Source organism: Hemiscyllium ocellatum, chromosome 7 (assembly GCF_020745735.1).
Source record: "Hemiscyllium ocellatum isolate sHemOce1 chromosome 7, sHemOce1.pat.X.cur, whole genome shotgun sequence".
Taxonomy (NCBI): Eukaryota; Metazoa; Chordata; class Chondrichthyes; order Orectolobiformes; family Hemiscylliidae; genus Hemiscyllium; species Hemiscyllium ocellatum.
In genome coordinates, this window is record NC_083407.1 from 46227467 (window position 1) to 46371645 (window position 144179).

At 40.6% G+C, this 144179-nt stretch overlaps 2 protein-coding genes across 2 annotated transcripts in view; both read left to right on the forward strand.

The window, feature by feature from the left end:
• Window positions 1-13969: 13969 nt before the first annotated feature.
• Window positions 13970-73012, forward strand: LOC132817064 (protein mono-ADP-ribosyltransferase PARP14-like). Its single transcript, XM_060827156.1, has 17 exons — window positions 13970-14188; window positions 20980-21116; window positions 23127-23166; window positions 28233-28490; window positions 32514-32750; window positions 34038-36295; window positions 38674-38910; window positions 39007-39228; window positions 44153-44216; window positions 50635-50787; window positions 51632-51694; window positions 53571-53747; window positions 62314-62520; window positions 62623-63252; window positions 63939-64099; window positions 70371-70548; window positions 71178-73012. The coding sequence occupies exons 1-17, from the start codon at window positions 13996-13998 to the stop codon at window positions 71465-71467; spliced, it is 5505 nt and encodes a 1834-aa protein (XP_060683139.1). The 5' UTR covers window positions 13970-13995; the 3' UTR covers window positions 71468-73012.
• Window positions 73013-89485: 16473 nt separating this feature from the next.
• Window positions 89486-144179, forward strand: part of lmln (leishmanolysin-like (metallopeptidase M8 family)) — a 79780-nt gene continuing 25086 nt past the window's right edge. Inside the window, exons 1-8 of the mRNA XM_060827858.1 lie at window positions 89486-89617; window positions 102831-102928; window positions 103029-103059; window positions 105096-105178; window positions 107433-107550; window positions 124543-124721; window positions 143876-143981; window positions 144132-144179. The exon at window positions 144132-144179 is cut by the window's right edge and continues 47 nt beyond it. Coding sequence (XP_060683841.1) covers window positions 89486-89617; window positions 102831-102928; window positions 103029-103059; window positions 105096-105178; window positions 107433-107550; window positions 124543-124721; window positions 143876-143981; window positions 144132-144179 — 795 coding nt within the window. The remainder of the gene's footprint in view (window positions 89618-102830; window positions 102929-103028; window positions 103060-105095; window positions 105179-107432; window positions 107551-124542; window positions 124722-143875; window positions 143982-144131) is intronic.

Here is a 144179-nt window from a genome sequence, read left to right on the forward strand (position 1 = left end):
CAATGTTCAGTTCTTTAGTTTGCCAACATTGAGAGAGAGGTTGTTCTCATTGCACCATGTCACCAAGCCCTCTATCTCCCTTCCGTATTTTGACTCATGGTTAGATATCTGTTCAGCTACAGTAGTGTTATCAGCGAACATGTAGATGGCATTCATTTGGAATTTGTCAACACAGTCATAGATGTACAGTGAATATGGTAAGGGCTGAGGGGGAGGTGTTACAGTTGTATGAAATCATTGAAAGGAGATTGAAGTTAAATGACACAACTTATTTCCTCTTTTCATAAAACACTAGGGGGTATTTAGATCAGAAATCACATGACACCAGGTTATAGTCCCAGAGGTTTATTTGAAATCACAAACTTTTTGAATGTTGCTTCATTAGGTCCAGTGAAGAGAACCACACAGGCACAGAATTTGGAATCTTAGACAAATAAAGCATGGAAATAGACCCTTCAGTGTAAGCCATCCACAAGGACCAGGTATTCTAAATTAATCTAGCATTATTTGCCAGCATTTGGCCCACATCTCTCTCAACCTTTCCTATTCATATACCCATTCACTTGCCTGATAAATGTTGTACCAATCTTCTCCACTTCCTCTGGCAGCTCATTCCATGCACGAAACATCCTCTGCGTGAAAAGGTTTCCCCTTAGATCCCTTTTAAATCTTGCCCCTCTCACATGTAAACCAATGCCTCTAGTTTTGGATTTCTCTACCACAGCAAATAGACTTTGACTATGCACCCTACCCATGCCCCCTCATGATTTTATAAACCTCGATATGGCTGCACCCCAGCCTTCGACGATTCAGGGAAAATAGTCCAAACCTATTCAGCCTCTCCCGACAGCTCAAATGCTCCAACCCTAGTAACATTCTTGTAAATCTTTTCTTAAACCTTTCAAGTTTCACCACCTCCTTTCTATACATGGAGACCAGAATTGCACAGTATTCCAAAAGTGGCCTAACCAATGTCCTGTATAGTCACAACATGACCTCCCAACTCCTTTGCCAATGCTCTGAGTAACAAAGGAAAGCATACCAAATACCTTCTTTACTATTCTATCGACCTGTGATTCCACTTTCAAGGAACTATGAACCTGTACTCCAAGGTATCTTTGTTCCCTCAGACCTTACCATTATGTATAAGAGTCTTGGCCTGACTTGCCTTTCCAAAATGCAACACCTTACATTTATTTAAATTAAACTCCATCTTCCACTCCTCGACCCATTAGCCCACCTGATCAAGATCCCAATGTATATTGAGGTAACCTTCGCTGTCCACTACACCTCCAAATTTAGTGACATCTGCAAATTTACTAACCATACCTCCTATGTTGACACCCAAATCATTTATATAAATGACGAAAAGCAGTGGACCCAGCACCAATCATTGTGGCACACCGCTGGTTACAAGCTTTCAGTGTGAAAAGCAATCCTGCACCACCACCCTCTGTCTTCTATCTTTGAGCCAGTTCCATATCCAAATGGTTAGTTCTCCCGGTATTCCATGTGATCTAATCTTGCTAACCAGTTTACCATGAGGAATCTTGTCAAACACCTTACTGAAGCATACATATAGATAACATCCACTACTTCACCCTGATTAGTCCCCTTCATTACTTATTCAAGAAACTCAAGCAAGTTAGTGAGACACAATTTCCCACACACAAAACCATATTCATAATCCCTAATCAGTCCTTGCCTTTCCAAATACATGTAAATCTTGCCCCTCAGGATTCCCTCCAACAACTTGTCTGGATCATCAGTCCATAGTTCCTGGCTTTTCTTACCACCTGTCTTAAATAGTGGCACCACGTTAGCCAATTTCCAGTCTTCTGGAAGCTCATCTGTGGCTATTGATGTTCCAAATGTCTCAGCAAGGGGCCCAGCATTCACTTCCCTAGCTTCCCACAAAGTTCTTGGGTACACCCTGATCAGGTTCTGGGGACTTGTCCATTTATATGCATTTTAAGATGTCCAACACCATCTCCTCTGTAATATGGGCATTTTTAAAAGATATCAACACTAATTCCCCCACATTCTATATCTTCCATATCCTTCTCCATAGCAAACATGGATGCAAAATACTGACTTAGTATCTCCCCATCTCCTGCAGTTCCACACTTAGGCAACATTGCTGATCTTTAATGGTTGTGAGCTGAAAATGTGTTGCTGGAAAAGCGCAGCAGGTCAGGCAGCATCCAAGGAACAGGATATTCGACGTTTCGGGCATAAGCCTTTCTTCAGGAATGGAGGAAGAGAGCTTCTTCAAGGAAGGCATCCTTGCAAGAGGATTCGCAGTAGGTTAAAATCTTCGAGGAGAAAGTGAGGACTGCAGATGCTGGAGATCAGAGCTGAAAATGTGTTGCTGGAAAAGCACAGCAGGTCAGGCAGCATCCAAGGAACAGGGGATTCGATGTTTCGGGCATAAGCCCTTCTTCAGGAATCATTCCTGAAGAAGGGCTTATGCCCGAAACGTCGAATCCCATGTTCCTTGGATGCTGCCTGACCTTCTGCGCTTTTCCAGCAACACATTTTCAGCTCTGATCTCCAGCATCTGCAGTCCTCACTTTCTCCTCAATGATCTTTAAAGGTCCCTAGTCTCTCCCTAGTTATGCTTTTGTCCTTAATATATTTGTAGAATCCCATTGGATTCTCTCTAACCCTATTTACCAAAGCTAACTCATGTCCCCATCTTGCCCTCCTGATTTCCCTGTTAAGTATACTCCTACTCCCTTTATATTCTTCTAAAGATTCACTTGATCACTGCTGTCTATATCTGACATATGCTTCCTTCTTTTTCTTAATCAAAACCTCAATTTCTCTTGACATCCAGCATTCCCTACTGTTTCTGGTCACTCATTTTTGCTATCTCATTTTTGAAGGCTTCCCATTTTCCAGCTGTCACTTTACCTGCAAACACCTGCCCCCAAATAACTTTTGAAAGTTCTTGCCTAATAACGTCAAAATTGGCCTTTTTCACCAATTTAGAATTTCAACTTTTAGATTTGGTCTATCCTTTTCTGTCATTACTTTAAAACTAATAGAATTATGGTCACCGGCTCCAGTAACCTTGCTTTGTCTTTCTTCCAAAAAACGTACATATGATTTTCTCTCTGTAGATTATTCTTGATTTTACTTCTTTCCAAATTCAAAATTGATAACAGTAGACTCAAATACAAATTAAAACCACCTCGACTGTTTCCATTGGCTCTTGTTTTAAATTAAAATTTAAACATGTAAAGTTATTTGCAATTTAAACTTCAATTGAATTTTCCATTGCGTGTTTGAAATAGAAACTTGTATCAAGTAATTTTATCAGTGTTGATTTCAGAATCACACAACACCAGTTTATAGTCCAACAGGTTTTTCTGGAAGCACTAGTTTTCAGAGGGCTGCTCTTTCATCAGGTGGTTATGGAGTATAAGATCGTAAGACACAGAATTCAGAGCAAAAGTTTACAGTGTGATGTAACTGAAATTATACATCAAAAAGGACCTGGATTGTTTGTTAAATTCTCTCATCTTTTAGAATAAGCATGTTGGTTTCAGTTCTTTCTTATGTAAATCGCAGAACATTTAGAAGTTACATTCTCCAGTGAATTTTAACCATTGGCGTCATGTCGGCCATTTAAGGTGTGAGCTGCCCTTTGTGAGACTCTAAAAAATGGGTTTAAGGAATCTTACATGGATTCATGCAGTTTTTGAGCAAAATAAAATGTAGTATTGCAAGTATAAATTCATCCCATAAACTGATATGTGTATGTGTCCGTGTGGGGGGGGTGTGTTTGGGGAGGGAAGAGGGTCATGAGTGTTGGTGACAGTGTGTATATGTGTATGAGTGTAAAGGGGTATAAGTCTGTGAGAGGGTGCATGTGTGAGTGTGGAAATGTATGTGTGAGCGTATGAAAGAGGGTCTGCCTGAGTGTATGGGTCTATAGGGCGATGTGTGTGTAGTGCAATGGGGTCACCTGTAGTGTGGCATGAACCCAAGGTCCCAGTTGAGGCTATCCCCATGGATACTGAACTTGGCTGTCAGCCTCTCCTCGGCCACTTTTCGTTCTTGCCCATCCCAAAGTCCACCTTGGAGGATGGTCACCTGAAGATCTGAGGTCGAATGTCCCAGACAGCTGAAGTGTTCTCTGACTGGAAGGAAACATTTCTGACTTTTTATCGTTACGCGCTGCCCATTCATCTGTTGCCGTGGCCTCTGATCAGTCTCACCAATGTACCATGCCTCAGGGCATCCTTGCCTGTAGTGTATGAGATAGACAACATTTGCTGAGTTGCATGAGTACCTGCCATGTACATGGCAGGAGGTGTAGTGATGGTATCTGGTATCTGACACATCCTGCATCACCCACTGTGACAAGGTTGTGTGGTGTTGTCCTGAAAGCTGGGCAGTTTGTTACAAACAATTATCTGTTTGAGGTTTAGCAGCTGTTTAAAGGCAAGAAGTGGAGGTGTGGGGAAGGTCTTGGCGAGGTGCTCATCCTCATTGAGAATGTGTTGCAGGCAGTGAAGAACATGGCGCAGTTTTTCGACTCCTGGGAAGTACTGGACAACGATGGGTACCCTGTCAGTTGCAGCATGTGTCTATCTCCTGAGCGGGTAATTATGGTTTCTCGCTGTGGCACGTCGGAACTGGTGGTCGATGAGTTAAGCATTGTACCACATTCTTAGGGCATTCTTGAGCACTTTCAGGTCCCCGTCACTTTGCTCCTCATCTGAACAGATCCTGTGTATGCATAGGGCTTGTTCACAAAGGGGATGCCTGTTTTAATATGATTCGGGTGAAAGCTGGAGAAGTGTAGCATTGTGAGTTATCCTTGGATTTGCGGTAGATTGAGGTGCCCATCCTTGATGGAGATGCATGTGTCCAAGAATGAGACACAGTAGAGAGTAGTCTGTGGTGAGTTTGGTGGGATGAAACTCATTGATATCACTGTTAGTTGTTTCAGTGACTCCTCGCCATCGGTCCAGAAGAAGAAAATATCATCAATATACTTGGTGTATTCTGTTGGTTGGAGATTGTGCATAGAGAAGAAGTCTTGTTCAAACCTGTGCATGAAAATGCTGGCATATTGGGGTGAAAATTTGGTTCCCGTGGCTGTTCCATGTGTCTGGATGAAGAACTGGTTGTCAACGGTGAAAAGGTTGTGGTTGAAGATTAAGTGGATTTGTTGTCGGACAGTGTTCAAAGATTGGCATTTGTTGGTGTTGGGTACTGAGGCTGTTGCCGCGATGCTATCATTGTGGGGAATGCTGGCGTAGAGTGCTGAAATGTCCATTGTGACAAGGAATGTTCCTGGTTTGACTAGTCCGTGGGTGCTGAGTTTCTGTAAGAAATCTGTACTCTAACAACAGAAGCTGGGGGGCCTCTGTACAATGGGTTTCAAGATGCCTTCGATATACCCAGAAGCCATAGCCAATTTCAGAAACAGTTACATCCAGGCTTTGTGGTTTTAAACAGTGCTCTTATATTTAAGCTTCAAATGGATATTGTCAGTTCAGCATCTTCCTGTTTTTTAAAGACTTAGTCCTCAAGACTTCTAGCTGCCTCATGGTGTTTTTGAAACCTGTACAAAACAAAAACAATCCACTGTGGCTCTGAGGATGTCCAGTGGATGAATAATATTCAAATAACACATATTACCCCATAGTAGGTGTATGAGAAGATTTTTAAACACTCTTACATATTCAGTTTTTTAAAAATTGTCAAAAATTCTGATAAGCTCAAACTGGCATTTAAATTTCTGTTGTCTTCAAGAAAACTTTTCTAGTTTCTTTTAAGATCATCTCCAAAGCAAAACATTAATGAGTATACTGGAACAATATTTCTCATTCTAAAGTCAGACTTCAAATTGAATGTCTTCTAAAAAGGTTTCTGTTTTGAGAACAAGCTAAACCATTTTTATAACCTCTTTCTGGCAGAAGTTTACAAAGTTTTATTTGTTAAACTTTTCAATTAAATAAGATTTGAAAGTCTTGAATCTGATATTTTCTGATGAAGCTTTATTTTAAGTACTGATTTCAGTTGAAGGTCAGGAATGCTTTCATTGTAATGTCATGAAAACTCTCTGTAAATACAATAAGGGTCCTGATCCTTTGCCCACCCCTCAGGATCCTGGGTGATATTACACACTGGCTTTGTCTCACTATGTTTGTCTACTCCAGTCCAACATCAGCACCTCCACATCATGCATAGGGATAAAATAGGGTAAAAACAATGACTGCAGATGCTGGAAACCAGAGTCTAGATTAGAGTGGTGCTGGAAAAGCACAGCAGTTCAGGCAGCATCCAAGAAGCAGTAAAATCAACATTTCGGGCAAAAGCCCTTCATCAGGAATACAGCATAGGGATAAAACAGTCAAACGTTGTCAGCTACATTCTTAAGGCTATCTGCCTTGTCTGACAAAATAACAGTTCAAGCTGCTGTCTGTTTACAGATTTCTGCAGCATATTTTGATTTTTTTCCTTATTGAATTACTTTGAGAGAAATATCTTTCCAAACTTCCAATTTCCCCTTTTTTGGAAGCACCAATTCATACCAAATATTTTAAGATGAGCAAACCTTATCTGGAATTAAATTCGCTCATATTACAATATTAATTGCAAGTTCACTCTGCAAGTCAAATCATAACTCAATCATAAAAATTTTGAAGTTTACCCAGGACTCTTATTTTTTTTCCTCAAACTGAATACCACACATATGGAGGTGCTGGTGTTGGACTGGGGTGAACAGGGTCAGAAGTCACACAACACCAGGTTAAAATCCAACAGGTTCATTTGAAATTGCAGACTTGTGGAGCACTGCTCTTTGTCAGGTGAAGTGAAGCACACAGGCACAAAATTCACAGGCAAAGATATCAAAAGATCGTACAAATTGTGATAGTCGGTGTAAGCAGACTGGGCAGTGGAACTATGCCACTACATGCACACCAAGAGCAGAAAACTGGAGAAACTAGGCATCACCACCAGTGGTAATCAAGCTTCCCTCAGTACAGCCATGGGAAAATTCACTGGCAACTTTCCTGACCCCTCTTTTAACCAGATGAAAACAAAGTTCTCACCTAGTGCTCCACTTTTACCCCACTACAAAAATGGGCCCCATTGGCCTTGTGGTAGATAGAGGAATTCATCAGGTGAATGAGGGTCCAGGACATCTTCCACAAACCCCAAGATGTCAGCAACAAGCCCAATGAGACAACCAACAACCAGGATAGTCGAAAGAGATCTGCAAAGTGGCAACTAAAGAAGAAAAGAGTTGATTTGGACCCCTCTGGAAGGCTGCTGCCCTAGGATCGGCATGTGTGATCAAGCTGGCAGGAGATGTCAATGTCCGATTCATCTTTTGCACTCGCGTGGTAGCCCAGAATGTCGATCAAGCACAACACAATGCATCCAAGCTCTGAAGACTAATTGCAACATGGTAATCAAACCAATAGACAAAGGAGGAGCTATCATCATATAGAATAGAACAGACTAATGCAAAGAAGCGTACCAACAACTGAACAACCAGGAACATTAATACGCCCAGCAAATCAACAGACTGATCAAGACCTTTGAACCAAACCTTCAAGTATTCTATGCATGCTCATTGTTGTATCTCTCCCATTGGAGACTTCTACGGCCTTCCAAAGATACACAAAACCAATTCACCTGGACATCCCATCTTATCAGGCAATGGACCCCTGTGTGAGCACCTCTTTGGCTATGTCGAAAGCATCTTGCAACCAATTGTACAAGGGGCCCTCCACTTCTATTGTGACACTACAGATTTTTTATGGAAACTCAAAACCCATGGACCAGTCAAACTAAGAACATTCCTCATCACAATGGATGTTTGCCATTCTACATCAGCATCCTTCACAATGCCTCAGTACTCAATATCAACTGCCAATTCCCAGAAGCCATCCAACAACTCATCCGCTTCATTCTCAACCACAATGTCTTCACCTTCAACAACCAGCTCTTCTTCCAGACACACTGAACAGTCATGGGGATGACGTGTGCACCCCAATAGGTCAATGTTTTCATGTACAAGTCCAAACAAGACTTCTCTGCATAGAACCAATGCTATACATCAGGTATATCAATGACGTGTTCTTCCTTTTGGACTCATGGCAAGGAATTACTGAAAGGAATACACAACTATACTATGGCCGTTTCTTAAGAATCAGTTTCATTCTTGGACATGCATCACCAGCGTGATGCTGCTCCTTTTTAACACATTTATGTTGTTTGGTTATTTTCAAGAGATCGTAAAGACATCAATTCTGAAAAGTCTGAGATTGGATGGGTTTTAAGGCCAATTTGATTATATCTAACAGATATTACCTCAGGGAAAGAGCTTTCAAGTATTTTTCAAAAAAGTGCTTGTAAAATGAAAGGGGAGTGGCTAGTTCTCCCAACTCAGCTTTTCTCTGGTTTGATTTGTTTTGTTTTCTGATAGTCTGGCTGTTCACTGAAAGCAGTCAGGCAGTTTTGAGGCTGCTTCTTATCTCTTCCCAATGGGATTTCAGAACAAAATGAAGTAATGGAAAGGAGACAGCAGTCAGACTGGACACCAACAGCAAGACTGCTGCTGCCTTTGGGGGGGTGAGTCTCAAAATAGCACACACACGCATGCAGCCACACACACATTTTTTTTGACAAATTCTCACTCTGCCCTGTACAGGGCAATGTTGGAGACATTATCTGGGGAAGGGGGGGGGGTTAGGGTACACCAGTGTAGAACTCCAGGGAACATGTGGCAGGAGCAGGGAGAGAGAGGGTGAGATCGGGCATTTGGAAACAGTGCCTGGGCTTCCATCGATGTCCTGAACTGTTCTTGGCAGCATTGCCGTAAGCCCAATTCACTTTTAATCTTTGTAAACAAAAGATGCGATCAGTGTTAGTACCACCTCTTTGATGTCCTGTTTCTATCAGGACTTTGAGATCATCTTCGGACAATCTGAAATTCAGATAATCGAGGTTTCTCCATACTTCCCAGAATGGAGAAACTACGCCATCAATGATGATGAACATCTCACCAAGATTGTCCTTATACCTCCACACAACTGACAAACTTTAAACAGACCATTCTTCACGACAACCATTTAAAAGGCATTTGGATGCGTATGTGAATAGGAAGGACTAGATTTATTTAGAATATCTGGTTGGTATGGACAGGTTGGACCGAAGGGTAAGTTTCCTTGCTGTATATCTCTATGACTAAATGAAATCTGGTAATGTTTGAAACCACACTGTAATAATGTTTGTTTTTCACTTTTAAAGCAATAGTGAAAAAATGCCTTTTGTTTTCTTTATGCTGGACAGTAAAGTTTGCTCCAGAGGTTCTGAATCAGTTATAATGATGATTAATGGGGGCAACATTTAGGAAAAAAGAATAGTGACAGGGAAAAAGCAACATCACATCAATTGGAAAAGGGAATGACTCTCCTTAGGTGTAGTTAAATGGAAAATATCCAATGAAATCCAAGTGGAAATCAAATTAGATAATGTACAGTTATCTCTTGAGAGATATGTGTGCCTTGACTATGTGTTTTTTTTTAAAAGGGACCGGAGTTGCATAATGTGGCCACCATTCAGAATATTGGCAAGGAGAACACACATGAATCCTCCGTTATTTGGTCCTTTTTGAGGAGATTTGGTTGGGTACACGTCAACAATGCACAGAATAACCATGTAAGTGTGCAAAGGTGATCGTTCTATCTGAAACACAGTGAAAGCTCAGTGGTTAGCACTGCTGCCTCACAGCGACAGGGACCCACGTTCGATTCCAGCCTCAGTGACTGTCTATGTTGAGTTTGCGCACTCTTCCTGTATCTGTCTGTATGCATTTCCACCTACAGTCCAAAAATGTGCAATTAAGGTAGATTGGTTAAAGCTAAATTTGCTGATAGCCTGCACATCATTGAACACTATGTAGATTAGCCAGTGGGGTAAGATGGGGTTAGGGAGGTTGGGTAGGGTTTGGATGGGATGTTCTTCAGAGAGTTGATGTAGACTCGATGGGTCAAATGGCTTGTGTCTACAGTGTAGGAGTTGTATGATAAACATGAGACAGCACTGAAGAACAGGCCTCAGACACTTAATTGATAAAATGGTTCTTGTGGCCTGAAAAAATACAAACAAAACAGTTTAAAAGATAAGGCACTGCTACATAATCTATGGAGATACTGACTTTAAAGCAGTGTTGGTGAAAAGGGGGTAAAATTGAAACAAAGGTGATTTGGTGTTACATCAACATGTTAGAGAAAGGGGGTGGGGAGTTATAGTGGGTTGAGTGGAATGGCCCATCAAATGAAATAGTTACCCCTTCTTCAGTGGTCGTATGGTACCATACAATGCTAGAACCAGTAGTGAATTTGTAATTTGTTAGGACAGTTAGTGAATGCCAAAGAAAGCTGAGCTAAGAGTCTGGTGGTGCTGCAGAGTGTCGTCCAGCGAACCTTGGACGCGGTGGGGGGAGTGGAGGCAAGAAGTAAAAGCAAAAGGAAACATGTAATGAATTGCTTGCTTCCTTATTGAAAGCAGAAATAGGTGTGTTAAAATCTACAGATATTACAAAATAAGGTTGCAAAGGTTGGGCAACTACCTTGGAAACTATTAAATTATCTGTTGTCTGGACCAAACAATTAACACTGTGGCAAATTGGTTTCTGAACAACGCGGTTTGGAGGATTGCTAATAGCACCATCTGGACAACATGCCACACTCAGACAGACCTTAGTGTATTTGACTAGCTTCAGGATTGTAAACTGAGGGCTATATGGTTTGACATAATGGCATGAACTAACCAATTGCTATCTGGACATCGGTTGTCTTGGAAACAACTATTTAATCTCACACATGCTAACTTAATACTTCAGCCTCATTTGTTAAATACAAATTGCAATTTATAATGAAATCTTTTTGGTTTTAAATAGAATACACCAAAAAATAATGATGCCAGTCCCATCCTATCCCATCTGCTTGGGGAGGTACTGTGCGTACCTGTGCTTTATGACTGGATGTTAGCAACCAATCCCACCAACAGGATGATTGAGCTATGGCCAGAAGACTTAGTATGTTCCTTCCACATGTCCACCTTTTGAATCATTTACATTGCAGCATAGCAGAGGCACTTGTAGCTGGAGGAACTTGCCACTCAATGATACACTCATGCACCAAAATTGACCCTAACCACCAGGGTGCCTGGCTAGTACTCAGACTGTCTATCTTAATGATAAAAAAGATGAACCACTCGTCAACTTATATAAGAGCAAAATTTATGTTATCCATGATACATATAAATTAAAAACCTTAAAGAATGGGAGTGATAATCATATATTGCACCACTGATCAAATGAGTTGGGTACCTCTGCACCTTAAGGTTAGAAATTGCAAGCTTTCCTTGTATAGCATCTCTTTTTTGGCAAAGTATACCATGGGTCTCAGCCACGATCAATTTATTCGCATAGTGGATAGCTAAAGAACCCTTATTGTACATCTTTGGGATATATTTCAGGAGTGGTCACCTAAAGCTTCAACGGTACTCTCGTTCTCGTGGCATCCAGTTATATTGTTGTTCATTGTTTCCTATTTTTATATACCTGAATATACTCTATCACATATTTCACCAATTTGCAGCAACTGAACAGTATGTATGCACTTGTATAAGGTTTTAATGTCAGTTTTGAAGATATTAGAGAGTGGTGTGTAGTGTTGGGCTTACAAAGTGATATCTGCAGACCATATCGTTTAGGGTGAATTGTTAAGCAGTTGATTGGACATGACAATGAGCAAAGAAAGAAAGTGGAAAATTACCCAAAAAGCAGGTCCCATGGGGAAAAAAAACAGCCTGTTTTGTTTGGAAGGTAATGGCAATGACGTTGGTGGGGTTGGGAACAGACATAAACACAGAGATACCTGCAATTGTTTTTGCATAATGGAATGCCTTGAAAAGTACTGAAAGTACTAATGTATGCTGCATCACCTTTTCTTGGGTTAAGGAAAGTATTAATAGTAGGGACTTTTGTCACTCATTGGATATTCACCAGACCGGAGCTATGAACATTCACCATCAGACTGGAAACCATGTGACTTGTACCATGGAATTGGAGGTAGAGCTCTAAGTGCCAACTTCACCAGTTTCCATCGAGCTGAAAGGCAGTGAGAGTGATTAGTTTGTAAATTATTGAAGTAGTTTGAGTGAATCTAATAAATTTGCCGTGTATTCAAGTCTACCTGTCTTTTTGTATTCCAGTTTGATCAGAGCTTAAAGAACCTATTAGATACTTTTAGCCTAACAATACAGACACTAACTGGTTGGGTTAAATTTACCATGCTTTTTATGCCAGCATAAATATACCTGTGCAATTTTTTTTTCACATTGGTTAGTAGATGCCAGCCTCATAGTTCTACTGGGCTAATTTGGCTGTAGCACAGAAGAGTAAAAAATGAGGTCTGCAGATGCTGGAGATCACAGCTGAAAATGTGTTGCTGGTTAAAGCACAGCAGGTTAGGCAGCATCTCAGGAATAGGGAATTCGACATTTCGAGCATAAGCCCTTCATCAGGAATGAGAGAGAGTAGCCAAGCAGGCTAAGATAAAAGGTAGGGAGGAGGGACTTGGGGGAGGGGCGATGGAGGTGGGATAGGTGGAAGGAGGTCAAGGTGAGGGACCTCCTTCCACCTATCCCACCTCCATCGCCCCTCCCCCCTACCTTTTATCTTAGCCTGCTTGGCTACTCTCTCTCATTCCTGATGAAGGGCTTATGCTCGAAACGTCGAATTCCCTATTCCTGAGATGCTGCCTAACCTGCTGTTCTTTAACCAGCAACACATTTTCAGCTGTAGCACAGAAGAGTAAAACTAAAGAGTGACTCATACTGTTCTAACTCATCTTGCACACCACAAAATGCAGCTCCACAGTGACTCATATGTTCATTTCAAATTATCCTGGTTTGTTTTTGAAGCTGTGTTTCCCCTGTGGAACTTCCCCAAACCATTTTTAGTATCAATGCCTTTACCATTTCTTGAAATCTGTATATAGAAAAGAGTAGGTACGTTGGGATCATACCATGACTTGATACTATACATATTTTTTGCAGAAACTGACAAACTATTAGTGAGAGCTGGGCTTAAGAGGAATTCTGTAGCAACACCATTTATTTCTGCCTTCATGGTGTCATTCAAACTGAATTTAAAGTGCAATTTGCAAAGTTAAGTTCAATGATTACAGATTCAAATAATGGTGCTGCAATGCCTTAATATCGTGATGGTGGAAATGTCCGACTTCTTTGTACAGTACATTAGTGAAGAGGGTAGCAATATTAAGCAAGCACATGAACAGAATATTGCTATTGATTTGCCAAGCCCTATGTGCTCTTCATAATGGAGAATGCTGGAGAAACTCAGCAGCTGCGGCTGCATCTGCGGAGAGGGAATTGGATAGTGCTTCGAGTCCACTCGGACTCTTTCCAGAACCCTTCAGCGTTTATGTAAAATAAACTTGTTTAGGATGACTTGTAGCAAATCGCTTTAGTTGGGGAAAAGGGGGACATCGTTTTCGGGTGTCATGGCTAGCACACACACGGAAATTGTCACCTAAACCACTAGACATTACTTTTACACAATCCTTACTTGGTGTTATGATCTTGAGCAGACAGCGTGAGGTCATGCCAAGTATTGGATGTAAACTTGGAACTGTTGCAAAAGTACTGTGTGATTAAAGATCACTTCAGCTGAAAACCTATCTTTAGTATTCAACAGGAAATAATTGCGAAGATTAAAATTTAGAGTCAAAACTTAGGGAATTTGCAAGCCATATATATCTTAAAAGGGAGAAAAAGCATTGTGGAACGTAATTTTAGAAATGTCATTCTTTAAAAAAAGCGTAAATAAAGTCATTTTCTTCAAATCACTTGGATTAAAGTTTCGTTTGACGAGAAACGAAAGTGAAAGCGATTGTAAAACCTCGCAGTGTTGCCATTCTCCTGTGAGCGATGGCGGCGCGTACTGACTATCTCTATCCCGTCCTGGTAGAAGGGGACTGGGGTCCAGACGTCGCTAAAGTCTTGAAAACTAAACTCCAGATATATTTCCAAAGTAGAAAAAAGTCGAACGGCGGAGACTGCGTGGTGGAATATGAGGATCTCTCAGCGAAGCAAGCAGTCGTCTATTTCGCCTGTCCGGAAAGTGCGTGAGTTTTATTGATATTGAAAGTTCCCACTTTCCAGCACAATTTGATAAAATTCACAGTTACACGAGACTCTATAAATGCAGCGTTTGTGTTAGAAATTCACTCGGTGGCGATAGATTACTCTCTATTGGGAGGGGGGGTTCTCATTTCAGGGAACCCCGAAAGTGTGTGTCTCAAACACACAGACGGAAAAACAGAATTATGCGGTCAGTATTTGTGGGGAAATAAATGGCCCTGTTTAGCGGCCTGAGATCTTAACACCGTTCACTAACAGCAGCAAAAAGAAACTTGGATGATAGACGTCTGAAACGAAAATAGTTAGCAGCAGCAATAGAGAAAGAGGCAGAGTTAACGTGTGGAATTTTGTTGAGCTTTAGATGCTGGATGAGAGCATTGGACTCCCTAATTGGTCACTTCAGGGTCTTGATTAGCAGCAGGGCGTGAAGGTTGACATTTACTTGTGGTGGAGATGAGAAAACAGAATTTGTGTAAGGGTACGTCACTACTCATCCTGACGAAATATACTCCCATATTTAATCTTGATTTGGAGATGCCGGTGTTGGGCTGGGGTGTACAAGGTTAAAAATCACAACACCAGGTTATAATCCAACAGGTTTAATTGGAAGCGCCGCTTCGAAAGTTAGTGCTTCCAATTAAACCTGTTGGACTATAACCTGGTGTGTCATTTTTAACATTTAATTTTGCCAGCCCCAGGAACAGAAAGTTCTTCCTCACGTTTTGAGTCCAATACGACTATTTTTCCACGGATGCTGATAGACCTGTGCTGTATTTCCAACACCTCTATTTCAAGTTCAGATTTCCAGTGCTCCATTTTTTTTGTGTGTATCACAGGCATTGGAGAAAGATAATCAAAAAAAAACCTGATGTTGAGGCAATATCTTGTCTTTTAAGGCACTAGTCGAAAGTCTCAAGAAATAGTGCTGGTTTCTAAAATTGGTTAGGAACATTTTTTTAAAAACTTTTCTGCAGTGACTCCAATGATTGCAAAATCTATTATAGTTGTTGGGAGCAAGTAGCCAGGAAGTTGAAGCTAGATATTTAGCATTTTATTAAATGTTTACTCTAAGTATACTGGACTTTCCCATTCAAGAGCCATTCGCAAGCAAAACATCTGAATCCTTCAGACAGCCATCAATTTCTGGAATTTAATTAGTTGGATCCTTTTATAGGGTAACACAGTGCCTAGAAATAGCTATTAGTGATGCTTCAAGCAGTTTAGTGACATTAGCTCAATCGGAGAAACAGGAAATCAGAACCTCCAAAAAGAGATGATTTGGAGGAGCTGGTGTTGGACTGGGGTGGACAAAGTTAAAAGTCACGCAGCACTCGATTATAGTCCAACAGGTTTATTTGGAAGTACTAGCTTCTGAAGTGCTGCTTCATCAGGTAGTTGTGAAACAGAACCATAAGACCGAATTTACAGCAAAAGGTTTACATTGTCATGCTTATATATTAAACAAATTTAGATTAAGTCTTACATCTTTTAGAATGGGTTTGCTCGTTTTGATTCTTTAATATGTAAATCCCAGAACATCTTTTAAGTTACATTCTCAAGGTAACTTCAGGTTTTCTAATAAAAGGTGCCATCTCAGCTCAGACAGTGCATTCAAGGTACGAGGTTAAAGTCTGTCTGTATCCCAACCTTGAGTCAGACTGGTTCTATTTCTAAAGTGGGATTTACAGAATCTTACATGGATTGACTGTAGTTATAATTTTGTCTAACTCAAACTTGCTAACATTTTTAAAAAGAGACACTGCACAGAAAAAGTCTTTCAAATTGAACAAATTTAGTTCACTTCAAATTCAATAATTAGTCCAATAATTAATTCCAGTAGAGTTGATACCTTTGTTGAAGTGAATATTGTGGAGTTACAGAGATGTAACAACACCAAAAAAAACCTTCAGTCCAACTCGTCCATGCCAACCAGATATCCTAAATAAATCTAGTCCCATTTGCCACCACTTAGTCCATGTCCCTCTAAGCCCTTCCTAATCATGGAACCATCTGGATGCCTTTTAAATGTTGTAATTGTACCAGCCTCCATCGCTTCCTCTAACAGTTCATTCTATACACACACCACCCACTGTGTGAAAATGTTGCCCCTTAGGTCCCTTTTATATCTTTCTCCTCTCACCCTTAACCTATTCCCATTGGTTCTGGACTCCCCCACTCCAGGGAAAAGACCTTGTCTATTTGCCCTATCCATGGCCCTCATGAATTTATAAACCTCTATAAGGTCGCCCCGAGCCTCCAACACTCCAGGGAAAACAGCCCCAGCCTCCCTATAGCTCAAATCCTCCAACCCTGGCAACATCCTTTTAAATCTTTTTCTGAACCCTTTCAAGTTTCACTACATCTTCCTGATAGGACAGAGACCAGAATTGCATACAATATTCCAAAAGAGGCCTAACCTAGGCCCTGTACAGCCACAACATGACCCCCTAGCCCATATACTTGATGCTCTGACCAATAAAGGAAATCATACCAAACGCCTTCTTCACTAACCTATCTATTTGCAGAGCAACTTTCAAGGAGCTCTGAACCTGCACTCCAATGTCTCTTTGTTCAGTAACTCTCCCAAGGACTTACCATTAAGGTATAAGTCCTGTCCTATTTGCCTTTCCAAAATGCAGCCCCTGACATTTATTTAAACTACACTCTATCTGCTACTCCTTGGCCCATTAGCCAATTTGATCAAGATCCCATTATTCTCTGAGGTAACCTTCTTCGCTGTCCACTACACCTCCACATTTGGTATCATCTGCAAATTTGCTGACTATATATCCTTTGTTCATATCCAATTCATTTATATAAATGATGAAAAGCAGTGAACCCAACACCGATCCTTGTGGCACACCATGGTCACAGGCCTCCAGTCTGAAAAGTAACCCCACATTCCTCCGTCTTCTACTTTCAAGCAGTTCTACATCTAAGTGGCTAGTTCTCCTTGTATTCCATGTGGTCTAATCTTGGTGACCAGTCTACCATGAGGAACCTTGTCGAATGCCTGCCCTCATTAATCTTCTTCATTACCTCTTCAAAAAACTCATTCAAGTTAGTGAGACATGATTTTCCACACACAAAGCCATGTTGACGATATTTGCCTTCCAAAATACATGTAAATCTCGTCCCACAGGATTCCCTCCAACAACTTGCCAACCACCGATGTCAGGCTCACTGGTCTATAGTTCCTTGGCTTTTTCCTTACCACCTTTCTTAAGGAGTGACACCATGTTAGTCTTTTGGCACCTCACCTTGTGACTATCAATGATTCAAACATCGCCGCAAGGGGCCTAGCAACCATCTCCCTAGCTTTCATGATTAACTAGAAACAGTCATGCTGAAATCTCTCTACCTTAATCATTAGTTTGCTTTTCAAATCAATGAAGAGCAATAAAGAACATGGTTATGATCAATCAGTGTAAAGGAATTAGTATTAGAACAAACTTTAGCAAGTGACCGTCCTGAGGCCGCATGTAGCCCCCAGGAGTCCATCCCATAGTTCTGTCAGAGTAATCATTGAAGGTGAATCAGTGAGTAGAGTGTGGGCTGAATTCTCATGTCCAGAAATCTTTGGCTCCTAGTCAGTTTGCAACCATAACCTTAATCCTATTTTAGTGTTCAATACCATTCACAAATCTTCAGATATTGAAGTATTCCATGTCCACATGTAGTAAGCTGCAAAACAGTTAGGTTTGAGTTGATATGTGGCAATTTACAATCCTGCTGCACAAAGGCCATGCAGTGACCATCTCCAGCAGCAATAATTCAAAGAGTCTCACCTTTACATTCAATGACATTATCAATGCTCATTCTCCCACTATCATCGTCCTGGAGGTCATAATTGATCAGAAGCTGAATTGGTCTGGCTATGTAAATACTGGAACTATAAGAACAGAACAGAAACTGAAATTTTGGAGTAAGATATCATCTCCTATTTCGCTAAAGCCTGTCCACAATCTGGCAATGCTCAAGTCAGAAGTACAATGGAATATTGTCCTGGATAGGTGGACTTCAAGCAACCATCAAGAAGCCCTAAAATATCCAGAACATGCTATGATTAGCATTCTACCCTCTGCTTTGAACATTCACTTCCTCAATGCTAGCTCACAGAGGTAACAAAGTGTAACCTCTACAAGATGCACTGCAGTAACTCACCAATAGTCCTTTAACGGCACCTTCCAGACCCACAAATTCTTCCAGTCAGATGGACAAGGACTGTGGATGCATGGGAATACACAATTTGCAAGCCTCTCTCCCAAGCCACAAATTTCTTGACTTGGAATTGGTGGATTAAAATCTGGCCCAAGAGGGAACAGACAGCTCAATAATCTTGGGAACCCCACTGTAAGAGAAAGAGAAGAGACTATGACAGAATCTCAACATGGAGTCATCCCCATGAAATCCAAAACTGCTATGAATTAAAGTTGGTAAGATCCTGAAGAGCAGACAAGAAATCATCCTGTTAGGTTCTTTTTTCTTGAGATTCTTACACACTTGATGTAACTACAACACTCCAACTTCTGTGAACAAACAAAATTTGATTAAGCACCGGACAATAAAGCTTTCTGGAGAAACCCTTAACACTCTTCGCAATGCTTGCAAAGCCATGTCAAGGAATCTCTCTCTGAACAAAGGAAACAGTCCTTCCTTTATACAAAATCATTACATCACAATCAGTAATGCTTACAAGACAAGTCCCAGCCAAACCCCCTGCAGTCACACGCTACTCAAAACATGATGTAGTGACCATATCATTTCCAGAAACAATATAATGTAAATCATCTCTTAATGGTCAAATCTGTTGTGGATCTGCAAAGTTCCAACTGCAATGTTCTTATTGATTTCTGAATAGGGGAATGATACTGTTATTTATTTATGCTGAATAACTAGGAAAGGCTGTGTAAATGGCCCTGAAAGGCAAGAGAGGGGAATGTAAATTCTTTCCAATCTAACTGTTAGAGAGAGACATCCTACCCCAGCCTTGGGACATCCAATTTCCGTCAGGTCAGCAGAGCAAATTAATCCTTTAATATCTCAGTCTGTAAGTTTTAGTTGCTTTGACAGTATGACCTTTACTAAATGCAACCCTATCATTGAAGCATCGAGTTCCAAGGACCATTCCCACAACTTGCCACAGTGCGTCCACAACTGTTAAAGTAGTGATGGAGGAGGGACACATTGCTGTTGTAAAATCACCAGCAAGACCACCAGGTTCACCCTAATTTGGGCCTTAATCACCTTAAGTACTGTCCATCTTCATGGTGCAGGTTAATTAGACAAGGATATAAACAGTAATGGATAAGTAGTACAAAGCTGAATGCCTGCAAATCACCTGGACCTTTAGGCTCAAACAGTTTGTTTTTAAAGGTGTCTACAGAGATAACAACTACATTGATTTTCACCTTGCAGCATTCCCTAGATTCTAGAATAGTTCCCTGTGGATTAGAAGTGAGAAAAAAATAACCTTGCTATTTAAAGTCAAGGATGAGATCAACAAAAATTTGTAGGTAAAGTGAGCTGATGTCAGTGCATCAGCTCGTGTTTACACAGTGAATCCCTAGTGACTCTTCTAACAAGCATTTAAATCTTTTGTCATAGAGAAAAGTAGTTGGGGATTATCTTTGCATTCCAGCATGATATTGGAATAGTGAGTAGATTCAGAAGATGAGAGCAGAATCCAGTAGTACTTTTAGTGTTCAAGACAGGTCAGGAAAGGAAATGGGTAAGCCTGTTGTTTACAATATCGTTTCATGTCCATTAGAATTCTGGGACACATAGCAATATAAGGGGAATGGCCAGGGTGAACAACTGTCATGATTTTATTGTGGAATAGGACATCAAGGGCAGACGGGAAAGTGCAGTTGATTAAATCAGCAGCTGCAGAAATGTTGCAAATGGCATCAAAGATTAAATATGTAATTTGAAAATGCAGGTGGAAGTGAATTGGGGAATAGTTTATCCAATGCCAAGTATAGAAGTTAGCAGGACTGAGAATCCCATGTTTCTGTCAGTGACAATTAATTTCCCGACACCATGTTTAGGCATAATACCTCCCTCCTTGTTTGATTGGGGGTGTTATACCTGACACCCTTAAAAATATATTTTCAGTTAAGTGGTTTCCTGCCTATCTGAAAACATATAGGCTTTAGACGCCAACTTATCCAATAGAATTGCTGATATTTAAACCTAATAATTACTTGTGGTAAATCAATCTGCATTCTATTGTTTTGTGTTATTGCACACTGAAAGACCAGTAAAACCATGTAGAATGGTGGCTCAGTGATTAGCACTGATGTGTCACAGTGCCAGGTACCTGGGTTTGATTCCAGCCTGGGGAAACTGCCCCATAGTGTGCAGGGATGTGGAGGCTGGTGGATTAACCATGGAAAATACTGGGTTTCATGGAAGGAAGGGGGTGGGGTGGATTGGTATGAGATGCTCTTTGGAGGGTTGGTGTGGACTTGATGGGCTGAATGGCCTGCTTTCACAATGTAAGGATTCTATGATGATGAAAGCAAAGAACTGTGGTTGTTTAAAATCTAGATAAAAATGGAAATTACTGGAGAAACTCAACAGATCTGGCAGCATCTCATACAGATGAAGGGTTGCTGGACTCAAAACATTGACCGTGTTTTCTCTGCATAGGTGCTGTCTGACTAGCTGAGTTTCTCCAACAATTCTGTTTTTGTGACTGAAAGGCCAATATTTGACAAATACTGCCTTAATACAATGTTACAATGTTCTTCTGAATGTTTCCTGCAGCAAGATGTCAAGTGTTAGAGAAAGAGTCACATGAAATCGATTTGCAAAAGAGAGGAAATATTCGCTTAACTGTCAAACCTCTAGGAGATGCTGATGGGGACTATGCCACAACACCACAAATGGTTTCAAGACAGTCTGTAAGTTAATGTGTTCAGGTATCTCTGTGTTCTTCTTGTACTCTGTTTGCAAATTATTAGGTTTTATAAATAACAGGGCTTACCGAATCACACTGTTCCATTTTTGTTTAAGCACAGTTACGGCATATGAAACACAAAATGCTTTGTAAATTATAGATTCATAGAGATGTACAGCACGGAAACCCATCCATGCCGACCGGATATCCTAAATGAATCTTGTCTCATTTGCCAGCACTTGTCTCATATCCCTCTCAACCCTTCCTATTCATATACCTATTCTGATGCCTTTTAAATGTTGTAATTATGTCAGCCTCCACGACTTCCTCTGGCTGCTCATTCCATACGCGCACCACCCACTGTGTTAAGAAGTTGCCGCTTAGATCCTTTTTAAATTTTTCCCTGCTCATCCTAAACCAATGCTTTCCAGTTCTGGACTTCCCCACTCTATTTACACTATCCATGCCCCTCATGATTTTATAAACCACGAGAAGAACACCCCTCAGCCTCTGCGCTCCAAGGAAAACAGGTCCAGCCTATTCAGCCTCTCCCTACAGCTCAAATACTCCAACCCTGGCAACATCCTTGTAAATCTTTTCTGAACCCTTTCAGGTTTCAAAACATCCTACCGATAGGAAGGAGAGCAGAATTGCACACAGTACTCTAAAAGTGGCCTCACTAATGTCCTGTACAGCCACAATGTGGCCTCCCAACCCCTATACCTGATGCTCTGACCAATAAAGGAAAGCATACCAAACATCTCCTTCACTATCCTATCTCCCTGCAACTCAATTTCAAGAACCTGCACTCTCAGATCTCTTTGTTCAGCAACACTCCCCAGGACCTTTACAGTTACATATATATAAAACCTGCCTGATTTGCCTTTCCAAAATGCAACCCCTCACATTTATCTAAAATAAATTCCACCTGCCACTACACAACCCATTGCCCTATCTGATCAAGATCCCATTGTACTCTGAGGTAACCTCTTCGCTGTCCACAATACCTCCAATTTTGGTGTCATCTGCAAATTTACTAACTATACCTCCTATGTTCACATCCAAATCACTATGTCAAAAAGCAGTGGAGCCAGCACTGAGCCTTGTGGCATACCACTGGTCACATGAGTATATTCAGTCAGTATTTTAAACACACACCGCTTTGCCGTCCACCCACTTTCTTCTGCTTGCTGCCTCTCCTAACCTCCTCATTTCTTCCTGCTTGCTGCCTCTCGTGATCCTTTCATTCTCTCCTGTTTGTTGCCTCTTCTGACCCTCTTGCTTCACACTTCACTCTCCCTCCTACTTACCATCCTGCTCATTGCTGCCTGTTACTTGCTGTCATTGACCTGAACCCTTACTTCTTGCCACTTGCTACCTTGCTGATTGACTCCCTCTTGCACCCACTTAGTCCTTTCCACTTGCTGAATTGCTTGCCACTTCCCTCTGCAGTCATCTCTGTGAGGGTGAGTCTGTGAGGGTGAGCAGTAGTGAGAGGAAGGAGTGAGGGGCTCAGGAGAAGTGTGATAAGTGGAAAGGAAAAGTAAGCAGTGAATATGAGTGAGTGAGATATCAGGCTAGGAGCAACAAACACAAGTGAGTAAGAGGGAGTGAGCAAAGTGCAGCGAATGAGAGAGACCTGGGAGATTGAGAGAAGAGGCAAAGGTATGAGAGCATTGGGAATGGGAAACTATGAGCAGAAAGAGAAGCAATAACCAATCTGGCAAATTGGAAGCAATAAGCAGGAGGAAATAGTAAAAGAAGATTTTTGCACCAGTTAGGTTCAAGGCTGACGATAGGCTTTTAATGAAAATGTTATTAAGTCTGGAAACTAATCCAGCCTTGTTACATGTTTCTTGTGGGAATATGATTTTTGTTTCACAGATTTTCATTTGGCATTCAGTTTTTAGGAATGTGTCAGGAACACTAATCAAGGCATATGAATTGTAAAATATAATTTAGATTTTTTAAGTATAATTTTGATTAAAAAAAAAACAAATTTGACATTTTACAGGATCTGGATACTGTAAGAAAACTACGCAAGACAGAAAAAGGTACACCAACTTTCTCCTCAAAAGTTAAAATGTTGATCCATTGGGAGGAACCTATTCCTCCTATTGACACTTAATGGCAGGGGACAATCAATCTTTCTACAAACAGGTGAATGTGGACTGTATGTTGGATTGAATGTGGATGGAATATGTGTAATTGTGTGACTGAGTCAGAAAGTAGAAGGAAAATGCTGAAGAGTAAATCAATTTAAGACATTTTGATTAGGTGGTAATAAATCTATCTTATTGGTGATTTAGTTTTGGGGATTGAAGATTAGAATCCCAGGAGAAACCAGAATGAAAAGACAATGCTTCCCTGTTTTCTTTAAACCCTTCGACTATATTTGATTGTAATTTTAGTGAATATTGAACTTGTACTGCAGTTTTCATGCATCAGTTGTTCATCCAGAATCTTAGCAGTGATTCAGGCTCAAGGGGCTAAATTCCTTTTCTATAGTTTCTCCATCTGAGAAAAATTCACATATTTTTGAATGTCTTTGTCCCGTTGGCTTAAAGAAAGCTACACATATATTTAGGGATTTAGAAATGCATTGGATCTCGCAGGACCATTGTCACACTTCTGAGTGTTGCCACAGATTCAAACTTCTGAATTTGTTCAAGTTTAGAACATTTCAACAATTTTTTCCAAAGACTGCCAACTGTAATATGGTGACAGAATAAAAAGATTTTTAATTAAAAGTTGAGTACTAGCTGTGTATTGATTGTGGTGCAATAACTGAATACAAGAGGAGTAATCATTTCTTGATATTTTGTGCAAAGGGTTCAGGTGAATATTAGCCTCAAAATCTGACAGCTTTTGATCCTGCTGGTTACAAGAGGATGTAGATGGGCTTGTCAAATGAGCTGATTAGTGGCAAAGGATGGATGTGATATTATAGCTGGAACATTAATCCAGAGACTCAGGTAATATTCTGGAGATTCGGGTTCAAATGCTGAGCAAAAGTGAGGGAAAACTGAGGGCTGAATTTTTACCAATCACTGCAAGCATATTACTACCAAACACATTATAAAACAATCGCTTTCCTCTTACCAGCAAAAGCACCAAAAAAGGAGAGAGATGAAAATTACATTTTGATATTGAGCTAAAGCTATTGAAATTTATGTTTGTGGCAAAACAAAGACCTTCACATCTGAAGATGTAACATCTGTAATATGACAGCTTAGTTCAAAGTTTACAAGATTTGTTTAACTGCTTTACAAATCTGTTGAATTTTTCTAGTTCTGTTAAAAGTGTATTGAATAACTTGGGAATAAAATTGCCTGCAAATGTCAATGATCAAATGAGAACTGATGTTAACAAAAAACATGATTTTTTTCAGAATCAGAGAGTAACTATTTGGACTATGGAGCTTAATTGGTGTCAGAACAAATTATTTTCAATTATTTTCACCATTGCTAGATTTAAAAAACCTGGAATGTTGTTGAAAACAGCAGTATAGGTGTACCTTTATCAGATGGACTGCTGCAACTCAAGAAGGCAACTCTATCACTACCTTCTCAAGTAATGGATGACAGTGCCACATTCCTTTTTTTTAAGAAGTAGAAAATGGTAGAAATCAGGTCAGGTCAGTCAGCTTCTGAAACGGAAAGCTCTATTGACAGATAAAGGGTCATACTTGGGCACTCAAAGATAATATTTGAAAAAGTATTTCACGTTTTGTCTCCCCAACTAGGTAAGCTAACAATAGTGGTTCTCAGGCCTTACTGTTTGAAAGATCTTATTTCAAACGAAGTAATAATTACTGATGCCGATGTTGATTATAATACAATAAAATTACTTTCTGAATGATATATTCACCAGTGCCTTGTTAAAAAGAAGTTGACAGATTTGAACAAGCTGTCTGATTTGGTAATTAATGATGTAAACACTCGTATATTGCCTTTAACTGCAAGATAACTTTACAGGTTTAGCAATATGCCTTTTGAATACTTCACTGGAAGGCACACCTCTCATTGTATTCAGCGACATTGTGTATGCTGAGACTCAATAGACAATAGGTGCAGGAGTAGGCCATTCAGCCCTTCGAGCCTGCACCGCCATTCAATATAATCATGGCTGATCATAAAAGAGTGACCTACCTAGACCCACTTACCCTCTGACTAATGCACCTAACACTAATTCACCCTAACCTGCACATTTTTGGACTGTGGGAGGAAACCCACGCAGACACAGGGAGAATGTGCAAATTCCAGTTGCCCAAGGCTGGAATTGAACCTGCGACCCTGGTGCTGTGAGGCAGCAGTGCTAACTGTTGAGCCACCATGCCACCCTAATGGTTACAATGCATACAAAAGGTTGTTTGTCCCTCCCTCACTGCTATTCTTAGCCCACCTTTGCTGAAACACTATTGGCATGCTGTCAAAGACTTTCCTGTAACTGGGCCACCCAACAGTACATAGGTGTCCACAGTTCCCAATTTGTGCTCCTTGCCTCTTCAACTAAAAACAAAGTGATGAATTGGTATACCTCTATGTTTAACATCAATTGAAGGAAGCACTCCAGATGCAAGGGCATAGAATGTACTTTAGGTTGGGGCTTCAATGTCCATCACTAAGAGAAGGTTGGCAGCTTCACTATTGACCAAGCTGATTGAATTCTAAAGGATGTAGCAGCTAAATTGTGGCTGTGGAGACAGCAGGGAGGGAACCATCAATAGGGAGAAATGTACTTAACTTCATCCTTACCAATCTGCCTGTACCAAGATGTATTTGTCTATGACAGAATAATAGGGACATCTGCTGTACAGTCCTTGTGGAGACCAACTGCCACTTTCACATTGAGAAAATCATCCATTATGTTGTGTGATTTCACCATGATACTGAATAGGTTAGATTTCAGATGCTTTAGTGAGTCAAGACTGGACATCCATGAAGTGATGTGGGCTAATAGCAGCAACTGAATTTGATTAAACCAAAATGTCCAACCTCCTGCTGAGTTAATCCTCATTCTACCATTACTATAAAGACAGGCAATCAACCCTGGTTCAATAAAGAGTGCAGGAAAACATGAGGTATACTTAAAAATAAAATGTCAGCCTAGTGAAAGTGAACTTCTAGCAAAAGCAGTATGTGATAAACAAAGCAAAGTGATCTCTCAACCAACAGATCAGATCCATATTCTACAGGCCTGGCATATTTTGTCAAAAATGGTGGTGATGGGCTCCACAAATATCTTCATCCTCAGTGATGGGGGTGTCCACCTTATTGTTGCCAAAGACACGACTGACGCGTTTTCAAGCATCTTCAGCTAGTGGATTATCTGTCTTGCTTTCCTTGTGAGATCCCCGGTTACAAATAATGAGCCCTCTGCTAATTTGCGCCTCTCCATATAATATCAAGAAACAACTAAAGGCATCAGATACTACCTTTAGCAGCCATAGGCCCTGACAACATTCTGATAGAAGTACTGAAGGCCTGTACTTCAGAATTAACTGTATCCCCAGTCAAGTTTTTTCATACATATCAACACTGGCATCTTCCCAACAATGTGGAAAACTGGTCAGCTATGTCCTGTCCACAAGAATAAGGATAAATCCAACACACAGTCTCTCTCTCTCTCTCACACACACAGTCTCTCTCTCTCTCACAGTCCCTCTCTCTCTCACAGTCCCTCTCTCTCTCTCACACAGTCTCTCTCTCTCTCTCTCACACAGTCTCTCTCTCTCTCTCACACACAGTCTCTCTCTCTCTCTCTCTCACACACAGTCTCTCTCTCTCTCTCTCTCTCTCTCTTCCCAGCAATCAGCAAACTGACGAAGCAGTCATCAACAGTGCTATATCGTGGTACTAGCTAACCAGATGTTCAATTTGGATTTTGTTAGGCCCCTGCACTGCCTTATATGATTATAACCTTAGTTTAAAAATAAAAGCAAAAGAGCTGAACTGAGAAGGGGAGGTGACAGTGACTACCTTTGATCTCTGATGGAATGTGGCATGTAGGACTCCTTGCAAAACTGAAATCAAAGGGAACCAACAGGAATGCTCTATTCTGGTTTTAGTCATATTTAGCAATGGAAGAGGGTTTTGATTATTGGAGGCCACTCATCTCAGCCCTAGAACTGAGAGCCTCTGCAGGATCCCACAGGGATAGATTGTTAGGTCCAACCATCTGTAGCTGTTTTATCATTGACCTTTCCTGCACCATAAGGTCAGAGGTGGTGCCATTTGCTGATAATTGCAAAATGCTTATGTGCAAATGCAGCAAGATTTGGAAAACATACAGGCTTGGGCTGATAAATAGCAAGTAAAATTAACATCACACAAGTGCCATGCAATGACCATCTCCAACGAGAGAGAATCTGACCATTATCCTTTGACATTCAGTATCATTTTTATCACCGAATCCCACATTTTCAATATCCTGAGTCTTAACATTGACTTGAAACTTAAACAGTCTGGCCATAAAAATATGATAGCAACAAGAACAGGTCAGAAACTAGGAATTCTGAAGCATGTAACCACTTTCTGACTACCCAAAGGATGTCCACTATCTACCTGGAAAGTCCAGGGCATGATACAATGCTCTCCACATGTCTGGCAGACCTAGCAACACTCAAGATACTTAGCAGCATTCAGATCAAGAAGTCTTCCTCTGGCCACATTTTCTAATTCCACAATGTCTTCCACTTGGGAATACAGAGGCATCCAGTACGTGTGAACGCTAGCACCTTTAATTTTTGATCCAAGCCTGACTTGAAATTATATTACCGTTCAAACACTGTCATGGTGTGAAAATCCTGAAACTAACTTACACATATCACTGTGGATGCATCTGCACCCCCAAGCACTCCAACAGTTTGAGAAGGCAGTTGTTCACTACCACCCCCTCAAGAGCATTTAGTGATTGGCAGTAAATGCTGGCATAGGTATTGATGCCCCTGTCAATGAATAAAAGTATTGTGGCATTTATTTTTGGCACTTGTTGGCTATTTGCACCTTTTAAATTGACAAGAAATTAGCAAGATGTTGGTCAACTGAGGGTAAAGCAGTAAAAGACTTGATATTGCTAATAATTGTTGTGTTTTCATGTTGTAATTCATCTTGTTAAGGTGCTCAGGCAGTGTTGGACCAAGAAGCTCATTCAGTGGAGAATGACCAATTAATGAGGAGACTTCATGAAGATAAGAATGAAGATCCTGTACAATCATCAGCTGTCGTGCTACGAAATCTTCCTAAAAGTAGCACATGCGAAATGCTAAATCTACTGATTGAAAATTTTACTGGATTAACTCAAGAAGCTGATCATTTCAGCGTGGAAATATTGAATGAAATGAATGTGGCAGTTGTGACATTCAAAACTAACATTGGTAAGAATTAATATTCAGCATTTTTTGTTCAAGATGATGTGTTCGAGAGTTAGAGGATCCAAGATCAACAAAACTAAAATAGACAAATTTTGATTTAAAGAGTTAGCAATACAATATGATCAGAAATACTCACTTAGAGTCATGTTTGCATGCCTGATCATTACAGCTTGAACTGAAGCAACTTCAAGTGGAAACATAAAGGAATTAATGTTAAAACTGAAAACCAAAGAATTGTATATGCTGGAAATCAGAAATAAAATAAAAAATTGCTAGAAAAGCTCAGCAGGTCTGGGAGCACCTGTGGAGAGAAAGCAGAGTTAAAGTTTCAGATCCAGTGAAGAAGGTGTACTGAAGAAGTGTCACTGGACCCAAAACATTAACTCTGCTTTCTCTCCTCAGTTGCTACCAGACTTGATGAGTTTTTCTAGCAATGTCTCATGTTGGTCATGTTAAAATTGGAACTAGATTCCATATAGACTTCCACAGCAGAGAAAAGAAAAATGCATTGTTATTGGTAAGTTGCAAAACATAACATTAAATGTCTAAAATTCTACGTTGATAATTAAATAACTGTTAAGATACAACAAATTTAAAAATATGAAAGATAAACTGTAACATTCCACTGTACTTTCGGAACCTCTGTGGACCCTTTGGAACCTGGGCATGGCTGCCCAGAGTCAGTGCTAAAGGACCTTTGCTCATCTGGCTCCAAGCTACGTGTTGGGGCCTTTGCAAGCACCTGCTTGAAGTTTTGAGGGAACACAGGATCCTTTTTTTTTGCTGGCTGCTGCTGCTTCACTAATCCCTTTGCATCAGTGCTTGGTGAGGCTGTTGTTCCTGGCTGGCGACAGAGCATTGGCCTTCCTCTTCCTGGCTGACTGATAGGGTTTGGCTGTGGTTGGGCTGAACAGATTTATTCCCCTATCTCCATCTGGGCTGCAGTGTCCCCTGGTGGGGCCAGGTGGGGGATCCAGATGGAGGTTTCTGGCTCCCCTGCATTATTTCACAATTCAGTGAGCCACAGTCTGCTGCAGGAGTGCTATGGTTCTGGCTTCTGCCTGGGAAGTGGAGCTGGTGAGCCGAGTTCTGGCCAAGGGTGGGAGTGGACAGTACATTATCAGGGAGGATCTGCTGTGTCTGAGCTGATCTCTGGGTTGGGGGTGCTGTCAGGTGATAGTGCAGCAAAGAAAGAGTCTGCAAGTCAAATACTGAACACTGGCAACAGTCTCAAGCACTAAAGTGGGAGAGATCCTGCAAAAATAGCACAAATCAGGTAAAGTACTACCATAAACAAGAAGTTTTGAGAAGCATTGTAGCTCAGGTTGAGGTTCTGGACGTAAGTTTGCCTGCTGAGCTGGAAGGTTAGTTTTCAGATGTTTTGTCACCATACTAGGTAACATCATCGTGAGCCTCCAGTGAAGCACTGGTGGTATGGTCTGCTTTTTATTTATGTGTTTCGGTTTCCTTGGGTTGGTGATATCATTTCCTGGTCTTTTTCTCAGAGGGTGGTAAATGGGATCTAGTGTGTTTGTTGATAGAGTTCTGGCTGGAATGCTATGCTTTTAGGAATTCTTGTGCATGTCTCTATTTGGCTTGTCCTAGGATGGATGTTTTGTCCCAGTTAAAGTAGTCTCCTTCTTCACCTGTATGTAAAGATACTAGTGAGAGTGGGTCATGCCTTTTTGAGGCTAGCTGATGTTCATGTATCTTGGTGGCTAGTTTTCTGCCTGTTTGTCCAATATAGTGTTTGCTATAGTCCTTGCAAGGTATTTTATAAATGACATTAGTTTTCCTTGTTCTCTGTATAGGGTCTTTCAAGTTCATTAGCTGCTGTTTTAGTGTGTTGGTAGTCCACAAACCCACCATGATGCCAAGAGGTCTGAGTAGTCTGGCAGTCATTTCGGAGATGCCTTTGATGTAGGGCAGAGTGGCTAGGGTTTCTGGACGCGTTTTTTCGGCTTGTTTGGGTTTGCTGAAAAATCAGCGGATTGTGTTCATTGGGTAACTATTCTTTTTGAATACACTGTATAGGTGATTTTCCTCTGCTCTTCGTAGTTCCTGTGTGCTGCAGTGTGTGGTGACTTGAAATAATGTTCTAATGCAGCTCCGTTTGTGGGTGTTGGGATGATTGTTTCAGTAATTCATTATTGAGTCCGTATGTGTTATTTTCCTGTAGACTCTTGTTTGAAGGCCCCCATTGGCTGTTCGCTCTACTGTGACATCTAGGAATGGCATTTTGTTGTTGTGTTCCCCCTCTTTTATGCCAGTAAGGGTATAATTGATGGTCTTGAAGGTTTCCTCTAATTTGTTTCGTTTAATGCTGACAAAGATTTCATCCAAGTAGTGGACCCAGAGTTTGGGTTAGATGGTCAGCAGAGCTATTTGTTCGAGTCTTTGCATTACTGCCTCTGCTAAGAACCCTGATGTCTGAGATCCCAGGTTCTGTTGGTTTATCTGTAGGTTTTATTGTTGAAGGTGAAGTAAACAACATTAAAACGAAACTGATGTTCAACAACATTTCAGCTCTGAATCACTTAAAGCAAAATCATTAAAGCAAAACGGTGCTAAATGAGCAAAGTTAAATGTGGAGTCACTATATAAATAGTGTTGAAAATGTACAAATCATCCCTTAAAGAGGAAGTTTGTTTTAGTGAAAGTGAGTTGTAGAGATGTATAGCACAGCAAAAGACCTTTCAATCCAACTTGTCCATGCCAACCAGATATCCTAACCTAATCTAGTCCCATTTGCCAGCACTTGGCCCATATCCCTCTAAACCATTCCTGTTCATGTACCCATACAGATGCCTTTTAAATGTTGTAATTGTACCAGCCTCCATCACTTCCTTTGGCACATCTTTCCATGCACCCACCACCCTCTGTGAGAAAATGTTGCCCCTTCGGTCCCTTTAAAATTTTACTCACACTAAACTTATGCTCTCTAGTTCTGGACTTCCCCCACCCCAGGGAAAAAGACCTTGTCCATTTATCCTATCCAGTTGCTGGAGGAAGAGTGACCAAGCTGTAAGAAAAGTCATGCTGACAAAAGAACAAAGACAGCTTGTGCCAAAGATCTCTTATTTCCCACTGAAAGATTTGATGGAGGAAGTGGAAATGAGAAGCAATGTCCTGTCACAGTGGGGCAGAACTATCATTCTGAAGGCAGTGGAGCTAGGTAACATATATGGTCAATAATATATGGTCAATATTAGCAGCCTTGCCTCAATGATCTGAAGGTAATATTAAACACAGTTCAGTAACTTCACAAGATTAGTAGTACAGCTTCAAATATCACATCCTCTGAATGGAACGACTAGTCTTACACGCTGCTCAATATACCATCCACCCTGTCACTCACCTACAAACAATCTCTATCAATCATGACTCTGACCTCACAATCATGGACTTCACCTCACCCCCATACACTTTGAATTGCTGCAATCCTCACAGTATGGTAGTTTGACAATGTTGCGATTTGTTGAGAAAAATCTGGCTTCAATTCAGTGACAGTTGAGTTAGGACAGTGGCTAGATTCCCAAATATTCCTTTGATCTTCAGTCTTTGATTCTGTGTGACAATGTCAATATTGGGCTACAATTACAATGGAATGATTACATTACAGCATGGATATTCTGATTAAAGAATTAAATGTGTTAAGTTGAGCATGTTTGTAAGCAGTATAAGCAAATTTTAGTGCCAAGTTGACAGAGAGCTAGAGATGTGAAGAAATATCTCAAAAGATAGAATTAGGGGAAAATGGATGCAATCACGTATAACTAGTGTAACAGAAAATACTATACTTTCTGCTACCATGACTTCTGTTTGATGTGCATGGAATTCACAAAAGTTGGCATTTGCTTATAAAAATACCCATCATCCTCTTTTCCTAAATTGCTTGCCTAATAATCAAAGGTGTTATGAGTATTAAGCTATCCTTTCAATTTGTACCTTCTATTTATTAAGAATCCTCAGATATATTTCCAGAAAATGTATCATGTCTTTTTTTTAATTTTAATTTACTTTTAGACACAAATGACTTCATTGAAAAGTGCTCCAGAAAAGTATTGAGTAACAGCCAACAGATTATGGCACAGCAGCTGGAGATAACGACAAGTGTGAGAGTGGAGAATCTACCTTCCAATGTCAGTGACCAATTCTTAAAACTGTACTTTGAAAATCCGAAAAATGGAAGCGGAGATGTGACTGCCATTGAAATGGCACCTGAGGACAATGTAGCAATTGTTTCTTTTGAAAGTTCTAATGGTAATATTTGCATATTGGAAAATTTGACCATTTAAAGTAAAGAAGCTGATTTAATGGCCACAGGTGATGTTAACCCCTCTTTGGTCATTTCCAGGCACCCTGAATGACCAAAAGCCTTGGTTGACATGAGGGTTTGTGGTTCACAGTTGGCCATTAAGCTCATCAAGTCTACACTGGCATTCAGTATGATCATGATTAATCTGATAATCCTCAGCCCCACTTTTCTGCCATTCCCCATAACCTCTAACTGATTAAAATGTTACCTCTCTTAACTTTGAATGTACTTAATGACCCAGCCCCTGCAGCTCTCTGAGGTAAAGAATTCTGCAGATTCATTACCCACTAACAGACTAAGGTCCTCCTCATTTCAGTTTTAAGTGGGTGACCCTTTATTCTTGAATAATGCCCTCTGACTCTAGACTCTCCCAGATGGGGAAACAACCTTTCCACATCTACCCTGCAAAGTTCTCTATGAGTCTTGAATGTTTTAATAAGGTCGCTTTTCATTATTGTAAACTTCATTGAGTACATGATCAATCTCCTCATAAAACTGTCTCTCCATACCCAGGATCATCCTGGTGTACCTTCTCTGGTCTGTCCCCAAAGCCAGTGTAAGTTTCCTTAGATAAGGGTCCCAAACTGTCCACAGGACCATGCAGTGCAGATGTCCTACTATCAATTGATGACTGATACAGTGACTGGCAACATTTTATACCAGTGGTACCATTGGAAACAACACCCCCTTCCAAACACCCATTTTCGAGTGACAGAAGAGGATATGAACTATTTTTCATTATTCATGGGATGTGAGTGCAGCTGTCTGGTCCTGCACTCATTGCCCTCTCTAGTTTCCTTTGTGAAGATGGTGTGAACTGTCTCCTTGAACAGCCACAGTCCATTTGATGTAGGTACACCCACAATGCCAGTGTGAAGGAAGTTCCAGGATTTCGACCAGTGACTCTGAAGGGACAGCATATTTCCAAGTCAGAATTGTGAGTGGCTTGGAGGGGATCTTGCAGGTTGTGGTATTTCCATGTACTTGCTGCCCTTGTCCTTCGACATGGAAGTGGTCATGTGTCTTGAAAGTGTTGTCTAATGAACCTTAGTGAAAGTCTGCATCTTACTGCCACTATGGAGTGTTGATAAGGGAGGGAGTGAATTTGATGGTTGTGGTGCTCACCTAGCAGGTTGCTTTGTCCTGGATGTTGTCAAGCTTTTTGTGTCCATTTCTGCTCATTGTTCCAAGAAGATATTTTGTGAACATAACTTTGTTTATCTCATTTATAGTTCTGGATACCATCTTGGCTAAAACACACATTATTGAGGAAACTCAAGTCTATGTCTATCCCTACTTCAAGAGTTTGGGTTCAGCTTTATATGGCAACAAAAGACCAGTTGTGAAAATGCCTGATCCCTTCACCATCAAGATTGATCCCTACATCTTACAGTTTCTTAAGAAAGACAGAAGGCGAATTGCAGAAATCAAAGACAAAATGTCAGTGTATCATTGTAACATTGACACAGACTTGTCAGATTCTATCAAGATATCTCCAACGTTTTCAGGACAAGAAAATTCATTAGAAAAACTTGTTAAGAAGTGGAATCAAGTAGCTTCAGATAATTTAACTGATATCCTGTCAAAATACAAAGCCATTGAAAATAAAGTGAGGCGACATATCTGGGAAACAATTCAGAGAGATCTTGACCAGTATTTGAACCAAGATATTGTTGTAATACCAACTATTTCAAATGGACAAGTAATACTCGCTGGAGAATCTGACAGTGTAGATACTTTTCAACAATTATTTCAATCAGTTGTGCGTGAAGCCACTGATGAATTGGAAAGAAAGAAACAGAGTTTGACTGAGAAAGTGAACTGTGGTCCTGCTGAATATAATTTATTATTGAGCACTGGTCTTGAAAAGCGTATTTCCACAACATTCCCAAACATTAAAATGGAATGGAATGCATCTGCAGGTCATATTTCATTATATGGTTTGCCTAAAGATGTTTATGCTGCCAAAAGTGAAATTTTAGAAGAACGTGTTCAAGTAAAAGCAAAACAAGTTGATATGAACCCTCACCTTATTGATTTTCTACAAAAATTAGATTCCATTGAAATGTCCTGCTGCTTGTTCATATCAAATGGAATCAATGCTGTGTATGACATTAAAGATAACAACATGCTACTGATAGGAAGTAAGGATTGTTTTTTACGTGCAGCAGAGGAACAGATCAGAAAACATTTGAATTTCAAATATATTGAGGTAGAAGATTCAGGAGTCATTAAAATGCGTGAGTGGGCACAACTGAAAGGAAAATTGTGCATGAAGCTAAATTCTCCCATGATACAGGTCGAAATCAAGGAGATGCCACTAGATGACCATGTGCAGGTCATTATCTTTGGCTATTCTAGGCCTGTCATGGATGTTTTTGAAATGCTTTCAGATTTTGTCAAGAAAAACACAATCATTCAAAAAGAAGTTTCCTTGAAATCAGCTGGAATCCTGCAGTTTTTGATGGATATTAAGAAACTTGATTTTCTCCCCACAACAGCAGAGGACCTGAAAATTGAAGTTAATATTGTGAAAAATGGTTCAAGTGTTTTACTGTCTGGTCCCCAAGTGTATGTCCTTAAAATAGAGAATGATCTTTTATGTGAAGCTGCCAAGGTAATTAGTTCTGTCTTTGAAATTACTAAACCGGGAACAAAGAAGATTTTCAAAGAAAAAGAGGATATGTATGTTTCTACAATGATGCATAAATTTGGTTGCATTCTAAAGATGGTTGAGCCTGGAGACTTTGGAGACAATGCTAAATTGGGCAAAGCTCACTATAAAGTGCAGTTACCTGGTGGGCCTTTAGTAATTGTTTATAAAGGAGACCTCTGCAAGAGTGAAGTTGATGTGGTTGTCAATGCAGCAAATGAAGAACTGCAGCACATTGGAGGCCTTGCAGCAGCTCTATTAAAAGCAGCTGGCCCAATATTGCAAACTGACTCCAACCGGATTATTAACAGTCGAGGATCCCTTACACCTGGAGATGCAGTTATTACTGGTGCTGGTAAACTACCATGTTCCAGAGTAATTCATGCTGTTGGTCCAAGATGGATGGCAACTGATGCAGACAAAGCTAAGAAACACTTAAGGAAGGCCATAATTCAATGTCTGCATCTTACAGAAAGCCACAGTTTGAAGACTATAGCCATTCCTGCTATTAGTTCAGGAATATTTGGATTTCCATTGAATTTGTGTGCAGAAGTCATTGTCAGATCAATAAGAGAGCACTGTGTTGATTCACGGGGTGGCAGTTCAATAAAAGAAATCCATTTAGTAAATCTTGATGAACAAACAGTTCAAGCCATTTCAGCTGCAGTTCAGAAAATCTTGGGTGAATTTGCACTTATTGGACCTACTGCCACACCTCCAAAAATGCCTTACAGTGGCAGCAAGATAAGCAGCAGGAGCATGAATTGTGTGCATGAAGCCCAGACAAAGGAAGGTCTAAATGTTTTTATTCTCAAAGGCGGAATCCAAGATGTAGCTGTAAGTCTTCATTATAATTCATTTTGTTGAGATTGTTATGAAACATGGAACAGAACAGCACAGAAAGAGGCCCTTCAGACCGCCATGATGGTGTTCTAAACTAATCCTACATACTTGTCCATATCCAACTATTCTCTGGCTGTTCATATGCCTGTCTAAATGCCTCTTAAATCTTCCTATCATATCTGCTCCTACCACCTGTCCCAGCAGCACATTCCAAACATCTGCTACCCTCTGTAAAAAAAACTTCTCTCACACATCTCCTAATAACTGTCCCCCCTCACCTACCTTTGCCCCCTAATATTTGACAGTTCCATTTGACTACCCACCCAATCCACACCTCTGATAATTCTATCAAGTTGCCCCTCAGCCTCTAACCTCTAGCGAAAAATTTTCAAGTTTATCCAATCTCAGCTTGTAGCTAATACACTGCAGTGCAGGCAGCGTCCTGCATCCTCTCCAGAACCTCCATATTGTTTCTATTATGTGGTGACCAGAAGTACACACTAATATCCCAAATGTGGCCGAAGAAAAATTTTATACAGGTACAACATGACTTGCAAATTTTTATTTTCATGCCCTGACCGATGAAGGCAAGCATGTAGTATGCCTCCTTTGCCACCTTATCCTCTTGTGTTACCACTTTTCAGGCAGCTATGGACTTGCATCCAAGATCTTCTCTGCATAGAGTTCTGGTCACCACACTACCAGAAGGATGTGGATATTTTGGAGAGGGTTTACCAGGATGTTGAGTGATTTGGGGGATTTTAGTATGAATAAAGTTTGGATAAACTGGGTTTGTTTTCACTGGAATGCAGGAGGTTGAAGGGTGGCCTAATAGAAGTTTATAAGATTGTGAATGTCATGGATAGAGTGGCAAATATGAGGTTTTTTCCCCAAGGTAGAGAGGTCAATTACTATGGGACACAGGTTCAAGGTGTGAGGGGGAAGCTTAAAAGAAATATGCAAGGCATGTTTTTCAAAGGGTGCCTGGATTACGTTATGGTCCCATCAGGCACTGGGGTCTTATATAGCTTCATTTTTTTCAAGACACCCAACATCACCATCTCCTTAATATCAACATGCCTTCAATATCAACAAATCCCTCTGTAAACTTACCATCATCCGTGTCTTTCTTCCAAGTGAATACCAATTTGAGGAACTCATTTAGGACCTCACTCACTTCCTTTGTTTTCATACCTAACTTCACTCCTTCGTTCTTAAGTGAACCTACCCTTTCCCGAGTTACCTTCTTGCTCCTAATATACATATAAAATGCTTTGGGACTTTGCTTAATCCTACTTGTCCTCCTAATTCCTTTTTGTAAATTATTTTCTGTTTTTTGACACTGGGGTAACGCAGTGAATATTGTCTATGTGGATTTACTAAAGCATTTGTCAAGGCTCCGCATGGTAGGCTGGTTCAGAAGATGAAATTGCACAGAATTCATGACAAGTTGGCAAAGGTCTTGTTTCCTAAACCTTACATATACTTCCGTTTTCTTATTAACTAAACTTACAACTTTTCTCATCATACAAGGCTTCCGACTCTTGCCATCCTTACCTTACGTCCTTACATGGATATGTTTGTCCTCAACTCTGGTCGACTGGCTTTTAAAAGATTCCCATATGTCATGGACTTGTCTTCAAACAGCTGCATCATTCCAATCGTTTCAGTTCCTGCCTAATACTGATGTAATCAGCCTTCCTCCAATTTAGAGCTTTCAGCTGAGGACCGGTCTTATCCTTTTACATAACGACCTTAAAACCTACGACATCATGAACTCTATTCCAAAAATACTCCCCCACTGAAACCGTGATTACCTGGCCAGGCTTATTCTTCTAACCAAGGTCAAATATGGCCCTAGTTGGGCTACCTACATATTGGTTTTAAGAATCCTAGATACAACTAACAAATTATGCCCCATCTAAGCTCTTGGTACTAAGGGAGTCCCGGTGACTATTAGGGAAATTAAAATCACTCACTATTACAAACATGTTGTTTTGACATCTGATTACATACCTGTTCTGCTAATTCCAACTGGCACTGTGGTATAGTCCCATCATGAAGATTGCACCGTTGTTATTTCCTAAATCCTCGCTGGATGAGTCCTCTCTCAATGCAGCTGTGACATTCTCCTTAATCAGTAATGCAATACGCACATCCCTCTTACATTCCTCTGTATCATTTCTGGAACATCTAAACCCAGGAACATTGATTTGCCAACCTTGGCCATCTCTCAACCAAGTTTCTGTCACAGCTACAACATTATAATCCTATGTACGAGTTAAAGTTCTAAGCTCGTTTGCTTTATCTGTTATGCTCATTCCAAATATCTTCTTTTACCATTATTCTAATAATTTGCTTTCTATTTCCAGACTGATGTCATTGTAAATGTCATTGGAATGGATTTTGATCTTAGCAGCGGTGCAGTTTCCCAAGCACTGTTAAAGAAAGCTGGTCCGAACCTCCAACAGTTACTGTTACATGAAAAGACCAGTAAAAAGCATGCTGTAGGAAAAATTATCGAAACAAAAGGATGTAATCTTAACTGTACTGAAGTCTTTCATGTTATTGCTCCTCTTTGGGATCAAGGGAAAGGAGATGCTTTCAAGGTAATATATATTTTAATGACAATTTCAATACAATAACACATGTTTATTAAGTATTACACTATTGAATAAAACACTTCATGTGAAATTACTTTGCAGTTGTTAAAAAATATAATCAAAGACTGTCTGAAGAATATAGAAGCATTACAGCTGTCTTCTATCGCATTCCCAGCAATTGGAACAGGAAAATTGTGTTTTCCAAAGGAACTTGTTGCAAGCTTGATGATTGAACTTGTTGTCAAGTTCAGTAGTAAGGGAAATATAAAACATCTTCAAAACGTTTACTTTGTGATACATCCTGATGATGATTCTACTCTACAGGTATGGATTTATTATAGTGGACTTCATTTTCAAATCTCTTGTTTCAAATCTAGTGAAGCCAAATTTTGTAAAAATGGGTGACTGGTTTATACATTGATTAGGATGACAAAATATATTGACATGAAATATGAAGAAATAATCTTGTACCTTTTACTGAAACATTTTAGCTTAACCAGTTTGATTAGATAGTTGAATAGCTGTGCTTATATTTTTGTTTTAGTGCAGTTACTGTACATGTGCTAACAGCATTGTTGTAAGTGGGGTTGCTGAATCTGTTCTTGAATATACTCTGTTTTGCTCACTGGGTCTCTCAATCCTCTCATTCCCTCTCAATCACAGCCTCTCCCAATCTTCACATTCCAGACCACTTGTCATCTCGCTGAACCTTTTCACTCACTGGCTGTCCCCAATCCTCTCTCTCTCTCTCTCCCACTTGCTGCCTCTCCTAATCCCCACATTACTTTTTCTCCCTGAGTCTTCCAGCCTCTCTTACTCATTTCCATTAGCTGCCTCTCCCTTACCTTGCTCCCCTCTGCTTGCCTGTTCTTCCAACCATCTCTTTCACTGCCACTCACAGCTTCTCCTGACCCTGTGCTTCCTGCTTGCCAACTCACCCGAAGCCCCAAGCTCTTCCTACTGACCAACGCTCCTGAACCTTTGACTGCCTCACTATCCTGGAGTAAAAAGTGAGGTCTACAGATGCTGGAACACATTTTCAGCAGCTGCCTCACTATCCTGCTCAGCATTTCCTCTCCAAAGCACTTAGCTGATTTCTGCATATCACCTCACTCACAGTTTCTCTAACCACAGAAGGGCAGAAACTGTGTTTAAAATACAAGGGAGAAAGTGAGAACTGCGGATGCTGGAGGTCAGACTTGAAAAGTGTGATGCTGGAAAAGCACAGCAGGTCAGGCACTATCCGAGGAGCAGGAGAATCGACATTTCAGGCATAAGCCCTTCGTCAGAAATGTCCCAGAGCTGAGATGACTGACCTCCAACAACTGTGACCAATTCCTGATAAAGGGCTAATGCTCAAAACATTGACTGTCCTGCTCCTTGGATGCTGTCTGACCTGCTGTGCTTTTCCAGCACCACACTTTTCAACTCAAGTTACATGGGAGCAACTGGTGAATCCTGCAAAAATTCCCAAATTTCCCTTGAAAAATTGACTCTCGGGGCTAACCAACTGAAGAAATATTGCTTCCATAAGTTCAGTGGAAGGAAATAGTGAAGAATTGGTTCTCCAATCTTGGGCAAGTTGTCTTCCAGGCTTGCTGCCAATAGGGTTGCGAGGATACAGATCCACGTGATATCAAGAAATATTTGAAGGCACTAGATACTGCAAAGGCTACAGGCCCTGACAATATTCAAGCAACATTACTGAAGATTTGTACCCCAGAACTTCCTGTTTCCCTAGCCAACCTGTTCCAATACAGTTACAACACTAACACTACATGACAGAGTGGAAAATTGCCCCAGTATGTCCTGTACATAAAAAGCAAGACAAATCCAACCTGGCTAATTACTATCCCATCAGTTTACTGTCAACCATCAGTAAAGTGATGGAAGGTGTCATCAAGAGTGCTATAAAGCAGCACCTGCTGAGCAATAACCTGATCAGTGATACCCAGTTTGGGTTCTGCCAGGGCCATTTAGTTCCTAACCTCATTTCAGCCTTCGTTCAAACATTGCCAAAAGAGCTGAATTCCAGTCATGAGGTGAGCATGACAGTCCTTGACATTAAGACTGCTTTCGACCAAATGGGGCATCAAGGAGCCTTAGCAAAATGAGAATCAATGGGGCAAACTCTTCTGTGTTTAGAGTGATAGCTGACACATAGGAAAATGGTCATGATTGTCGGAGGTCAATCATTTCATCTCCAGGACATCTCTGCAGGAATTCCTCTGGGTAGTGCCCCAGGCCCAGCCATCTTCAGCTTCTTCATCAGAGACCTTCCCTCTATCATAAAGGTCAGAAGTCAGAATGATCGCCAATATTCAGCACCATTCACGACTCCTCAGACTCTGAAGTGGTCTGTGTCCAAATGCAACAAGATCTGGACAATATCCAGGCTTGGGCTGACAACTGGCAACTGATATTCGCTCCACACAAATGCCAGACATAACCAATAAGAGGCAGTCTAACCACTGCCCCTTGACATTCAAAGTGTTATCATCACTGAATTCCCTACTATCAACATCCTGGGGATTACCATTGATCAGAAACTTAACTGGTCTTGCCACATAAACGCAGTGGCTACAAGAGCAGGAATACTGTGGCGAGTAACTCACCTCCTGATTTCTCGAAGCATGTCCACCATCTACAAGGCACAAGTCAAGAGTGTGATGAAATACTCCTCACTTGCCTGAATGAGTGCAATTCCAACACTCACGAAGCTTGACATCATCCAAGGCAAAGCAGCCTGCTTGATTGGCACTATATCCATAAGCAACCACTCCCTCCACCATCGACACTCAGTAACAGCAGTATGTACTGTTTATAAGATGCACTGCAGAAATTCCTCAGACAGCATCGTCCAAACCCACGACCACTTCCATCTAAAAGGACAGCAGGCATATGGGAATGCCACCACCTTCAATTTCACCTGTAAGCCACTCACCATTCTGACTTGGAAATATACTGCTATTCCTTCACTGTTGCAAGATAAAAATCCTAGAATTCCCTCCCTAATGTGGGTCAACCCAGAGCAGGTGGACAGCAGCGGTTCCAGAAGGCAGCTCACACCAACTTCTCAAGGGCAACTAGGGACAGGCAATAAACACTGCCCAGCAAGTGACTTCCACATTTCAGGAAATAATTAAAAATAAATAGGCTAGAGAGTTGGACAGCGAAATGGCAGGTGGAATTGAACGGGGCAGATGTAAGGTGATGTGTTTTGGGAGATCAAATGCAGGAGGGAAGTATACAGTAAATGGCAGAACGATTAGGAGCATCAACATACAAAGAGATCTAGGTGTACAGATCCACAGATCCCTAAAAGTGGCAACATGAATGGATAAGGTGGTCAAGAATGCATCTAACATGCTTGCCTTAATAATTCGGGGCATAGAGCATAAAAATGATCACGTTGTATTGCAGCTGTATAGAACTTTAGTTAAGCCATATTTAGAATATTGTGTATAGTTCTGGTTGCCACATTACCAGAAGGAGTGGAAAGGGTACAGAAATGGTTTACCAGGATGATGCCTGGTTTGGAGCATCTGAGCTTTGAGCAGAGGTTTGGACACTCTTTGGACACTAAACAATAGCAACATTTAAGATGTATCTTGACAAATGTATGATTAGACAGGGAATAGAGGAGTACGGACGATGTAGAGGAAAAATATTTTTAGTCTAGAAAGGCATCATGTGTTGGTATAGTTTTAATGGCTTGAAGGACCTATTGCTGTGCTATACTGTTCTTTTTTCGAAGTGAGTAAATAAGCAGTGCTGTTGAGGAGTTTCAGAGAGAATGGAGAGGAGATAAGTTCAAAAGATAGGAGCAGAATTAGGCTATTTGCCCCAAGGAGCCTGCTCCACCATTCAATCATGGCTGATATGCTCCTCATCTCTATTTTCATGGCTTCTCTCCATATCTCTTCAACCCATTAACAGTTAAAAATCTGTCTAATTCCTCCTTAAATTTACTCACTGTCCCAGCATCCACTGAACTTTGGGATAGCGAATTCCACAGATTCACAACCCTTGGGAGAAGTAATTTCTCCTCAACTCCGTGATGACACTGGCAGGAGTCTGATGACTTAGGTCCAGGATCTGGAAGGCTATGAGCAGTGGGAGGTTTGTGGGGAAGTCCAAGAGGCCAAAGGCTGGATCTGTCCATGAGCCCACCTCCATTTTGCTGTGGCTGGGAGGAGTAGCCACAGTTGGGACCAGCTTTTTTGAGGTCTGAGATTTGCGGAGATGAATGAGGCTGCAAGAGTGCTGTAGCGAAGAATGCATGGAGGCTTGGAGAAAATGAAAATGGGCTTGGGGGAGACAGAGTTCACAGGGACTAGGAGGAACAACAAGACTGCACTAGGATTGTGAGAAATAGTGAGTCATCAAAAGGGATTAGTGAGAGACAGGGAGACTACAAGGAATCTAGTGGGATATATAAGGAAACAGTAGGGGACTGAGAGGGTGTGAGGAAGCTTTGTGAGGACCACAAAGAGGAATAATGGAAGAGAAGGAGATCTCAAACAGATTTGGAGAGAGAAGGCTTCAGAGCGGATAACAGCTAAACTACAAAGGAGGATAAGAGAGAAAGAGGCTACAGGGAAGAGTGAAGAATTTCAAGTCTGTTAACAAAGACCAAGGCAAAGGCATTGATGAAAGTCATTCAATTGCCATTGGATGTAGGCGTAGTGCCAGGGGCCTGGAGGTTCACCTAATGTTGTGCCAAAATTCAAGAAGAGGGGAGAGGGATAAACCAGGAAACTAGGGGCCAAACAGGTTAACATTTGGAATGGGCATGTTCTTGGAAAGCATTACTGTGGCTAAAACAAATAAAGTTATCTCCAGGTGAGAAAGCAATTGTTGAGCATTCCAATCCTGGACTAAATCAGAAGACAAGAAAGCAGTGGATCTACACCACATATCTCCCTGCACCCATCCCCAATGTACTTTGATTTCCTTTTTGTAATTTCTCCCGAATGAATTGGGTGGGTTTCCATTTTTTTGTTCCTTATTTCCAGCACACACAATATTTTACTTTGGTGATTACTTTCATGTTGTAATTCAACTTTTTCTTATATTTCATTGAAAATGTTTGTTTCATTACTCATTATTAAATTTCATTTTATTCAACATTTTTGATTTTGTTCATGTAAAAATCATGCTGCAAATGCAAAGCAGTTCATTTTCTTAGAGTACTTGTGAAAGGTATCTGTATTGTTTGCAATACTAACAATATTTTTAAACTTAGGCAATGTCCCTCGAATTCAAAAGAACTTTTAACCCCCAGCAGAAAATGACGCAGAAACCCTCAGGTTGGTGATTATTCAACTCACATACTAATTGAATTGATTTATTCTGGCAAGCACACTAAGTTTGAAAGAAACATTCCTTACCACAACTAATTCTCTTCTATCATTCAGCGATTGTTAGATCCAGGTAAAGTTTAATAATAAAAAAATAGTATATTGCATTTTCCTTCTTATAGTTTCTAAAGATGGATTAAATAAATATTTCGCCTTTTTTTAAAAACATACAAGAATCGGCAGAATATTTTTGTGCTTCCTTTTATGTAGTTGCACTGTCAAACACATTTCATTTTTACTGATTCTTTTTTAACTGTAATTAAATAAGTTAATGTCAAGTCATAACTTAGGTCCTGGAAATTGTATAATATATAATGAAATATTGAATGAAAGCTGACTGTAAATTTACAGATTTTCAACACATGTAGTGTTTTCTTATATCTGTTTTTATGTATGTTGTTCTCCTTTTCCCCAGTCCAATACTCATCTCCACATTCCAATTTCACAAATTCTAAAGTTGAATACTTATATCATAACACCAAATTTATATTCAACCATCAAAAAGTATTAAATTATATTTTTATAGGAATGTCTGTGAGCCCTGGAAATCTATGGGCATTTGACTGCAATTTTGGCAAATGATGTGCAAGCACATACAAAATGCTTTTTTAAGTAGTTTGCTATAGTCAAGGTTTTCGCAGTTCATCTGCAAAGCCTTAAGATTTGTGTTTCATCAGGTGCATTGAATTTGCAATTTAGGTTAAACTCTTGCTGATTAGGATTCTTGAGGTGCAATGGTAGTGTCGCTACCCCTGAACCAAGAGGCCTGAGTTCAAGTCCCACCTGCTCAAGTAGTGTGTAATAACATTTCTGAACAGGTTGATTAGAAAAATGAGTTAAATTTTAAAAAAACTTAGTGATTTGGATTCTCCAGTGGTGCAGTGGTAGTATCCCTACTCCTGAGACCCAGGTTCAAGATCCATCTGCTCTAAAGGTGTGTAATAACATCTCTGAATGGGTTGATGAGTAAAATAAGTTAAATAAAAGAAAACTGCTTCTGATTTGTTTTCTTTACGATTTGGCAAGTGCTTGGGAGTCTGTCATGTCACTTCTCAATTTGATTATTTTCAATAATTTCTATTTACTAATAATATCACACAAAACATTATACCCACTTCGAACTTTTTCATAGTTTTTCTTAAGCATTTATCACCAGAAATGTTTACAGAGTTGCAATTCACCAACAAAGAATACTGCAGGGTGTGCACACCCTCACATAATCTCAATACTATACTGTAACCTTACTAAACAATTCAATGAAGGGCACACAAATTTCAGAAAACATCTTTACCTTATTTACATATTTACCCAATCATCTCATTAGGTTCTAACTTTCAGTATGAAAAGTAAAGTCTGACAAACCTTTCCAGGACTTGAATATGTCTAATTTATAGCATCCCAAATATTTCACAGCCCAGCCCATTTTTCACAGCTGAGGCTTACACAATTGGCCAAAAATTCCCTCAAGTCACAGTGTGTCCAGTTTATATTATAATGATATCGTTGGATCTCTTCAAGAACTGGAAAGCTACAAAGTGATTTATGTGTCAGATACAGTGGCTCAGTGGTTAGCATTGCTGCCTCACACTGACAGGAATGCAGATTAGATTCTAACCTCAGCTGGCTGACTGTGTGGAGTTTGCACATTCTTCCCATGTCTCTGTGGATTTCCTCCAGGTGCTCCAGTTTCCTCCCACAGTCCAAAGATGTGCCATTAGGTGAATTTGTCATGCTAAATTGCCCATCGGGTTGGGTGCATTAGTCAGCGGTAAAAGCAGGGTAGGGGAATGGGTCTGGGTGGGTTAGTCTTCGGAGGGCTGGTGTGGACTTGTTGGGGATCTGTAGGGGATCTAATCGAATCTAAGTTGCCATAGTGTTCAAAGATGTGTAGGTTAAGTGCATTAGTCAGGGAAAATGTAGGGGAATGGGTCTGGGTTGGTTACTCTTTGGAGGGTCAGCATGGATTTGTTGGGCCGAATGGCCTGTTTTCACACTGTAGGGATTTTATGATATGTTTTTCACATAATCATCAAAAGGGGAAATCATATTACTTCATTCATTTAATTCAATATTGTCACTTTGAAATGAGCAAAATGAAAGCAGACTTTACAAACCACCATGAGGAGAAGGAGTGGGGACCAGGAAAACTGAACAAGGAGAGATGGCGAACTAGATAAAACAACATGAGGAGGGAGAGTGAATATTCTAAGAGTGACTTCATAGGAAATTTGAGAATCGATTGATTTTCAAGCAGCTGCTGCCAAGGGCTGTATTTTAGCTCCAGTAATTTTGGAAGCTAAATTTTTAAACTTGTGTGGGGAAAGTATAAATTTAGAGGCTTGAGAGAGAGAGAGTGAAACCTGACTTGTAAGATCAAAGAGGTCCTGCATTGTACTCCTCTATAGTTTGCTTGAGTAACATTAAAGTGCATTAAACGAAGTCGAAGTACCTAAATTTAATGTAGGTAAAATAATTTGCAAGTATGAGGTTAAGGCAAGACAGAGCAGTTCAGATATATAGTATGCCTCTCCAGTGGCTTATAGGGAGTAGTGGACATTTCTCATGAGCTGAACAGCAACTGATTGCACAAAAGTGAGCTCTAGGTTCCATACCTTGAGTAGCAACTAAACTCACTGAAGTACATCCACGAGGCAGAAAAATATGTTAATAGCATGTTCAAAAGGGTGGTCATACCTCAAGTCAAAAGCAAGCAGGCAAGTCTAAAATAGGTGCTTGCCAGGTGTCCAAGAGAAGGCAGGCAGACAGTGCAGGAGTCTGCAGACTCACGAGCTAGATTTTCTGTCAGGAGAATGGTGAGATGATGTATCCTTGAAGGGGTGCAAAGCTTCTGGCAGCACAGTTCACCCAGCTGTACAGGAGTGGAGGAAAAAGAAAGGGAAAGCAGTATGAATAGAGAGTCATTTATTCAGGCGAACAGATTGGAGTTTCTGTGGCCAACCATGTGACTTCAGGATGGTATGCTACTTCACTGGTGCTAGAGTCAAGGATATCATAAAGCAGCTGCAGGATATTCCTCTTGGGGAGGAGAACAACCAAAGATTCATAGACCACATTAGTTCCAGAAAGAAGATAGGAGGAGAATGCAATTGGAATTTAGAGAGCTAAGTAGAAAATTGGCAAGCAGGACATCTAAAGTAGTAATTTCTGGATTATACCAGTTCCACATGCAAGTGTACATAGAAAAATGAAGATAAACCAGACGAATTTTCTAGATGGCTAGAAAAATGATGCAGGAAGGAGAGTTTTAGTTTCCTAGTTCACTATAGGGAAATAGCACCTGTACAAACTAGGCAAGCTGCATCTAAATAAGGCTGGAACTGACTTTCTTGCAGGATGTTTACCTAGTGCTATCAGGGAGGATTTAAACTAACTCAAGATAAAAGAAGCAATGGTGTTACTTTTGGTTAAAGGGAGTAGTACTGGGGAGCTAGGATGTTTCAGAGGATTCGAGGATAAAATCAAGTTGGCTTAAGCTAAGAAATAGAAAAGGTATTATTAAGTTGATTGGTGAAATCTATAGACTATCAACTGGTGAGAAGCATGTGGAGGAACAAATCTGCTAAGGAATTATGAAGAGGTGTAAACATCATAGTGTTGTTGTAATGGAGGATTTAAATAATCTGTACATCAGCTAAGATATTGGTGGCATAATAGTTGTGAGGGACAGGCTTTCCTGGACTTTTTATTCAGGAGAATTTCTGACGGTAATACGTGTCCAATCCAACAAAAATAATAATGGACTGCTAGACATGATTCTTGGGAATGAGGTGGGCAAAGTAGATCAAGTGAAGGGACCTTTAGGAGATGGGGTCAGTGTATAATAATGTTTAGCATGATAGTGGGCAGTGCAGAGTCAAAAAGTAAAAACTGGTGGATAGCTGACTTCAATGGAACAAGAATGAAGCTGGGCTGGATAAACTGAGAATAGCTGAATAATGGGCTATCTGAAGAAGAGATGGTTTGAGCACAGTCAAGGTATATCACTTCAAAAGTGATTGGTAAGATAAACAAATCAAATCTCCCTGGATGATGAAAGGGATCAAAATTAAGTTAAAGAAGAAAAGAATGTACTTGTGACAGGTGTCAGGTATTAAAACATTTCGGAGCTAAGCTGAATACAGAAGGCTCAGAAAGGAGGTGATAAAGCAAATAAGAGAAATGAAGAGGTATTAACAAAAGACTTGAAGCTGACACAAAGGGAAATTCCAAAGTCTTCTATAAACACGTCAGTAGTAAAATCAGAACCTACATGGAGGTAGTGGGCATGGCCGGGGTTGTCACGTGAATACTTTGAGCCTGTCTTTATCTTCGAGGCAGATGCTGCCCAGTCAATTGTGATAAGGGAGTTAATCAGTAGAAGAGATTAAAATTGTTGGTGAGGAACCATTGATTAAGCTGTCAGTATTTAAAGTTGAAGGGAAACTGGGACTAGATGAGATGCATCCAGGGACATTGATGTTGAACATTTACGATGTTGAAGGAAGTGACAGTGGGAGCTGCATAGATGCTGGCAATAATCTTGCCATCTTTCCTTGATTTGGAGGTGTGCTAAATATTCAAGGTAGGGGGAGCACAGAACTAGAGGGCATAGGTTTAAGGTAAGAGAGGGAAGATGTAAAAGGGACCTAAAGGGCAACTTTTCCACGCAGAGAGTAGTGTGAATGTGGAATGAACTGCCAGACGAAGTAGTGCAGGGAGATACAATTACAACATTTAAAAGGCATCCAGATGGGTATATGAATAGGAAGAGCTTAGGAATATGCTGTAAATGGAACTAGATTAATTTAGGATATCTGGTTGGTGTGGACAAGTTGGATCAAAGGGTGTGTTTCCATGCTCTACATCTCTTTGACTCTATGACTTGACGCTTCCAAACAATTGCATTATTGTTTAACAAGGCTTGTAAAAATAGGTCTAGGAATTATCAAACAGGTTTTAAGAAAATGACTTTGGTTGGGAAAAAAAACTTTAGAAATGATAGTTAGGGATAGAATTAATATTCATTAGTTCAGAATGAAAAGCATATTTAAATGATTTGCTGGAAATTCTAAAAAGTTTTTCTTGGAGGAGGCTAAGGCTGTTGATGTATGTGCTTGATTTTCCAAAGGGTATTTGGTGCAGTGCCATGCAACAGAGTTGTGAGGTAACTTATAGGTTATGGAATAAAAGGGACAGTAGCAACATGGATACAAAATTGACAAAGGGATTGAAAACAGAGAGCACTGATCAATGGATATTCTTTGATCTGAAAGAAGTTCTTAGTGGATTTCCTCAGGGGTCAGTATTGGCATCCTAGCTTTTCCTGATTTTGCTTTGAAGGGGACAGTTTCAAAGTTTGCAGATGATGCAGAACTTGTCAGAATTGTAAACTGTGAGGAGGACAGTGTAGCATTTCAGAAAGAAACTGATAGGTTAGTGATAAAGGAAATTCAATATGGAAATTTGTGAGTTAATACACTATGGTGCAAAGAAGTTGGAGATACGATATGAAACAAAGGGTACTATTCTAAAGGTTGTGCCAGAGCAGAGAGACATGGGTGTATATCTATTTTAAGTTAATAAAGATGGCAGTGAGACCTACTAATGATGCATTCGGCATTCCGGGCTTCAGTAGTTGGGGCAACGAGTATAGGAGGAAAAAGGTCATGATAATGTCATTAGACCTCAACAAGAATATTGTACAGAGTTCTGGACTCCACTCTTTAGGAAGGATGTGATTGCATCAGTGAGTGTACGGAAGATTGGAAAACTTCAGTTATGAAGAAGGGTTGTAAAAGTTGGGAGTATTTTCCTTGGAAAAGAGAATGCTGAGGAGAAAATTGACACAAAATCATGAGGTGTCTAGACATAAATGACAGAGTGAAGACTGTAAAAGAATCAAGAACTAATTGTTTTGCAAAAGAAGCAAATGTGAGGAGAGAAATAACTTTTTCACATAGTCCGTTGTGAGGGTCTGGAATGCACTGCCTTGAATTGTTCCATTCAATAGGGTATTGTAAATAGAAACATTTTTCAGGGTTACAGAAAAAGGCAAGAGTTTCCTCATAAATTAAAGTGTTCAAAGGGCTAGAATGGACTTGATGGGCCAATTGGTAGCTCCTGCATTTTAATAATGCTGTGATAACATGTCTGAACATTGACATTTATGATTATTAGATTAGTCATTGACTCCTCATATCTTCTATCTCTGAGTCTGTGTTTATTGTTACATATTTTACATGTAATTGGTCCTTATATTAATACAAACTCATGCATGCAGTTTCTTTTAGCAGATTCCTCTCTCATTAAATAGAAGGAATAATGTGTCATTAACATTGGTGCTTTTATTGATTGTCACACTTCATAGGGAATGTGTTTGGAACAGTTTTCTCACGTGCATCAAATCATGTTGAAGTTCAAGTCGGACCGATTTCAATGGAAGTTGTAACAGGAGACATAACGTGTGAGAAAACTGATGTCATTGTCAACTCAACAAACAGTAATTTCACTCTGAGAGCAGGTATAATGTACAGTGTTCAAAAGTTTTTTAAAGATGCAAAATATAATTATTCATCTTTAACTCCTGTCCAGATTTTGTGCATGAAAATTCAACACAGCTGAGAATGACTTGGATTTTATTATAATAATAATGCTAGGGAATTTAGCACTCATTGTTGTCATAGGAGTCTAATGGCCACATTGCACAAATTCAGATCTTGCTGCTGGAGAAAATTGCTTCTCCAGAATATGGACTCTTCCAGTTCTCCTTGACCAACTTGACAATGAATTTGGTGTGTTGGCATGAGGTAAGGGTACTAATCCATTCATTAAATATGAAAAAAAGGTAACAAAAAGCTCATGCATTCAGAAGTAAATGAGATTTTAATGGCCTAATAAATGATGATTAGTACTGAATAACCTATCTATCCCAAGAATATAAGTGTGAGGTTGCACAAATTCAGAAAAAAAATTATTGGCAATAATATTTTTAAATGCTAATATTTTTGTCTATTTTGTCACTATGAATCCATCAATATTTTGAATCCACATTGCATTTTCTGCAGATGGAAATCAGGTTAAACCTCCACCAGTAGTCTCTCCCTAATTAGAAACCAGCCCTATGGTCCTCGGGGACACTGGTGACTTTACCTATATTCTCGTTTTATCCTTTGTGGTTGAGTTCTGTGTTTCTCACTTAAGACGCCACTCTGATTGAAGAGTTTTGCTATTTCTTGCCTTATTCACAGATGCCACAAATTTGAGAGGATATGATTATTCCATGGTTGACTTAGTGATCATTTATAACATAAGAGATTATTTTATGCTGCTATAAATTAATTCCTTCACTTTCACTTAAATTTCAGGTGTTTCCAAGGCAATACTAGATGCTGCGGGTCAAACTGTTGAAGATGAATGCAAAATCTTTGGTATACTTACTGTAGAGATATATTTTGTTGCCTTATAACTTACGCTAAATAATGCAATTTACACCTGCAATTATTCCTGGTTAATAAATTTCTGTACTAAAACATAGATTTTAAACAAAATCATCAAGCACTGCAGTAAGACAGAATCAGGAGAACTGTTGAGCAAGGTGGCATGCAAAGAAATTTTGGATATATGTGTAATGCCAGATTTCTTAAAAGATGCTGAGAGTAGTTTGAATCAAATTCCTTTCAACTGTACACCTTGCAAAGCTTCTAGACCTTATTCAACAATATCACTAAGCTGTTCTCAGAATGATTCTAAGCTGTTGATCTCAATAACATTACCCCTTCTACTTCATAATCTGCTTGGTGGTCATTCCTAAAACATACCAGTGATACCCATTTCCAAGATTTTTCCTCATGTGCCTAGGCCTTTGGACCCCTTCCACATTTTCTCTGGACCCCTGTTCACATGTTCCCTAAATACCTTAAGTTTCCTCTATTTTCCTTGAATATTACCAAGGTGGATTTTTACAAGCAACAGCAAATTAAATAATCACACCAGGGCTGCCATTCAATTAAGGACAATGACCCACTTCTCAGCATTTCTGGTCAAATCAAAGGTCAACTGCTCAATAGCTTATTTGCACTTTTCATAGAGAAGGTCATTATTGGATCTGTAAGCAGAATTCCAGAAGAAGATTTTCTTCTAGAGTGCCTGTACCAGGCTGGTAGGCTCAAGCGATTGGAATGGTGAAACTGCTATCTTGTGCTATTACTGCTGGGGAAGACCCTTACCTAGACTAAGACAGGGTCATTAAGGAAGAACCCCACTTCAATCTCTTGAGAATTCTCTGTGAGGCTGCTTTGATATACCTGGTGGTTTCTCTACTCACAGCTTCTCATACATATCACAGTAAAATGGCTGCAACGGAGAAAAGAGCATTGTGACTGCTAATTGGTCCGCTTAATGAACTGTTTGATCCCTTCTCCAGTTAGTGGGTGGCTGTAATGCTACTGTACCTGCTTCTCAAAATACTTGATAGCATTGGGAAGAAATTTAGGTTCATGCCAATGCTTTCTGAATCCATTTTAAGAGTATTTTTGCCTCCCAGTCCATCCATTTGTCACTAATCCGAGAGCAGAGTACCAAAGTTAAAGTTTGTAATTATTTTTAAGTTCCATAAGTCACCAAATCTATTCTTACACTTTCTTTGATGTTCCAAACTATTTAAAAGTAATAACATTTCCATTTGGACCATGACTCTTTTTTTAAACATAACTGGTACAATATTTGAGTCAACTGTCACATGATCACTGTCATCTAACCTAAGTACACCAGGTGGCAGTGCATAAATGCAAGAATGCATTGCAAACTGTGTGCCCCAGAATTCAAATTAAGGCTGCTCCCTTCCTGAACCTGATGAACGCTCATTGTAGTTGTATATTTTCTTGATGAATTAAATCTGCCGTTGTCACCCACTTCAGGTTCCAAGCATTTCTGCTTGCACGAGAACAAGAAACTAGGCCCACTCTGTCCTTGGTTTAACTCAGGGCCTCACATCCTGCTACATCTTCATTTTACATGTTTTACATTTTACAATTAACATTTCATCCAACCCTTTGTTTTTCGTTTTGATTTTGTAATCCCCTAATCTCTGCTACTTTCCCAGCTAATTGGCCTATTCCCTGGCTGTGTCCTGGACTAAATATGAACAGTGCAACAGAAAATAATAAATGTACCATAAAAAACTGTTAAAATTTTATATATAGTAAACATGCAATATTAATTTCAGAACTGTTACTTTCTCCATTGTTTCCATATTACAATGAAATTTCAAAAAACATGTTGAGGTAATTCTCTATTTACTTCAAGGCATGCAGCCAAATAATGGAATAATAACAACAAATGCAGGAAACTTAGCATGTAAAAAGATAATTCACGTGGTTGGACAAACAGACCCAAATCAAATACGAGCTTTTATTGGTACAATTCTTCGGAAGTGTGAAGATGAGCAATTTTCCTCAGTTGCTTTCCCTGCACTTGGAACAGGTTTGAATTTTATTCATTCATTCATTTGTTGACTCTTTGTTTTATTTTGAAGAGCAAAGAAGAACAAAGAAATGCAAAAAAAAATAGTTATTACCCCAATTAAGGTTGGAAAAACTGGCATGCGGAAGTTGTATATTTAATTTGATTAAATGTTATGAATCAATATATGAGATGAAAGACATGAGTTTGTTAAGGAAATAATTTTGCAACAGACTTTAGTATAGTGGATACAAATAACATCCCAAAAATAATTGATAATCAGGAAATGGAAGAGAGGGAATTCAATAAAATCACAAACACCAAGGAAATGGTACTGAACGGATTGTTGGAGCTGTGTGTTGACAAATTTTTTTTTAATTTTAAAGAAAAAGAGAGGTCAGAGTGAGCATTGGCCCTTTAGGAAATGAATCTGGTGTGAGATCATTGTGGAAAACAGTGAAATGACAGAGAAGTTCGGGGTGGCATGATGGCTCAGTGGTTAACACTGCTGCCTCATAGTGTCAGGGACCCGAGTTCGATTCCAACCTCAGGCGACTGTCTGTCTGTGTGGAGTCTGCGCATTCTCCCCGTGTCTCTGTGGATTTCCTCCGGGTTCTCTGGTTTCCTCACAAGTCCAAAGATGTGCAGATAAAGTTGTTTGGCTATGCTAAATTGCCCAGAGTGTCCACGGATGTAAATTAGGTGGATTAGCTACTGAAATGCAGGGTTACAGGATGGGGTAGGGGTGTGGGTCTGGGTGGGTGCTGTTGAGAGAGTTGGAGTGGACCTGATGTGCCTGAATGGCCTGCTTCAATACTGTAAGGATTCAATGATTCCATAATTGTCTACCTCACTCTTGCTTTCTCTTTTGGCCTCTACTACTCTTACCACCTGACGCACTTCCTCTTTCTTATTTCCCTCCCTGTGACAATATAGCTTTGGCAAGTCTATATACCATCACCAATTTGCCTTCCTATGACCAGATAAGTCACTTCAAGTCACCATATCACTTTCAATTAAATTATATGAATTGGTGAATCTTTCTTTCAGTGATCTACCTTGTAGAAGTATGAATGCTAACAGTTCATCTCCTGTTTGAAATGATCCACTTGTAACATGCTTATCTGCCTATTATTTCATTGTTGCCTGCAGAGTTTTCAAAACACCTACTACTTTGCATGTTCCTGTGGGTCTTCAAGAAATATGGGCAGTTAATGCAAACATTCGGGATTTTTTTTGTTTAAAATCTTTGGATTGAGCTTTCTCTTTTGAAGAGAAAGGAGTTACTGTTCCTTTTGACAAAAATAGTCTATATCTCTCATCTACTTAATTCAACTCTCTAAACAGTATTTACCTTTAGTTTCAAATTTATAGTTAAAGCTACAATTTGATCTGTGGCATTTTCCTTTTGAATTGTCTATTCAAACTCACTAGGAGAAAGTGAGGTCTGCAGATGCTGGAGATCAGAGCTGAAAACTATGTTGCTGGAAAAGCGCAGCAGGTCAGGCAGCATCCAAGGAGCAGGAGAATCAACGTTTCAGGCATAAGCCCTTCTTCAAACTCACTCCCAAACTCTTAAGTCCCATGAGCTTACTGTGCAGATCCAGCAATCTGAATGAAAGTGTCCCTGTTTATGACAATGTACTCTTAAGACCAGAATTTTCACTTTCAACTTCAGTATCTTTATTTTGGTCTTGGATGGGGATCTCAGGTCATTTCCAGCAGTCCTTTCTTTGCCCTGGCTACTTTCCTTTCATCATAAGACCAGAACAGGTAGAAGCAGAAGTAAGCCGTTCCATTATCTGCTCCACCATTCTGTGAGATCCTGCCTAATCTGATAATCTCCAATTCCAGGTTCTTGCTTTTTCCCCTGAACCCTTGATTCCCTGACTGATTAATGATCTATTTTTCTCAGCCTTGAGCATACTTAATGACCCATACTCTAGAACACCCTACGCAAATAATTCTGTAGATTTATTACCATCTGAAAGACTAAAATCCTCCTCAGCTCTGTTTTAAATATGTGACCTCCTAACCTGAGGGTATGCTGTCAGGTCCAAGACTCTTCTACAATGAGAAACAACCTCTCCCCATCTAACCTCTCATAAGAATCTGGTATATTTCAATACTCACCTTTTATTCATCTAAACTCCCATATGTACAATTCCAATCCACTCAATCTCTTCTCCTAAACAGTACCTCAATAACTAAAATCAGCTGAAAGAATCTTCTCCGGACGGACCCAGTCCATTATATTTATCCTTATATAAGAAACTGAAAAGCGTTTGCAATATTCTATCTGTGGTGTCACTAGTGTCTTGCATGATTTTTAGCAAAACTTCCTTATTTTTTTACCCAACTACCTTTGCAATAAAGCACATCATTCCACTTGTCTTCCCTATTACCTGTTGAAATGATTTGGAGATGCCGGTGTTGGACTGGCGTGTACAAAGTTAAAAATCACACAACACCAGGTTATATGCCAACAGGTTTAATTGGAAGCACACTAGCTTTTGGAGCATCGCTCCTTCATCAGGTGGTAGTGGAGGGCTGAATCCTAACACACAGAGTTTATAGCAAAAATTTACAGTGTGATGTAATTGAAATTATACATTGAAAAATTGAATGTCTGTTAAGCCTTTCATCTGTTAGAATACCGTGATACACTTCTTTCATGTGTAAATCACAAAACCTTTTTTTAAAAAGTTGCATTCTTGGGTTAGCTGTTAACAATGGTGATAGCTAGACAATATGTTGAAGGTGTTGGCCACCTGTGTTCTCTGTCTATGACCTGATGTTTAGATTGATTCTTATCTAAAAAGTGAGATAACAGAGTTTTACATGAATTCATGCAGTTTTTGAGCTCAGAGTTCTATGTGAATGCATGCAGTTTTTGAGCAAAATACAATGTAACCCTGCAAGTACAAATTCACCCCACAAAATATATGTGTGCATGTGGGTCTTTGTCTGTCTGTGTGTGTCTGTCTGTCTGGGTAAGGGGTTGTGAGTGTGAGAAAGTGTATGCGTGGGTGTGTAGTGAGTGTAGAGTGTCTTAAGTCTGTGAGGGGGTGCATGTGTGAGTGTGGGAATGTGTGTGTCTGTAAGGGTGTGTGTGGGTGTCTGTGTGCATGTCTGTGTATATGTGTGTCCATGTGTATGTGTATGTGTGTGTGTGTGTGTGTGTGTGCGTGTGTGTGTGTAATGTGACATGAACCCAAAGTCCCGGTTGAGGCCCTCCCTATGGGTACCGAACTTAGCTATCAGCCTCTGCTCGGCCACTTTTCTCTGATGCCTGTACCGAAGTCCACCTTGGAGGATGATCACCCGAATGTCCGAAGTAGAATGTCCTGGACCACCTGAAGTGTTCCCCAACTGGGAAGGAACGCTCCTGACTGTTGATTGTTGTGCAGTGCCCATTCATCCGTTGTCGTACCCATATACACAGACGCGCACACAGACACCCATACACACCTTACAGACACACACACTCCCACACTCACACATGCACCCCCTCACAGACTTAAGACACTCTACGCTCACCACACACACACACACACTTTCTCACACTCATAATCCTCAACCCAGACAAACAAAGACCCACATGCGCACACATATTTTGTGGGGTGAATTTGGACTTGCAGGGTTACATTGTACTTTGCTCAAAAACTGCATGCATTCACATAGAACTCTGAGCTCAAAAACTGCATGAATTCATGTAAAACTCTGTTATCTTACTCTTTAGATTAGAATCAATCTAAACATCATGGCATAGACAGAGAACACAGGGGGCCAACACCTTCAACATCTTGCTATCACCATTGCTAACAGCTAACCCGAGAATGCAACTTTTTAAAAAAAGGTTTTGTGATTTATACATGAAAGAAGTAAAATTATCACGGTATTCTAACAGATGAAAGGCCAACAGACGATCAATTTTTCAATGTATAATTTCAGTTACATCACACTGTAAATTTTTGCTATAAACTCTGTGTGTTAGGATTGAGCCCTCCACTATCACCTGATGAAGGAGCGACACTCCAAAAGCTAGTGTGCTTCCAATTAAACCTGTTGGACTATAACCTGGTGTTGTGTGATGAAATGGTATGCTAGCTTTTTGTGATGTATACTTGAGGACAGCCAAATCCCTCTGTGCTGTAGCTTTCTGCAGTCCTCCATTCTAATAAATTCAGCTCATCTATTCTTCCTGCAAAAATGCATATCTCACATTTATTATCTATAATCTACATTATTTTCTATCATCTGGGTCAGTGGTGCTGGAAGAGCACAGCAGTTCAGGCAGCATCCAAAGTGCAGTGAAATCGGCGTTTCGGGCAAAAGCCCTTCATCAGGAATAAAGGCAGTGAGCCTGAAGCGCGGAGAGATAAGCTAGAGGAGGGTGGGGTGGGGAGAAAGTAGCATAAGCACCACTAATCCAGATATCTGGTTTCCAGCATGTGCAGTCATTGTTTTTTCTTCGATTATTTTCCATCAGCTAAGCTTTTACCCACTTACTTTTCCAGTCTGTGTTCTATTAAAGACTTTTTCAGTCATCCTCAAAACTTGCCTTCCTACCTATTTTTGTGTCATTTGCAAACAGAGCTGTATCACATTCACTTTCCTCATCCAAGTCATTAATTAATATTGTAAATATTTATGAGCACTGATCCCTGTGATGCTCCACTAGTAACAGCTTGCCATCCGGATATCCTTTCCCCCTTCTTCCAAATCTCAGCCAATCCTCTATCCATGCTAATATATTACCTCGAACAATGTGGCCTCTTATTAAATAGCCTAATATAGCCTTCTCTTCAAGAAGCCATGTTTTTTCTTTTTGATCATATTATACATTTCTAAATGCTGCACTAATACATCCTTTTTAATAGACTCCAACATTTTCCGAATAACAAGCATTAAGCTAACTAGCCTTTAGTTAACTGTTTTGTTTACTTTTTCTTCAAATAAACGTGGTACGTTGCCAGTTTTCCAATCATAGGCAATTTTTCCAGAATTCAAGAATTCTTGTAAGATTATTACTAGTACATCCATTGTCTCTTTATCTTCTTCTTATGCATCCCATCAGCACCAGGGGACTTAAGTTTTTAGTCCCATTATTTCCCTAATATTTCTTTCCTTTCACAATAGTTGTTCAATTTATTTCCTCTCCGCCTTTTCCGCTTGATTATTTAAGAATTTTAAAATGCTATTAGTGTCTTCCACCATGAAGACAAATGCAACGCATTTCTTTCAATCCCTCCCACTTTATGGTTCTCCATTTTATTTCCACAGCCTAAGTTAACTTTGGCCTTTTCTTTTGGTCTCCTTTTGTTGGTTTTTACAATTCCTCTCGTTTACTATTAATTCTGACAATGTGTGTTTTTTTTCTCTCAATTCGATGCTATACTTCACCTCCTTGGTTAACCCTGGCTTTTGACTTCTCCACTTCCTAGAATCCCTTCTTATTGTGAAATATCTTTGAGGTGAGCCATGAAATATTTTCTTAAAGGATCTGCCTTTTTTTTTCCTCAAGTCACCTTTGCTGTTAAATGTCTTTCCCTATCCATTCTAACCAGCTTGGCCCTCTATTATTTATAATTATCTTTAAATTTAGCACACAGTTGTTTCTAACGCAAGTTTTTCCCTTTTAAATAGAATGTTAAATTCTACCATGTCACAGTCACTATTTCCAAGGGGTTCTTTTACTTTGAGATCTTTTAGTAAACCTGCCTCATTACACATCACCAGATTCAAAATAGCCTAATTGAATTCCCATCGTTTTGTTTGGGGAAATTGTTGTGAATGCACATTTTAATTTTTTCATCATGGCTACCTCTCCCAGACTTTCCCAATCCACTTGAAGATGAAATTCTGTTATGATTAATGCATTGCCTTTTTTAAACATGCCCTCAATCTCTTGATTTATTCTCTGTCCCACTGAAGAGCTCCTGTTGGGGCCTAAAGATTGCTTCTTCCCCTTTTTGTTTCTTACCTTCACCCAATTAAAATCTATGTCTTCCAATTCAATGTGTTCTGATTCTATCCCTCCTAACATTGAGACACCATGACTCATTCCTTTGAAATGTCAACATGTTATGACATGGGTACAGATAACTGAACCACATCAGTCTTTCTACCTCTGTATTTGCAACACAGTAAGATTAAACCCTCAAAGGCCCTCAAAATTAACCCCGATAGTTCCTACATAGACTTTTGAATAACCAGTTCCAGACTTTGCAAATGACTAATTCTGGACACTGGTTTGTAACTTAAACAAAGGATTTAACAACTTACTAACAATATAGTAACTTTAGTAGAATAACCTTAAACAACAAATTATCTAATTGCTCTGTGTTTAAAAAAAACAAGAAGACAACAAACAAAGTAAAGGGATAAATAAAAGAAAATAACCTTCAGTCATTTGCACAGTCCACAGTTCCACAGGCATAATTGCAGGTTTCTTGGTTGATTTTCTGAAACTATTGATCAGGGTCACCTTTCAGTTCACTCAAATAAAGGCAGTAGTACCTAGAACTTCTGAGAATCATAGACTCCCTGCAATGTGGAAGCAGGCTATCTGTCCCATTGAGTCCACATTGACCTTCCAAAAAGCATCCCACTCACCAACACCCCCACTTAGTTTTCTCTTCTGTGAGCTGATGTTCTTGGCACCCAGCATCAAATCCTATTAGTGCAGATGGCGGAAGTTGAATTTAATAATGAAGAATCTAGAATAAAGAATCTACTGATGCCCATCAAAAATCTGTCTGGCTCACTAATGTCCTTCGGGGAAGGAAATCTGCCATCCTCACCTGGCCTAGCAAGCCACTCATAGAGTCATAGTGTTATACGGTATGGAAACAGACCCTTCAGTCTAACTTGTCCATGCCAATTAGATATCCTAAACTGATTTTGTCCAATTTTCCAGCACGTGGCCCATATCCACCGAAACCCTTCCTATTCATGTACCCACGAAATTCACAAGATCACCATTCTCTAGATGAAGAAATTTCTCCTAATCTCAGTAATTCCAACAGTATAGTCTCACTTGGCCTTCATCTCACCGTGCTGAATTGTGCACATTGCTGGTGCTTCTTATTGACCTCCCTCTACCACCCTCTATCCCTTCTGGGTTTATGAGGGTAATTGGAAAATGGTGTAGTTTTATGGATCAGTTCACAATTGTCAGCCATTCCCACCATCTGACTCACAGTGGCTACCTTCTGGTCTTTAACAAGGGTTCTAATTGTGAAAGGTAGTGAACTTTTAGATTATTCCAAGAGAATGATTTCAATAAGAGCTTCACATGCGGTATTTACTCCAAATGACCATATCAACCAGTCAAAGTAACTTTGCTTTATTCTTTCAAATTTAAGGTGGGTTACGTGGGCTGTTAAGTTTTAAATCTTTTGCCTGTATGCCTCAGGAACTAAGTCATATGTGCTTAGAGTAGCCTTTCTTATAACATCATAATCCATAGTAATCTCCGCTGACAGAAAGGTATATGTAGAACTGTTTAACCTTTCAACCTGCTTTGCATGCTCCATGTCCAGTTTTTCTCCAGCCGTTTCATTTATTTCAGTACCTTATAAATTAAAATAAAGATTGACCCCACGTACTTTTCCCTTGAACTTTGGTTCAGCATATAAAAAAGAATTCCTTACTGGATTTAGGTTATGATTAGGATTTTCCTCATTAGAACTTTCCTCTACATCTGAGGCTTCTTTTTTAACCCACAACTCTTTAAGCCAGTATTCTTTTTTCCTCGTTCTCTTTCCATTTCTTCTCTTTGTTTTACTTTACAGCTCTCAAGTTCCAGGCACTTAAATACTGTCTCTTTGCTTTCTCCTCTCTCTCTGAGGTTCAAGTATTTTCATAACCATCTACACCCTTTGCAATTCCAATGTTATTTCCATGATTTTATATGTTCAAGCTGCTTTTAAAAGCACTCACCCATAATTACCTATTATGACTGCCTGCTTGAAAGACTTGGTCTCTGTTGTATTTCCGTTAATTCCAAGTCATCAGGACAACTTGCAAAACAAAAAATCAAAACAAAGAATAAGCAATGTTTATACTGAATAAGAGATGAGTGTTGACTGGTTGGCAAGTGGACTCTGGTAGAGGTTTACATGGAGAATGCAGTATGTTACGATGCTTGACAGTTAACTGCCAAGCTTTGTTTAAATATTGACTCTGATTGGTCAAGGCATTGTCCTGAGAAATGCTAAAAGAAGTTAAAGTAATATCTATGAAAAGGGACAAGATAATAATCAGAGCTGAAGTACATCTTTTATAATTGGTATCTTTTAGTTGTTTGGCACAATGCGTAACGATGTTATTCTTGATACATGAATACATGTAACAGAGATTTTTATATAATATCATGGGTTGTGAATTTAAATCCTTTAAAAAGAAAGAATTTGCATTAAAAATTTAAAAATCCAGGACTTGACCGTTGAGTAAAGAACTAACTTTAGGCATGGAAAGGGATGAAAGAAATTGACTTCTCAACGAAATAATTATTTTCATGATGACTAGAGGGCCAAATCGTGCATACAAATTTTAAATCTTTCTTTGTTCCAATACATAGGACAAGGACGAGTAAACCCTTCCCAAGTTGCCAATGCAATGATTGATTCAGTCGGTGATTTTGTAAGCAGAAAATCTTCAACTTATTTGCAGAAGATTCGCATTGTTATTTTTCAACCACAAATGTTCAATGAATTTCAGAACTGTCTGCAAAAACATGATAGGTCGAATCTGACAGAACCAGAATCTTTGTGGAATAAAGCAAAAAGTAAGTCTCAGAACAATTTGCAAAAGATTTTTCTTCTTCTGCTTGTGTTTTATTCTATAAGAACTGCCTTATTCTAAAATGTAACATTTCTGGCACTCCTAGATGCAGTTACAGAATTTTTTTGGCCTGATCAGAGTAAAGAGAAGAAACAACACTTTACTGAAGACTATATTGTATTCAAAGATCAGATAGATCCTGTTCCGTTTGAAATCTGTGGAGCAAATGAGAAAACTGTAGAAAAGGCAAAATCCTGGATAGAACAGTTAATTTTTTCAGAACATGATGAGAAAATCATTAGCAGTGATTACTTGTTTCAGTTCTCTGGAAAAGAAGAAGAAGAATTAACAGCACTCCAGAAGAAACTGGAAATCAAAATAGAGTTGAAATTGAAACCATCTGGAGCTGAGGCCATTGTTTCTGGCACCGCTAAGGATGTTTCATCTGCTTATTCGAAAATTCAAGAAATGATTAATAATCTGAGAGAAAGTGAATTCAGAAGAAGAGATGAAGAACTTCTCAACAATTTAGTAGAATGGTCCTTTGAACAAGGCGCGCAGTTCATACCTTTTGACAAGACTGTCAATCTCAATCTGGAAAAGGCATTCAATGAAGACAAAACTCAACTCACCATTGATTGGCAAGCCAAACGTTGGAAGGTGGATTTAAGAAAAAATACTGCAGTTGACAATAAAGAAAATGTAATTAAATTAAAAAGGGTTTTGAAAACAGAAGGTAAATCTTTTTGTCTTGATAAAACAAATACTGTTCACAGTTATTCATTTAGATATATTTTCTACAAAAGATGAGTGCGTGTTGCTGTAGATCTGTTCACTCATTTTGTCTTGCCAGAAAAGAAACCTATATAAAATTGCCTTAGCCAGTCTTAATTCGATTTCAAGTGCATATTAGTCCATAGTACAAAACTCCATGGTTGCACCATAAATATAAATTAAAAAGCAATATCAAGAGTTCCATATGATTTGTGTGGTGAACAAAAATAATTTAGCTGATGCAGTGAGGTATTTTCTGACTTGGAGATGTTAGGACATTGGATTCAATCATTTTTTAAATGCTTTGGAAACATTTACATTTTCCCAGAAGGGATTGGATGTTTTTGGAGACTTAATTAATGTGTCCAATTACTTTGCAATCAGAAGGTGTCATACTTCATGTTTGTAGTGTACAAGAACAAAATTATTCCTCAAATGCTTATATAATTAAATCATCATTCCTTTTAATCCAAAAACTGTAAGTATTTGACTTGTCTTATAACTAACATGGTAGAAGTTAATAATAACATTGGATGCTTAAGTCTGGAATAAATATCTGAGCATTGACAGCCAATTCTTGAGGCTAAAAAGAAATTGACTAGCGTATAAATGATGATAAAATATGTGATTCATTCGATTTATCTATAGGAATGACAACAGACAACATTCCACACCATTGGGATGACATGCAAAAATCACAATATAAATCTGTGCAGTTACAACCACAATCCCAAGAATTTCAGGATGTCGTGAAATCAGTAACAACGTCAGAGAACTTGGGATTAAGAAGACCGATTAAGATTAAGAAGGTTTTTTATATTTGTTAATGTAATCCTCTTTCATGGCATTTGGGCAACAATATGTGAAAGTGAACAAACTTTCAATTAATTTATGATTGTTTTGAAGCTGCAAATCATGAAGCATTAACTATGTTTTTCTCTCTCAACTATCAGTATTAACATATGGGGCCCTATCTTGTCGTGTGTATCGTAAAAAATTGGCATGAAAATAATTGCTGGGCATATGTTGCCAAGGAAATGAAGGGATATTCTTCTGAATTAGAGATGTTTTGGATTGGATTTCAGCAGTGATTAAACATAATGGAATTTGGAAGCTACCATCTAAAATCCTTCCAAAAAAGAAACCAACAACTTTTAAAAAATTCTTTCAGTGGATGTCAGCATCACTAGTGAGGGCAGCATTTATTGCCCATCTCTAATTGCATGTAAAAGTTGTGTGTCTGGAGTCATGTGTGGTCAGTCTAGGTAAAGATGGTCGATTTCCTTCTTTAAGGAATGGTGATGGTATAGTCATGATGGTATAGAAGGTACATTTGGCCCTTAAAGTGATTTCATGGTTTGCTATCCAATCAGTCCCGTTACCCCATATTGATGTGTACATTTAATTTCCCTGAAGGTTTCCTTTCTCGTCCTGGCATGGGCTGCTTGAGCTCTGGAAAGGGTAGAGGACAAGGGGCAGAAGGTTTGTCAGAGGGAATGCAGGCCTAAAGCAGTACTGTCACAATAGATGAGCTCACAACAATGATGTTTGTAATGGAAGAAACCACACATGCACTAGCAGTTGCAGTGAGAGCTACTATACCTGGTACCTGACCAACAGACACGCGAAATGAATGTTTACATCTCTGTGTTGCCTATCCTTAATTAACTTAAACATTTCCAAGTGGCTGTTGATTCCTTATCTCATTATTGTTTATGAAACCTAACCCATCACTGCAATCAAAATGACCGCTTGTGACTATTAGGGATCCTTGTTTGAATAAGGATGCCATAATTGCCACTATTCATTTCTTGGAACCCCCTCCTATCGAGGGAAGAATGGAAAAGAATGACAAGCTCATTCAGTATCTCCAATCCAATTTTCTTAAGTATTCTCGGATAGCAAGCTTCCTGGATCAGACAACTTATCTACTCTAAGCATAACAAGACTTTTCCCACACATTTCCTACCAAGTTTCATATTTTCCATTACCTTGACCATTTTTTTGAATGTTTAGTCAGCATTCTGCTTCCTTAGTAAATGCTGATATGAGGAATATGGGGATAGCACAGGAAAATGGCATTGAGGTAGATGACTAGTCATAATCTAAAAAGGCAGAAGATGTTTGTGGCTAAATGATTTACTCCTACTCCAATATTCAATGTTATTGTTATTCTATTATTGTCCTGTACTATACATATGTACAATCTCTTTAAACCTAATGGTACTCACTGCATCTCTTTGTACCTATTTGTTATTTATATGCAAGAAGCCTTTGGGGTTCCTTTTTATTGTTAACGGCAGTCCATTCTCATATTTTCTCTTTCACGGTCTTATTTTCCCCATCACTTGTCCTTTCAACATATCATTTTATTCTGGTTTACCTATGAAGAATTCACCTGACGTATATTGTAGACAGTGTTGCCACCATATGTTTTGACAAAAACCTCGACAGTGATTTTAATAAGAAATAGAGAAATATAGATAGTTTTAACTTGGGCTATCCTGAAATATTTATCCTATTTACATGGTTAAATTATATGACTCGTTCATAATATTATGAAAGTAATCCAAATTGTTTTTCAAAATAATTTCATGTGAACAACTAAAAGATACCACCATGTTTTTACATCTTGTGAAAAAAACCTACACAAATGTAACATAATGACGACTCAAGGAGTTAACTTAATTTCCGAAGCAAAATGGAAATGGTTCCTTGGGCATATGCATGCACTGGGGCTGGGCACCAAATCCAATGAAAGAACCATTCTATGCAATTTCATCATGATTAGCATGGGATAATGCAAATAAGTTATAAAATCTGTTATTTAAATGCATAGATTTTCACCATATTGAATGACTGAGCATATATACAATAGAGTCTTGTGAAAGAAACCTAGATTTTGAATGGAAAACCTAGAAACATAGGACCCAAAAATAGATCTAGTTGGAAAAACATAGAAGTCGCAAGTTTGATTGTAGATTTTTGCTCATTTCATCATCTTCTGTCTTTTCTTGATCCAACTAATCATTCTGACCATGTTTCCCAAACTAAAGTAATTTCAATTGTCTGCATTTGGCCCATATCCCTGTAAATCATTTCTATTCATACACCAGTCCAAATATCTTTTAAATGTTGCAGTTGTACCTGCATCTACCATTTCCGCTGGTAGTTCGTTCTACTTACAAACTCCCCTCATTGTGAAATAGTTGCCCTCCAGTTCCCTTTTAAATCTTTCTCCTCTCACCTTAAAAATATGTCACCAAACATAAGGTGAATATCAAAGGTATAGACCTTTGATATTCACCTTATCTATGCCCTTCATGATTTTGTAAACTTCTAGGAGGTCATCCCTCAATCTCCTATGCCCTAATACAGAAAGTGCCAGCCTATCCAGCCTCTTCTTATAACTCAAATCCTCCATTCCCTGGTAAAACTTTTCTGAACCCTCCAACTTAATATCGTTCCTACAGCAGGGCAACCAGAACTGTATATAGTACTCTAAAAATGGCTTCGCCAGCATGTCCAACTCCTATAGTCAATGGCCTGAGCAATTTACCTGTAAAGCAACTATCAAAGAACGAGGTACGTGAACCATTAGGTCTCTCTGCCCTCCCATTAACTGTCGAAATCTAGCCCTTGTTTTACCAAAATGCAATACTTTGCATTTATCCATATTAAACTCCACCCACTACCCCTCAGCCCATTGGCCCAATTAATGAAGATCCTTTTGTAATCTTAGATAACCTTCTTCACTGTCAACTATACCACCAATTTTGGTATTATCTGCAAACTTACTATCCATGCCTCCTAAATTCTCATTCAAACCGTTTATGTGAATATCCGACAGAAGGGGACCAAGCATTCATTATCTAAGAAGCCTTGGCTTTGGTTCATCTGCCTTTCATCCATATTAGAATATATTAGGATTAATACATGAAATCTCTGCTTCTTGAAAGCCATCTATTGATTCAATATAGTTATCCTGTTAATTCTTCATTCCAACAGCTGGATGCACATTGAGGTTAGTCCACTTCTAGTTTAAACAGTCTGTGTTTGATTGCTGCTTGCTCTTCAAACTCACATTGAAATCTTATGATTCAATGATCATTGTTCTTTAACTGCACACCCTCCCACACTTGACCCACCTCATTCCCCAGTGCCAGATCCAGCGATTATAATAAAAGCAAAATACAGTTGAAGCTTGGGATCTGAAATAAAACCAGCAGAAATTTGGCTACCCTGGGCATGATCTGTGGAAAAAGAGAGCCAAACTTCCACTCCAGTAAAACTCTCTTTTGGAATTCCAATTAAGACATGGATTTCATTATGAAAATGTCATTTTTTAATGTTATTAAAAGCAGTAGGTAATATTCCTTAAAAACATGTTTACCTAACTACAATTCAATTTTTATCTTTAGTTTTATTATGTATTATCAAGTGGCTACCCCAAAGAGCAATTTCAGTTCAGATGAATGGAAAAGATTTCAAACATGGTGGCTAAATGTGAGCAGAATCATTTCCACACATGGAGATGTTTAAGGTGACCAAAGTTGAGATTTCCACGACAGACAGATTTTAAAATACTTATTTATTGGATGTGGGAATCACTGGGCAGCATTTGATATCCTTCTCCAGTTGCCCTTGAGAAGGTGGTGATCTGCCTTCTTGAATTGCTTCAGTCCATATCATGTTGGTAGACCCACAGTGCCCTTAGGGATGGAATTCCAGGAATTTAACTGAGCAGTATTGAAGGAGCAGTGAAGTTGAGTGGCTTGACGAGAAACTTACAGGTGACGAAGTTCTGTGTAACTTTCCTTTTGTACAGTGCATCTTGTAGATGGTATACATTGCTGCGGCTTAGCATCAATGGTGAAGGGAGTGAATGTTTGTGAATTTAATATCTAGATTGTGTCAAGCTTCTTGAGAGTTGTGGGAGCTCCATTCATCCAGGCAAGTGGGGAGTATTCTGTCACATTCTTGTACTTTGCAGGTGGTAGATAGGCCTAGGGTACACAGGAAGCGAGTTACTCACTGCTGGATTCTGAGCCTCCAAACTACTCTTGTAGCTACAGTATTTGTATAACTAGTCCAGGTTTGTTTCTTGTAAGTGAAAACCCTCAGGATTTTACATGGCCATGTCAGAGACTTTACAGTCAGGTCTCACGAATGCATCTTTTCCTTATGTGTTACTACCATTTCTACCTTCTCGCTGGGAGCTACAGACTGATAAGGTCTTATGTAAATTTTTATGACTGTAATTTCTATGAATACCAAGTTAGCTCATAAATAATTTTGAAAATATGTCAGGTGCTGACTGAGGACTCTCAGCCCATGGGTAAAGCATTGCATGAACTGGTCAAGATTGAAATTTACTGCTTGTTGAGTGACTTAGAGTCATAGAGTCATAGAGATGTACAGCATGGAAACAGATCCTTCGGTCCAACCCATCCACGCCAACCAGATATCCCAACCCAATCTGGTCATACCTGCCGGTACCCGGCCCATATCCCTCCAAACCCTTCCTATTCATATACCCATCCCAATGCCTCTTAAATGTTGCAGCCTCCATCACATCCTCTGGCAGTTTATTCCATACACGTACCACACTCTGCGTGAAAACGTTGCCCCTTAGGTCTTTTTTTATATCTTTCCCCCCTCACCCTAAACCTGAAGAAGGGCTTATGCCCGAAACATCGAATCTCCTGTTCCTTGGATGCTGCCTGACCTGCTGCACTTTTCCAGCAACACATTTTCAGCAGTGTATAAGTCCTGCTAAGATTTGCTTTCCCAAAATGCAGCACCTTGCATTTATCTGAATTAAACTCCATCTGCCACTTCTCAGCCCATTGGCCCATCTGGTTCAGATCCTGTTGTAATCTGAGGTAACCTTCTTCGCTGTCCACTACACCTCCAATTTTGGTGTCATCTGAAAACTTACTAACTGTACCTCTTATGCGCGCATCCAAATCATTTATGTAAATGACAAAAAGTAGAGGGCCCAGCACCGATCCTTGTGGCACTCCACTTGTCACAGTCCTCCAGTCTGAAAAACAATCCTCCACCACCACCCTCTGTCTTCTACCTTTGAGCCAGTTCTGTATCCAAATGGCTAGTTCTCCCTTTATCCCATGAGACCGAACCTTGCTGATCAGTTTCCCATGGGAAACCTTATCAAATGCCTTACTGAAGTCCATATTGTGTTCCATTAATCAGTTACCAGCTTAGCACTGAGTTAAGGTCATCAACGCTCACTTCAGGAGGTCTTCATAATTAATTTCCTTTCCAATGGAACCAAAGAAAAATCTCAAATAAATCTAGGTCTGTAGGTGAGCTGATTTTCCAATTCCAAGTATGGTGGCTCAGTGGTTAGCGCTGCTGACTGACAGCGTCAGGGACCCAGGTTCAATTTCAGCCTCAGGCGACTGTCTGTGTGGAGTTTGCATTTTCTCCCAAGTCTGCGTGGGTTTCCTCTGGATGCTCCGGTTCCCTCCCACAGTCCAAAGATGTGCAGGTCATGTGAATTGGCCATGCTAAATTGCCCATAGCATTAGGTGCATTAGTCAGAGGCAAATGGGTCTGGGTGGGTTACTCTTGGGAAGATCAGTGTAGACTTGTTGGGCTGAAGGGCCTGTTTCCACACTGTAGAGAATCTAATCTAAAATCAATTGACGAAGTTCAGGCAACACTCAGTCCTCCTGCGAAAGTGGTTGAATAAGATCAATATGTAGCTCATCAATAATATTATCACTTGATTGAGTATTAGTATGTGAATACACTACAGATACATACTAAGTCTTTTAGTATTATTACCAGCAACATAGTCATGCTGGATTGATATTGCTGTAAGTTTCATGACTGAATGATTGTAATAAGAGTTAGAAAGAAAACTCAGATGCAGGAACTTTGTAAGGCCAAAAATATTCAGCACACAGCAGATCAGGAGAGAGCAGATGAATTAACACTTCAGGAATGAATACATTATCTTATTGAAGCCAACTGTGTTTTTTTTAAGTACTTTGAGTCTTGTTTTAAAATTAAACTGCCTATAAAATGTAACAAAGAAATTTTATTGAACAGATCGAAAGATTGCAAAGCATGTGTCTTTGGAAAAATTACATGATTAAAAAGCAACAGCTGAACGATAAGAATCCTCCTGGCACTAATAATGAACACATCCTATTTCATGGAACATCACAAGACACCCTTGAATCAATCAACCATCATGGATTTAATCGTAGTTATGCAGGAAGGAATGGTAAGGAACATAATTTCCCTAATAGTCAAAATGGAAAATTTAAATGCTGAAAAGACTGTCACTATTTGGTATTTACTATATGTCAAATCTTATCAAAACATTTTAATGATGAAGTACAAAAAAGAAACAGAAATTGCTGGAAAAGTTCAGCAAATCTGGCAGTATGTGTGAAGCGAAATCAGTTAACATTTTGGATCTGATAACTCTCAGAACTACTGATGAAGTGGTTTATAAAATGTTCAATCTTAATTTTGACTGTTTTCAATAAACTGGTCTGATGTTTGGACGGTTGTTGATCTTTTTAGACTGTGAAATAGATCAGTGAGCTAAAGTAAATATGGTAAATGTGTCAGCTGACTTGATTTTCCAGTAGGTCTTAAAAAGAGGTCTTCGCTCTTGCTGAATGTGAGACTGCACTGCAAGCATGACCATATCCAAATAAAATTAGCTTCACATTTCTCTGAACCTCTTAGTTTTATTTATAAAAATGTTTTTAATGAAGACAGTCTTTAAAATGTTTCATTTAAAGATGGTCAAAGCAAATTAGTTTTCTCAAAAGACAAATTGATATGTCATTTGATGCTTTTGGTATATAAAATGACTGCATATTATCTGTTTTTCTTTTATAGCCACAGCATTCGGGAAGGGCACCTATTTTGCTGTCTGTGCAACTTACTCTGCTCAGGAAACGTATTCAAAGACTGATCCTAATGGATTTAAGTATATATATCGTGCTCGAGTACTTACTGGAATCTATTGTCAAGGACAGTCAGGAATGGTCGCTCCCCCTTCAAAGTCTCCAACAAATCCTACAGACTTGTATGACAGTGTTGTTGATAATCAGCAAAACCCAACAATGTTTATCATTTTCAATGATATTCAAGCCTATCCAGAATACTTAATCACCTTTACATTATAGAATCATTTCAGATAGAAAAAACCATTACGTTGGCGTGTCTGTGTTCTCTTAAATTTGTATAACTCAACTAAAATTGGTTCCAACTTTCTTAATCTTTCAGTCAATATAGTAGTATTGCTATCCTGAAATTAGATTTTAGTTCAGGAAAATAACTCTGAATAGCTATTGAAATTATTAGGTAGCAGAACCAGAAAACTTTATTTCAGGTCTGAACAATGAGATCCAATCCTGATCAGATTGAGATTAATTTCTGAATTTGCTATCTTTAAGTATCTAACACAAAATTATCTTGGACAGTCTCAAGCCAGTTTCTAATTGACATCGGACTTAAAAATAAACTTCTGAGAGAAATAACTCTATTCTAGCAAATAAAGATTATACCAATTCTTTACATAGTATTTTTGAAATATAAGTTGAGAGTTTTTTGAATTTTGGAGCTCCAAATCTCAGGAGCGAAATTTATATCAGCTCCCCTTGAAATTGCTGTAATGTTTCCACGTGTTTTTAGTAAAGTGCAGTTTCTCAAAATAATTCAAGTCCATGCATTGATGTCAGAGCAACATTACTGAAAAACCTCACAAAATATTGAAGTTAAAAGGAAAGCCCCACTGTCTAACTGTCTACCGCTTAATTGCTGGTATTTGATGTTTATCTTTGCCATTTTTGATTACATCATCACCAGGTGAATTCCCGTAACTTTATTTGGCAACCAATACTGGATGTAATTGTGGTAATTCTTGCATTTGTGAACTACTTGACAGTTAACTAGAGCAGATCCATGATAATTTCTGATGTTAGCTTCCTTTGGTTGGAAATTGCTCATTCAAAGTGAAAGTGAATGGGTTAAAATGGATAAATAAGCAGTGGTAAGGCCAGTACTGATATGTATGCCTGTGGTTTAACTTTATTTGAAAATGCTCCTAATTAGAACACTTAATGGGGAAGCAGAAATCAGAAATTCAAGTGGAGATGACCCACCGGACCTGGGCTTGTCTGAATACTCAACATAAGACTGGAGGTGGTATCAGAAACATAGAAAATGATGCAGGGAAAGTGAACATACTTCAGGTGGGCTAGAGTAGAGGAAACTTCAGCTTTCATTTTTAAAAATTAGGTTAACTGCACTGTCTGAGAGGAGTACTTCAAGACATGGAGCTAATAAACTCATTGGTTGAGATGTTTCTATTTGCAATCATATAAAAGCAACTCATCTTTTCAACTTCAATTGACAAGGTCAAAGTTCAATCTCATTTGACCATTTTCTCTCTTGGTGTAAAGCTATAGTTTGGGACTTCATAACTGCGAAGACAATATATGCAAAGAACCATTAGTATTTGCTAATATTCTCCTTTATTTAGTAACTAATGGATTTCAATAATTTTTGACAAAAGAAAGAATTGTTGAAACCCATTGATGCCAAATTCACTAACTATCAGTGAATGCTTTGAAATATTCAATATATCACATTCTTCCTGTTTGCAATTTATGTTCATGATTGTCATGCAAAATTAGAAATGTGATTTTCTATTTTATTTTGTATTAATGCTCTGATTAAAGGTTTATGACATGCTTGTAAGGTATTTTATGCAGAATTAATAAAACTACTGGACATCTCCTAAACAGAACTATTGAGAGATTTGGTTGATTTTATAGTCGTTTTATTTATTTGTTCGTCAGATGGAATGGTTACTGGCTGTGCCAGCATTTGTTGGCCGTCCACTCTTGCTTTTCAAAAGGTGTTGGTGAGCTGCCTTATGGAACTGCTGCAGTACATATTGTGTAGAGATAACAACAGTGCTGCTAGGAAGGAAATTCCAGGATTTTGACCCAGTGGCTGTGAAGGAATGATGATATAAGTTGGGATGCAGTATTGCTTGAAGGGTAACTTTGAGGTGGTGGTGTTTGAATGCATTTTCTGCTCTAATCTTTCTAATTGGAGTTCTTGAATTTGGTATGTGCTGTCAAAGGAGATATGGCAAGTCATGTGGATGGTACACACTGCATCAGAGAAGTGATTATTCAAGGTGGTGCGTGGGATATCAGTTAAACAAACTGCTTTACCCTGGATGATATTGATCTTATTGAGATTCAGTGAAGTTGCATTCATCTAGTAAGGAGCGAGTATTCAATCACACTCCTTGTAAACAGGGAAGAGTGAAAAGTTGAGTTATCCGCTGTAGAATTTTCAGCTTCTAACCTGCGCTGTGTTTATATGGTTGGTCAATGAAAAGCCCCAAGATATTCATGTTAGGGACTGTAGTACTATTGAGTGTCGAAAGGAGATGGTTAGTGCCTGACACCTGTGGAGACATTTTATTTGGACTTATCAGCTGAAGCCTGAACATTGTCAAGTCTTGTCCAACACAATTACAAACTGTTTCAGTATCTGAGGAGTTACAAATCGTACTGAAAACTGAAATCATCAGCTAACATCCTACTCCTGCCTTAAGACAAACAAGTGTAATGAAATCCTGAAATGGAGATGATCGAACTTGAATGAAAACAGTCGGCTTAATTGCTGCTCAGTATGACTCCAGCTAATGGAGAGATTTCTACTCCCCTATTACAACTTCAGTTTCACTGGAGTTCATTGATTCAAAGAGAATTAATCAATCTCAACTCACACTTGAATAAGAAGAACTATAGATTTTAAAAGGCACAAAAATATCTTGGATTGTATTTTAAGGTTCTGCCAGAAGTAGGAATGGAGGCAAATGATGTTCAAGTTGCCTGTTGATTCTTACAGAATCATCAATTTCACCAGTTTGGGGGTAATGGCAGCTATGATAACCTGCCTTGTTCACAGGTGTTATTACACCTCTGGAGCACATGGTGCTTGAATCTGGACCTCCTGGTCCAGAGGTAGCATCCTACCCCGTGCCTCAAAAGCAGCTTAGAACCTGCCCTATCTGTTAATGAGACGAATTCATGTAATTGAAGAGATGATTGAGAACTCATTAAGACCCATATTCAGATTTTGGGCGTGTTGTAACTGGAGGGCTCAGTTTTGGTGGGCCATCAGGCAGAGTGATTACCCATCCTGAATTTTTCCAGAATATTGTAGAGTTTGGCTTCTCATCCCAGGGAGGACTTCCAGGAGTGCTGTTTCTGTCAGATTTCTCACCTCAGCTCCTCGATCTTTGTTAGTAGCTCCAAATGTGTACTGTGCTGCTGTGTATGTGTGATCCAGAGCAGGCACATTATGCATAGTGCTATGGAGTAATACAATGTGGAAATAGACTCTTCAGTCCAACTAGTCCATGCTGAACAAAATCCCAAAGGAAACTAACCCCACATTCCTGCTTCTGGCCTATATCCCTCCAAACTTTCATATTCATGTATCTATTCAGATGTCTCTTAAACATTGTAATTGTACCTGCATCCACCACTTTCTCAAGAAGTTCATTCCAGATGTGGACCACCCTCTGTGTAAAAAATTTACCTCTCGTGTCTTTTTTTAAATCTCTCTCCTCTCACTTTAAAACTGCGCTCCTTTGTATTGAAATCCCCCATCCTAGGGAAAAGACAACTACCATTAACTCTACCTATACCTCTCATAATTTTATATATGTCTATTAGGTTGCCTAAGTTCCAGTGAAAAAAGACACAGTCTATCCAGCCTTTCTTTATAACTAAAACCTTCCATCAGCAGCATCCTGGTAAATCTCTTCTGAACCCCTCTCAAGCTTAATAATATCCTTAGTATAACTGGGCCAATAGAACTGGACACGGTATTCCAGAAGAGGCCTCACCAATGTCCCTAACAAACTCAACATGACATCCCAACCCCTGTACTCAACACCTATACTGCATGCACAGACAGAACCACAGAAAGCAGCAGCATATTAGCCAGCACCACTGTCCTCCCAGTGTCAACAACTGAGTGAATGGGTGAGTATGGGAGTGGGGTTCCTGAGGCTCCAGCATCGTTGTGAAGGTGAGGATCCAGAATATGCCTCATTCTGAGTTCTGAAGCTGGATGTTGAAGTACCAAGTTCAGAGATCAGATCCATTACAAAACAAGACAGAGATCCAGGCAAGCCTATGGAGAATGGGAGGATCCCAGGGAGGCCTGAAGGGGGGACTTGAGGGATATAGTGAGGGACAAGAGAAGAGGTCTAGGAAGGCCCAAGTGTGGGGAGCAGATGTTAGGTTTTGGTAGTCCGAACTGCGTTACTCCCAGATCTGAACAGTACAGTCACCCATACAAGTTTCCCCAGATCTTACCAGCTACTCCCCAACACTGAAAAGTTGTCCATTATTTTTTTTCCTCCAGAATTAGTCACCCTGATTTGAAAGTGGGATAGAAAGTGGTGGGGTCAGAAACTCAGGAAAAGAACTGAGTTCATTTAGAACACTATGCTATGGCACCATGAAAAATAGGAATTAGGAGTGGAAGTTGGCAATTTAGTCCTTCAAGTCCACTCTGCCATTTAACATGGCTGGTCTTAATCTGGTCTCAACTCCATTTTCCTATCAGCTACCTATAGCCGTTTATCCCTCTTTTCATCATATCTATTTAGAGTCAGAGATGTACAGCATGGAAACAGACCCTTCGGTCCAACTCGTCCATGCTGACCAGATATCTCAACCCAATCTAGTCTCATCTGCCAGCACCTGGCCCATATCCATCCAAACCCTTCCTATTCACATACCCAACCAGTTGCCTTTTAAATGTTGCAATTTTACTAGCCTCAACCATGTCCTCTGGCAGCTCATTCCATACATGTACCACCTTCTGCATGAAAAAGATGGCCCTTAGGTCTCTTTTATATCTTTCCCCTCTCACCCTAAACCTATGCCCTCTAGTTCTGGACTCCCCCACACTAGAGAAAGACTTTGTCTACTTATCCTATCCATGCCCCTCATGATTTTGTAAACCTAGATAAGGTCACCCTTCAGCCTCCGATGCTCCAGAGAAAATAGGCCCAGCCTATTCAATGTCTCCCTATAGCTCAAATTCTCCAACCCTGGCAACATCCTTGTAAATCTTTTCTGAACCCTTTCAAGTTTCACAACATCTTTCCAATAGGAAGGAGACCAGAATTGTGCGCAATATTTCAATAGTGGCCTAGCCAATGTCCCACACAGCCGCAACATGACTTCCCAACTCCTGCACTCAATACTCTGACCAATAAAGGAAAGCATACCAAACGTCTTCTTCACTATCCTATCAACCTACGACTCTATTTTCAAGGACCTATGAACCTGCACTCCAAGGACTCTTTGTTCAGCAACACTCCCTAGGACCTTACCATTAAGTGTATAAATCCTGCTAAGAATTGCTTTCCCAAAATGCAGCACCTCGCATTTACCTGAATTAAACTCCATTTGCCACTTCTCAGCCCATTGGCCCATCTGATCAAGATCCTGTTGTAATCTGAGGTAACCTTCTTTGCTGTCCAATTTTGGTGTCATCTGCAAACTTAATAACTATAGCTTACGCTGACATCCAAATGGACCCAGCACCAATCCTTGTGGCACTCCACTGGTCACAGGCCTCCAGTCTGAAAAACTACCCTTCACTACCACCTTCTGTCTTCTACCTTTGAGCCAGTTCTGTATCCAAATAGCTAGTTCTCCCTGTATTCTGTGAGATCTAACCTTGCTAATCAGTCTCCAATGGGGAACCTTTTCAAATACCTTACTGAAGTCCATATAGATCATATCTACCACTCTGCCCTCATCAATCCTCTTTGTTACTTCTTCAAAAAACTCAATCAAGTTTGTGAGACATGATTTCCCATGCACAAAACCATGTTGACTATCCCAAATCAGTCCTTGCCTTTCCAAATACATGTACATCCAGTTCTTCAGGATTTCCTCCAACAACTTGCCCATCATTGATGTCAGGCTCACTGGTCTATATTCCCTGGCTTGTCCTTACTCGCTTCTCCTTACCATCCTTCTTAAACAGTGGCAGCACATTAGCCAACCTCCAGTCTTCTGGCATCTCACCTGTGACTATTGATGATACAAATATCTCAGTAAAAGGCCCAGTGATCACTTTCCTAGCTTCCCACAGAATTCTACGTTACACCTGATCATGTGCTGGGGATTTATCCACTTTTATGTGTTTCATGACATCCAGCACTTCCTCCTCTGTAATATTTATTTCATGAATCTGTTGATTTATTCTGCCTCCACTGATCTCTGCGTCAGAATTCCACAGATTCACAACCCTCCAAGAAAAGTAATTTCTCCTCATCTTAGTTTTGAACCTACTTTCTCTTAGTCTATATCTATGCTCTCTTGTTCTAGACTGTTACACAAGGGAAAACATCTGTTCAACATCCACCTTATCAATCAATGAGCATTTTATATAGTAGTAAAAAATGAGGTCTGCAGATGCTGGAGATCACAGCTGCAAATGTGTTGCTGGTCAAAGCACAGCAGGCCAGGCAGCATCTCAGGAATAGAGAATTCGACGTTTCGAGCATAAGCCCTTCATCAGGAATAAGAGAGAGAGAGCCAAGCAGGCTAAGATAAAAGGTAGGGAGGAGGGACTAGGGGGAGGGGCGATGGAGGTGGGATAGGTGGAAGGAGGTCAAGGTGAGGGTGATAGGCCAGAGTGGGGTGGGGGCGGAGAGGTCAGGAAGAGGATTGCAGGTTAGGAGGGCGGTGCTGAGTTGAGGGAACCGACTGAGACAAGGTGGGGGGAGGGGAAATGAGGAAGCTGGAGAAATCTGAATTCATACCTTGTGGTTGGAGGGTTCCCAGGCGGAAGATGAGGCGCTCCTCCTCCAGCCGTCGTGTAGTTGTGTTCTGCCGGTGGAGGAGTCCAAGGACCTGCATGTCCTCGGTGGAGTGGGAGGGGGAGTTAAAGTGTTGAGCCACGGGGTGATTGGGTTGGTTGGTTCGGGCGGCCCAGAGGTGTTCTCTGAAGCGTTCCGCAAGTAAGCGGCCTGTCTCACCCGAGCATTTTATATACCTCAATCACATTCTCTCTCATTCTTCTGAGCTCCACTGAGTACAAGTCCAAGTTATTTAACTGCTCCTTGTATGACATCCCTGGAATCATCCTGGTGAACCTCGTCTGAACTGCGTCCAGTTCCACCACAAGCTTCCTCAAGTAAGGATTCCAAAACTGGATACAATATTCCAAGTGTAGCCTCATCAATGCCGTATATAATTGTAAAAAATCAGAAGTCGCACAACATCAGTTTATAGTCCAACAGATTTATTTGAAGTCACAAGGTTTTGGAGGGCTGCTCCTTCGTCAAGTATAGCCTCATAGGACTTCACCTGATGAAGGAGCAGCACTCCGAAAGCTTATGATTTCAAATAAACCAGTTAGACTATAACCTGGTGTTGTGTGACTTATAGTTTGGTCCACCCCAGTCTAACACTGGCACTTCCACATCATGGCTAATATATAATTGCATTACTTTCATAATCCAGTCCATTTGCAATAAATGCCAGGATTCCATTTGCCTTTCTTATTACATGCTGCATCTGCATACCCACTTTCTGCAATTCATGCCAAAGACACCAACATTCCCCTGCACTGACGAACTTTGAATTTGTTTTCCATTTAAATAATAATTTGCTTTTTTTTCTCGTGAAAATGGACACACTTATTCACATTAAACATCATATGTCAAATTCAGATCCATTCCCCTAGCTTACCAACACCCATCTGTGAACTCTCTATCTCCTCATCATTGCCTTCTTTCCCACCTATTTTAGTATCATCCACAAATTATGTTATGTCACACTCTGTCCCTGCTGGAAGATAATTGATATAGATCATAGATAGTTGAGGTCTGAAAACTGAACCCTCTGGTTCCCCATTAGTTATAGTCTGCAAGGACCCATTTATCCTGAGCCTCTGCTTGCTGTTAGTCAGCTAATCTTCTACCCAAGCCACCCTCTACCTTTAATCCGGTGGGATATAACCTTCTGGCTCAGTCTTTTATGCGGCATCTTGTCAAATGGCTTCTGCAATTCTAGATATACCACATTCACTGGATCCCCATTATCCACCTTACTGGTTACATCCTCAAAGAACCCTCCAGCAGGTTTGTCAAGCATGACTTGTCCTTCATGAAATAATGTTGATAGTGATGAAATGAGCTTTGTTTGTCCAAATGTTCAGTTATCTTCTCTTTTATGATTGACTCCAGTAATTTTCCCACTACTGTATATAGTTTCCCACTTTTTGTCTTTTTTTTAATATTGGTGTCATATTAACATTTTTCCAATTTATTGGTACCTTACCAGAATCCAGTGAATTTTGGAAAATCATAATTAATGCATCCACTCTCACTGCCACCGCCTTTAAAACCTTAGTGTGCAGGCCATTAGGCCTTATCTGACTTTACTCTCATCAGTTTACTTTATACCTTCTCCCTAGTTATAATAAGCTAATTGACAGGATAATTAATGATAATTGCATGTATGTCACTGGCAATTTAATTGACATTCACTTGGTGTAATTTACGATGCATGCACAAGGATCACAGACCTTAAGACCACACTCACATAAAGCAGGGTGCACCAAGTTGAGGTCATTTCTAGAGGTCAGTCAGATTGAGTTTGTTGGTTTATTCTTCATTCCCTCAGTGGGGGCAAAAGAGAGAGAGAGAAGTGGAAGCTATTGCCAGCTGTGCGGTGGAAGGATTCAAATCTTTTTTAATTCAGAAAATTGGAGCTTCACTTGCTGAACCAGCATTTATTGCTCAATCCTCATTGCCCTTGATGGTGATGAGCTGGCGCCTTGAACCCTGCAGTGCATTTGGTGTAGGTAGACTCACGGTGCTGTTTAGCATTCCAAGACTTTGACTCAGCAACAGTGAAGGTACGATAATATATTTCCAAGTCAGGATGTTGAGTGGCTTGAAAGGAAATTTGCAAGTAGTGGAGTTCCCATGTATCTGCTGCCCTTGTTGTTATATCTGGAAGTGGTCAAGGGTCTGGAAGGTACTGTCCAAGGGACATTGGTAAATCTCTGCAGTGCATCTTGTAAATGGTACACACTGCTGCTACTGTGCCAATGAGCCATTTGTAGTGATGGGTTGTGTTGCTGTGGGGTCTGATTAGGGTTGGGGACTCTCAGCAAGGGCTGCAGAGAGGTATGATGCAACTTGAGAACAGAATAACAAGAAGAAGGCATGTTCAACTCCAAGAATGCCACACATGAAACTGAGACAAATGCTATAGGAATTAGACAGCCAATCTTCTTTGCCTCTGGAGGAGTAGCAGCACTGGAGAGAGAGGGAGAACCAGACTCCAGTGAATTAGGAGCAGAAGGAGCAAGAGGGCCAGCTGCTGAGGGTACTGGACTTGCCTCACCTACCTCTAATTGTCCAGTCCTAAATAAGACTGTTAATGGAGGCCTGTGTGTATTGGTATGGGGTGAGCTGCCAATGGCCAATGCTGATGGCATTGAACATCACCATGGCTCTGAATATAAATGTATTTGACTTTTTCAAAGGATCTATTGGGTTATTGTGTTGGGTCTTGCAATAGTGAGCTGCTGCCTGGATCAGGGAAGTGACTAATTGCGCTATCTACATACAGTATCAGACAATCTCTGACAGCAAAGAGGAAAGGTTTATTTGTTTCAGAGCCATTGCTGCCATTCCCCCAGATGCAAGTTGTCATTGGTTGCACCTATGTAAACATCGTCACTGAGCGACCTTCATCAACAGGGAGCAACTCCATTTCATCCACCTGATCTGTGAGCACCGTAATTGATTTTTTTACGTGTGTGCCTGGTTACCAGGAAGCAACCATGATGTTTACAAACTTCATCACTCCCAGGTGTGCCTAATGATGCAGTCGGCCTATCCTCCCAAACACTACACACTTTCAGGAATGGATCCTCAGGAACATGGCCACTCACATTTATGAGGAACCCAAACAACCATTAAACAGGTCTCTGTGCTGCAAAGGATGAGATTCTGCTTCCTAATCCAGGCATGGAAGGTCCGCACAGTGCCTCAGTCAGATTCTCTTGTGTTATTGTGATATGCTCTGCACAATCTGGTATTGCTGAGGGGAAGGTTTTGTCTCACGTTGACCGAATTAATCACCATTACTCATTCCATGTGCATGATGTGAAGGAGGAGGCTGAGCAGATGGAACAGGATGATAAGACATGCAAGAGACGTAAGTGGCAATCTCATTCACATCTGCATCATGCAAGCATAATGCCCTTTAAATGGCTGTGTAATGAACATTCACGTTTACATTGCCTCCTTCATCTCCAGACCCTCCATGTGGATTGACACAGCTGAGGAGCTGACCAAATTCAGCCTCTCCTATGTTGGCATCCCATGAGCGAGTGAGGCTTTAGATGACAATTGACAAGGCAGCAAGAAGTGAATAAGTGATCAACATCAATAATATGTTGTCAAGGTGGGCTGTCTGCTTATACAGAGACAAACAATCCATGCACTGCTCTTTCCCTCAATGTTCCATCAAGTCCTGGAATATTAAAAAGGATGCTGATAATCTATGGAGTAAACTGAGAGCAGGCCAATGTCAAAAGTTTCAAAAGAAAAATTTCCAAAGGGGTGAAATTGCCATTTTGGATAAAATATGCCCCTGAGGAATTTTTATATCTTCACTCTGATGTTTATGTCCTTTTATGACCATCAGATCGTTACAGCACAGAAAAAGTATGTTTGAACCATTGTGTCTTTGCTGCCCTCCTGAGAAACAATTCACCTAACCCCACTCCTTCCACCATCCCACATATTTCTCCTTTCCAGGCATTTCAACTCTTCTCCATTTTCTAAATAATCTACAGCACAGAAAGAGGACACTGTGGCCCCTTTAAATGAACAATGGGCCTAATCCCATTTTCCAATATGTAGTAAGTAAACTTGGAGATTACAGGATTTCAGGTACCTATCTAGACACCTTTTAAATGAGTTAGGGTTCCTGCTTCTACTACCTTTACAGCAGTGAATTCCAAACTCCTAACACCATTTAAGAAAAGTAACTTTTTTTTCCTCATCTCTCCTCTAATCCCTTCCACTCACTAAATCTTTGCCCCCTAGTCACTGACCCCTCCACTATGGGAAATGGATCATTCCCAACCTCTCTATTCAGTCCCTCACCAGCTTCTACACTTAAACTAAATCTCTCCCTAGCCTCCTCTGGTCCTAGGAAAATAATCCAAATCTAACCAATCTATCCTCATACCTACAAATTTCCTGTCCTGGCAATATCCTTGCAAATCTCCTTCAATTCTTTTCTGTAATGGGGTGACCAAAATTGAATACTGAACTCAGGTTGTGTACAACTAGTGTTTTACACAGCTTCAGCACAACCCCTCCTGTTACATGCCTTGGCAAATAAAGGAAAATATTCCGCAAGGGCTATTTTCCCTGGAGCGTTGGAGACTGAGGGGTGACCTTACAGAGGTTTATAAAATTATGAGGGGCATGGATAGGATAAATAGACAAAGTATTTTCCCTGGGTTGGGGGAGTCCAGAACTAGAGGGCATAGGTTTAGGGTGAGAGGGAAAAGATATGAAAAAGACCTAAGAGGCAGCTTTTTCACACAGAGGGTGGTACATGTATGGAATGAGCTGCCAGAGGACATGGTGGAGGCTGGTACAATTGCAACATTTAAAAGGCATCTGGATGGGTATATGAGTAGGATGGTTCGGAGGGATATGGGCTAGGTGCTGGCAAGTGGGATTAGATTGGGTTGGGATATCTGGTCGGCATGGACGAGTTGGACTGAAGAGTCTGTTTCCGTGCTGTAAGTCTCTATGATTCTATAGAGTCATACAGTATGGAAACATACTTGATCTAACCAATCCATGCCAACCATAATCACAAATTAAATGAAGCTTTCTTAAATTCCCATCAACCTCTCCTGCCACCTTCAGGGATATGTAGACATATGGTCCAAGGTCACTCAGTTCCTCTGTACTTTTCATTTATTTTGCCTTTTATTGCATCCTTGTTAAGTGCCAAAATAGAAATCATATCTGCTGTTAACAGGCATGAGTCTACTCAGCTTGTTGGACAGTCTGTTCACCAAAATGCTGTGCTACAAAAGTGTATTCCTCGACATGCACCAAATTTTGTCCACATATGCGGAAACAGACAAATTTCCCACCCACCATACTCTTAAGTGAAAACTCTAGAGATAAAAACTTGTGGGCGATCTGTAATTTTTTTTCCATCCAATTCTATAGAAATATTGTCCCATTGTCTCCTGTGTAGTAGGTCTACAGATAACAACAAGGAGCAGATAATAAATGAGTTGGAGAATTAATGTTTAGTTTGTTCTCTCACAACTCAGCAATGTGAAAACATCTAAACATTTTTTTTTATTTGTCCTAGGATTAGAATTTGCAAAGTGTCTTGGCAATGACATTCTTGATTTATGTCATTGACTAATGTTTCTCATAGTGGTGCCAAAATAAATTCATTAACTTTTTTGTTCATCAAGGTAGAGGATATAATGCTGAAACTTCTCTCATTCCAGGCCTGTGTCAATATCAAGTATCCTTGATAAACTTGGAGGTCAGGAGGATAAAGAGCAACCTGTTAGTCAAGGTTCTGAAAGATTAAATTGATAAGAAACAAAAACAGAAATTGCTGGAAAAGCTCAGCAGATCTGGTAGCATCTGTGGAGAGAAATCAGAGTTAATGTTTTTGGTTAAGTAACCTTTCCTCAGAACTAACTCAAAACTTTAACTCTCCACAGATGCTGCCAGACCCGCTGAGCTTTTCCAGTGATTTTTGTTTTTGTTTCTGACTTGCAGCATTCTCAGTTCTTTTATTTTTGATTGAATTGATAAGTGGTTTATTATTAATTTGAATAACCACAGTTGTGATGAAATTTCCTTTGTCCTTTATTGAAGTCATCCCACATTAATGTCAGTTTTTGAATTGCTTCTTTGCTTTTGACTGAATATAAATTCATGATGAAATAAGTTAAAATGCAGCACCACCAATTCCTGAGACAATTAATTCAAACTACGAACATCTGAAAATTAAAATCTACTTGCCATTAGCAAACCTGAAATCATTATGTCTATTAAACTATCCATAATATGAAACCTACTTGTCAATCTCATTATTACAATATTTGTAGTAATCAATAACTATCAAAAGATATTTTAAACTCTCGTAACTGGAAGGATTAAAAGACAAGATTTCAAGTTTTAAGATTGTAATAAATTGTAAACAACATTAGCTAAACACTATTTTTTTAACCAACTTATTTTTTTAAAATACAGAAAAGAATTTCATCACTTATCCATTCATACACCCGAATGCCTACATTACATTTGTACTTTACCCAGTCCTTCAAGAGGATAATTGATTCTCTGTCCAATTGATCCTTAGCTCCCAATGGCTTGCTTCCTTTCTTTACCTTTTCCCTTTGAATCCCAAAATGAGCTTTTACAATGATGAATAAATTGGGGCATCCTTCCCTCTAACTCAGCTAGACAAATGTTTTAGTCTTGTTGAAGTTTTCATTAAGTTAGTGTCTTCAGACTGAGTGTAGACTCCCAACTACATTTCACCTGATGACCTATAAAATGAACATTTTCTCTTCTTAAATTGCAGGACTAAGCTGCCTCTGTGTTTCAGTTTTCTCTTTCTGTCACTCAAAATCTTGCAGAGTTACTCTGATCTCTTAGGAAAACCTACAACCCAATCCTAGAGTGACTGCCTATGGACTTCTCCCTTCCTAAAGCCTGTTCCCATGGCAACATGAATCACATCTTATAGCGTTGTAGAGATTTACAGTGCAGAAAGAGGCATTTTGGCCCATCAAGCACCTATCAAATCTAGCCACATTTTCAAGCGAAAAAAAAAACCAAAGAACTGCAGATGCTGGAAATCTGAAAAAAAGCAGAAATTACTGGCAAACAGCATCTGTGGAGAGAAAAGAGAGACAATGCTTCTGGTCCAGTGACCCTATTCTGAAGAAGGGTCACTGGATCCAAAACTTTAACTCTGCTTTCTCCGCACAGATGCAGCCAGAACTGCTGAGTTTCTCAAGAAGCTTCTGTTTTTATTCCATTTCTAGCACTTGGACTGCAATCTTGTATGTCACATTGTTTCAAGTGAACTTCTAAATATTTCTTAAATGTTGTGATTGGTCCCATGCCTACCATCCTTTCACACAGTGATTTCCAAATACCTACCACACTCTGGGTGAAAGCATTCTTCCCTACATCCCCATTTAACCTCCCTTTAACCTGAATCTATGCTCTGGATTATTGATTCTTGTGTCAAAGGGAAAAATTTCTTTCTTCCCATCCTAAATAAGCCATTATAAAATCTCCTTCTTGAGTTGTCAATGTTTTGGCCTCAACTGCTTTCTGTGGTGGAGAATTACACAGGCTCACCAGTCTCTGGATGAAGAAATTTCCCCACTGTCCTTAATGGCCAACCTTATTGGAAAATGACCTGTTCATTCATACTGTTTGTTTCCTGTCAAATAGTTTTCTCTATCCATTCAGTACATAACCCCCAATCCCATGAGTTTTAGTTTAACATGCTAATCTCTTGTGTGGGACCTTATTAGAAGCCATCTGACAATCTAAATAAACCATATCCACTGCCTCCCCCTCATCAAGTTTACCAATGACATCCTTGAAAAATTATGGTAGATCTGTCAAGCATGATTTCCTTTTTGTAAAACCATGCTGGCTTGTCCTATCTGGTCACTGTTTTCCAAGTGCCTTGCTATTAAAGCTTTTATGATGGATCAAGCAGTTTCCCTACTATGAATGTCAGGCTAACTGATTTTATAAATCCCTGATTTCTCTCTATCTCTTCTTTTTCAATAATGGGTTGACATTAGCTATCCTCCAATCCATTGGAACTGTTCCAGAGTCGATAGAATCTTGAAAAATTGCCATAAATGCATCCATTAAGCACACTGGAATGTAGATCATCCAGTTCTGGGGAATTAATGGTATCCCATCAATTTCTCCAACATCAAAAGATCAAAAGAAACAGGAGCAAGAGTATGCCATTTAGCCAGTCTAATCCACTTCACCATTTAGTATGATCCTGGATGATTTCATCTTGGCCTAAATACCTGCCTGCTCCCCAAAATCCTTTTACATCATTTCCCTACAAATGCTGGTTTCCTTCACTTCATCTCTCCCACAGACTACATACTCCACAACATTTATGTGATGTTATTTTTGTCCTCTTTTGTGAAGACCAAACCCAAATATATATTTAGGCAGTCTGCCATCTTTTTGTTCTCCAGTATATCATTCCCTGTTTCTGATTGTAAGGTACTACATTTCTCTTCACTAATCTTTTTTCTCTTCACAGATGTATAGAAACTTTTGCATTTAGTTTGTATATTCCCTGCATCTCAGGTCTGCTGCTTTTTTTGGTCAATTTTTATGCCTCTTAAATTTAATGCTAACTTTTTACCATATTCATTTGTGGGATGTGGGAGTCACTGGCTGGCATTTATTTCCCGTCCATTGTTTCCCTTGCAAAGGTGACGGTAAGTTGCCTCTTGAACCGCTGCAGTCCATGCATTGTGGGTTGGCCCACAATGTCGTCAGGGAGGGTATTCCAAGATTTTAATACAGCAACAGTGAAGGAATGGTGATATTGTTCTAAGTCAGGATGGTGAGTGGCTTGGAGAGAAATTTGCAGGTGCTGGTTGTCCAAGTATCTGCTAATCTTGTTCTCCGAGATGGAAGTGGTCATGGGTTGGAAGATGCTGTCTGAGGATCTTTGGTGAGTTCCTGCAATGCATTTTGTAGATAGTACACACTGCTGATATTGAGTGTTTGGGGTGGAGGGACTGGATGTTTGTGGATGTGGTGCCAATCAAACAAGATGTTTTGTCCTGGATGGTATCAAGCTTTGGGAATGTTTTGTTATAGAAGACAGAGTGTAGTTATGGAGTTGTGGTTTTCTGATTGGAGGACTGTAATCAGTGTTGGGGCCTCTGTTGTTTGTAATTTATATAAGTGATTTGGAAGAAAATGTAGGTGGTCTGATTGGTAAGTTTGCCAATGACACAAAAATTGGTGGAGATGTGGATAGCAAGCAAGGTTGTCAAAGGATGCAGCAAAACATAGATAAGTTTGAAAGTTGAGCTGAGAAATGGTCAAATGGGCTTTAATATAGACACTTGTGAGGTGATGGCATTTTGGGAGGTCAAATTCAAAATGAAAACATATAGAAAATGACACAAGCCTGAGGAATATTGATAAACAGAGGGTTCTTGGGTTGCAAGTCCATGGCTCCCTGAAAGGGATAAGGTGGTAAAGAAGGCATGCAAAGTGCTTATTTCATTGGTCAAGCCATTGAGTTTATAAGTTGGCAACTCATGTTGCAACTTTATAAAACTTTAGTTAGGCCACATTTGGTGTATCGTATACAGTTCTAGTCACTATGCTAGAAGAAGGAGATGGAGGCTTTGGAGAGGGTGCAAAAGGGATTTACCAGGATGTTGCCTGGATAAGTCTGTCTTGACAATACTGTGAGATTGAACAAACTTAAAATTGTTTTCGCTAGAGTGTCAAGGTATTGAGGAGAAAGTGAGGTCTGCAGATGCTGGAGAGCAGAGCTGAAAATGTATTGCTGGAAAAGCGCAGCAGGTCAGGCAGCATCTAAGGAACAGGAGATTCGACGTTTCGGGCATAAGCCTTTCTTCAGGAATGAGGAAAGTGTGTCCAGCAGGCTAAGATAAAAGGTAGGGAGGAGGGACTTGGGGGAGGGGCGATGGAGATGCGATTGGTGGAAGGAGGTCAAGGTGAGGGTGATAGGCCGGAGTGGGGTGGGGGAGGAGAGATCAGGAAGAAGATTGCAGGTTAGGAAGGCGGTGCTGAGTTCGAGGGATTTGACTGACACAAGGTGGGGGGAGGGGAAATGAGGAAACTGGAGAAATCTGAGTTCATCCCTTGTGGTTGGAGGGTTCCTAGGCGGAAGATGAGGCGCTCTTCCTCCAACCGTCGAATTGTTATGGTCTGGCGATGGAGGAGTCCAAGTACCTGCATGTCCTTGGTGGAGTGGGAGGGGGAGTTAAAGTGTTGAGCCGCGGGGTAGTTGGGTTGGTTGGTCCGGGTGTCCCAGAGGTGTTCCCTGAAACGTTCCACAAGTAGGCGGCCCGTCTCCCCAATATAGAGGAGGCCACATCGGGTGCAGCGGATGCAATAGATGATGTGTGTGGAGGTGCAGGTGAATTTGTGGCAGATACGGAAGGATCCTTTGGGGCCTTGGAGAGAAGTAAGGGAGGAGGTGTGGGCGCAAGTTTTGCATTTCTTGCGGTTGCAGGGGAAGGTGCCAGGAGTGGAGGTTGGGTTGGTGGGGGGTGTGGACCTGACGAGAGAGTCACGGAGGGAGTGGTCTTTTCGGAACGCTGATAGGGGAGGGGAGGGAAATATATCCCTGGTGGTGGGGTCCGTTTGGAGGTGGCGGAAATGACGGCGGATGATACGCTGTATATGGAGGTTGGTGGGGTGGTAGGTGAGAACCAGTGGGGTTCTGTCCTGGTGGTGGTTGGAGGGGTAGGGCTCAAGGGCGGAGGAGCAAGAAGCAGAGGAGATGCGGTGGAGGGCATTGTCAATCACATCTAGGGGGAAACTGTGGTCCTTGAAGAAGGAGGCCATCTGGGCTGTACGGTATTGGAACTGGTCCTCCTGGGAGCAGATGCGGCGGAGACGAAGGAATTGGGAATATGGGATGGCGTTTTTACAGGGGGCAGGATGGGAGGAGGTGTAGTCTAGGGAGCTGTGGGAGCTGTGGACTGCAGTTCCCTGGGGACACACTGTGAGGATGAATGGCGTCCTCACTCATACACTCAGTACTATCAGCTGCAACTCCATGGAGACACACCATGAGGATGAAGAGAGTCCTCGCTCACACACTGTACAATCTGCTCCATTGGGACACACTATGAGGATGTAGGGGGTCCTCAGTCACACACACTGTACTATCAGCTGTTCTTCCCTGGTGGTGGGGGGAGCACTGTGAGGATGAAGGGGGTCCATCTGATTCTGCGCGTCTCCCCCGCCACCCAGGGCAGGTGTGCGCACGCGCGTTGCCGCAGTAATGGCGGCCGTTGTCGCACCGTGTGCGGGACTGAGGAGCTGGGCGTTTTACATCATTACCGGCATCATCTGCACTGTCATTGAAAACACGACCTGCTCCACATGTAAACACAGAGTACCCGATCGGAGAGAGGTGAGTGACAACTCCCGTAAAATAATCCCAACTCCGAAAAAAAGGGGTTGGTTACGGCTCAGAGTCCAACCGCAGATAGAGACTGGGCCAGAGACACACTCAAATATATATATATATATATATATAAAACAACCGAAAATAACTGCGGATGGTGTAAACCTGAAACAAAAACGAAAGTTGCTGGAAAAGCTTGGCAGGTCTGGCAGCATTTGTGAAGGGAATTTAGAGTTAAAGTTTCCATGTCAGGTTCTGAGCAAGGATCACCGGACCAGATACGTTAACTTTGATTCCTCTTCACAGATGCGGCCAGACCTGCTGAGCTTCTCCCGCAATCTGTTTTTGTTTGAGCGAGAGAGACTGGATCACACAAAGAGAGAGAGAGATTCATACAGGAGCTGGGCAGGAGGCAGAGAGAAATATGCATACAGGGACCAGGCAGGAGGCAGAGAGAAATATGCACATAGGGGGACTGGGCAGGAGGCAGAGAGAGATGTGCATACAGGGAACCAGGCTGGAGACAGAGAGAGAGAGATGCATACAGGGACTGGGCCAGAGACCGAGAGAGAGGTGCATACAGGGAACCGTGCAGGAGGCAGAGAGAGATGTGCATACAGGGACCAGGCAGGAGGCACAGAGAGATAGAGCTGCATACAGGAAACCGGGCCGGAGACAGAGATCAAGAACAAAAAACAATACAGCAGAGGAACAGGCACTTTGCCTCTCCAAGCTTGCACCTACGCATCCTAAAATTGTCTTCATTTACAGGATCCCTCTATTCCCTTCCTATTCATGTATTTGTCCAGGTGTTAGCTGCACCACTACCTCTGGCAGCATGTTCCAGGCACTCACCACCCTTTGTATGGAAAAATATGCCTTGCACATCTCTTTTAAATTTGCTTGCCTCGGCACCTTGATCCTGTGTCCTGTACCTCACTACCAAAATGGACCTCATTGGCCTCACGGCAGACACAGTGGAATTCTTCCACAAACCCCAAGGTCTTAACAGCAAGCCCAGTGAGACAACCAATGAACAAGAACAGTTAGAGAGTCGAGATAGCGGCAGTCTGAACAGTCTGCTGTGTTGGGCTTTGTGCCATACCCCAGGCAAGTTGGGCTCCTACACAAACACACACACACACACACACCTATTAGTCATCCCTGAGGAATGTTTGTAGTATAAAGTAGGTAGGTAGAGCACCTAGAGGCCCTTTAAATTTGGATCTGGAGCTGAAATGAAGACATCTAAAGGAAAGGGAGCAAGGGTAGTGCAACAGGCAGGGCACTCCCCTACTGTGTTGGGCACACCAGCAGCCATTGCCTCGACTCCTGTAGCAGCGCCTTTAAGTTCAGTGGAACAGCAGCATTTACTCACTAAGTTTGCAAAACCCCATGAAAATATTCGAAGAAGCGCTGGAACCGATTACTGACATGCTGACCAAGCATGAACAGAAGATCCAGGCTCTGGATCGGCACATAGAAGCAGTGGAACAAAGGACCACAACCTCGGAGGCCGTGATGGAGAGCTGCAAGTGGCGGGTCTAAACCTTGGAAGGCCAGGTTCGGGCCCTGCTGCGACAAGTAGATGACTTAAAAAACCAAGGTCAATGAAAAAACTTATGGATCATGGGTTTTCCAGAGCATGAGGAGGGCGAAAACCTTACTGAATTTCCCAGGAGGTGACATCCAGGGTTCCTGGAGTTGGAAATTGAGTCGGGCTAGGTGAGTGTGAAACAGGCCCACTGGATCGCAATGCGCAGGTCCAGCTTGGTTCAGCACCCCTGCCCAATCCTAGTGTGACTCCAGCACTATAAAGAAAAGCAATTAATAATAGAAACAACAAGAAGACTGTGAGGAGACCCACAGGATTTGGTTATAAAGGTTCTAGGATAATGTTTTTTCATGACTTTTCTGGGGCCATAATTAAGAAAAGAAAGACCTTTGATGATGTGAATAAAAAATTAAGAGATTTAAACATTCAGTATTCTCTGAGGTACCGGTCAGTGCTACGTTTCAATTATGGGGGAGGTGTCAACAACTCCGACTCGGCGGAAAAAGTAAAAGAATTTTTGAACTCGCTGAAATAATATACTTTGACCAAGGAAGAAAGAGGAAAGGCTGTGTGTGTGGGCATTGGCATATTTATTTTTAATTTTCTCTTTCTTTGTTCTTTTCCTTTTTGGGGACTCAGGCCTTACAAGCTTGGTATTGCTTTGGTGTAAACTTCGATATATTTATATCATATCTGTTTGGTACATATTTGTTATTCTACTGTTCGGTTTTGCTGGATGAGGGGTGGTTACTTCTTTGATATAAAGATGTGTGGGGTTGAGATGTGGAGGGGGAGGGGTGGGCGTCCATTGTTAACTTGGAGGAGTGTGAATAATTGCTTTTCTCCCCCCATTGCTTGGGTTTGGGATGCGGTCTTAACTAGAAGCTGCTAGGATGGCTGTAAGGTTGAGTGTGAATGCCTCCTATGTGAGGAGGAAGATCTTTGGAGATTTGTGTTTTTTGTGTTTATTCGTTCAAGTTAGGGGTAGTGGTTAGTTTCTTAGTTTTAGTAGTGTTTGTAGGAATAGTCTTTAGATTTGATAAAGTCTGTATTTTTTCCACTCGCTGCACATTGAGTTGGCTTCTTCCTCTCGGGTGACAGCGAGTTGTCGTATGCGGGCAGTGCACCTGGAATATAAAGGGGAGCCATTCCCTTATTAAAAGGAAAAAGGTGTTCTCAATTCTTAAGAAGGAAAAGGTTGACATCACTCTGTTGCAAGACAAAACTCGACTGATAGGGAACATCTGAAGTAATGAGGAATGCGGTGGTGGTACAATAGGGTATTCTTCTCCTTTAACTCCAAAAGCAGAAAAGTGGCTTTACTAGTACAAAAGAACCACCCATTTTAGGTGACAGATCAAATCAAAGATAAATATGGATGATTTATCATTCTCAAGGATCTGGTACACGGTGAAGAGTGTGGTATCCTGAAAGTTTACTGTCCCCCGGCGCATCCTCATAAATATTTAGTTGACGTGGTCTCTAAGGTAATGGCTGTTGGGGTGCGTCGTATAGTTATAGGAGGAAACTTTAATCATCTCATGGACCCTGGGGTAGACAGGACACCAAGGGGACTGTTGGGTACACGTCTGCAGTCTTGACAGTTAGTGGACTTGTGTGAGGAGTTACAGCTAGTGAATATATGGAAGTGTCTCCACCCTAATGGGGGGGGGGATTTTATCTTTTACTCCAATCCGCACAAGAATCGGTATGTTCTTTGTTTCGTCGATTCGTTTGGACTTGGTGCTGGCCTGCAAGACTGGGAGCATAACTATTTCGGGGCATAACTATTTTGGACCATTAGATGTTAAGACCAAGGGGAGTGGAGTAGGCACACGGCACTGCACATGGATCTCCTTCTCTTGAAGGATGGCAGCTTTGTACAGTATATTACAAGGGAGTTCAGGGCTTTTTGGGACATCAATTGGGGTACGGCCAGTAACCCATCAGTGCTCTGGGAGACCACCAAAGTGTTCTTAAGGGGTGGGGTCTGATTATTTCATACTTGACAATGAGAATGATGCTTGAGGCCCTGCTGAAGACAGCTGAATCAGCATATTATACCAGACTATCTGTGGTCAAATTACAACGGATCACAACTCTCCAGGTGGCTCTGAACACAGTGCTCTCACAAGCGGTGAAGAGAACGATCTCCTTTGCAAAGCAAAGACTGTTTGAATATGGGGATACCTGGCTAGGAAGGAAAGTGTTCCACAGTCCATTGTGTCTATCAGGGAGAGAACTGGCAACGTCACTTGCGAACTGATAAAGACCAGTGCCAGATTTCAGGAATTCTATGCCAGTCGGAGGGCTTTGGGGATGGAGTTGAAAGAGTGGAAACCTTTTTTTGGCCTCCCTGAAATAAACGCAGATCACGCTTCCCTTTTAAATACCTTTGACAGCACAGGAGGCGCAAGGGGCGGTAAGGCAACTCCAAGGGTAGCAAGGCACCTGGTCCAGATGGGTACCCAAGTGAATTGTACAAGGCGTTTATACACATTAGCTGAACCACTTCTGGAGATGTGCAGTCACCCGTATAACCCATATAAGGGTAATATCTCCCTTATTTTACAAAAAGGGAAAGATCCCAAGGATTTCACATCGTACATACCCATCTCGTTGTTGAATGTGGATTTTAAAATCTTATCAAAAGTGTTGGCTCTGAGGTTGGAGAAGGTGCTGCCTGTTATTGTAAAAGAGGACCAAACTGATTTTATCAAGGGCTGCAGCTCCTCCAGCAATGTCAGACGGGTACTGAACATGGTGCAAATATGTCAGCAGAGACTGATGCCAGGTTTGGTGGTCTCCCTGGATGCCGAAAAGGCTTGTGATCGGGTGGAATGGTCGTATCTTTTTGCAGTTCTAGATCACTTTGGCCTGGGAGGGGCATTCGCCAGATGGGTGGCAGTTTTATATAAAGACCCCAAAGCGGCAGTTATCACGAATGGGGTTAAATCGAGCAAGTTTGGTGTGGGGAGGGGCAGCTGACAGGGATGTCCCATATCGCCGCTGCTGTTTACCTTGGTACTTGAACCATTGGCGGAGGCCATCCGAAAGGACCCTGAAGTACTGGCACCAAAGGTGGGAATTAGGGAACACAAAATTACTCTCTCTGCTGATGATATATTTTGGCTAACTCCAGATAATACAAAAAATTAAATCATTCGCCAGCTTTTCAGGATGCAGGATAAAGTCAGAGGTCATGCCTTTGGGGGGATTGGTGGAAGTACCGAAGCTAGAGGATGGAATGGAGTTGCTTTTTAGATGGTCAGAGGAAGGTTTTCTCTATTTGGGAATGTTTATTGCCCCTACCTTTTGACAACTGTACGGAGCTAACTTTGTGCGGGTTGTTTGAGAGAATACAGCAGAACTTAAAGCGATGGGAGAGAATACCCATATCATGGTTAAGTTGTATAGCCTTGATTAAAAAGAATGTTCTTCGTTGGTTGTTATATCCCATGAGGATGCTCCCATAGTTATTACCCAAACAGGTGCTGCGGAGGTTTGCTGGGTGGCTTGGATCATTTATTTGGTACCGTAGGTGTCCCCTAATTAAATTTACCAAGCTGCAACTTCCACAGGATATGGCGGGAGTGGACCTCCTAGATCTGAAGAGATATCAAATGGGCGCCCTGTTGTCATGTGTTGGCAAATGGGTGTGTAATGACTCGAATATAATATGGCTTGATGTTGAGGCATTGCAGGCGAGATGTATCCTCATAAACTTACAGTTTATGGATAAGTTGAGATCTGGAGTTGGACACTGTGAGAGTCCGTTTATTATAAATACGGGTAAAAGCGTGGAGGATAATGTGGCAGGGTGAGGGCAATTTACTTAACACTTCACTATTCACCCCATTAGTGGGAACCCCAGAATTTGGAACAGAGTCAATGGATTCCAGCTTCAGAGCATGGGAGGGTAAGAGAATCTCCTGTCTGGGAGATTTATTCGAGGGAGAGGTCTTGATGTCTTTCAACCAGTTAGGTCAACCAGTTAGGTCAAAAAAAATTAGGGATTCCCTAATAGGGACCTTTTCCGATACTTCCAGGTTAGGGATTATAAATAGAAGAAGACCACGCTCTTGGACCAGCCGTACAAGTCAGATACAAAAAGAAGAGTGCTCCGTTGTGGGGATGCTCTCTCAGTTAGTACCATATATCATCTGCAGAGAGGAAACGCCTTGGAAGTTATGGAGAAACTCCATGAGATTTGGAATCAGGAGTTAGGGGAAGAAGTGTCATAAGAAAAATGGGAGGATATATGGGGGAATGTAACGAAAATTTCAATATGCAATAAAGCACAGGTGATACAATTGAAGATCTTGCACAGGGCCCATATGATGCCAGAAAGTTTAGCAAAGTTTAAGAAAGGATCTTCTCCGAAATGTCCCAAATGTATAGGTACCGTTATACATTGCTTTTGGTCCTGCTACATGATTCGCGGATACTGGGGTGCCATAATGAATGAGCTGGAGAGGATCCTGGGAATGGAAGTTGAGGAAGGTTTGATATCCCTCCTTCTGGGAGTACTGAATCTGTCCTCTTTGGGTGAGCATGGGAAGAGGTTATTCAATATTCTTACACACTGCGAGGTAGAACATCCTAATGAATTGAATATCAGAAAAACCTCCAGGTCTTGCAGGGTTGCACAGACTTGTGATGGAGTACATCCCTCAAGATTATCTGACAGTATGGTGAGCCGTGGCACAGAACAATTTTATAAATCATGGCGGCCCTTTCTAAATTACATAGACATGGACCTGTCGACGGTACTGAGCCTTTATATAACCATGAGGGCCATATATGGTGGTTCAGGAACCGGGGATTGGGAGGGGGTTAGAGGCATAGTAAATATGGATATGATAACTATTGCTTCCATAGACGGGAGCTTTGGTGGAGGTGTGGCGAGTGGAGTAATGCAATGTAGCTTGATTTTAGTGGATTGTAATTTAATTTGAGTTTATTCTAATTTGGCTTAAGTAAATATGAGATGTTTTGAAGAGTGCAAGGCAGTTTATTGTTAATGTTACTGTAATATCACAGTACGATACTATTTCTACTTTTCTGTACCTTGTACTTTAATAACTTGTTTATTTTTGTAAAGGAGTGAAACATTTTTTCAACAAATATATATACATTAAAAAAGAACAAGAATAATCAATAGAGAAAGCTGCAGTGCAGCAACCAAAGAAGGAGGAATCCATTTGGACCCCTCCAGAAGGCCGTTGCCCTAGGCTTGACATGTATGATCAAGTTATCAGGAGATGTGTCAACACCAGACTTGTCAGCTGCGTTTGCAAGACAGCCCAGAATGTCACTCAAGCGCAACGCAATGCTACCCATGGTCTGAAGACCATCCACAACATTGTCATCAAACCCGAAGGCAAAGGAGGAGCCATCATTATATACAATAGAACAGGCTACTGCAAAGAAGTCTACTGACAATTGAACAACCAGGAACACTACAGACAATTACCTGCTAATCCAACCAAAGAACATAACAGACAATCAAGACCTTCAGAATATCCTGTGCACTCTCATCCCGCATATATCTCTTGTGGGAGACTTCTACTGCCTTCTGACGATACACAGACCAACACTTCCTGAGCCGCCATATATGGCCCTCGTGGTTATATAAAGGCTCTAATCAGTACTACCGACAGATCCATATCAGGCAATGGGACCCTGTGTGACATTCTCTCTGGCTATGTCGAGGGCATCTTGAAACCCATTGTGCAAGGAACCCCCAGCTTCTGTCGCCGTATTACAGACTTCTTACGCAAACTCAGCACCCACGAACTAGTCAAACCAGAAACATTCCTCATTACAATGGAATTTTCGGCACGCTATACCACACATCCCACAATGATGGCATCACTGCATCTGCCTCAGTATTCAACACTAGCAACTGCCAATTCCTGAAAGTCATCCTACAACTCATCTGCCTTATCCTCGACCGTAATATCTTCACCTTCGACAAACAGTTCTTCATTCAGACTTATAGAACAGCCATGGGATCAAATTTGCAACCCAATGCCAACATCTTCATGTGCAAGTTCAAGCAAGATGTTTTTGCTGCACAGGACTTCCAACCAACACTATATACCAGATACATGGATGACTTTTTTTTTGGACTCATAAGAAGAATCACTGAAACAACTACAAGACGATATCAACGAGTTGCATCCCACCATCAGACTTAACATGGATTCTTCAGAATCACACTCATTCTTGGACACACCCATCTCTATTAAGGATGGACACCTCAGTACTTCACTCCACTGCAAGCCACAAATAACCTCACGATGCTACACTTCTCCAGTTTCCAACCTAAACGTGTTAAAAGAAGCCATCCCCTATGGACAGGCCCTATATACAGGAACTGTTCAGACAAGGAGGAACGCAACACACACCTACAAATACTGAAAGACACCCTCATAAGAATGGGATGCGATGCTGATCTCATCGATCACCAATTCCAATGTTTCACAGTGAGAAACCGCAACAATCTCCTCAGAAGACAGACACGGGACACGACCAATAGAATACCTTCGTCTTCCAGTACTTCCCCAGAAGTTCACAACAAACTGCCCAGTCTTCAAGACAACAGCAACCACAACCCTGCCATGGTAACTTCTACCAGACATGCTAAATCATTGACATGGTTATGACCATCACATGTGGGAACATCACCCACCACATACACAGTACGGATGCATGTGAATTGGCCAACATAGTCTCCCTTAAATGCTATAGGAATGTATGTCCTGACTTGCATGATACATTGGCGAGACTATGCAGATGCTGTAGTAACAAATGAATGAATACAGCGCAGCAATTGTCAGGCAGAACTGTTCCCGCCCATTCGGGGCACAGTTAAGAGATCAAGGACATTCAGCTTCCAATCTTCGGGTAAGCGACCTCCAAGGCAGCCTTTGAGATACACAACATTGCAGGATAGCCAAGTTTACTATCCATGAGGATAGCCTCAATCATGATCGTGGGTTCGTGTCATGCTTCATGTAACCCCACCATACTGTTCTCTGTAAAATATAACAGGAAGGCAGAGTATTGGGTCAATGGAAAGATTCTTGGTGGTGTGGATGTGCAGAGGGATCTTGGAGTCCATGTACATAGATCCCTGAAAGTTGCCACCCAGGTTGATAGTGCTGTTAAAAAGGCATACGGGGTATAAGGTTTCATTGGTAAAGGGATTGATTTCCGGACCTGCACTATCATGCTGCAACTATACAAAATACTAGTGTGGCCACATTTGGAATATTGTGTACAGTTCTGGTCACCATATTTCGGGAAGGGTGTGGAAGCACTAAAAAAGGTTCAGGGGAGATTTACAAGGATGTTGCCTGGTCTGGACGAAAGGCCTTATGAGGAAAGGCTGAGAGACTTGGGTCTGTTCTCATTGGAAAGAAGAACGCTAAGAGGGAATTTGATAGAGACATACAATATGGTCAAAGGATTACATAGGGTAGATGGTGGAAGTCTTTTTCCTAGGATGATGACACCAGCGTGTACAATGGGGCATAGCTAGAAATTGAGGGGTGATAGATTTAAGATAGATGTCAGAGGCAGGTTCTTTACTCCGAGAGTGGTAAGGACGTGGAATGCCCTACCTGCCAATGTAGTCAACTCAGTCACATTAGGGAGATTTAAGCAATCCTTGGATAAGCATATGGATGATGGGATAGTATAGGGGGACGTGCTGAGAATAGTTCACAGGTCGGCGCAACATTGAGGGTCGAAGGGCCTGTTCTTCGCTGTATTGTTCTATGTTCTAAATCTTTCTTACTGTTCTGTTTTAATACCATCATCTTGATAACTTGCTATTATCTCTCTAATTTAATTAGCTTGGACAGTTTTGGATTACTTGTTATTTTGATTAGATCCTCATAATGCGACTCTTATACCTATCATGTTAGTCCAGCCATTTGGTTTGTCTCTGGCACCATCTTCTTTTGAATTTTATATAATGATCTCTACGCTTTAATTAATCTGATCATAGATCATCCCACAACTTGTTATTTAGTTGTTGATACTTTACACACACCATTTGACATTTTTGATCACCTGCAAACACTTGTTATTCAGCCTGTCGACATTCCACTCACACTATTTGTACTTATCTTTTGATGCTCTTAATTACCTGGAATTATCTTGGCATTATCTGTCTGCATATAAATTCTGTGCCGTTGTGCATTCCCTCACTCCTCCTGATGAAGGAGCAGCGTTATGAAAGCTTGTGATTTCAAATAAACCTGGTGTTGTGTGACTTCTGACTGTGCCCCCTAGTAATTGACCCCTGCACCCTGAAAAATGCCTCATACTATCCCCTCGATTCATGCCATTCACAATCTTATAGACTTCTATCAGGTTGCCCTGTCAAACTCCTGCATTGAAGTGAAAACAAACCCAGTCTATCCAACCTTTATTCTTAGCTAAAATCCCCATACCAGGCAACATTCTGCTATGCCTTTTCTTACCCTGTCCAAAGTATCCACATCCTTCCGGTAGTGCGGTGACCAGAATTGTACGCAATATTCCAAGTGTGGCCTAAGTAAACTTCCATAAAACTGCAGCATAACGTGCCTATCCTGTACTCGATGCCCCTTCCAATGAAGGCAAGCATGCCATAGGCTTTTTTTTAAAACTATTTTACCTATCTGATATTTTTGCACAATCCCTGCTTCAGCTATTTGTCATCCTTACAGAACCCAAGTTCTACAAATGTTTGTTCTCAAGGACACAGGACACATCTCAGTGCAGAATGCTAGGTGAAAAGTGAGGTCATAGCATCATCAGTTAATGAATTGCAGCATCACTTATATCCCCGTATCAAAGTTGTTGCTTCTCATTAATTGCAATCCCATCTCTATTTTTTAAGTTTGAGAAATTTCAGTGTAGATGGTTCCAAGAAGTAAAATGTTTCAAGTCAATTTTCAATCTAATGTTTGCATCTGTTGTTCGTTTTTTTTTTGAGTCAATTTTAGCACATCATGACAGTTCCCAAGAAAATCAGTAACATTGTATTTTGTTAACCTAATGAATGAAAAGTGATAGAATCCATAAATGGAAGAAGTACTCGACAACTAGGTAAATGGGACTTGGGATTGGACTTGTATCCCACTTTCTAGCTTGCTATGTTTCCTTATTTAGGGAAAACCTCTTTCCACTGCTGTATTATGATATGTTAGTAAAAAACCCAGGATTTAACTTGATTGAAGAATATGACTTTAAAAAAAATTTTTAAAAGGGGGCAGAGGCAATACCCCTTTTATTATTGCAAGACATATAATCTGAAGGTAATGTTCTGGGTTCAAACCCACCATGGAATTCAGGTAGAGAGAGACCGAGGTAGAGACTAGGCCGGAGACAGACTGAAAGAGGGAGATATGGTCTGGGCCAGAGACTCTGGGAGAGCAGGACGGTTTGAGTTTGATTTATTGTCATCATGTGTCACAATACAGTGAAAAATCTTCTTTTGCGAGATGTACAGGCAGATTATAAGATACAAAGTGCATCAGGATAGCTGAACAGAGTGTAGAACACAGTGTTATGGCTGCAGAGAGAGAGAAATTAGATTTGAGAGGTTTGTTCAAAAGTCTGATATCAGCGGGAACGAAGCTGTTCTTGAAACTGATCGTCCAGGTGTTGAAATTTGTATACTTTTGCCAGACGAAGAGAGTGGAAGAGAGTATAACCGGATTGGGAGGGGGCTTTGATTATATTGGTCACTTTCCTGAGGCAGTGGGAAGCGTAGGTGATTCAGTGGATGGAAGGCTGGTTTGCGTGATGGACAGGGCTGTGTCAATGACTCTGTCGTTTCTTGTTGTCTTTGGAAGGGCAGTTGTTGTACCATGCTATGGTGCATCCAGAAAGGATACTTACTGTTATATATCTATAACGATTGAGAAACGTTCTTGCAGACATGCTGAATTTCCTTAGCCTCCTCAGGAAGTAGATATGTTGTTGTACTTTCTTGATAGTTGCGTTGATATGGGTGGACCAGGACAGATTGTTGGTGATTTTTACTCCCAGGAGTTTGACACTTTTGACAATCTCCACCTCAGCAGCATTGATGTGACTGGATTGGAGAGAGACTAAGAATGAAATGGAAAGACTGGCCTCAGAGATTAGGTTAAAAATCACACAACACCAGATTATAGTCCAACAGGTTAATTTGGAAGCTCCAGCTTTTGGAGCTCTGCTCCTTCTTCATCAGGTAGCTGTGGGACAAGATCATAAGACACAGAATTTATAGCAAAAGATTATAGTGTCATGCAACTGAAATGATATATTGAATAAAACTAGATTGCTGTTAAGTCTTTCAACTTTTAGACAGGTTACGGGTTTTGGTTCATTAATATGTAAATCCCAGAACTACTTTAAAGTCACATTCTTGAGATAATTTGAGGTTTTATACAAAAAAGAGAAATCTCAGCTTAGACAATGTATTAAAGGTGTGAGGTTAGAGTCTGTCTGTATCCAATCTTGAGTCAGACTGGGTCTATTTCCAAAGTAGGAATTTATAAATGTTACATGGATTGACTGCCTGCAGGTTGTGTGCTTTTTGAGCAAAAATAGAATGTATCTGCAAATTCAATTCTGCAAATGCACATTCACCCCGTAGACATGTGTGTGTGTCTGTGGGTGTGTGCGTGTGCGCACGAGAGGGAGAGAGAATGAGTGTGATTGCACATGAGAGAGTGTGTGCTTGCATGCAACAGCCACCAGACCTGGATGTTCCCTCCCAGACAGGGAACAGATCAATGGTCAGGGACATTTGGCCTTGGATCTTTGAATGACTATCCTCCAAGATGGACTTCAGGATACGCAAAATGCAGAGTGGCCAAGCAGAGCTTGATAGCCAAGTTCGGTACCCATGAGGTTGGCCTCAACCGGGACCTTGGGCTCATGTCACACAACAGTGACCCCACCACATTATACACTCTCTCATGCACACACACTCTTATATACTCTCACGCACACACACTCTTATATACTCTCACACACACACACACGCTCCCTCATTCACGCATGCATACACCCCACCCCCCACACCCACCCACGCACACACCCTCTCACAGGCTTATAGTCCATCACACTTAGCCAAGCATGCATACACAAACACACACACATTCTCTCAAGCTCATTTGCTCTCTCTCTCTCTCTTTCTCACACACGCACATATAAGTCTATGGGGTAAATTTGGATTTGCAGAATTATATTTGCAGATACATTCTATTTTGCTCAAAAAGTGCACAACCTGCACATAATCAATGCAGGCGGTCAATCCATGTAATATAATCAAGTGAAAAATCACGTGACACTGGGTTATAATCCAACAGGTTTATTTGAAAGTACAAGCTTTTGGCTCTGAAAGCTTGCTGTTTCAAATAAATCTGTTGGACTATAACCCGGTGCAGTGTGATTTTTGACTTTGGCCACCCCAATTCAACACTGGCACATCCACATCATTTTTATGGAATACATTGAAGGGCATGAACTCATTTAATTAGACATTAAAGAAACATTTATCAAATATGAAGCTATGTGTGCAGAGCTGATAGGCCTACCTGTTAAAGTTTATACATAACGTTTTTAAAGTATTGATCCCTTTTTAAAACAATGCTATCTTTATCATTTTAGGTGATATATCAAGTATATATAGAACCAAGTCGAATTACCAGAAGGAGTATTGATCAGCATCTAAGAATAAAAATTGTGTACGATTTAAGCATTGAATAGTAAGTATTATAATTTATCATCTTGACAGCCATTTACTAAATAACATTACTGACTTTAACTCTTAACATTGATAGCTTTTTAATTTTTTTTATATTCTAGTTTACCCACGGATAAAAAACATTTAGTTAAGGTATGTATAAAATTCATGCATTCTACTATATGTAACTATAAAAGTGTATTCAATGGTAAATAGTAATGTGCAGTACTTTAAATCCATTATTTGGCATTATTGTTTCTAAGAGACATTAGTTTTGCTCGTTGTCTGTATAGGGTCTTTCAAGTTCATTCCAGCTTCAAACTAGCGTCTACAGGAAAACAACACATGCGGACCAAATATTTAACTACAGAAGCAATCATCCCAACACCCACAAACAAAGCTGCATCAGAATATTATTTCAATGAGCCAACACACACTGCAGCACAGAGGAACTACCCAGAGCAGAGGAAAATCACCTATACCATGTATTTAAAAAGAATGGGTACCCAATGAACACAGTCCGCTGATTTCTCAGCAACAAACCCAAACAAGCAGAGAAAACACTCTCCCCTACATCAAAGACATCTTGGAAATGACTGCCAGACTACTCAGACCCCTTGGCATCATGGTAGTCCACAAATCCACCAACACACTAAAACAGCAATTAAATTGAAAGACCCTATACATTCAACGAGCAAAACTAATGTTATTTACAAAATACCGTGGAAGGACTGTAACAAATACTACATTGGACAAACAGGCAGAAAACTAGCCACCAGGATACATGAACACCAACTAGCCACACAAACCCTCTCTCATTAGTATCCTCACATACGGATGAGGAAGGACACCACTTCGACTGGGACAACATATCCATCCTAGGACAAGCCAAACAAAGACATGCACTAGAAGCATGGCATTCCAACGGAACTCTATCAACAAGCACATTGAGTTAGAGCCTATCTACTACCCCCTGAGAAAAGGAACAGGAAGTAACATCACCACAGGAAATGACATCACCAACCCAAAGAAACCCAAACATATAAATAGAAAGCAGGAATTTTCAGCAATGCTTTGCCTTAGGCCTACTGAAGAGGTTACCTAGTCGGGTAACGAAATGTCTGGAAATGAACCTTCAAGCTCCGAGCAAACCTACATCCCAAAAAAACCTGCTAGTTGCAACTTCTAATTGAGTAGCTACCTCATGCTGTCTTGTTGCAAATTGATTTCTCTCTGAGCTCCATGCAATTTGCAAATGAGTACGTTTTGATATGTAAAGTCGGTATTTGAAATTTGTGTATTTTGCTGTTATTAAATTATTTTATTCTGTCATATGTTTTTAATAAAAAGGGAAATATAGTTCTGTGTATTCTACATAATTAGATTCTACTAAGTTTTGGATACAACGAACGAGATTAAATGTATTAATAAATACAAAATCAACAAAAATCTGCAAAAAATACAGTTTCCTATGCTAGATTAATAAAATTACTTTAAATCCTGAAATTCCTGATTTATTATTCCCCAATTTGTTCCCGACGGTTTATAGGTTTGAATATCTTTGCTGTTGGTGACCTTTACATACAGTACAATTCTGCTAGGCAAATTAATAATGCGTGCTGATTACATAAAAACCTATATAAACATTGTAAATTTTTTTAAGCTTTTATACATTGAGTTTTTTTTCCATATTTATAATCTCTTTCTAGTATTTGAGCCAAACTGCTAATTGAAGTTAAAGAATCGATGTTTTAATTGAAGAATTACAGGTGATAAGGATATTCAACTGATATCTACTTCACCATTTTTTCCAGAATCACGATCTGGGACATTGCTGAGCTATTGCCAAACAAAATCTCAATTACGATGCAGTATTGAACTGATGTTTGTAGTCTGAGATCTAGTATTTTACTTTAGTATTAGGAATAAGAGGAAATACAGATTATTTTCAATGTTCATTTGTGCATTCTCCATGGCAATGCCTTTACCAATCAGAGTCTAATTGCCAACGAATCAACACTCTCCTTTCATTCCACATAAATATTGCCTTTGCCCTTGAGTTAGTATTCTTGTAAATTGTCCTGCTGAGCACTAGATGAAAACTTCAACAAAATGTGTCTTTGTTTTTAGCAATTCTCAAGTTCTGTCCTGCCAAATGACTATTTATTGCTGTTTCTTTTCCATGTTAGAATAAACTGTTCCCAAAAGCAATTAAATATTTACAAGAAACATTCCAAGTTCGTAAAGTTGTTGGTCCAATTCTGCTTAACAGGTATGGTGAGAATCTGTTGTCTTTATAATCTGCCATTTTAAAGTTTTTGATTTTAGAAAAAGAATGAGCATTTTTGGAAACATAGAAGTTAGGAATAGGTGTGACCCATTTGGCCCTTTGAAGGTTCTTTGACATTCAACATGATTATGGCTAATTCTTCATCTCTATGCCATATTCCCACCTTCTCTTCCATATCCTTTAATACCCCTTTAATATCCAAAACTTTATCAATCTCTTTCTTGAATTCAGTCTGTGATCTGGCCTCCACATCCTTCTGTGGTCGTGAAATTACAGAAATGTTCCTTCATCTCAGTCATGTATCCTGAGCCTGTGATCTTTGGTTCAAGACTCCCCAACCGGGGCAAACATCCACTCTTCATATGCTTAAAATCAGATCCCTTCTCATTATTCTCAACTCTGAGGAATACAGATGCACTCAAACCAATGTTTCTTCATTTGAATGTCCTGCCATCCCTAATAACAGCCTAATGAATCTTTGCTGCATTCCTGTGACAAGAATGTCCTCTCTTAGGTATGATATCCAAAACTGCACTCAATATTCTGGTTGTGGTCTCACCAAGGCCTTGTATAATTGCAGTATGACATCCCTACTTCTAAACTCCTCTTGAGATGATGGCCTTCCTAATTGTTTGCTACAACTGTCTGTCTACTTTCATTAACTGATTCACAAGGACACCCAGATCCCATTTTATATCCATATTTCTGTATATAATCTTCATTTAATAATTTTTTTCAGTTTTTCACATTAATGCGTATAACTTCACATTTATCCACATTATACTGAACATTTTGTGTGTTTGTCCACATACTCAACTTGCCGGGATTGCCCAAATATTTCATTGAATCCTTCTCACAACTCTCAATCGTGCCTAGTTTTGTGTCATTAGCAAACTTGGAGAATGTTACATTTAGTTCTGTTGCAAGGTCATCTATCTATATATTGTGAATAGCTGGGGTCCAAGCACTGACTTTTGCAGTACACCACTAGTAATAGTCTGCCATCTGGAAAATTACTCATTTTTAACTAGTTTGCAGGATGAAGTGCAGCAACGCTAGCTTTTCACTTAATGGGAACTGAGTTCACATCCAAGCCACATTAAAAAATGAGAAGCCTCTATGCCTTACTGGCTAGAAAAAATCTTAAATGAGTTTGGATGCTTCCAGTCAAACTTGTTATTGTGACACTGTGCAAACTTGGCATTCTTAGGTTAGCAGCAGTTGCAAAACTGGCATCTCTGCTGAAGAGGGGACAAGACACATTGTTAGGGTGCAGAAAGAGAGATTGAATCAGCAATTAACTGTTCTGTACCCGACTTGTGAGTGCTTAATGTTGAATTGTATATTCAATGTCGACAGTGTTCTGTTCAGCAGCGCTGACATGCTCATCATTATGAGTACAAATGCATCTCAGTCGAAATATATTCCTTTTGTATTTTTGTAACATAGACTAATGTAAGATTCATATGTTTAATCATTAACTGCAATTCAATTGAACAATTTAACTATACAACTTTGCAACTATACAAAACGCTGGTGCGGCAACACTTGGAATATTGTGTACAGTTCTGGCCCCCATATTTCGGGATGGATGTGGAAGCATTAGAAAAGGTACAGGGAGATTTACCAGGATGTTGCCTGGTCTGGAGGAAAGGTCTTATGAGGAAAGGCTGAGAGAATTGGGTCTGTTCTCATTGGAAAGAAAATGGCTAAGGGGAGATTTGATAGGGACATACAAGATGGTCGAAGGATTAGATAGGGTAGACAGTGGAAATCTTTTTCCGAGGATGATGACGTCAGCTTATACAAGGGGGCATAACTAGAAATTGAGGGGTGATAGATTTAAGACAGATGTTAGAGGCAGGTTCTTTACTCCGAGAGTGGTAAGGGCGTGGAATGCCCTACCTGCTAATATAGTCAACTCAGCCACATTAGGGAGATTTAAGCAATCCTTGGATAAGCATATGGATGATGGGATAGTATAGGGGGACGCGCTGAGAATAGTTCACAGGTCGGCGCAACATTGAGGGTCGAAGGGCCTGTTCTTCGCTGTATTGTTCTATGTTCTAAAATATTAATTGGATTCAGTGTCCACCTGTCATTTAGCAATGCTAAATGAAAACTATATATAGATGAAATAAATAATGCTAATATATAGATTCCTCTATGAGTATATATTAAGTATTTAACATTTATTATTAATCTTTCTAAACTAAACTGTTAATGTTTTCTCAAGGCCATGTGCAACCAATCAGTACTTAAGAAAGAAGGATGACCCACATATGTATTGTCAAGGTGCCTGTGCTGCCATTACAAGATGCGGCCCGGTAGTTGTTCCAGAAGAACATTTACAGGTAAAACCCCTGCAGTTGTGGAATTAAATGTATTAATGAAGTCAGCTTAATCTTTTTATACATCATATTGATCTTAGTTTGCAAGAGTTGAGTATTGTATTTTGAGAGTAAATTTATTTTCAGTCTAGTTAATATCCAGTAATGTTGAATATAGAAAGTAATGCTGCACAGTCAAATGAAGTTGGGGGCCTGAATAATTCAAATAGAACTGAGATAATTCTCAGAAGAGATTCAGAAGAAGGAAGAGCACTGGTAGAAGGAATAGGGTAACTGCACTAAGAAGGTAGAACACAATGAAATTTTGTAGAGATAAGCAAAGTAGAACAGGCTAGAGGAAGAACATAAAGTGGATTACAAGCCTCTTTTAGCAGTTAAAGTACAAGACTATTTGGGGCCAGTAGATGATGAAAGTAATACAAAGGAAGAGGACAGCAAGAGTGCTGCTGGAAGAGTGCTGAAAAGTGGTGGAGCAATGTTATGCCCAGAGGAAGCTGTTCATGGACAGTCAGTGAGATTAAGATGTTGTCTAGATAATGTGGAAGAGCTGAGTATGAAAGGTAGGAGATGAGAGAGGTTGGTTGTATTACTGTTAAAATGATATCACACATTTCTCTCCTCAGTACAAAAACAGCTAGTTGTTACTCAGAAAACCTTAATTTGTTCAGAAAATGAATTCCCAAAACAGATGAGGTGGAAGAGAATTTGACCAAGGATAAAAACAGACGTTGCTGGCGAAACTCAGCAGATCTTAACAGGGAAGGCGATAGCCTAGTGGTATTATCACTGGAATTTTTATTCAGAGACCCAGGTAATGTTCTGGGGATCTGGATTCAATTTGAATTCAATCAAAATTTAGAATTGAACATCTAACAATGACCGTGAATCTATTGGTGATTAGGTTAGGTTCCCTACAGTGTGGAAACATGCATTTTGGCCCAACAAGTCCACACCGACCCTCCAAAGAGTAACCCACTCAGACCCATTTCCCTCTGACTAATGCACCTAACACTATGTGTAACTTAGCATAGCCAGTTCACCTGACCTGCACATCTTTGTGATTGTGTGGGGAAACCGGAGCACCTGGAGGAAATCCATGCAAACACAGGGAGAATGTGCAAATTCCATACAGACAGTTGCCCGAAGCTGGAATCGAGTCCAGGTCCCTGGCACTGTGAGGCAATAGTGCTAACTGAGCCACCATGCCACCTCATGATGTGGGAAAAACCCATGTAGTTCACTAATGACCTTTATGGAAGGAAACTACTATCCTTACTTGATCTAAATTGCATGTGACTCCAGAAACACAGCATTGTGGTTGACACTTAACAGCCATCTGGGATGAGCAATAAATGGTAGCTTAGCCAATGACCCTGTCATTGAATGAATGATTTTAAGGAACTGGACATTTCCGGTCTAGTGTCCCTTCAGAATTGTGCCGTTCAGAAGAAAGGTCAGTGGCCCTGAAACACTGACTTTGCTTCCTCTCCATGATGCTGCCAGACCTGCTGACTTTTTCATAAGTTCATAAACTCATAAGATATAGGAGCAGAATTAAGCAATTCAGCCAATTGAGTCTGCGCCGTCATTTAATCACAGCTGTTATGCTCTACACTCCCATTTTCCTGCCTTCTCTCCTTATCCCTTCAACCCATTACCAATTAAAAATCTATCTGTCTCCTCCTCAATTTTACTCACTGTTCCAGCATCCACTACACTTTGGGATAGTGAATTTGACAGATTCACAACCATTTGAGAGATGTAGTTTCTCCTCAACTCTGTTTTAAATTTGCTACCCCTTATCTTAAGACTAGGTCCTCTTGTCCTAGAATGCTCCATAAGAGGGAGCATTCCACTGCACATCTATTTTTTTCCATACCTTTTATCATCTTGAAATCTCAACTTGATCTTCCCTCATTCTTCTAAATTACGGGGAGTATAGGCCTAAACTGTTCAATCTCTCTTCATACAACAAACTCTCATCTGTGGGATCAATCTAGTCAACCTGTGGCTCAGAAGGGAAGGCGGGAGAACAAGAGAGCGATAGCTATAGGAGATTCAGTGGTGAGAGAAACAGACAGGAGATTCTGTGGTCGCAAACGAGACTCCTGGATAGTATGTTGCCTCCTGGGTACCAGGGTCATGGATGTCTCAGAACAAGTCTACAGGATTCATAAGGGGGAGAGAGAGCGGCCAGAAGTCATAGTACACATCTTTACCAATTACATACGTAGGGAAAGGGAGGAGGACCTGAAAAGAAAATATAGGAAGTTAAGTTGGAATCTAAAAGGCAGGACAAGCAGAGTAGTAATCTTGGAATTGCTACCGGTGCCACAGGCTAGTGAGGCTAGGAACAGAGATCAAGTGCACATGAACACGTGGCTGCAGGGCTGATGTAGGAGGGAGGGTTTCAGATACGTGGATCATTGGGATATATTCTGGGGAAAGTGGGACCTATACAGGAAGGATGGGTTGCACCTGAACTGAAGGGACACCAATATCCTGGGTGGAAGATTTGGTAGAGCTCTTTGGGAGGGTTTCAACTAGTTTGGCAGGGGGATTGGAACTGGAGCTACGGATCTGAGGATGGAGTAGCCAGTGAACAGTCAGATACAGGGTGCAGAAGGTCTGTGAGGAAGAATAGACAGTTGATAAGACAAATTTGCACCCAGTGTAATTGGTTGAAGCGTGACTATTTTAATGCAAAAAGTATCAGGTATAAGGGTGATGAACCTAGACCATGGAGTGGTACTTGGAACTATGATGTTATGGACGTTACGGAGTCTTGAATATCACAGGGACAGGAATGGTTGTTGAATGTTCCAGGATTTAGATGTTTCAAAAGAAATAGAAAGGGATGTAAGAGAGGTGGAGAGTGGCATTGCTAATCAGAGATAGTATGATAGGTGCAGAAAGGGAGGTCTCCGTAGAGGGTTTGTCCACAGAATCAGTATGGGTGGAAGTCAGAAACAGGAAAGAAGCAGAGACTTTATTGAGACTTCTCTACAAACCCCGCAGTAGCAACAGAGACACAGGAGCAGATTAGGAGGCAGATTTTGGAAAAGTGCAGAAGTCACAACGTTGTCATGGGTAACTTTAACTTCCCCAATATCGATTGGAACCTCCTTAGTTCAAATAGCTTGGATAGAGCAGTTTTTGTCGGGTGTGGCCAGGAAAGATTCCTGACATAATATGTAGATAGGCCAATTAAAGGGGAGCCCATTATTGGATTTGGTGCTTTGCCCAGGCATCAGATCCCTTGGTGAGAGAGCATTTCGGTGATGGTGATCACAACTCCCTGACCTTTTCTATAATTATGGTGAGAGCTAGGAGCAGATAGTATGGGAAAGTATTTAATTGGGGGAAGTGGAATTACAATGCTATTAGGCAGGAACTGGGGTGCCTAAATTGGGAACAGATGTTCTCAGCAACATGCATGACAGTAATGTCGAGGTTGTTTACGGAGCATTTGCTGACAGTGCTGTATAAGTTTGTCCCACTGAGGCAAGGAAGGAATGGCAGGGTGAAGACACCTTGGGTGACAAAGGATGTAGAACATCTAGTCAAGAGGAAGAAGGAAACTTACTTAAGGTTGAGTCAACAAAGATCAAACATGGCACTGGAGGGTTGCAAGGTAGCCAGGAACGTACTGAAGAATGGATTTAGGAGACCTGGAAGGGGGCATAAAAAAGCTTTAGCGGGGAGGATTAAGGAAAACCCTAAGGCACTCTACATTTATGTGAGGAACAAGAGGATGGCCAGAATGAGGCTGATCAGGGATAGTGGAGGGAGCTTGCATCTGGAGTCAGAGGAAGTAGGGGAGATCATTAATGAATACTTTGCTTCAGTAGTCACTACTGAGAGTGACCTTGACGTTTGTGAAGACAGCATGAAACAGGTTGATATTAGAACAGGTTGATGTTAAGAAGTAGGATATGCTGAAAAGTTGAAAAACATAAGGATAGATAAGTCTCCAAGCCAGATGAAATATACCCAGGGTTACTACAGGAAGTGAAGGAAGAGATTGCTGTGCTTTTGGATGATCTTTTCAAGAAAGGAAATAAGGATAATCCTGGGAATTACAGATCAGTCAGCCTTAAATCAATGGTGGGCAAATTATTGGAGAGGATTCCGGGAGACAGGATTTATGATTATTTGAAAATCATTATTTGATTAGAGATGGTCAGTATGGTTTTGTGAGGGGGCAGGTCATGCCTCACAAGCCTTATTGAATTCTTTGAGGATGTCACAAAGCACTGATGAAAGTAGAGTAGTGGTTGTGGTGTACATGTATTTCAGCAAGACATTTGATAAGGCTCCCCATTGTAGGCTTATTCAGAACGTGAGGAGGCATGGAATGCAGGGAAATCTGGCTGTCTGGATACTGAATTGGCAGGCCCATAGAAGACAGAGGGTGGTAGTAGATGGAAAGTATTCAGCCTGGAGCTCAGTGACCAGTGGTATTCTGCAGGGATCTGTTCTGGGACCTCTGCTCTTTGTGATTTTTATAAATGAATTGGTTGAGGAAGTGAAAGGGTGGGTTCGTAAGTTTGCCGATGACACGAAGGTTGGTGGAGTGGTGGATAGTATGGAGGGCTGTTGTAGGCTGCAACGGGACATTGACAGGACGCAAAGCTGGGCTGAAGGGGCAGATTGAGTTCAACCTAGAAAAGTGTGAAGTGATTCATTTTGGAAGGTTGAATTTGAATACAGAATAGAGAGGTAAAGGCAGGATTCTTGGCAGTTTGGAGGAACAGAGGGAATTTGGGGTCCATGTCCACAGATCCCTCAAGGTTGCCACCCAAGCTGGTAGGGTTATTTAGAAGGCATTCAGAGTGTTGGCTTTCATTACGGGGGATTGAATTTAAGAGCCGCGAGGTCATGCTTCGGCTCGATAGAGGAGGCGAAAGTGAGGACTGCAGATGCTGGAGGTTAGAGTCAAGATTAAAGTGGTGCTGGAAATGCACAGCAGATCAGGCTGCATCCGAGGAGATGAAAATCGATGTTTTGGGCAAGAGCCTTTTATCAGGAATGAGCCTGGAAGCTTCTGGGTGGAGAGATAAATGGGAAGGGGTGGGGCTGGAGAGAACGTAGCAAGGAGTGCAATAGGTGGATGGAGGAAGGGGTAAAGGTGATAGGTTAGAGAGGAGGGTGGAGTGGATAGGGGAAGGAAGATTGACAGGTGGGACAGGTCATGAGGATGGTGCTGAGCTGGCAGGTTGGAACTGGGGTAAGGTGGGGGGGGAGGGGAAATGAGGAAACTGGTGAAGTCCCAAGGTCCACATTGTTGCCCTGGGGTTGAAGGGTTCTGAGGCGGGAGATGAGGTGTTCTTCCTCCAGGCGTCAGCTGTTGAGGGAGTGCTGGTGGAGGTGGCCCAGGACCTGCATACCCTTGGCATATTGGGAGGAGTTGAAATATTCAGCCTCAGGACGGTGTAGTTGGTTGGTGTGGGTGTCCCGGAGATGTTCCTTAAAGCGTTGTGCAAGAAGGCGTCCAGTCTCCCCAATGTAAAGGAGACCGCATCGGGAGCAACAGATGCAATAAATGATATGTAGAATTGCAGGTGAAACTTTGATGGATGTGGAAGGTTCCTTTGGGGCCTTGATTGTAGGGTGACGGGGGAGGTATGGTCACAGGTTTTGCAATTCCTGCGGTGGTGGGGAAAGTGCCAGGAGGAGAGAGTGGGTTGTTGGGAATCGTGAACCTGACCAGGTAGTCACGGAGGGAATGCGTCTTTGTGGAAAGGGGTGGAGATGGAAATATATCCCTGGTGGTGGGGTCTGTTTGGAGGTGGCGGAAATGTCGGCGGATGATGCGGTTTATGTGGAGCTTGGTGGGGTGGAAGGTGAGGACCAGGGTGGTTCTGTCTTTGTTGCGGTTGACGGGGTGGGGTTTGAGAGCGGAGATAAGATAGAGGGCACCTTCAACCACATGGGAAAGGAAATTACAGTCTTTAAAGAAGGAGGCCATCTGGTGTGTTCTGCGGTGGAACTGGTCTTCCCGGGAGCAGATACAGCGGAGGCGGAAGAATTGGGAATACAGGATAGCACTTTTGCCGGAGGTAAGGTGGGATTAGGTGTAATCCAGGTAGCTGTGGGAGTTGGTGGGATTGTAAAAAATGTCGGTGTTGCGTCCGTCATCATTGATGGAGAGGTCTAGAAAGAGGAGGGAGGTGTCAGAGATGGTCCATGTGAATTTAAGGTTGGGGTGGAATGTGTTGGTGAAATTGATGTACGAGGTGGCACTGATGCAATCATCAGTGTAGTAGAGGAAAAGGTGGGAAACTGTGCCGGTGTAATTACAGAAGATGGACAGTTCTACGTAGCCGACAAAGAGACATGCATAGCTGGGGCCCTTGCAAGTGCCCGTGGCTATCCCTATTGTCTGGAGGAAGTGGAAGGATTCAAAAGAGAAATTGTTGAGGGTGAAGACCAGTTCAGCCAAATGAATGAGAATGTCATGGAAGGATACTGGTGGGCATGTCGGGCGAGGAAGAAACGGAGGGCTTGGAGGCCCTGGTCATGACGGATTAAGATGTAGAGGGACTGGATATCCATGGTGAAGATGAGGCTTTGGGGTCGGAGAAACAGAAGTCATGGAGGAGATGGAGGGCATGGGTGGTATCCCAAACGTATTTAGGGAGTTCCTGGACTGGGGGGAGTAGGGCCATATTGAGGTAGGCAGGACCAGGCTGAGACAGTGGGTCGGCCGGGGTAGTTATACTTGTGGATCTTGAGTAGGAGGTAGAATTGGGTGGTGCTGGGTTCCCGAACTATGAGGTTGGAAGCTGTGGGTGAGAGATGCCCTGAGGTGGTGAGGTGGTGTATGGTCTGGGAGATGGTGGTATGGTGATGGGGGTCTATAGAGTTCAGCTTTACAGAGCCCTGGTTAGACCACATTTGGCATATTGTGTGCAGTTCTAGTCGTCTCATTATAGGAAGTATGTGGAAGGTTTAGAGACGGTGCAGAGGAGATTTACCAGGATGTTGCCTGGACTGGAGGACATTTCTTATAAAGAAAGGTTGAGGGAGCGGGGCTATTCTCATTAGAGTGAAGAAGGATCAGAGGAGATTTGATAGAGGTGTACAAGATGATGAGAGGCACAGATAGTGTGAATAGTCAGAGGCTTTTTCCCAGTGCAGAAATGGCTAACCCAAGGGAGCATAATTTTGAAGTGATTGGAAGAAGGTTTAGTGGTGATGTCAGAGGTCGGTTCTTGACAGAGAGAATGATGGGTACGTGGAATGCACTGCCAGAGGCGGCGGTTGAATTAGATATGTTAAGGACATTAAAGTGACTTTTGAATAGGCACATGGGTGTGGTAGGGATGTGGGAGTGTGGATAGGGATGACTTGAAGAATGATAAAGAGAATTTGGAGAGGAGAAAGAGAGTGAAGAAGATGGACGAGGAGGGAAGTAGTTAATAGCAAGGGTGGAGTAGTTGGTGGAGTGGGATGGGAAAGTGAGGACGTGAATGATTGGGATAATTTTCTGCAGCTCCCTGAGATAATTTTTGGAAGCAGAGTAGGGGGAATCAAAGGAATAAGATCAATTTCCCTTTCATTGAGTGGGATGCCTAAAAAAGGGTCAATTTATCGTGAATTATCAAGGCAGGATCAAAGCGTTTAATATTGTGTTTTGAGTGGAGAGGTTCCCTGTTTTTTGGCGTTTGGACATCATACAAAAAATTACTTAATTAGGATGGAAGCAATGAATTGAAATAGAATTATAGGAAAACTAAATATTTACAATGTGTTTTAATTTTCTTTTTTTTATTTGACTTTACTAAATATGACTGGGGATTAAGTCAGTGCAAGCTCAAAATGTTTATAGAAGCCTTGCTATAGGCCAGATTCATTGCTATAAAATGACAAGACAATGAACTGTATAGCCCAAACAATTTATGCTAAGAGTTTGTCAACCATGCAAGAATTGTACAACGTTATGTGCCTGCTGTTTTTGATTCTGCTTTATGCACAGTTGCTGTCTTGATAATGAACCCCAGTAATTCTGCAGCCTAACAGTTCTTCATGGGCAAAAACAACCCCTCTATCTTAACTCTATTGAATTGCAAGTTGTATGTAAATCTGCTGCTCTGACCCCCTCAAGCAATGGAATCTACTTCTATCTCTACCAAATCACTCATTCATTTTCTCTACTCATTGACACCAGTCCCAATCTTCTTTCATTTTGTATTTTCTCTTGTCAAGCATTGTCCTGATGAATTTACACTATACCTTGTGTCTCAACTTTCTTCCCATAAAGTAAGACTTAACATTGCGCACAGTTCAAGAAGGCAGCTCAGCAACTACCTTCCCCGAGGGCACTTAGTTATGGACAATAAATATTGGCATTACCAGTGAATTTCATATCCATGAATGAATAATAAAATGATACAGAGAAGGAAATAATAAAAATAAAACTGATTCTATTACATTTTAATGCCGCAATTGCATCTTAGTGTTTTTTATTCTCGACTTCTTGCCATACCATCCATTATTCAGTTAGGATTTTATGGCTTTATCTCATTGATGAGTTGTTTACCCTTTATAGAATCTATAGAATCACCAAAGTGTGGAAATAGGCCATTCAGCCAAACAAGTACACATCAACCTTCTGAAGGGCACCCCACCCAGACCCATAACCCTGCATTTCCCATGGTTAATGCAGCTAACCCATACATCCCTGGACACTGGGGGTAATTTTTCACAGTCAATCCACCTAACATGCACATGTTTAGACTGTGGGAGGAAACGGGAGCACACAGCAGAAGCCCACACAGACATGGGGAGAATGTGCAAATTCCACACAGGAAGTCACCCAAGAGTGGAATTGAACCCAGGTCCCCGGTGCTGTGAGGCAGCAGTGCTAACTACATGAGCCTGGATTCGGAATTTCTCTCTCTTTCTACGAATCCAATCTTCATCCATTAAAATATTGCAGTTTTGTCAATGGATTCTCTCTGCAACAATTTTCCTCATTCCACTATCTTATCATTTTCCACCCAGCAACCGTATGTGAATGCTTCCTAGTTGAATATGACGAGCAGGAATAGGAATAGACAATTCACTCCCTTGAACCTGCCTCGCCATTTAATATGATTTTGGAAAATCACATGGAGTCATAGTCATACAAAGTGTTCCAATCAGTCCACGCCAACCATGTTCCCAAACTAAAATATTCCCACCTGCCTGTGCTTGGCCCAAAGCCCTTCAAACCTTTCTTATTCATGAACTTATGCAACTGCCCTTTAAACATTGTAACTGTATCTGCAACCTTTCTTCCTGTATCTGCAACCTACCTTTCTCTGGCAGTTTATTTCACGCACAAACCACTCTCTGTGTAAAGCATTTGCTGTTCGTGTCCATTTTAAATCTTTCACCTCTCACCTTATAAATATGCTCCCTAGTTTTCAACTCCCCCACCATAGAGAAGGGATCCTTGCTATTCACCATATCTATGTCCCTCATGATTTTGTAAACTTCAGTAGTCACCCATCAGTCTACTATGCTCCAGTGAAAAATGCCCAAGCCTTTCCATTTATTTCAGTCTATTTTTATACCGTCCATTCCCAGCAAAATCCTGGTAAATCTTTTCTGAACCAAGTCCAGTTTAATAATACCCTTTCTATAACAGGGCAACCAGAACTGCACGCAATACTCCAGAAGAGGCCTCACAATGACCTGTACAGCCTCAACGTGATGTCCCAACTCCAATGCTCAAAGGTCTGAGCAATAAAGACATAGGGGCTAAACATCTCCTTAACCACCCTGTCTACTTGTGACACAAATTTCAAAGAATTATGTACCTGAACCCTTGGGTCTCTGTTCTACAACACTACCAAGGGCCCTGTCATTAATTGTATAAGCGAGGCAAGGAATAGGGAGAGATGTCAGCTGAACACATGGTTGCAAGAATGGTGCAGGAGGGAGGGTTTCAGGTACATGGATAATTGGGGCTCATTCTGGGGAAGGTGGGACCTCTACTAACAGAATGATCTTCACTTGAACCAGAGGGTAACTAATATCCAGGGTGGGAAATTTGCTGGTGCTATTCTGGTGGGTTTAAAATAACTCAGCAAGGGGATGGGAACCTGAGGTGTAGCTCCAGTGCGCAGAAGGGTGAGAGTAGGGAGATGGATAGGATTTCACGGTCACAGGAATGTGCTGACAGACAGCAAGCTGGTTTGAAATGTGTTTACTTCAACGCCAGAAGTATCTAAAATAACGTAGGTAAGCTTGCAGCATGAATAGGTACCTGGGACTTCGATGTTATGGCCATTTCGGAAACATGGATAGAACAGGGTCAGGAATACATGACCAGGTTCCAGGATTTGCATCTTTCATTAAGATCAGAGAAGGCAGTGTAAGAGAGGGAGGTGTAGTCTTGTTAATCAAGGACAGTATAACGGTGGCTGAAAGAGCTTTTGACAAGGACTTATCTACTAAGGTAATATGGGCTGAGATTAGAAACAGGAGAGGAGAGGCCACACTGTTGGGAGTTTTTTTATAGGCCTCCGCAGAGTTCCTGGGCTGTGGAGGAGAGGATTGGCAAAATGATTCTGGGTAGGAGTGAAAGGAACAGGGTGGTCATTATGGGGGACTTTAACTTCCTCAACATTGACTGGGAAATACTATAACTCAAGTATGTCAGATGGATCAGTTTTGTCCAGTGTGTGCAGGAGGGTTTCCTGACACAGTATGTCGAAGGGCCGACAAGAGGGGAGGCCCCACTGGATCTGGTGCTTGGTAATGAACCAGGCTAGGTGTTTGATTTAGTGATAGGTGAACACTTTGGAGAGAGTGACCGTAATTTGGTTACATTTAGTTTAGCGATGGAAAGGGATAGATGCATACTACAGGACAAAAGTTATCGATGGGGGAAGGACAGTTATAATGTGATTTGGGAAGACTTATGAGACATAGAATGGGGTAGCAAAATGCAGGGAATGGGGACAATTGAAATATGGAGCTGATTGAAGGAAGAGATATTATGTGTCCTTGATAGGTGTGTACCTGTCAGCAGGGAGGAAAGATAAGGTAAGGGAACCGTGGTTTATGACAGAAATTGCATCTCTTGTTCAGTGGAAGGAGGCGGCTTATGTGACGATGAGAGGAGGTGGTTCAGATGAGGCGTTAGAGAGTTACAGATTAGCGAGGAAGGATTTAAAGAGAGAGTTAAGGAGAGCAAAGAGAAAGCATGAGCAGTCTTTAGCAGATAGAATAAAGGACAACCCTAAATCTTTCTATAGATATGTGAAGAATAAAAGGATGATTAGGATAGGAATAGGGCCAGTCAAAGATAGTAGTGGGAAGTTGTGTGTGGACCCTGTGGAGATCGAAGAGGTGCTAAACGAATATTTTTCATCAGTTTTCACTCAGGAAAAGAAGAATATTGTAGAGGAAAAGAATGAGATATTAGACTAGAAAGGATCGAGGTTAGTAACGAAGAGGTATTATCAATTCTAGAAGGAATGAAAGTAGACAAGTCCCTTTGGCTGGATGGGATTTATCCGAGGATTCTCTGGGAAGCTAGAGAGGAGGTGTTGGAACATTTTGCTTTGATCTTTTAGTCGTCATTGTCTACAGGTTAGGTACCAGGGGACTGGAGGGTTGCAAATGTTCTGCCTTTGTTCAAGAAGGGCAGTAGAGGTAACCCAGGTAATTATAGACCAGTGAGCCTTATGCCTGTTCTAGGAAAAGTTTTGGAAAGGATTATAAGAGATAGGATTGATCAGCATCTAGCATGGTTTTGTCAAGAGCAGGTCATGTCTCACAAACCTCATTGAGTTTTTTGAGAAGGTGACCAAGCATGTGGATGAGGGTAGGGCAGTTGACGTGATGTACGTGACTTCAGTAAAGCTTTTGATAAGGTTCCGCATGGTAGGCTGTTGGTGAAAATGCAGAGGCATGGAATTGAGGGTAATTTAATAGTTTGGATTAGAAACTGGCTTTCTGTAAGAAGGCAGCGAGTGGTGGTTGATTGAAAATATTCAGCCTAGAGTCCGGTTACTATTGGTGTACCGCAAGGATCTGTTTTGGGACCACAGCTGTTTGTCAATTTTATAAATGGATGCAGGCATAGGTGAGCTAGTAAGTTTGCAGATGGCACTGAAGTTGGTGGAATGGTGGACAGTGTGGAAGAATGTTGCAGGTTGCAGGGGGACTTGGATAAACTGCAGAACTGGGCTGAGAGGTGGCAAGTACAGTTCAGTGCAGATATATGTGAGGTGATTCACTTTGGGAAGAATAACAGGGAGGCAGAATACTGGGTCAATGGAAAGATTCTTAGTAGTGTCGATGTGCAGAGGGATCTTGGAGTCCATTACGTAGATCCCTGAAAGTTGCCACCCAGGTTGATAGTGTTGTTAAGAAGGCATATGGTGTGTTAGGTTTCATTGGTAGAGGGATTGAGTTACAGAGCTGTGATGTCATGCTGCAACTATACATCACGCTAGTGTGGTCTCACTTGGAATATCGTGTACAATTCTGGTTGCCCCATTACAGAAAGGATGTGGCAGCATTGGAAACAGTGCGGAGGAGATTTACCAGGATGTTGCCTGGTCTGGAGGAAAGGTCTTACGAGGAAAGGCTGAGAGACTTGGGTCTGTTCTCATTGGAAAGATGATTAGGAGAGGATTTGATAGAATCATACAAGATGGTCAGAGGATTAGATCAGGTAGACAGTGAAAGTCTTTTTCCTGAGATGATGACATCAGCTTGTACGAGGGGGCATAGTTACAAATTGAGGGGTGATAGATTTAAGATAGATGTCAGAGGTAGGTTCATTACTTGGAGAGTGGTAATTGTGTGGAATGCCCTGCCTGCCACTGTAATTAACTCAGCAACATTAGTGAGATTTAAACAATCCTTAGATAAGCACATGGATGATGAGGGATAGTGTAGGGGGTTGGGCTTAGATGAATCCACAGGTCAGCGCAACGTAATGGGCCGAAGGGCCTGTTCAGTATTGTATTGCTTGTATTGCACTGTATTGTTCTATGTTCTAAGTCCTGTCCTTGTTCGTGGTACCAAAATGCAGCACCTCACATTTATCCAAATTAAACTCCATTCCCACCTTTCAGGCTATTGACCCAACTCCACTTTCTTGTTTGCTGCCATAATCCTTCAACTCATTACTAATAAAAAGCCAGTCTGTCTTCATCTTGAATATATTCAGTGCCCACCACACTCTAGGGTAGTGAATTCCACAGATTCACAACACTTTGAGAGAAGTAATTCCTCCTCATGTTTATTTTAAATATGCTGCCCTTTAGCCTAAAACTGTGACCTCTTATTTCCCCTTTAGTATTGTGTATACATCAATTGGTTTTACACTTACCTTTATAAACTCTGCCAAATATAGGCCTAAGCTGCGTAATTTCTCCTCATTTATTTAAACTTCATTTCAGCCCAATTCAATAACATCAACAAATGTGCCACTTCAGTCAAATGTATATCAAAATCAGATCACTTCTTCACTGCCTGTATCCAAACAACTTCTCTGGGACACTATTGCTCTCTAATGATTGTGAGAGACTGTCTGTAATTCTTATGTTTCCTTTCCTTTTAAAACTTTTTGATCCAATTTGCCAACAATTTGGCCAAAGGAACTGAAGGCAGCGTTGCTAAGTTTGTAGATGATGCAAAGATTTGTTTCTGAAATCTACACTATGCGTTTCTAATTATTTTTGATTCATCTCATTTATGTAAATGATTTGGATGTGAACGTAGGAGGTACAGTTAGTACGTTTGCGAATTACAACAAAATTGAAGGTGTAATGGACAGCAAAGAAGGTAATCTCAGAGTACAGTGGGATCTTGATCAGATGGGCCAATGGGCTGAGGAGCTGCAGATGAAGTTTAATTTAGATAAATGCAAAGTGCTGCATTTTGGAAAAGCAAATCAGAGCAGGACTCATGCACTTAACAGTTAGGTCCTGGGGAGTGTTGCTGAACAAAGAGACCTTGGAGTACAGGCTCATAGTTCCTTGAATGTGTAGTTGCAGGTAGATAGGATAGCGCAGAAGGCGTTTGGTATGCTTTCTTTATTGGTCAGTGCCTTGAATATAGGAGTTGAGAAGTCATGTTGCAGCTCTACAGGACATTGATTAGGCCACTTTTGGTATACTGCATGCAATTCTGGACTCCTTATCGGAAGGATGTTGTGAAACTTGAAAAGGGGTTCAGAAAAGTTTTACAAGGATGTTGCCAGAGTTGGAGAATTTGAGCTATAGGGAGAGGCTGAATAGGCTGTGGCTGTTTTCCCTGGAGCATCGGAGACCGAGGCGTGACGTTATGGAGGTTTATCAAGTTATGAGGGGCATGGGAAGGATAAATAGACAAAACCTTTTCCCTGGGGTGGGAGAATCCAGAACTAGAGATTTAGGGTGAGAGAGAAAAGATATAAAAGGGACCTCAGTGGCAACTTTTTCACAGGGGTTAGTGTGTGTATGGAATGAGCTGCCAGAGGAAGTGGTGGAGGATGGTACAGTTACAGCATTTAAAAGGCATCTGGATGGGTGTATGAATAGAAAGGGTTTGGAGTGATATGGGCCAAGTGCTGGCAAATGAGAGTAGATTAGGTTAGGATACTGGTCAGCATGGGCGAGTTAGATCAAAGGGTCTGTTTTCATGCTGTACATCGCTATGACTCTATGATTCTAGATATTAATTCTATCTATAAAGAGGCCAAAATCTTCTCTATCATAAATTAATCTGCCTGATTGACAGTTTTTCAAAATCTGTTACGTTAGTCATTTTCCACTTCTTCAAACTTAATTTACTCTTAATAGAATCCTGAATTTTAGGGCAGAATTTAATACATGCAATGGGTGTCTTGCCCACTGCTTAGAAAACTGCTTGGAACCCTGTGTTGCTTCTCTTTATAAACCTATGCAATTACCAAGTAATCAGGCAGTTATCTGGGCAGAAGCACGCATCCCCACATTGGTGAGTGCGGGTGGATGTTAGGCACCACAATGATCACTGTCTGGAGTTGTGAGAGGATTTGTAAGAAAGGATGAGAGTGGCTTTCCTTGGGGCTTCCCTGATTTTGAAGCAGAGTTTGTTGGATGAGCACTAAAGATAGTGAGTCCTTGATGACTGTTGGTTAAACAACAGCAGGCTAAAAGCAGAATACTGCTGATGCTGGAAATCTGAAGTGCATGCAGAGAATCTCGTGAAACTCAATAGATCTGGCAACACCTGTGAAAAGAGGAACAGAATTAACATTTGCATCTGGTATGACTCTTAATTCCGCTCATAATTTCTACTTGGTAGTCATGCAAAAAAGATGCACCTGTTGTTTTAGAACTAATGTAGCCTGATAGCATTTTAAAAGCACCTTATTGCAATACCATGTATGGTATAACAGGCGCTATAATTAAATATATTCCCTGGGATTCACATGATTGAGTGATGGAGTTGTGCTTACTTTCATCATGGCTTTCCTTCCTCAATTCATAATCTATTTGCAATGGCAGCAGAAGTTAGCTTTGTAATTAAATTCAGTGGATATTTGATATCAGCATTCATGTTAACATGTGTGCCAAACACACCATTTAGACACCTTGTGTCCCTGTTTAAATCCTCACCTCTTGGCTCGCTTGTATCACCGATTACAATAGGAGCCTCTTCCATACAGTATTTGCCTCAGGTGTGGAAACCATAATGATATTCACATTCTGATATGTGTCTGTTTACTGCTTTCTATGTAAAACAACTAATTCCCATTGCTTGCAGCCCATTGATGCTACTGGTTCTCTCATGTAGACTCACAGTGAGATATGAAGAGTTACAAGGTATACAGTATAATTCATGTAACTCTTTTTGTAACAAAAATGTTACATTGCTGAATTCAAATGAGTGAATTATATAAGTAACATGGAAATTGGTCTACGGTGATAGATCGTTTGACTTGATGGATTTTGAATTAAAATTAGTAGATCCTAGATCCTCAGTGTTGTTTCATGTGTTGGTATACAAGCTAATTGTGTTTCATTTCATTTCTAAGTCAATCAACTCTTTATATTACAGTAAAATTGCAAAATGTATTTTGGATAAGCAAGGTATTTATTCAGTTAGAATGATCTTTCTCTTCTACCTTCTGCTAAGTCCTCATTCTGTTGAACATGAAATCTTAAGTATTCGAGATGGGTGAAATTTCAACGTTTAAAAGATGTTTACGGCAGTACTGGGTTAGAAAGGTTTAGCGGGATATGGACCAAATAAAGTCAAATGGTTCAGTTTAGGAAACCTGGTCAGCTTGGATACTTGGATCAAAGCGCCTGTTTCTGTACTCTATAACTCTAATTAGAAGCTGGGTTAGGCCACTTGGCTCTTTAAGTTTAGATCAGAGTGCTGCTGGAAAAGCACAGCAGGTGAGGCAGCATCCGAGCAGCAGGAAAATCGATGTTTCAGGCAAAAGCCCTTCATCAGGAATTGAGGCAGGAAGCCTCCAGGGTGGAGAGATAAATTTGGCTCTTTATGCTTGCAGTGCCATTTAATAAGGTTGTGGCTGTTCTGTGTATGGCCTCAACTTTTCTATGTTCCCAATATATGCTTTAATTCCATTGTCAGCCAAGAATCTATGTAACTCAGGCTTAAAAGTATTCAATGATCACACCTCCATTGCTCTTTGTTGAAATGAGATCTGCGATTTGGAAGTTGAGAAGGCATCCATTGTTCGCTGATATTTTACCTGTTGATATTTCATATCATTGGTACGTTTTGTTTTTGCTCCTCACTCACAATAGTATATACACATCAAGAACATTTTTCTTTATTTGACCATTTCTTCTTTCGAAATCATATGTCTATTATTCAAAAGTTGTGTTAATATGAGGAAGCACAGCTGTGCCCAAAACATTTTCTTGATGGCATATTAAATGAAATTTGGTGTGCACCAATCTTTTATCTCTGTAGAATTATATTCTCAATATAATTCAGGTATGAATAGTCTGGTTTATTAACATTTGTTTGATATCTATCCAGCAATGTAGGGTGTGTAGTGAAAATGGAAAATCCTGTGGGTCTGCAGGGTTAACCGATGGTCCAGGTGTCACAGATGCTGACTTTTTGCTTTATGTGAGTGCACTGACTACAGAACGTTGTGGACAAGAGGATATTGTAGCCTATGCAGCATACTGTCAGCTGGAAGCTGAATTGGACAGGTGGGGATGCTTATGACTAAACTTTAATATGTAAGTAATTGTAACTTTATCTTGAATTTGAATTGGCTTATTCTTAAGTAGCCACATTTCATAAAAGCTAAATGGGAACCTTAATTTGCTAATCAACAATAATTGCTTGCGCACAGCAAGTATGATCCAAGTTTAAACTTCAAATGTTAAGTTTTAGTCCTAAATTATTGATATCAGATGTCTAGCAATTTGACAATTCTTGACATTGGCTCAATTGGTCAGAATTATGAAATAAATTTCGGTAGCATTGATTGTTATCCTTGTTCTAGACTGTAAGGGAGGCACTTACTTGTGCTCCTGCATGCAAATTAAGAATTTATATTATTCCAATTCACCAGTCCAAAAATCTGTTGTTCAGAAATGTCAGTTTTCCAAAGATTTTCTGAGCAGATCCAAGCATCTCATCAGAGTCATTATTGCATGGCTTTTTGGAATTCGAAGCATGAAAATACATATTTAAATAAGTAAATTATTTTCTTTACAGTTTTATCATGTTTTATCATTATTTATGCTTCAGGTAAATATTTAACTTTATAGAGTTTGCAGTTCTCACAGTTGGGGTTAGGAATTATGACATTTTTGTGCAATCCAGAAAATTCTGAATTCCACAAGTGACTTCAAAACGTAAGATATAAGAGCAGAAGTAGGCTATTTGACCCCTATTTCAGTCCGCTGATTTTGCCCTCTGGTCCTAGACTATAGCAAGAGGGAAATGTGCTGTCCAAGTCTATGCTGTGAAATCCTGTTATGTTTTAATAAGATTACCTCTCATTCTGCTGAACTGCAATGAGTACGGGTTCGACCTAGCAGAAAGTGAGGACTGCAGATGCTGGAGTTCAAAGTAAAAAAGTGTGGCGGTAGAAAAGCACGGCTGGTCAGGCAGCATCGAAGGAGCAAGAGAGTCAATGTTTCAAGCATAAGCTCTTCTTCAGGAATGTGTTGGCATTTCAAGCATAAGCTCTTCACCTCTTTTCATAAAAAAAGCCTTTTCATACCCAGGATTGACCTAGTGAACCTTCTGTGGACTCCACCAATGTCAGTATATCTTTCTTTTAATAAGGGGACCAAAAATGTTCAATTATACTCTTTAGATAGCACCTTCCAAACCCACTACTACTATCATCTGAAACAGCAAGAACATCAGATACATGGGAAAACTGGCACCTCACCGTCTAGATTTGGAAATATATCAATGTTCCTTCAGCATCAAAATCCTAGAACTCCCTCCTAAATGGCATTGTAGGTCTACTTGTACCAAATGAACTGCAGTTGTACAAGATGGCGGCTCACCACCATCTTCACAAGGTGAAAGTGAGGACTGCAGATGCTGGAGATTCGAGTCGACTGTGGTGCTGGGTAAAGCACAGCAGGTCAGACATTCCTGATGAAGGGTTTTTGCCTGAAACATTGATTTTTCAGCTCCTGAGATGCTGCCTGACCTGCTGTGCTTTCTCAGCACCACACTCTCAACCATCTTCTCAAGGTCAACTGGGGCTGGATGTGAAAGAATTATTCGCTGTATTCTAGTTGTGGTTGTGTAGTTTTTGCAAAACTTCCTTTTCTTTATGTTCCATTCCCTTTCTGATAAAGGTCAACAGTCAATTTTCCTTCTTTATTAGCTGCTGACCTTGAATGCTAGTTTTTTTGTGGTTGATGTATAAGGACCCCCAAATTTCACTGTGCTGTAGATTTCAGCAATCTTTCTCCATTTAAGTAATATTCAGTTCTTTTTCCTGCCAATGTACAAAACCCTCAATTCTTAGTTTCATGCCCATTTTGTAGTGTCTGCCAACTTTGCAATAGTGCATTCACTTTCTTCATTCAAATCATGAATAAATATTATAAATCATTGTGGTCCCTGCACTAATTCTTGTGACAATCCTCTAGTGATAGGTTGCCTTTCTGAAACTGCTGTCTTTGTCCCAAATCTGCATTCTATTAATTAGCTAATCTTCCATACTGATACACTCCCCCAAACTCATGGGCTTTCATCTTGTTAAGAAGCTTCTATGTGCAGTACCTTATCAAATGCCTTTTGGAAATCAGAACATATTGCACCTAATGGTTCCCTCTTATCTATCCTGCTTGTTACCTCCTTATAGAATTCTAATAAATTTGTCAGGCATGATTTCTCCTTGATAAAGACATGCTAACTGTGCTTGATTATTAAATTTGCATCCTTTATTTTAGACTTGAACATTTTCCCGTGTTTGATGTTAAGCTGACTGATGTATAGTTTTTTTGTGTTTTCTTTCTCTTCCATATTTAATAAGGGTGTTACACTGATATTTTACCAGTTGTCTGGGACTCTTTCAGAATCCAAGGATTCTTAGAAGATTACAGCCAGTGCATTCACTATCATCGTAACTAGGATCCTGGGAGTTAACTTATCAGGTCCAGGGGAACGATCAGCATTAGCTCCATTGGTTTCCTTTGTACTCAAGTATATTCTTCCCTACTTTTTGGCTCTTGGTTTAGAATTTTTGAACTGCTTTTAATGTCTTCTGCAATGAAAGCTCATGTGAAGTATTTACATAGCTCCTTTGTAATTTTCTGTGTCTCCATTATAATTTCTCAGTCTCAATCTCTGAAAAGCCTATGTTAACTTTGACTTTTTCTTTAAACGTTTAAAGAAACTCTTGCTGTCCATTTTATTATTACTCATTAGTTTATGGTATTAGTTTTTTTTACACTTTTTAATTTTTTTGCTAAGCTTTTGTTGGTTTTTTAAGCTTCCTCAATCCATTGGTCTACCACTAATCTTTGCCACATCATAAGTTTTTTTTCTTTCATATGGTGTTCTGCATCAGTTTACCCCCTTCCTAAAATCCTTCTTCACTGGGCTATAACTTTATTCTATGGCATGAACAATTTTCTTAGACATCTACTATTGTTCATCAACCATTTTTCTACTGAACTTCATTCCCAATCTATTCTAGCCACTGTGATCCTCATTCCTTTATAGTTACCCATATTTAGGTTTTGCAGAATTGTTTATAACTCATGCTTTTCACTCTCAAACTGAATCCCAAAATTTACCATGTTATGATTGCTTTCCAAAGGAAAACCCTGTCTCAGCTACTGTTCCAATACTCTTTATTTATATCAACTGCCTAAAGTATTGCTATAATATCTCAATAAGATTAAGTAAACTTTGTTCAGTGCTCCTGTTATACTGTCATGTAACTGAAATTGTATTAATTTAAATCGTAAATTGATTTGGGAAGGTTAGTTAGCAGGTCAGAAATAGAGAAAGAGAAAACTATCAGCAGAGTTTATTTTAAAATGGAAATTACAAACAAGGAACAAAAGTAGATCACTCAGCCTTTTGAGCCTGTTCTGCTATTCAGTAAGATGACATTGATCCCATTGTGACCTCAACTCCATATTCTTACATATCACCGATAATCTTTCACCCCCTTGGTAGTTAAAAATATATCTGCCTCTTTTTAAAAAATATTTAAAGATTCTGTACCAAATCTGTTTTAAGGTGGGGCATTCCAAAGACTTTCAACCCTCTGAGAAAAAAAGTGCTTCATCATCTCTTTTGAATGGGTGCCCCTTGTTTTTAAACTATGACCACTAGTTCTGCATTGTCGCATGTATAAATTGCTTCCAATATCAACCTGATCATATCCCCTAGGATTTTAATTAAATCACCTCTGACTCTTCTAAATTCTAAGGATGTAGGTCTAGCCTTTTCTCATAAGGCATTCCACTCCATTCTGCATATTAGTCTAGTAAACCGTTTCACGTGCTCCCAACACATTAACATCTTTCTGTAAATGTAGTGTGATCAGTGTTTTATGCAGTGCTCTAAATGCGGACTCAAAAATGCCCTATATAACTGATGCCAAACCTCGCTACTTTAATAATTAATTCCCCTCACAATAATTAATTCTCCTCACGCTTTCCTCATTCCTGATAAAGGGCTTATGCCCGAAACATCGAATTTCCTGTTCCTTGGATGCTGCCTGACCTGCTGCGCTTTTCCAGCAACACATTTTCAGCTTTGATCTCCAGCATCTGCAGACCTCACTTTCTCCCCTCACAATAAACCATGATATGATAGTCATACAACATGGGAATAAACCTTTTAGTTCAACTAATCCATGCTGATCAAGTTTCCTAAATTAAACTAGTCCCACTTGCCAACTTTTGGTCCATATCCCTCTAAAACCTTTCCTATTAATGTACCTATCTAAATGTCTTTTAAATGTCATAACTGCATCTGATCCTTCCACTTCCTCTGGCAGTTCATTCCACGTATGAATTTTGTGAAAAAGGTGTCTCTCAGGTCTCAGTTAAATCTTTTTCCTCACATCTTAAAAATGTGCCCCTCGTTTTGAACTCCCCTACCCTCCCCTACTCTATGCCACCCATAATTTTATAAACCTCAATAAGGTCATCCCTCAACTTGCTGTGCTCCAGTAGAAAAGTGTTTAGCCTATCCACAAGCTCAAACCTTCCAGTCCTGGCAACAACTTGGTAAATCTTTTCTGAACCCTTTCCAATTTAATAAAATCCTTTCTATAGCAAGTCTATTCACTTTCCCGATTACTTGCTGAATGCATACTAAACTGTGTGAATCATTGATGAGGACACTCAGATCTCTGATACCAGAGATCTGCAAACTCTCACTATATAAGTAATATGCTTTTTCATTTTTTCTTTGCCAGTGTCACGTTTTTTCATCTATTCCATTTGCCAAATCTTTGTCCATACACTTAGCCTATCTATATTTCTTTGTAAGATCCAAATGCCATCTTCATAACTCACTTTCCTATCTATCATTGTGTCATAAGCAAATTTTTCTTTCATACCTTCAATCCCTTAATCTAAATTATTTTACATAAATTGTAAAGAGCTAAGGGTTTAGTCATGAGCCCTGTGGCATAGCATTTCTGATATCCTGTCAGCCTGGTAAAGCCATAAAAAAGCATATTTAGGCTTTTTGGCTCATCAATCTTTGATCTGCCATTTAATCATAGCTGACATATTCCTCAACACCATTCTCCTGCCTTGTCCCTATAACCTTTCATTCCTTTAGTAATCAAGAAGCTACCCATGTTTGTCTTAAATGCACTTATTGACTTGGCCTCCAAAATCTTCTGCGGCAATGAGCTCCACAGTTTGACCACCCTCTGGCTGAAGAAATTCCTCCTCACCTCAGTTCAAAAGGGTCACACCTTCACTCTGAGGTTGCACTGTTAGATCCTCTTCTGTCCTGCAAATTGAAACATTTTCTCCATGCCTTTCTCTGTGCTGTAAAAATTTCAGTGAGATGCAGCTCCCCCATTCTTCGAAACTCCATCATGTACTAAACCCACAATCCTCAACCATTCCTCATATGACAAACCACTCATTCCACAGATCGTTCTTGTAAACCTCACTTAGACCTTCTCCAAGCCAGGCACATCCTTCCTTAGATATGGGTGCTCAGAATATTCCAGATGTTATTTGACCACAGCCTTATATTACCTCAGCAGTACCTCTCTCCTATTCTAGCCCTCTTGAAATTAAAGATAACATTGCATTTGCCTTCCTAACTGCTGACTGAACCTACATGCTAGCCTTAAGAGAATCCTGAACTAGGATTCCTAAGTCCCTTTGTTTCAGATTTCCAAAGCCTTTCCCTATTTAGAAAATAGTCTATACCTTTTTTCCTGCCAAAGTGCATAACCTCTCAATTTATGACACTGTTCCATTTGTCACATCTTTGCCTTTTCTGCTAGCCTTTCCAGTCCTTCTGCAACCTTTCTACTTCATCAACACCACCGAGCCCTCCACCAATCTTTGTGTCATCTTAAAACATAGTAACAATGTCTTCAGTTCCTATGATCCAAACATTAAAGTATAACATGAATAGTTGTGGTCCCAACATTGATGCCTGCAGAACTCTACTAGTCACCGGCTGTGATCCTGAAAAAGACCCTTAATTTGTTCTCTGCCAGTCATCCAATCTTCTATCCCTGCCTTTAACATAATGGGCTTGTCTTATTTGGCAGCCTCCTTTGTGGTACCTTGTTGGACACCTTCTGAAAATCCAAATAGACCATGTCCACTGACCTGCTTTAGTTTAACTTGCTCATTACTTCTTCAAAGAATTCTAACAGATTTGTCAGGCATGACTTCCCTTTGACAAAGCCATATTAAGTCAGCCCAATTTTACAATCCACTTCCAAGTACTCTGCAGTCTCATTGTTAGAGTCAGTGCTCTGTAACGGTGGTGCGGTGGCAGCTCGCTGCGGCCTCTCCCGACATAGGGTTGCTTAATTTCAGTTTTCTAAGGCACAGGAGGAACAGGAACAGTAAACCCGGTGTTACAGTCGACAAACACTGCTACAATCCAGGAACCGGCCGAAAACAAACCTGAATGGAGAGCTGTTGAAGGAGTTATGCCATCTTGGCTTGCTGAGGAGACCAGGCCTCCAGTCCTTGCCTCGTCTGATGCCGGTGGCCGGGTGTTGAGATATCGGAAGTGGTGTGCAAGGCGGTGGAAGTGCAGTAAGCAGGCAGAAGTTCATGCTAAAACTGAACCCTAACTGGCCCGATCTCCCATCCGTTCTGCTCTCCAATGTCTGCTCCTTGGACAACAAGCCGGACTGCATCCGACTGTAGTAGGCTTTTCAGAGTGAGGTTAGAGACTGCTGTGTCCTTGTTTTCACAAAAACTTGGCTTAGCAGCAGAATTCCAGACACTGCCATCCACCTGGACAGGCTTGCCTTGTTTCGCGCTGACAGAAATGCACTTCTGTGCAGTAAGGCTCATGGTGGGAATCTGTGTGTCTACATCAAAACAAAAATGGTGCAAGGACTCTGTGCTAGTCTCCAGTTACTGCTCATCACTGGTGGCGTTTATGATTGTTAGATGCAGACCATGTTATTTGCCATGGAAATTCACTGCTGTCTTTATCGTCAGGTGTATATTCCTCCCAGTGCTAATACTAAGGAGGCACTCTATGAACTGTATGGGGTTATTTGTGAACTGCAGAACGTACACCCTAATTTGTGGACTGTTTATTGTTGCTGGAGATTTTAACCATGCGAATCTCAAGACTGCTCCCTAAATTCCATCAGCATATGGACTTTGCGACAAGAGGGGCTTACATGCCAGACCTTGTTTGTAGAAACATCCCCAATGCATTCAGGGCAGAGCCCTGCCCCCCCCTTTGCTCTTCAGACCAAATCTCTGTTCTGCTAATTCCAGCATACAGTGTTCGGCAGATGTGTCAAAACGGTTCTGAAGCAGGTGAAAGCTCTTGGTCGGCAGGAGCTATTTCTGCTCTTCATGACTGTTTATTTCACCACAGGAAATAACATCACCATCCCAAAGAAACCCAAGCATATAAATAGAAAGCAGGAATTTTCAGCATTGCTTTGCCTGAGGCCCACCGAAGATGTTACCTAGTAGGGTAATGAAATGTCTGGAAATGAACCTTCCAGCCCAGTGAGCAAACCTACGTCAAAGCTTAGAGGAGTACACGGCCTCAGTGATTTGCTACATTAGCAAGTGCGTTGACAACATCACTGTTTCTGAGACCATCACTTCTCCCAACCAGAAGCCATTGATGACCGCAAAGGTGTGTGCACCAGTGAGGACGCGTGATTCAGCCTTCAGATCAGATGACAAGGCAGCCCTAACAACAGTGAGGGCCAATCTGTCCCGGGTCATCACAGAGGCAAAGTGTGCATACGCACAAAGAATATGCAGCCCTTTTCAGGACAGCAGTGATATGTGGAGCATGTGGAAAGGTATTCAGGCCATCACCAACCACAGAGCAGCATTGCCTGATTGTGCTGGTCATGCCACCCTCCTGGATGAGTTGAACAACTTCTATGCATGGTTTATGGCACGAAATGACTTGGCAGCGAGGAAGACCATCTCCCCTCCCAATGACCAGGTGTTGTGTCTTACCATGGCTGACGTGAGGAAAACTCAATGCAGTCAACTCACTTAAGGCTGCTGGACCAGGTAACATCCCTGGCAGAGGGCACAGAGGATACTCTGACATGCTGGCAGATGTTCTCATGGACATTTTTTTTTTGTAGATATTTTTATTGAAATTTAACATTTTTGCAAATTTACAAAAATAAACAAAACTCTCAAATACAAACATTGATGTACAATTAAATCATATATACAATAGTCATAATTTAACAAAGAAAAGAGAAAGAAAGAAAACAAAAAAAGAAAAAAAAAGAAACGAAAAAAGAAAGAAAAAAAAACTCAACTTTCTACTAATCTAACCTATAACTAACCAGAGTGTATACCTAAGTCTCTTACATGCTCGGAATGTATAAACATCAAATATAATAAAACCCGTATTCGCGCAGGATTCCTCTCCCAAGGGGCCCCGGAGCAGCCCGGTCTGAAATTTTCACTAAATAAAAGCCCTTGTTAGGATAGCCGAAATATCTGCATTTATATAATTCAGAAAGGGCTGCCATATTTTATAAAATAATTCAGTCTTTCGGTGCACCATATTTGTGAGGAAGTCAAGGGGGATATACTCCATAATTAATCTGTGCCAATTTGAAAGTCCAGGGGGGCCGTCAGCCACCCAGTTCACCAAAATATTTTTCCTTGCACAGAAAGAGAGAATAGAAAATAGTCTCTTCCCATGCATATCCAGAGATGAGAGGTTCGAAAAGCCCAAAAGGAGAGATACAGGGTCCACCCTAATTTCCGTTCCTAAAATTTCTGTCAGGGTATTTGCCACTTTAGTCCAGTATCTGCGGACTTTCTGACAAGTCCACAGACAATGTACAAGAGTACCCACCTCTATTTTGCATTTGGGACACATTGGAGATGCTCCTGCCTTAAATTTTGCCAGTCGAGCCGGAGCTATATGGGCCCTATGAAGTATCTTTAGTTGGATAGCCTGAGTTCTGTTACAGATAGCAATTCTTCTAGCATTTTCCCAAATGTCATTCCACATATCCTCAGAGATTTCTAGCCCCAAGTCCTGCTCCCATGTTTTAAGCAGGTCATCCATGTCTCCTGAGACTCCATCATGTAGCAAATGGTATATAGTACTGACGGAGGATGCCCCCGCTGGTCGTAAGACATTACGTTCTCTGTCTGATTTATAAAGACTATCTATTAATGTAGTCTTCCTCTGTATATAATCTCGAACTTGGAAGTATCGAAAGAGATCCCCATTAGGTATTCCGAATTTCAGACGCAGCTGCTCAAAGGACATCAGGATCCCATCTTTAAATAGGTCCCCTAAGCATGAGATGCCCCTGGATCTCCAGAGTTTAAAGGTGGCATCTGTAATCCCCGGTTGGAATCCCCATGCGCCTACTATTGGTGCATGGGGGGATGTTTTATGTGAGTTACCCTCATTTTGCCACATTATATTCCAGGCCTTAATTGTGTTTAATATTATGGGATTTTTACAGTGGTCTGTAATGATTTTCCTCTTATCTGAAAATAAAAGGTTAATAAGTGGGTATTTTACTTGGGAGGCTTCGATATCCAGCCAAATTGATTGTGGATCAGATGAAACCCAATCAGCTATGTAACTTAGTAGGGAGCTCAACTGATATTTCCTAAAGTCTGGGAAGTCCAGTCCTCCCCTTGCCTGTGGAAGCTGTAGCTTCTTCAGCTTAATAAGGGGCCGTCTATGGTTCCAAATAAAGGAGCCCAACCAGCCATATAATTTACGTAGGGCTAGCCTTGGCAGCATCAGCGGGAGCATTCTCATAGGATATAAGAGACGGGGCAGAACATTCATTTTAATTAATGCTATTCTCCCTAGCCAGGAAATCGGAAGGTCTCTCCATCGCTGGAGGTCCTGCCTTATCCTTTCCATCAATTGTACAAAATTAGCCCTATACAGCTGATCAAATACTGGCGTGATAAAAATACCTAAATATAAGAAGCCCTCCAGGGACCAACGGAAGGGAAAAGGGGATCCGTCCATTAAGTGGGGTATCATAGCCAGACCACCCATTGGCATGGCTTCCGATTTTGAAAAATTAATTTTATAGCCTGAGAATGTACTAAATGTATTAATAACTTGAATTAGACGAGGCACTGACATTAAAGGATTACTGAGGAATAAGAGAACGTCATCTGCATAGAGGGTAATTTTGTGTTTACCTGTACCAATCCTCGGGGCCATTATATTAGGATCAGTCCGGATGGCTTCTGCTAGTGGTTCGATTATCAGTGTAAACAACAATGGTGAGAGAGGACATCCTTGACGGCAGCCCCTACCCACACTGAAGCCATCCGATCTTAACCCATTAGTAATAACAGCTGCTTTGGGGTCATTATACAATGTTGAAACCCATTTGGTAAACACCTGTCCAACGCCAAACCTTTCCAATGTGTAAAATAAATATGACCATTCAACCCTATCAAATGCCTTTTCCGTATCCAATGAAATTACTACTCCTGGTATCTTTCCCTGATGACAGGCTTGGATCATATTCAAGACCCTTCTGATATTATTGGATGATCTGCGGCCCTTAATAAATCCCGTCTGGTCCTCCTTTATAATATATGGCAGTACCCTTTCTAGTCTTAGTGCTAACATTTTTGAAAGAATTTTAAAGTCTACATTTAGTAAGGATATTGGTCTGTAAGATGCACAATCTTCTGGGTCTTTTCCTTTTTTGAGGATAAGAGAAATATTTGCTTCTTTCAGCGTGGGCGGGAGACAGACCTGACTATGCGCAAAATTATACATATCCATAAGTGGGTCAACCAATATTCCTGTAAATTCTTTATAGAATTCAGCTTGAAAACCATCCGGGCCCGGTGCTTTTCCGCTCTGAAGTTGCCTAATTGCCTCAAGTATTTCTTGGACTGTTAAAGGGGTATTTAGGGCCGACACCTGTTCCGGAGTCAGGCCCGGGAAGGTCAAATTTTTAAAAAATGACTGCATCCTCCTAATCCTATCTTCACAATCCTGCGATCTATATAGTTCAGAATAAAATTCTTTAAAGGTCGCATTGATCTTTTTATGATCATGAGTCAGGGTACCTGTACTTTCCTTGATGGTCGGAATAGTTTGAGGGGCTTTCTTTTTCTTTGCAAGAAATGCTAAGTATCTACCCGGTTTGTCGCCATATTCATATAATCTTTGTTTCGCAAATAATATTTCCCTTTTAGCCGTTTGAGTAAGCGCGGTGTTTAAAGCTGTCCTAAGAGCTGTAATCCTCTGCAATTTTGTGATAGAAGGTCTATCAGCGTATGCTGTTTCGGCTGCTTTTAGGCGAGCTTCGAGCAGACGCTGTTGCTCTCCCTTCATTTTCCTTTGGGTCGCTGAATAGGAGATGATCAAACCTCGTGCATAAGCTTTGATGGTCTCCCACATCATTGACGGATTGCTAGCCGTACCAGTATTAATTTCTAAAAAAGTTTTAAGTTCTTGGGAGAAGTACTTTACAAATTTGCTATCTTTTATCAGGAAGGGGTCCATACGCCAATGCCAAGCAGATGTCCCATTGTTCTTTACCTTAGTTTCCATGTATACAGCGGCATGGTCAGAGATTGCTATAGTACCTATTTTACAGGTTGCTATAGAGTTTAGAAAAATCGATGGGGCAAAAAACATATCAATTCTTGTGTGACATTTATGTGGATTAGAGTAGAAAGAAAAATCTCTACCCTGTGGATGGAGACATCTCCATACATCTACCAATCCTAATTCTTTATTCAGGTCCGCCAGTTGTCTAGATCTGGGAGATACTCCAGCGGCACTCTTGGGAATCCTGTCTATTTCCGGATCCATAATACAATTAAAGTCTCCCCCTATAATTGTATGACGGGCACCAAAGGCCATCAGTTTTGAAAAAGCTTCCGTTATGAATTTAAAGGGGTGTGCCGGGGGGCAGTATACATTTAAGATCCCATATTCCTCTCCATTTATGAGGGCTTTAATCAAAATATATCGTCCAGATTCGTCTTTTATCTGATTTAGAATTTTCAAAGGGAAGTTCTTCCGGACAAGGATAACGACTCCCCTGCTTTTTGAATTAAAAGAGGAAAAAAAGGCCTGATCAAATCCGCCCTGTCGTAATTTTAAGTGTTCTTTATCCGACAGGTGTGTCTCCTGTAGGAGAGCTATATCAACTCTCTCCTTCTTAAGATTTGATAATATTTTCTTCCTTTTAACTGGCGAATTACTCCCCCTGACATTCCAGGTGCACCACTTAACCGACTGTTCAGCCATAATCATCTGGACAGATCCGAGACCCCTCGGGAGGGGAAACCCTATCTAGAACATCTCGAGCATGGAGCATACAAGATTTACAAAAGTAAAGATTCTCTGATACACTCAAAACAATATAACAAAAAACTCTTTCTAAGTATAAAAAATATAAAACATTCCGAATTGGAGATTTTCTCCCTTGTTCCCAGGGAGCGTCCCTTCCTCTCCCACAGTCCATCTTACCCTCTTCCAACCAGTGCCCCACCCTTGACCCAGGTGTTCCTCAATAAAATGAGGAGAATTCAAATATAATATAAAGCTAGAGTTAACAGTGAACACCCCACCCCCACCCACACCCACATCTAAATATATTTGGGAATATTAATACCATATATAACTATAAGATTACAATCTCAACACGTAACACTTAAATATAATACCACAAAATAACAGGGGAAAGAAAAACAACCCCGCTCCTAAAAACAGAAGTAAAATAGAATAAGGTAACCACCTCCCCCCATCAACATTAACCAAACGCCCCAACATATATATATATACATACACACATAGGGGGAAAGATAAGAAAAGATGAAGGGATGTAAACCAAAATAATGGGAAAGGCAGACCAGCGTCCACACTCTCTTACAGCTTATCTAAGAGAGTCCAAGAATTCCTTAGCCTTCTCCGGTGATCCGAAGTTATATATGGATCCTTCGTGGCTAAGGCGTAGCGTCGCTGGATATCGTAAGGAGTACTGGATATTTAAGTCCCTTAAACGCTTCTTCGCCTCATTGAATGCCTTCCTCTTTCGGACCAAAGCTGGGGAGAAGTCCTGGAACAGCATGATCCTGGATCCTTTGTGGGTCATAGCTTGGGGATCTTTTCCCAGATTTCTTGAGGCTTCCAGGAGCATCTGCCTCTCCCTATAGCTCTGCAGCTGGAACAGGACCGGGCGTGGGCGCTGGGTTGAGCCGGGCCCACGTACTGTGACCCGGTAGGCCCATTCTACCCTTACCTGGCCTGATCCAGCCTGCAGATTTAAAAGTTGTGGCAGCCAATGCTCTAAGAATGCTGTCAGCTGGCCTCCCTCTTCCTGCTCGGGAAGGCCCAACAACCGAATATTTTTTCTACGACATCGATTTTCGAGGTCATCAATGTGGTTTTCTAGGTTCTGGACTCGATTCTCGAGAAAACGGATGTGGTCGGCTGTTGATTTTATCCCAGTCTCTGAGGCTGCGGCCTTCGACTCCACCTCTCTGACTCGGCACTCCAATTCCTGAATGTCTCTGCCCTGCTTCTGCAGCTCGGCTGATAGTGCTTCTCTGCTCTGCCGAGACTCATCGATAAAAGCATCAATCTTCGCCTCCCACCTGGCAAACATCTCCTCAAAGCTCATCTTCATTGGTAAATCTCCTGAAGTAGCTGAAGACACCTTTGTTGCAGCTGAAAAGGGAAAGGGTGGGGGAGGGGTCCCTGCTTTCTTAGAGCCGCCTGTTCCCTTCCCTTTACTCATTTTCCAGCTAGTATTAGACTATTTAAATGTACTAATAGGTAACTATTTAAGGTTAACAACTATTATAAATGGTTTAGTGAGTGTGGTGGGGGTGGATAGCCCACTTTTCCCAAGTTTTGGGTAGAGCACTGTGGACTCAGTCTTGCTGGGTCGCCGCCATCTTGGATCCCCCCTCATGGACATTTTTAATATCTCCCTGAATTGCACCATAATTCCAATGTGCTTCAAGGCCGCTACCATCGTGCCGAAGAAGTCTTCAGTGTTCTGCCTTAATGACTCCTGCCCCATTGCATTAACACCCATCATCATGAAGTATTTCAAGAGGCTAATGATGAGGCATATCAAGACCCTGCTGTCTCCCTCACTGGACACCCTGCAGTTCACCTATCGTCCCATCCGCACAATAGATGATGCCTCCATCACCCTCTATCTGGCCCTTACCTACCTGGAAAAGAAGGACACCTATGTCAGATTACTGTTCATACTATCATTCCTCAGCACCTGATTGGAAAGCTGAAATTGCTGGGCTTGAATACCTCCCTCTGTTACTGGATCCTGCACTTCTTGAATGGGAGACCTCAGTCAGTCCAGATAGGGAACAGCATCTCCAATGCCATCACACGGAGGACAGGGGCCCTCCAGGGCTGTGTGCATGGTCCACTGCTGTTCACCTTGCTGACACATGACCATGCGGCAATGCACAGCTCAAATCATATTATTAAGTTAGCTGATGACATGGCGGTAATGGGTCTCATTAGCAAGAACGATGAGTCAGCATACAGAAAGGAGGTGCAGTGGCTAACAGGCTGGTGCAGCATCAAAAACCTGTTTCTGAACGTGGACAAAATGAAAGAGATAGTTGTTGACTTCAGGAGGAAACAGAGCATTTGCTCTCTGCTGGACATTGACAGCTCCCCCGTGGAGATCGTGAAGAGCACGAAATTTCTTGGTGTCCATCTGGCAGAGAATCTCACCTGGTCCCTCAATACCAGTTCCATAGCCAAGAGAGCCCAATTCCCATCCTCCATCGTCACCATATTCTACAGAAGGTTCATTGAGAGTACCCTGAGAGGAATTGCAATTCCTGAACCGTCTCGGACCGTAAGACTGGACAGCTGAGAACATCACAGGGTCTTCCTTCCCTCCGTTACAGACACTTACATCACACGCTGCATTTGCAAGTCTAACAGCCTTCGTTCAAATTCTTCTCCCTCCTGCCATCTGGCAGCAGATACCTTAGCATTCAGTCTCTAACAGCCAGCCTGTGCAATAGTTTCTTCCCCAAGCCATCAGACTCCTTAACACTATATGATCACATTCTATCCCATTTTGCAATTCTTGGACAAATTTTTGAATGTTTTATTAATGATCATTCATTATTAGTGTAATTTGTCTACCACTGTACCTATTGTCTTGTTTTGTCAGGAATTACTGTGCTGTCTTACATGTTTTGCACTTTTCCATGTACTTTATGCTGCCCTGTGTAGTCTGTGTTTTCATATAGCATCTTGGTCCTGGAGGAATGCTGTCTCGTTGTTATTGTACCAGCTGTATATGGTAGAAATAACAAATGAAGTTACTCTACTCTCAATTCTAAAGATACTCTACTAATAATGAACTCTAAAACTTGACCAGTGACCGATGTCAGACTAACTGGCTGATAATTTTCCATTTTCTGTTTCCCTACCTCCCTTATCAGGCGTGTCACAATAATCATTATCTAGTCTTATCGGAATCTCTCTGACTCCAGCAATTCCTGAAAGATTACCACCAATGCCTCCACAACTATCGCTTTCAGAACCTTGTGGGCTAGTTCATCTGGTCCAGCTGACTTATCCACCTTCACACCTTGTCCTTAGTGATGGCCACTACACTCACCTCAGCACATGAATCTCTTGGAAGTTCTGATATTTTACTGTGTCTTCCACTGTGAAAACTGATGCGAAGTCCCTAGTCACTTCCTCAGCCATTTTATGTTTTCCCATTACTATTTTTCCAGCCTCATTTTCCAGTGGTCCAATGTCTTCTCTTGCCTCTCTTTATCTTTTGTATATCTGATAAAAACTCTTTTATGTCACAAGCTAGTTTACTGTCATGTTTCATCTTCTCCCCTCTTATTGCTTTTTGGTTGTCCTGTGCTGGTTTTTAAATGCTTCTCAATCCTCTGGCTTCCCACTAATATTTCCCTCCTTATTAATCTTTTGAGAGTTCTTTATATTCTGTCCATTCTTAGAATCATACAATGCAGAAGAGGCCTTTTGCCATTATTCTGTATCTATATCCTCCTCTTTCCTAGTGAACAGATATGAAATACTTAATACTCTACCAATGTCCTCTGGCTCCACACAGATTCCCACCAGTCCCTAAAGAGCCCTACTATTTCATTGGTTATTCTCTTCCTCATGATACACTTGTAGGGTATCTTGGGATTCTCCCTAATTTTGCCCACCAGTGTTTTTTTTATGCCTTCTCTCTTCGCTCTCCTACATCCTTTCTTAAGTTCCTTCTCTACACATTCAATGCATCACGAAGTCTTCCATTGATTCGTTTCCTCTGTTATCCTTTGTATCCTGTTCTGAATATTTCTAGATATTCAGTATTTCCTAGGCTGTTGCTTGTACATTCAACCCTAGTGGGAACATCTTATACCTATACTCAATTTCTCTTTGAATGCCTCTTGCTCTTTTGCTATGGATTTTCCTTCCAGGAACTGTACCCTGTCTACTTTGAGCTTAGTTTAATATAATCTACCTCCCACCGAAACAATCCATCTGCATGCCATCTTTGTCGATAACAAATTTTTTTGTATTGTGGTTGCTATCACTACGGCGCAACCTCAAATACCTATCTGGCTTCATTTCCCAGAATTAGCTCTAACACTATAACATCTTTTGTAAGACCATCTACATGTCAATATAAAAAAGTTTTCCTGAAGACAGAAGGCACTACTGAGAAATGAACACAGCAAGCACTTTAATCCATTAAGCCACAGCAGCACATCTTCTGATCTGTGTTTTGACATTGGGTAAACCCTCCTGCTTGATTTAAATCAGCAACACAGAAAATAATATTCCTGATGAAGGGCTTTTGCCCGAAACATCGCTTTCGCTGCACTTTGGATGCTGCCTGAACTGCTGTGCTCTTCCAGCACCACTGATCCAGAATCTGGTTTCCAGCGTCTGCAGTCATTGTTTTTAACCACAGAAAATAATTATCCCATGCAGTAATCTTTGAAAATTCGAGAGGCCAAGAACTATTTAAAATAAGAATTAACAACTTTATTTCTTAAAGTATAATAGAATAATTAACAACTATTTACAGCTCCTTCCTCTAATCTATCTTTTACCTTCCCCTTCTACAATAATAGTCCCATAAACCCCCCCAATTAAGATTTACCAAAAATTCAAGTTTTCAAAACCAGCTAGATGTCAAATCTTCTCTTCCTCAGTCTTCTTTTCTTCTTGTTGGGGTTTTCTGTTTCACAGGTCACTGATCACTAAGAGAGAGCTATTCTGTGAGAGAACTTTAAGAGAGCTATTCTCTGGGCAGTCTGCAGATGCTGGTGGCTTTGCAGTTCTCCTCAACTGTTCAGTTTTCCCCAGTCTTATACCCCAAAGCATTGAATTGTTTCATTGGCTTTTAAGATTGTAAATATACTAAATTCAAACTTGATTGGAGTTTGGTAATTTTCAGGGTATAATTTAAACTGATTGGCCTAGTTTGAATTTGTTTTTGTCATTTCCAGGCAACCCAGCTAATCTAGCTTTCGACCAAGTGTTACATTGTTACCTTATTCAGAACACTTGATACTGTGTCAGGTAGTTCTGCTAGCTTTTAATCTCTTAAAGATACAATACACCTACATCTTCGTACAGCTGTGATCTATATTTGCCAAATTATATGGTGCCCTTTGAGTTTCAACCCATCTTTTACTTTTGGTTTAGTTAACTACACATGGTAGGTCCATCCAATGGAATTTTTCTTACTTGTTGAAAAATATCTATTCTATACTCTCTGGAATAAATGTTTGTCACTATTGACTTATCCCTTAACCTAACTTTCCAGTCCACTTTCCCTAGCTCTGCTTTCATGTCCTCATAATTGCTCTTATTTACATTCAAAATAATGGTTGGGCCTACACTTCTCTTCCCTAAACTGTACGTACAATTCAATCATATTATAGTTGCTGTAACCCATGGGCACTTCACTATGACATCAGTACTTATTCCTATTTCATTGGTCACAACCAGGTCTAGTTTAGTCTGCTCTCTGGGTGGTACCATACTATTCTGGTCTCAGTAATTATCTCAAAAACATGCAATTAATTCCATCCTTGACTACTTTTTCCTGTGTAGGTCAAAATCCCCTGTGATAATTGCTGTACACTTTTGACAAGCTCCCATTATTTCTTCCTTGATACACTTTCCTACCATGTCGTTACTGTTCGTGGCCTGTACACAGTTCCCACACAAAACCTCTCCCCTTTATTAAAGGGGAGACAATGGCCTAGCGGTATTATTGCTAGACTGTTAATCCAGAGATCCAGATAATATTCTGGGACCCAGGTTCGAATCACGCCATGGCAGATAGCATAGTTTGAATTCGACAAAATCTGTAAGTAAGAGCCTAATGATGATTGTGAATCCATTGTCAATTGTTGGAAAATCCATCTGGTTCATTAACATCTTTTAGGGAAGGCATCTGCCATCTTTATCTGGTCTGGCCTACATGTGATTGTGGACCCACAGCAATGTGGTTTTCTCTTAGCTGCCTTCTAGACAATTGAGCATGGGGAATAAATGCTGGCTTGGCCAGCGACCCACTCATTCCCATGAAAAAAATCCTCATCTGTACCCAAACTGCTTCCGTATCCTGGTTTCCTGAATTAAAGTCATTTCCATCTATCGTGTTAGTATCAACTTTATTAACCAGAGTCATTCCTGCACACTTTTTCAGCTTCCTGTCCTTCTTAAGTGTCACATACCCTTCAATATTCAGATCCCAGACTAGATTATTCTGCAGCCAGAAATTAGAAGCAGAATACTCATGAAAAGTTGTGAAGATTGAAAATGTTCAAAATCTGATTCAGCTGTTGCAGTCTTTTTCCACAAAATATAAAAAGAAAAAATGCAGTGATGTTATAATGGTAGTCATATTTTTATCTGTCTCCATTCCAAATCTCTTTTTGCTCACAAAAGTAATTGTTGAATTATTCACCTCCTAGAATTTTGGCACAACAAAGCCTAGTAAGTTCTTCTGGTATGTAAGAATTGTCTTTATTTATAAAATGCATCTGTACTATTAATGTTTTATAGATTTTTTTAATGAACAAGTAGTTCAATATAGAAACTATTTTCAAATGAAACTTTAGAAAAGCTAGTATTTGTAATATTATTTACTATTGTTATTTATATAAGTGAATTACTTCCCTTGATTTTGCAGGCCTATTGCAGGATATGCAAACCTATGTCCAGGTATGATTCCCACTGAGCCACAAGAGTTCAAGGGCATGTTGTCAACTGTGAAGCATGAAATTGTCCATGCTTTGGTAGGTTCACTGCGACTTATGTTCATTTTCAATTTGCAAAGCTCATCATTAAATGTTATTTTGAAACCATGAGGGATATGATGTGCCTAGTTTTATTAAGATACAGTTATTCCAAATATGAAAAGGTGTTTCTTTTCTGTTACATTTCAGGGCTTCTCTGCAGGACTTTTTGCTTTCTACCGTGATGATGAGGGAAAA

Coding starts and splice junctions, on each gene's coding strand:
- LOC132817064 (XM_060827156.1), top strand. CDS start 13,996: ATGGCGGCGCGTACTGACTATCTCTATCCCGTCCTGGTAGAAGGGGAC. Junction 23,167..28,232: donor ACTACGCAAGACAGAAAAAG/GTACACCAACTT, acceptor CATCTTGTTAAG/GTGCTCAGGCAGTGTTGGAC. Junction 50,788..51,631: donor TAATTTCACTCTGAGAGCAG/GTATAATGTACA, acceptor CTTAAATTTCAG/GTGTTTCCAAGGCAATACTA.